The sequence below is a fragment of the Cavia porcellus genome, unplaced genomic scaffold (genome assembly GCF_034190915.1).
Source record: "Cavia porcellus strain 051 isolate PalLab524CR breed Dunkin Hartley unplaced genomic scaffold, mCavPor4.1 scaffold_4, whole genome shotgun sequence".
In the NCBI taxonomy this organism is placed as follows: Eukaryota; Metazoa; Chordata; class Mammalia; order Rodentia; family Caviidae; genus Cavia; species Cavia porcellus.
The window spans coordinates 106,412,678-106,534,573 of record NW_026947487.1 but is presented as its reverse complement, the minus strand read 5'-3'; the positions used below and the strand labels follow the sequence as shown (position 1 = coordinate 106,534,573).

The following is a 121,896-nucleotide window of genomic DNA, read 5'->3' as shown; positions in this document are numbered from 1 at the left end:
AGATACAAGTGACCTTCACCAGCTGTCTTTGGGACTTTGTGAAGGAGAACTGGGAGAACAGTGGGATGCGGGAAGAAAGGCCATTAGAGGAGGGTGGAGGTCACAGAAAAAGGGGATTTTTGTTGTTGTTGAGACACGGTCTTGTTTCAGGATCTCACCGTGTTGTGGGAACTGGTCTCAAATTGCTGGGTTCAAATGATCTTCCTACCTCAGGCTCCTGAGCACTGGGTCTACAGGAGCACTATCATGCCTGGCTCAAGGAGTAGTCTTGTTTTCACTGTTTGTTTTTTCTTCACTGTTTTCTTGGTACTGGAGAATGAGTCCAGGGAGCACTGAGTTAAAATCCTCAGCCCTTTATACTTTTTTATTTTGAGACAGGGTCTCCTTAAGTTGCCTAGGCTGATCTTGAACTTTCAATCCTCCTGCCTCAGCTTCCTGAGTAGCTTGGATTACAGGCATGCACCACCACACCTGGGGAGGAGTTTTTTTTAAGGACTCTAGTGTATGAGAAAATATGATGGGTGGATGAGAAAGAAAGCAAGGGGATTTTCCTAGGACAATGGTTTGTGATTCTGTATTTTCTTTTAGATATAAAGAATTACAAACAAAGGGCTAGGAATTTAGCTTAGCAACACAGTGCCTGTCTGGCAAGTGTGAGGTCCTGAGTTTGATTCCTGAAAAAAATTACAAGAAAAGACTGTGAATAGTTTTTGAAATGACTGTCACATAGGAGTCCTTCTGACCTACACAGCATTCTGGAGTTTCGACTTTATGTGCTGTTTGTATTCATTCATTGGACAGAGATTATCGATCAACCTGTATACACATTACCAAGCAAGACCCAACAAAATAGATCTAGTTCTCTAAAAGTTTGAAAATATTAAATAAACAAAAGATACTGAATTATTGTGATGTGTATTCTGAAGGAGAGAAGCACAGTGCTGAGACAGTCAGAGAGACAGAGACAGAGAGAGAAGGGAGAATTGGTGAACGGCTTTCTGTCTTTACAACATATCTTGCTCTTCACACTTTAAGGTCTTTGTTCATACTCTTAATGCCAAAGTACTTTCTTTTGATAGTGTACCCCATAAAAATCTTAGTAGTATACTGAAAGGTTCAAATGTCACCTTTAAGATATCATTTTAGGTCTCCCATTTAGACTATTCCCTCCTGACACATTACCTGCCATTCTATTATAATACACAGTTCATTCTGCCAAGTAGATATCTATTGTAGAGGGACAAATTGTTCCAGTTTTCCTAGTACTGAAGGATGTTCTGGGATGCAAGATTCTTCCCTGGATACAGTGCTAAAACCTAGACAGTCCTGAAAGGCCAGGGCTGAGTTGATAATCACCCTAACCTCTGGACAAGTCTATATTGTTTTAAAATTTTTATTGTTATTATTATTTTTATGGTACTGGAGATTCAACCCAGGGACACTCATCACTGAGATGTTCTACGGTCCTTTTCATTTTTTATTTTGAGATAGTCTCGCTAGGTTGCCCTGGTTGAACTTTTGATCCTCCTATCTGAGATTCCCTAGTGAGTAGAATTACAGTTCTCCGCCACCACAACCAGCTCTGTCTTCTTTATATCCAATATTTCAGAAAAGGGCCGAATTTTTTCCTTATTCACATGATGACTTACACATAGAAATGGTGATAATTTAAACACTGACAAGAATGGCTTGCTCTTGAACGTTTGGGATATTCCAGGCTCTGTGCAAACTCCCTACAACAACCAAATAGGTCAGGCATTTCCCTTCCCATAGAGAAACTGAGACTAAACCAGCAACACCAGCATTTGACCGTGTGGGACTGAAGACGGGAATTTAACAACTGGGCTAAAACAGTGGTACAAACTTTTTGATCTCAGAGTACTTTTACACTCTCAAAAATTACGGAAAACCTCCCCCCACAAAAAAGTTTAGGTGGGCCAATATATTGATAGTAACTATTAAAAGTTAAAACTGAGAATTTTAAAAATATTCATTGTAGTAAAACATTAATTCACATGGACATTAATAATATATTTTCTTTGAGATGGGATCTTGCTATGTTGACCAGGTCTCAAACTCCTAGACTCAAGCAATCCTCTCACCTCAGCTTCCCTAGTATTGCGACTAAAGGCACAGGGCACTACACTGGGCTTTAATAATACTTTTTTTTTTTCTTACCATTACCCAGACTTCACACATGCGAGGCAAGCACGCCACCACTGAGTATATTTTCAGCCTCCTTTGGAAAAAATTTTTTGATGATTGAAGATGTAGCTCAGTGCTTGCCTAGCATGTATGACGCCTGGGTTTGATCTCTAGCATTACAGACAAAAAAGATAAGTAAATAAAAAAATTTGGGGGACAAAGTTTGGTTAAATTGCTCAGGCTGACTTAGAACTTACCATTTTCCTGCCTCAATCTCCCCAGTAGCTACGATTTACAGGTGTGAGCCATTGAGCCTGGCAATAATTTTTGTTTTGTTTTTATGAGACAGGGTCTTGTAGATAGTCCAGTCTGGCCTCAGTATGTAACCCAGACTGGCCTTGAGTTTGTGGAAATCCTCTTGCTTCTGCATCTCGCTTACACGTGTGCACCTCTACACTCAGCTAATAATTCACTTTTAATTTTGGGGGGTGGTACAGGGAATTGAACTCAGGATCTCACCTTGCCAGACAGGCACTGTGGTGCTGAGCTATGTCCCTAGTCCAATAACTCACTTTTTAATGAAAATACTAAATATATTTTCCAAAACCAAAATAGTGCTAAGGAGAAGAATAGCAAAGGTTTTTTTGTTTATATTTTGTCTGAGACAGAGTCTTACTATGCAGTTCAGACTGGCCTTGAACTTACTTCATAGCTCAGGCTGGCCTTGAACTTGCAGTGATTCTTCTGCCTCAGCCTCCCAAGTGCCGGAAAAAAAAACCTTTTCTTTTTTTTTTGAGAGTTTTGTTTTGTAGTTTAGGCTGGTCTTGAACTCACAGCAATCCTCCTGCCTCAGCCTCTCAAGTTCTGGGCTTACTAGAAAAACAGGTGGATTCTCCTATCATCTACTCTGCTAAGTCTACTACAGTATTATGTCCCTGTAGAATCCAGATAACACGATACACTGGTGAGAGAAGGTGCAAGTAACTTCTTATGGTAGAATTATAAATTGTTTTGCATTTGGAGACGCCGTGAAAAGGTTGTGGAGGTCCCTTTGGAAGCACTGCAGTCTATGAAAACAAATGACACCTTGAGCTGGGCTTGGTGGCTCACGCATGTTAATCCCAGCACTCAGGAGGCTGAGATAGGAGGATCGTTGCAAGTTTGAGACCAGTCGGGACAACGAAGTGAGTTCAAGGTCAGCCTGAACTGGACAGCGAGACAGTGTCTCAAAAAGACAAAGAAAAAATAAAAAGACACCTTTAGACTTTTCACAACCTCGGGGGCAGGTATCAGAAGAGGTTATCTTCCGTTTGAGCAAATGTTGGGTTTTGATTGGTAGAACGGGTTCTGGGTGAATGCTCAGGACAATAGCGATAAAATGGTGAGGACAACAATCGCCTGTTTTGGGCCAAAAATTAACCTGCGAGCTCTTCCTGGGTCCCCCAATCTGTGGTGCAGCAGGACTACAACTCCCCTCACAGCTCACGGCTGGAGGGGGGGCGTGTCCGCACGCTGTGCGAAGGGTGGGTGACTCAAATTGATGACGCAAGCCAGAGGGGCGTATTTATTGTGCTGCAATTGGAGGAGTTGGAAGAAGGGGCGGAGTCGGTGGTGGGGGTCAGCCAATAGTGTGCGGTCAAGCAGAAGGGGGAAACGGGGCGTGGCCAGGCTGACGTGAGCGCCGAGGAGCTCAGGGAGCCGGGATCCGCGGGCCTGGGGCTTAGGAGAGTTCTGTCCTTGGGCCGAGGCGGCTCGGCGAGGGAAATGGCGGCGCGATGGAGCAGCGAGAATGTGGTGGTGGAGTTCCGCGACTCTCAGGTGAGCTGGGACGGAGAACAAATGGAGCCGTCTGTGCATGCGCCCTTCATTTTCCCCTCCCCCCCACGTTGCTGCATTACTCCCCTAGGGGCGGGGAGACCCCTCACCTGGGCTGGAATAACTTGGAGCTGTCAGACTTGGGCGGGCAAGGGAAAACTTAAAGACGTTTGGAGCGGGCACTGACAGGCTTTTGGGGTTTTCAGGAGGCGTTTGCGGAATGGGGTGCGCCTGGGGACACTGAGGCAGAGATTGTATGCGCATGAGTGCTTATGGAGCCTTCTCACAGTCAGAGTGGCGAGCAAGTAGGTGCCCAGTTTCTAAGGCTGTGGTCGCACTTAGCGACTTCAGTCAAGTTGCACAGCTTGTCAGAGTCTGCTGCGTGGATTTAACTCTGCCACGCAGGATTTTGGGGTAACAAAGTGCAGGTTTCAGCGCGTAAGTGATTTAGTTGCTGATGCTCTGCTAGTGGAAAATATCGTGTGGTGGATAGGAATGAACACTGTAGGAATTGTTGGGGTTCCATTTCCGGCACTGTCTGCTAGTCAGTTTTTTCACCTGTAGAGGAGATGGTCATACCTCCCTCGCAAGATGGGCATAAGAATTTTATGAAGTCACACGATCAAAGTGTATAGCACAGTGACAGACACTGTTAAGCCTCAAGAAGTGTTAGCACTTACTAATTTTTATCATTTTTCTTCTTTATTTCATTTTTTGGTTCATTGTTTTGTTTTTCTGTTCATTCTTTCTTGACAAAGTCTTACTCTGTAGTCTGGGCTGACCTCGAACTTGCTGTATGTCCCAGGCTGGTTTCAATTCGTGATTGTCCTGCTTCACAGCCTCTTTGGTGCTGGAATTACAGGCATGTGTTATCACGCCCAATGCATCTTACCATTTTTCTATACTTTTATCTTTTGTATCCTGGCCTTGGGCTAAGTGATTTGTATGTATTTTTTTTTTAAATTCATGAAGAGCCATGTAAACAAGTAGGCTTTGTACCTTTTTTCCACGGTAGGGGGAGGGTTGTGCAGTCCCCATTTGTCTGATCCCAAGTAGTGTCTAAAAGCTACTTTAACAAGGCAGACAGAATTGGGATTTGTACACAGTCTCCAATCCCAGAGTTTTTATTTAGTTTATTATACTATTTTGCCTCTAGTGAGTAGCTCAGACTGTCATACAACTGTTGTATATCATGATTTGAATATCATGTTGAATATCATGATTTCTTCCCCAGCACTTAAGGCAGGATCTTGGTGATTCTCTTCATTTATCCATAAGTATTTGCTGAATACCTTCCATGTGCCAGACATTTACTCACTCATTTATTCGACAAGGATTTATTGAGCTCCTGACATCGCACACTAGTTGTCAGTACTTAAATTGCTTTACACGGAGGGAAACCTGGATTACCGCAAGTGGATGCTGTAGTTTCTTTCTAAAACCCCATCTTGTCTTTCTCCATAAAGATTAATGAATGGAGGAGTCACCCACCAGTCTGCTCCTTGGTGCTCTCTGATATGTATCCCCCATGGAGAATCTCACCAGCAGCTTTTGGATTAAGAGATACAGAAACAGTTTTTGCTGTGTCTCTGAAAGGCCAGCTCTCCCAAGGGAGGTGGCAGACTCCTAGGGAAAAAAGAGCCAGATTGCTGCTGTTGCTGTTACCTTCCTTGTTAATTGCTTTTCTGAGTACTTGGACAGAACCAAATCCTGTATCATACATCTGAGCCTGATTCTTTGGAAGGTACTAATCTGCAAATCCTTTAATTCACACAGAAGCCCAGGTAGTCTCACCCCTGCTTCTTTATAAAAATGTAATTGAAGAGGCCTGCAGAGAGGGTGTGGACACATGCTAGGATGCTATGAAGTAGGAGCAAATAATTAAAACTAGACAGAGTTGTCATAGGAAGAGAACAAAGTAAATTGGGTAACTTAACTGCTTTGTGGGAGTTTCTGTTTTTCTGATTTTTCTATTTAGTTGAAAGAGTACATCTGTAGTGTGAATTAACATGGATTTGTGGTTGAGTCTGGTGATGATTGGGAGGAATGGGTACTCATTATTTCAGTAACAGAAAGAGAAAGTCAAAGCTCCTTATAGTGCCTTTCTGAAAAGGAAAGTCAGAACAATAAACTTTTCAAGATACTTCACAACTTTTTAAAATTTTATTTTAAAGACAAAAACCCCAAAATTTCAAGACAAGGTAATTAGTAACGGTGGTTAATACATTGTACAAGATACTTCAGGACTGTAAAATAATTTTAAAAACTAAAGATTTGGCACTGGGGATATGGCTCAGTGGTAGGATTTTTGCCTTGCATACCTAAGGCCCTGAGTTCAGTCCTCGGCACCCCGCACACAAAGTAATAATAATTTTAAAAATTAAAGATTTAAAAATTTTCAGAGGAACACCCTAGTCTGAAATATGAAACTTTTTATATAGTTTACATAAGTGTAACTTACTATAAAACAATACCTTGAGATACTTCTCCCACTAATTTTTTATTTTTGAGACAGGATCTTGCTATGTAGGTCAGGCTGGCTTTGAACACATTAAGTAGCTCACGCTGGCCTTGAACTTGCAACAATCGTCCTGCCTCTGCCTCAAGAATGGTGAGATTAGAGGCCTGGGCCACAGTAAAGAATGTGTGCAGTTGCTTGGCAACTGCTCAGTCAGTGAGTATTAACATTACAAGGAAACTTTGGGGTAATTTTCTAGAGCAACACCATCCTATAGAATTTTCAGTGCTAATGGAAATGAAACTAGTGTGGCTGAGGCATTATATTTTAACTTAATTAAATTTTACTTAATCACCATTTAAATAGCCACTCATGGATTAGAAGGTATGGTGATGGAAGGTACACAGGAGGGGCTTGACAAGAGTGGAGATTGAGTAGTTTCCACTCTCAAGGAAAGATAAGGAGGCAGAATGTGGAGTTACAAGTCTGCAACGCACACTATGTGCAAAAATAGTACAGGGGACCAGGGTTGTAGCTCTGTCAGAGCGTGTGCTTGGCATTTATGAGGCTCTGGTTCAGTCCTCAGCACCAAAAAAGAAAAACAGAAAACCAAAGAGCTTCATTGTGTGCCTATTATGAGGAAGACAGGAGCTGTGCACCCAGAACAGGCTACTTAGCGTCTCCAGTTCCAGAATTGTGAGATAGACTCAAGGGAGTACAAGGTAACGGAACGTCTTATGGGACAATTCTTTTTGTACTCATGCCTCTTGCCCCTCCAGTCCGTCCTTCAAATAACCAGTGACTTTTTTTTTCTAATCTAGGTTGGCTGAGGAATTGTTAATGTACTGTGAAATCCATTTGCTTGTGTGATAAATGTGTAATCATGTAACCACCACCACAGTTAACAGGTAGAACATTTCTATCACCCCAAACAATTCCCTTTGCCTTGTGCAATTGTTCTGCCATCCTTACCTCTGGTGGCTGCTGGAGTAATTTTTCTAACAAATGATTCATACGGTGTGTAACTTTTGAGCATGATGTCTTCCACTTAGCTGTGTGCTTTTTTGTGTGTTTTCTTTTTTGCTCCATACGTAGAGCTTTTGAGGTTCATTCGTGAACATACTGTATAGTCCATCCTCCCCTCTTTTTGTTTTTTGTGATACTGGGGATTTTTTTGTTTTTTCTGTGTGTGTGTGTGGCTGTTTTTGTTTTTGTTTTTGTTTTTTTTTAAATATTTTTCTTTGTCTTTTTCATTTTTATCGGTACCGGGGATCGAACTCACAACCGCCTGCTTGCGAGGCAGGTACTTCTGCTGCTGAGCTAAATCCCCAGCCCCGCTGTTTTTGTTTTTGAGACAGGATTTTGCTGTGTAGGCTAGGCTGGTTTCAAACTCAAGGCAATCCTCCTGCCTCAGCCTGCCAAGTACTAGGAATATAGTATTGTACCAACACACCTGGCCTTTTTGTTCTCTCTTTATACTGTATTCTTTGGAAGGTAGTCTCTAGATGTAGCCATTGCTTAAGTAGTGGCGAGTTAATCTCCTAAATTTACTTATTCAGTCATTTTTTTTTTTAGATCTGTAAGGACTCTTAGATATTTGGTTTTCTTTTTTTCATATTTATTTTATATTTTGGAATATAATTCAATATGAGTTAATTTTATCACCCAAATTGTTTCACCTTTCACCATTTGGGAGTTATTGCCTTTGACCTTCCCCCATCATGTGGTTTTGTTTTTAGTTTCTGGCACTATACAATGGTCAGTTGTCATCTTGTGCATTTCCTGACCCAGTCTGATAATCAGACATTTCTCCAAGAACCTCTAGTTCCATTTATCCCAGAAATCAAGACCTCGAACTAGAGCACATCTAATAGTGATTACTAGTAGTGTTACTCCTATCCATACTTCCAGGCATCCTCTGCTGACAGCATAAGGAAACAGATGCATGTACTAATTCACAGATCCACGCACACATCTGTAAATGCTTCGGTATGGCATCTGTATCTGTATTACACTGAGCATGAATTAGTGTTGGTATCTCCAGTTCTAACCCTTTGCCCCATCACTGTGGCCTCCTCCTCTTACTTGGCGGTACTGTCCCACTCCAGCGTGAGGAACCCAACTCCAATCATCCTCTCCGCTCAAGTTCAGTTCCAGTGTGCCCGTGCATTGGTCTAAAGTTATCCTGCACTCCAATAGGAAACCACATTGTTTGCCCTAGTACAGTCCTACGTACAGTTCTTTGACTTTGCTTTTGCAGAATCCATTCAGGTTTGCACCACTTTTTTCTTCACTGTCTCTTTGATCTTTTTAAAATGAGCTGCCCCAGCTGAGGGTGTAGGTAGTGAGTGTCTACTTAGCATGTGTGAGGGTCTGAGTTCAAGCCCCACCTCCAAGGAAAAAAAGCTGTCCCAAATGATTTGACTTTTATAAAGTAAACAAATGTAAGAGTTTATGTAGCAGGTTGCTTTTCTCCTCTGTAGATGTGTGTGTGTATGTATTTGTTTGTGTGTGTGTGTGCATGTGTACATGAAGAAGGTAGTGAAGATTGGGGCTGGGGATTTAGCTCAGCGGCATAAGCGCCTGCCTTGCAAGCAGGCAGTCGTGAGTTCGATCCCTGGTACCGATAAAAACGAAAAAGACAAAAAAAAAAAAAAAAAAAAAAAAAAGAAGGTAGTGAAGATTGAACCAAGGGCCTTCACTCTGAGTTATATTCATAGCTCTTTTATTTATTTATTTATAGTTTTATTTATTTATTTATTTATTTATTTTTGTGCCGAGGATCGAACTCATGACTTAGTACTTGCCAGTTGGGTACCTTACACTGCTAAGCTAAATCCCCAGCCCCACAGCTCTTTTAAAGTTTTATTTATTTTGAGACAGGGTTTTTGTTAAGACCTAAACTGGGTTTGAATTTGTGATCCTCCTGCTTTTGCCTTTCAGAGTGCTGAGATTACAGGCATAAACCACCAGCAACAACCTTTGTAGTGTAGTCTTTAACTTTTTTTTTTTTTTGTCTTTTTCTTTTTTTTTATCAGTACCAGGGATCGAACTCACGACCACACACTTGCAAGGCAGACGCTTATGCCGCTGAGCTAAATCCCGAGCCCCTGTAGTCTAGTCTTTTGTGTGTGTGTGGGTGTGTTTTGTTTTTTGAAACAAGATCTTGCTATGTAGTCCAGGCTGGCTTTAAACTTACTATGTAGCCCAGGCTGACCTCAAATTCTTGGAGATCTTCCTGTCTCAGCCTCTCAAATGCTGAGATTACAGGCATGTGCCACCTCGTCATAATATTGTCTTTATGAGGCATTCTTTCCGTGATATTTTAATGTATTTCTCCTTGAAACATTTTATATTGTGGAATATATCATACATCTAAGTGGTCCTGATACCATATAGGGAATAATAATATGGGCCGGCAGTATAGCTCAGTAAAAGACAATGTGCTTATGTTTACAAGATCCTGGGTTACAGTCCCAGGACCCCCTCCTCAAAAAAAAAATTGTGAGACATACTAAGATTTTCCTTCTATGCTGTTTAACACCTCACTGGTTTCTTCTGAAGCGTGAACACTGTCCATTTCCCAGGACCTTTCCCTCTCTAAAATGCATTAATGAACCAGGCATGGTGGCATACGCCTATAATCCTAGCACTCAGGAGGCTGAGGCAGGAGCATCTTTGCAAGTTAGAGACTAACCTGGGCTACAAAGTGAGCTCAACACCAGCCTGAACTGCATAGTAAGGCCCTGTCTCAGAAAAAAAAAAGCATTAATGATTGCCCTAAATTTTGGATTTACAATATCCTTACTTTTCTTTATACTTTTAGTATACATATATAAAAATATAAATAGCATTTTGTATTTAATTTGTTCATTAAATTAGATTTATTGGTACATTTTAGATATACATAATCAACACATTCATCATAGAGAATTTGTACTTGTACATGATATAACTTGATTTTTTTCCCATTCCCCTCCCCTCCCTTCAACCAGCATTTTTTTTTCAGCATTTTGTTTTTTTCTAACTGATCCTGACCATTTTGTGAGTGGAGTCCTGTGTTGTAGATTCTTTTGTGACTTGCTTTCCTTCTCCCACATTGAGTTTGAAATTCATCATGTTGATTACCATGGCCATGGTTTACTAGTTTTGTTGTGAAATAGTGTTCCATTTGGATGAATATGGCACTACTGATTATCTCACTGTCACTGAACATTTGAATTGTTTCCCATCTTTAGAATAATAGATGATACTGTGAAAATGGTATTTGGGCCAGGGATAAAGCTCAGTGGTACAACACCTACATGCTGGCAAGTACAAGGTCCTGAGTTTGATTCCAATTTTTAAGAAAGGTGGAAAAAATGGTATTTATGTAGCTGTGCAATTGTTGGACTATAGGATGGGCATGTTCTTCGACCTATTAGAAAGTGTTGTCCTTTTTCAAAGTAGTAAAGTTTTATATTCCTAGAATCAGTGCTTAAACACTGTTGGTTCATAGCCTTACCATCACTGTCACTGTACCAGAAATTTAGATTTCTTGTCCTTTCAACAGTATTTACCCAGTGTCTACTTTAGGCCAGGCACTGTAGAAACAGCAGTTAACAAAACAGACAAAAATCAAAATTTCTTGCCCATATTAAGTTCTTGTCCTCTAGCTGGCTGATCTGTACCTATCTGCTACATTATGAAATGGTCTGAAAACCTTGAACCTAATTTATATTTTCCTGATTACTGATGAAACTGAATGTTTTTAAACCAGGTGTGGTGGCACATACCTGTAATCGCAGCACTCTGGGAGGCTAAGGCAGGAGTTAATCTTGAGTTAATTTGAGTTAATCTTGGGCAGTGTTGTGACTTAGCAAGATTGTATTTCAAAATAAAAATTAAAAGATGGGTGGGAATGTAGCTCAGGGTGAAGGCCCTGGGTTCAGTCACCCAGGTACTAAAAAAGAGTGAGCGGGCATGGTGGTGCAGCCTGTAATCTCTGCACACTGGAGGCTGAGGCAGAAGGGGCGCTGTGAGTTCAAGGCCAGACCCTTGACAAGACCTTAACAAGACCCTGTCTCAAAAAACAAACAAAAAAAGTGAATATTTTTTCATATATTTAGTTGGAAACTTGTATTTTCTGTGAAATACCTGTTTATGAATTATGCCCTTTTTAAAGTTGAATTACCACTTTCTTATGAATCAAGAAGAATGTAAACATTTTTCTTGATTCTAATGATGTATCATTTACTTGTTTTATTTATTCTTTTGTACTTGTTGCTGTTGCATGTCTTAAGTGTTTTCTCTGTTTGTGGTTTGCCATTTTTACAGATTGTGGGATATTTTTTCAGTCTCTTTGAGAAGAATGTCCACATTCTCCAATAGTTCCTCCCCTTCAGATTTGATAATGAGTCTTCTGTATAGAAAGTATACACTTGTAGTTGGTGACTTTTAAATCTCTGTACTAATATAACTCTTCCAGAATGCTTAAGGCTATTTTTTACTGTAATAAAAAACAAATCATTGTGTGCTGGGCGTGGTAGCACACAATGGCATCCTAGCATTGAGACTGAGGCTGGAGGATCACTTGGAATTTGAGAGCAGCCTGGGCTACATAGCAAAACCTTATTTCACAAAGCAAGCCATTTAAATATTACGTGATCATCTATAATGTGTACAAATTTTATGTGTTTATATGTTAGTTTAAAAATAAATTGAAAGCCGGGCTTGGTAGCACACGCCTATAATCCCAGCCCTCAGGAGGCTGAGGCAGGAGGATCATTGGAAGTTTGAGACCAGCCTGGGCTACAAATTGAGCTCAAGGCCAGCCTGAACTATATACATAGTGAGACCCTGTCTCAAAAAGACAAAAAATAAAAAGTAAAAAAAAATTAAAATGGAAGAAAAACCCCAAACAAATCAAAACAAACAAGACTCAGCTAATTCTTTTTGTGAATTAATTAATTAAAAAAAATTTTTTGGTCTGGTCTCAAACTTGAAACAAACCTGCCTCAACATCTCAAGTGCTAGGAGTACAGGGGTGCGCCACCACACCTGGCTTTTTTTTAAGAACAAAAAAGCACAGAAAAATCAAAAGGCAATTAAGCAAGCTAACACACAAAAAAAGAAGACCAAAGTCATAAATAGTTAATAATCTGTACATTTTTCTGAAGCAATCAAGCTATGGTTCTTGGTTTTCTAATTTTCCTTAAAGTTCATTTTGCAAACTATAGAGATGGAGGAACATAGCAGAGCTATTTCAAGGCAGAGTCTCACTATGTAGTTCCAAGTTGGCCTCCTGAATGCTGGGATTACTGATGTCTGCCCCTATGCAGTTTTTTGTGTATATGTTTTTGTGTAGTCCAGGCTGACTTTAACTCACAATCTTCTTGTGTTTGCCTCTAAAATGATAGGATTACAGATGTATATCATTAACATCAGTTTTGGAAGTTATTATTAAGATATGAATGCAGGCAATTGTTTGTTTTCTAGAAAACCAAGTAAAGATGCAACAATGAATGGAGAAGAGTGCAGTACAGCACAGAGGCCGAGGGTTGGACCAGAGTGTCTGTGTCAGGATCGGGAATGGCTCGCTCCTTTCTGCCATGTGATTGTGGCTGACATGCTTTCTTACAAAGCTTTGGTTTCTTCACCCACAAAACAAGGCTAATACTAGTACCTGTCTGTGTCAAGGGCTCCCCAGGTCACCTCCAGGATGATGATTCCTTAGGAAAATTCACAGTTATATATCTATATATCTATAGATTGATTGATTGATGATTTATTGTAGTTAAAGGCCATAAAATAAAAATCCGACGGCAAAGGCACATGGGGGTGAGGTGTGGAAAGAACCAGGTATAGCTCCTCAGAGTCCTGTCCAGCGGAGACATGCAGAATGTCTTGATTTCTTCAACATCAACTCATACAGTCTGTGTTAGAGAAGCTCATTAGGGACCCAGTGCCCATGTGCTCCATGGGGCCTATACATTTGTTTTGCCAGGGATAGACCCAAGTCCCAGACTCCCAGAAGGAAAGCAGATGATTGTGTAGCTTGTCCACACTGGTTGGTGCAGTGAGCCACCTGATGAGGCAGGGATTGGTGGAACACTTCCAAAATCCAAGTTCTCAAACAGTCACTGTGAGGCCTCTGTGAGAAAGGCAGCCTCAGGCCTCCTGTGCCTACTTTTTCTGCCCACTGCTTTACAGAGTTGTTGTAAGGATTAAATGATATTTATTTATTTAAATGAGACTACACTCACCAAGTAGTACAGGCTGGCCTTGAACTGACTATATAGCCCAGGCTGGCCTTGAACTCCTGGTGTCCTTTCTGCCTCAGCCTCTCAAGTGCTGAGATTACAGGTGTGCACCCCTGTGCAGGTAAGAGGACTTTTTTAGAAGACATCTATCTCGGGGCTGGGGATTTAGCTCAGTGGCATAAGCGCCTGCCTTGTAAGCAGGCAGTCGTGAATTCGATCCCTGGTACCGATAAAAACGAAAAAGACAAAAAATAAATAAATAAATAAAGACATCTATCTCATTGACCTTGTTTTACTGATGAGGACCCGAGCTCCACAAAAATGCAGTGCTTTATCCAGTCATCCCCAGCATGTGTCACATTCATTTAGGCGGAGGTGAGAATGCTCACATTTTAATGGGGGAGCTTCCCAAGCAACACACATCTTGTTGAGTGTGTGAACAAGAGTCATGATAGACAGTTTGGAGTAAGCGTTAGACAAGGATAGCTCAAAACCAGCTTTGGCAGCAGTGTCTGTCTCTCTGATTTAAATAGAGATTGAATTTTATCATCTGAAATGGTCTGATCCTTTTATATCAATGGGTTTCAGCTTGTGGCTTTAATCTGTGAAATCTGATAATGCCTGCATTCAAGTCTTTGCTCAGGTCTGTGACAAACTGATAGCAGAGGAACTGACCCAACTCTGATTTGCCTTGACTGGATGTTACTGCTCTGCATCATTTGAAGGATGAGCAGGCAGAATGTTTCTGCTTTGAACAGTTCTTTCTTATTCAGCTGGATTTGAAAGAGCAAGAGTTGATTTCTTCCCAAGTCTCTTCTGTTAAACAAATTCTGGATGGTTTCATATCTTCTCTACTGCAAATCTTCTCTGCCACAGGTCTCCCTTTGCATTTGAATCAGGGTAGAAAGATATTCCTATAAAGCTCTATGATGATAGAGGTCTGAGAGATCACCTTTCTAACAGAACCATTTGTGTTTGTGGTAAAATTTAATTGTAAATCCAAAATAGATTTGTAATGCAATCTAAATTTAGTGTGATTTGACAATTATAGAGTACAGTATTGTAATTATCGATGTTTTTTAAAAGAAAAAATGTTTTCGGGCATAGTGGTGCACACCTGTAATCCCATCATTTGGGAGGCTGAGACAAAAAGCTCACCACAAGTTTGAGGCCAGCCTGGCTTACATAGTGAGTTTGAGGGCAGTTTGAACTACATAGCAAGACCCTATCTCAAAAATAAAAAGTTAAAGCATCAGCTTTTTTATGCTAATAGCTGCTCTAAGCTATAATTCACATATGCAATTTACCTGTTTAACTGGAGCATACCAGAGTTGACTTGAATGTATTTACAGTGTGCACCGTCATTACAGTCATATTTGGAACATGTTCATCACTCTAATTAAAACCCTGTACCCGTGTCCACCACTTGTTAGTCCCCTGGTCCCCAATCATAATTTACTTTCTGTCTCTGTGGATTTGCCTGCTTTGGGCATTTCATATACATGGAGTCATATAACATGTAGTATTTGTGACTGATTTCTTTTATTAGTTGTTTTCAAGATTCACCCATATTGTGCCATGTATCAGAGCTTCATTCCTTTTTGTAGTCAAATAATATTGCATTGTGTGGACATACTGTATTTTATTATTCATTCATTAGTTGTTGGACATTTGGGTTGTTTCTACTTTTTGAGTACTATGAATAACGTTCTGAAAATCTGTGTACAAATTTTTATGGTTGGGTTTTCGAGATGGGAGTCTCACTGTGTAGTCCAGGTTGGGCTTCTGCTTACTGTGTAGCCCAGGATGTCCTTGAACTTGTGATCCTCCTGCCTCAGCCTCCCCCGAGCTGGGAGAGTTAGGATTATAGATGTTGGCTCCTGTGTCTGACTAGCATAAGTTTTTAAAAAGACCTATGTCACCTACAATAGTGAGTACTTACTGAATGCCTACTGTGTACTAGCAAATTGATTTCTTTTTTTTTTTTTTTTTTTGTCTTTTTGAGACAGGGTCTCACTATGCAGTTCAGGCTGGCCTTGAACTCACTTTGTAGCCCAGGCTGGTCTCAAGACTCACAATGATCCTCCTGCCTCAGCCTCCCTAGTGCTTGCATTACAGGAGTATATCACCATGCCTGGCAGCAAATTGATTTTTACCTTCAAGGAAATTGTAATCTAGTACAGAAGCTATATGAATAAATAGATACTATTGTAATATCCTAAGTGCTGTGTAAAGAGAATCTCTGGAAGCACAGAAAAAAAATGCAGCTGATCACGGGGGCTGTATATGAGAGGGGATGATTCAGAAAACTTTTCTTACAAGAGTCTGCACTAAGTCCCAAAAGACAGGGGATTGTCTGAATGCAGAATGGCTAGATAACCGCTTCTAGGGAGAGCAAGCTGCTGTTGTGGGGGTCAGGAGGTACGGGAGAGGTGGTGAGTTTGGAGGGCTGGAAAGAATTCGTGCTAGAGAGTTGGGGATGGCTGGGGCTTTGGGACAGGGTGGGGAGAGCAGAGGTGTGAGATGGGCTGAGGAAGTGAGCAGCACAGAGATCAGAAGTGTTCTTTTGGTTTTTTTTTTTTAACTTTGTTTTATCTTTTTATCGGTACCGGGGATCGAACTCCCGACTGCCTGCTTGCAAGGCAGGTGCTTATGCCGCTGAGCTAAATCCCCAGGGCCCAGAAGTGTTCTTTAATGTTATGCTAAGGGTGTGATACTTAAATGCTGCAGACCAGGGAGGCATGCAGGGACAAAGGCAAGCAACCAGACGCAGGTTCAGCAGCAGCTTGGAGGCTGCAGGGAGCGAGGCTGTGGTAGGCTAGTGACCCGTCCAGGTAAGGACTGCTGAGCCCTGTGGCCAGGCAGGGATGGGAAACAATGGCCCTGTCAGGAAAAGACTGGGACAAGAGTGTCCAAAGTTAGGAGCCCCAGAGGCACAGCACAGAAGCCAGGGGTTCACGGGAGTGATCATTAGTTCTAATTCTGTTATAACATCAAGTGTAATAACTACTAAACAGCACACATCATAACAGTCCAAGAAGTTAAGGGCATTTTTGCTGGATCATTCTTTTTTGAATACCTGAGAAGTAGTAGAAGTGATGTTCTTTCCCCCAAGAGATGGAAGGAAGGGAAAGAAGAAAGGAGAGTGAAAAAAAGATTTGAGATGTGGTATGTGTGTACACCAGCTCCCCACAATGAATGTAATCATTGTGTACTACAAACTTGTACTAATAAAAAGTAAAATTCAAAATAAGATGTGACACCCATACTGCATATCAAGCCCAGGGGCACTCTACCCCTGGGCTACACTCTTAGACCTATTTATTTAGTTAGTTAGTTTTTGAGACAAGGTTTGGCTGTGTAGTTCAGGCTGGACTTGAAGTCTCAATGTAGCCCATGCTGGCCTTAAACCCATAGTGATCTTCCTGCCTCAGCCTCCCAAATTACAGGTGTGAATTACAGGTGTGTACCACCTCGCATGGCACGTTTTTATCTTTTATTTTGAGATAGGGTCTGCTGAATTGTCTGAGCTGACCTTAGACTTGTCATCCTTCTGTTTCAACCTCCTAAGTAGCTGAGATTAAAGATATATGCCAACATACTCAGCTAAGAATATATTTATAAGTAGCCCATTTAAGTTTTAGTCCATAGTATGGTATATGCCACTTTATTTTTGGTACCAGGAATTGAACTCAGGACCTTGCTCTTGCCAGGCAGGCACTGCGCCACTTGAGCCATAACCCTAGCCCTATACCACTTTCATTTACTTTTCTAGCTTGTTTATAAGCTGTAGCAAACTCCTTCCTATTGACTGAAAGAAACTGTGTCTTAGTCACTGCGATATAGGTAGCCTTCTTCTCATGGTGTGGGACCAAACAGGAATCCCACAATCCCATCATTCATAAATTACCTTTTAGCATCTCTCAGCCATTCTCTATCTGGTGCCCTGAGAGTGAGAGGCCTTAGATGGTCCCCACAAATCACCATCTTTTCTCTTGTCAGGTTGTTTTATTTCCTTTTTTTTTTTTTTTTTTTTTTTTGCAATACCAAGGGGTCTTCACACTGACCTACGTTTCTAGCCTTTTTTTTTTTAGTCACAGTCTTGCCAAGTCACAAAGACAGGCTGAATTTGAACTTGGGATCCTCCTGGCTCAGCCTCCCAGAATGCTGAGAGTACAGACCTGCACCATCATGCTCAGTGCACATCATTTTAAAAATGTATGTCATTTTAAAAATGGTCCCAGAATATTCCATCATATAGTTACACATAATTTGCCGATAGGTAGCATGAGATAAGCAGTTTTAGGCCTACAGCTTTTATTGTATTTTGCTTAGATCCTAGAGTTGGAATTACTAAATCAAAGAGCCTGACTTTTTTGAACCATTGCCAGGTCACACTTTATTAGTAGCCCATCACTGTATACCACAGACTTAGCATCTGAAGAGTCCACCTGTTTATTAGCTCACAGTTCTGTAGATCAGAAGGCTGAACCCTGCTCAGCTGGTTGGACATTCAGTGTCTCACAGATCAGAATCAGGGCAGCACCTGGCTTCATTCTCTCCCAGAAGTCTCACTTGAGAAGAATCCATTTCTGGGCTGTTGGTTTTAAATCCAGTTCCCTGGGGTTGTAGCGCTGAGCTATTTCCTTGCTGGTTGTTACTGCTGGCTGAGGCTTTGCTCTTCACCCATGGAGGCCATTCAGGTCCCACTATATATGGGATAGCCCTGGGGAATCTCATGGTGAATCCCTCCACCTCCCAATTCTTGACTTCTGAACCTAGATTTAAATGGTTGATAAGATTAGGCCCCTCTCATACTCCTGAGTAAAATAAATCGAGACACACATGTTCAAACATTGCATAGTTTCTCTGGTGTGAGAAACCGAAAGTATAAATAAGGACTAAAATCTATAATATTGTGAAGTAGAAAGATGTTCATATGGGAAGGGGAGCTAGGGAGGGGGAAAGAAAAGGAAAAAGAGAATAGAAGGGAATAATGAAAACAAAGCTTTTGTAAGTAAAGAGGGGAGGAGGGGTTGAAGCAGGGGAGGGAAATGGGAAGAAAAGAAGCAGGATATATCATGTGCAGGCACAGACTCCCTATGATAATTATGATCGTTGTGTACATCTTAAATATAGCAGTAAAATCAATTTTTAAAGAAGACTAGATCTCTTCCCTTTCCCCTGAGAACTTCTCATCTTCCCAATAGGAAGTCTCTACCATGGAACAGTTAACTCCCTGTTCTCTGCTCCCCTACCTAGCCTCTGAGCTTCAATTCTACTTTCTGTTTCTTTGAAATTGCCTGTTTTAGTTAGGTGGAGGCGCACAGTATGTCTTTTTTTTTGTTGTTGGTGTGTTTCACTTTGCATACTGTGTTAAGGTTCATTTGTGTCAGAGCACTTGTGGAATTTCTTTTAAAAGCTAGATGAAATTCCATTGTATGTCTGTACCACATTTTGTTTATCCTCCCTCAATCAATACACAGTTGGGATGTTTCAGGTTTCTCTATCTTAAGCCAGTTGATTTGGGATCTTAATTATATCAGTGAGATCTCTTCACAGCAATACCTAGATCCATCTTTATTAGAGTTGAATGGCAGGGAAAGGTATGTATATACCGAAGGCCTGGAATCTTGGGCCCCATTTTAAGATTCTGCTTACCATCTGGCATCTAGAGATTAGAGAAACCTTCCTGCCTTCCTTCCTTAGTTTGCAGTACTGGGCATTGAACTCAAGGCCTTTGCGCTGAGCTAGAATCCTAGCCCTTTTTAAAAAATTTTTGAGAGAAGTTTCACTAAGTTACTCAGGCTGGGCTCGAGCTTGGAATCCTTTACTTCAGCTGCCAGGGTGCTGGGATTAGAGGCCCAGCTACCATGCCCACCCCCATCTTGCCCTCCTTCACAACATTAATCTATAAATTGCACAGTAAAATTCTGGAAATGGCATCTCACTTCACAGCCTGCCTTTCCAGCTGGGCTTTTCTCTGCTCGTGACTCTCGTTGCATGAAGGATGCATATTAATCACTTTTCAGCCTCCTGTGAGCACACTCCTGCTTGTTGTCCTCAGCACTACCTTTGACATGTTTCTTGAGCGGGGAGTGGACAAGTATGAAAAACCCATTAGTAAGGCCAGTGAGGGCGAAGCAGAGGATTTCTGTTTACTGTGCATGATTGTGATTGTGGCAGCACATAAAAAATGAGTTCTGTCTGTGCTGTACTGGAAAGAATTTTAGCACTGAGTAACCAGACAGTGGCACAGACTGTTTCATGGTATAGCCATAAGAGTGACACAGCATGTGGACTTGTCCAAATAAGAGAATTTAGGGCTGTAACTGCCAGAATTAAAATAAGCCTCTTGCTTCAGCTTGAATACAAATTCACTGAACCCAGTACAGTCTTTTTGGACTTTTGTTGGTTTGTTTTTGAGGCAGAGTCTCACTGTGTAGTTCAGGCTGGCTTTGAATTCACTATGTAGCCTAGACTGGCCTTGAACTCAGGGCAATCCTCCTGCCTCAGCCTCCCAAGTGCTGGGATTTCAGGTGTGTGCCATCATGCCTGGGCAGTGCAGTCTTTTGGGAATTAGACATTGGATCCTGAAATGATGGTGTTCACCAGGAATTTAGAGACCTGAGAAGAGATCTAGATAGAGATTTCATATTGCACATGTAGAGCATGCAAAAGTATAGTATAACCTTAGATGTAGCAAATAATACCAGATGCTGAATGGCTTAAAGAGTGTCCATGCCTTTTGGGGTGAGTGTGGTGGGGGGGGGGCAGTCAGTGGCTCCTTTCCCCTTGGAGAAAGCTCTTTGTGCACAGTGGTTGTTGGTTGCTCTGAGCTGCTCAGAGTCCCTGAGGGCTCTGTAACTTTGCTCAGTTTATAGTGTGCCAGCTTTGTCGCGTGGTCCTTGTGTGGGGTAGCAGATGTAACTGCTCTGTTGTCCGGATGTGAGATTTGGGTGGGAACTAGAGAGGTGTGAAAGTATTCACTGTAAGGAACTACAACATCTATGCTTGCCAGCTGGGGACTCCTTAGATGAGGGGCAACGAAGAGCAAGAGGACCTGTGTTCTCTGGGCCCTGGCTGGGCTTGCCGGCAGTGCTGAATCTGTGCTCTCTCTCACAGGCTACTGCCATGTCTGTGGACTGTCTGGGGCAGCATGCAGTGCTTTCTGGGTAAGTGAGCTTTCACAGTTTGTCTGCTGTCATTTCTGGGGAACAAACTGCAAATCAAGTTTCTGGAAATTGGAAAATATCCTTATGTTTAACAGATACAATGATAGGGTTTAGATCTCAATCACATCACAGTGACTGCAAAGGCAATTGTAAGTGATTTTTTGTGGTTTTTGTCTCTGCCCTAACAGGTAAGCAGTACCATTCCTTTGACATTTTAGCAACTGGTAGTTTGGTCTTGAAATTGCAATTTTCTGTTTTCTGTGCAGACTCTGTAAAGAAGCAATCTGGTGTGGTTAAGCAAGTAGTTACTAGGATTAAGGGGATGTGGGTTCTAGTTTGGCAGTTTCACTAAATTATGAGCTAAATTATGAATCATTTCACCAAAAAATGATTATTCAGTTGACCTTAAGTAGACTTTGGTTCTTTCACAAAAAAATTTGATTTCAGCTGGCCGTGGTAGTACATGCCTGTAATCTCAGTGCTCACGAGGCTGAAGCAGGATATTTGCTTGTGAGTTTGAGGTCAACCTGTGTAACATAGAGAGTTCAAGGTCAGCCTGAACTACCTAGTGAAACCCTGGCTCAAAAAAAAATATTAGATTTTTATCCAGGAGGATTTGAACTGTATAGCTTTCTATAGTGCTTTTGAACTAAAAAATTATGTTATTCTGGCAATTAAGGGCTATCTCTACCTTTGCTAAGATACTATTGTTGTACCAGAATAAAATTCAATGAGCAGGACCATTCGTCCCTTTCGTAGTGCTTTGGATTTTCATTTGTTTAGGAACCCATTTGCAAATCAGTGAGAGCATTTTTTGTATTAGTTGTATTACTTTTAAATTGTATTTTAATTTACTTTTTAGGGGAAGTGTCAAGATAGGGTCTTGCTATGTAGTTCACGCTGGCCTTGAACTCACTGTGGAGCCCAGGCTAGCCTCACACTTGCAGCAATCCTCTTGCCTCAGCTTTCCAAATGCTGGGATTACAGGTGTGAGTCACTGTGCCCAGCCTTAGCAATTTTTAAAAGTCAAGGAAATACCTGTACATAGTTTAAAAGTTGAGTAGCATTCCAGGCTTATGATGTAAAGCAGCAAGTCTCCACCTCACTGTTTGTCTTAGTTACTTTACTCATTGCTGAAACAAAATACTCAACACCTACAGTTAGAGGAAGAAAAGGTTATTTCAGCTCTTGATTTGTAGAGGTTTCAGTCCATAATCAGCTGGCTTCAAGACAGGGTGGCATGGCAGAGGGGCATCACAGAGGAGGAAAAACAGTTCATGGTGTGGAAGGTGGGAGGCAGGAGGCAGCAAAAGCAGCAAGAAGCAAGCAAGGATAGCAGCCTTCTTTCTGTCCCTTATATTCTATCGAAGCTATATACCCTTTTATCCACACCCAGATCAGTACCAAACCAATCAGTGGACTAATTTAATAATCACACATTTTTAATCCTAGCATCACATACTTTAGATCCATCCAGCTCTGCAAAATATTTGCTATAACCCCCATGAAGCTTTAGGGGGACATCTAGACACAAGCCGTATCACCCCACCTCTGATTCCAGAAGCAATAACTTAATAAGCTTTAATCGTCTCCATTTTTCCAAATGGTATGCATATTACTGTCACTGAGACAAAATACCTGACACTCACAATTTAAGAGGAGAGATTTACTTTGGCTCATGGTTTCAGTGGGTGCAGTCCGTGGTTACCAGTTCCAGTACAGAAGCTGTATGGTAAAGGGCCTGGCAGAGGAGGACTGTTCAACCCATGACAGCCAGAAAGCAGAAAGAAGAGAAGGGGCTGAGGAAAAGAATACACCTTTCCAGATCATGTCCCCAGTGACCTACTTGCAACCAGATTCTACCTCCTGACAGCACATTCACTGATAAACTCATCAGTGAGTGGACTCACTGATGAATATAGCTCCCCCATGATTCATCCCCTCTAGAAACCCCACTTCTGAATATATGAAATCTAATATATTTTATCTCTGTCTTTTGATTGCCTACATTTTCCCAAATGGTATGTATATACCATTCTATTTGAACTCAGGCATGGTAAATTGACTTCACACAACTGAAAATGAGGGTCTGGTACTTTTTTGGTGCTCCATAGGTCCTTACATATCTTCCTGATCTTTTCCCTCTTTCCAGTTAATTATAGATTATTGGATTGAATTATTGGATTGAATCTGTATTTGAGGGTCCTTTTTCTCAGGATTACTTTTTTTAACTAATTAATTAATTTATTGTGCTGGGGATCATACTCACAGCCTCGTTCTTGCCAGGCAGGCACTTATACCACTGAGTTAAATCCACAGCTCTTAGGGTTATTATAGAGAGGTCCTATACCATTCTGATTTTAGGCTCTTCATGACGTGTTTTCTTTTTGGAAGTATTAGCATACTATTTTTTACCTCTAGAGTTTGTGAGATTTTTTACCATGATTGCTTTGGTCTGTGTCTGTGCACTTGAAGGCCCCCCTTTTGCATTATTGTTTCACCTAAACAAGTAGAGGCATAATATATACTGGGCAGCAGATAGCTGTATTAATGACCAAAAAATGCTCTTAGTGCCCTGGAGTGACTGGGGCCCAAATGTTAAGATTTCCCAGCACTCACTGATGTGGAAAATACCATCCTTACTATTTTAGGAGAAATGGAATTATGTGACTGGAAACCATGAAGTGCCCTGTTCTGGTGTGTTCTTAGATATACAGCCATATTATTTTTCAACACGAGTGTCGTTTCATTTTCTAATATTGAATTTTAGAGTATGTGTAATAAAATGTATAGACTACACTAACCTGATATGAATAGTTAAATAAAATTACAAATATAAACCTTATGTAGTCATCATTCAGATTAAGATACAGAATTTTTTTGGTACCTTAGAAAGCCCCTCCAATCTAGATGGCTGTGTCTTTTTGTTGGGAAAAATTTTCCAGCACTCGCTTTTGCCCTATTTAAACAGTGTTAGATTTCCTATCTGGATTCTCTTTTGGCTTTATCATCCTTTTGGTTTAAAAAAATTTTAATTAATTATTTCTCCAATACTGGGGATTGAATCTAGGAATTCTCTGAGTTACATCCCTAACCATTTTATTTTTTATTTTGAAGCAGGGTCTCAGTAAGTTGTCCAGGCTGCTCTTAAACTTGCTTTGTTGTTGTGGTGGTGGTGGTGGTACTAGGAATTGAACTCAGGACCTTGTGCTTGTCAGGCACACACTGTGCTGCTGAGCTATATCACTGGCTGTTAAACTTGTGATTCTACTACCTCAGCCTCCTGAATACCTAGAATTATAGGCATGTACCGCTGTAGCCCTGGAGGCTTCAACTTTAATTTCCAACCCTCCTCTCAGGTTTTCTGAGATTGCAGCTGTTAATTTTCAGAAAGTTTCCAGATATTTAAAAACTTCAACTATCTTAATATGCTCTGTTCTTTACCTTGTCTTTTCTCTTAACTCTTAGCTTGGAATACTGATTCTAAGCTCTTTTTTTTCCTCTGCGTTATCCCCATTTCATTTGAGATCCTTTTTCTCTCTTCCTTATGTAGATCCCTATCTTTCAGGTTTCCTCCAGGGTCTGAGATCATGGCTTTCAGTGACTAGGGAACCTCTGTAAACACTGTGGGCAGGTGGTGGGTGGGTGGGTGGTGGGATTGCTACATTGAGAGGAGGTGGGAAGCAGGCCTCTTCCCAAGTCCAAAGATCATTATCTCAGGACCTTATCCTTGTTTTTTTGCTTTCTTTTGCTTTCTTCTTCTCTTGAGCTGGAGGAGTGTCTGTCTGAAGAACAAAGGCAGCATTGTGTGTGCTCAGTAGGAAAAGAGGCTGAGGGCTCAGCACTCTCTTAGAAGGGCCCCATGCACCTGTGCTCCACCTGGGTGAAGAGAGGTGGCCCCTGGTGGTGTGGGAGGCACTCAAACCACTCTTAGTAGCTGCTCCTCCAGACCTGTTCTGTTCTGTTCTTATCCTCCAGCTCTACCTCTTAATTCATGCTGGGCCCTGCAGTGTGAATCAGCTTTCCTCTCAGTCTCTTCCCACCTTCAGCACTCAGGCTTCATTTAGCTTTCTCTCCTCTTGGTCAATTACAATTTGTCCATCTGCTTAGCTTTTTTTTCTTTTTCCCTTTTTTTTTTTTTTTTTTTTTTTTTTTGGTACCAGGAATCGAATTTAGCACTTTGCACTTGTCAGGCAGGTGTTTATGCTGCTGAGCTGTATCTCAGTCTCTGCATCTGGTTTTCATTTCCTTTTTCTTCCGTTTTGCAGTACAGAGGATCTAACCCAGCACCTCGCATGTGTTAGGCAAGTGCTCTACCACTGAGCTACATCCCTACCCTTTCTCAGTTTTTTGCCTTTGTGGGCTTGCCTTCCTTCCTTCCTTCCGGCCTGCCTTTTTCCCCCTCTCTTTTAGCCTCCCTCCCTTCCTCCTTTCTCTCTCTTCCTTCTCTCTCTCTTTTCAACTCTTACTTTAGTGGGATTTCAAGGGGAATAAAGACAAGTACATATGTTCTTTCAGCTATGTTCATCCTGAAGTGCTTGCTCTGTGCCAGCCTACATTTGCTGTGTGGTATCTCTGAACCAGTGATACACCCCGTATCCTTACTTGTAGCTGTTTCTCTTTTTAATGGAAAGATGCTGGGCTGCCCACTACAGGAGCAGGTGATCTTTTGGAGGTGGTCAAAGTTCTAGATCTTTGTTTAGCGGTAACTTTCTTAGAAGTTGCAGTTTTGTGAAATTGCATATTCCCTGTGTTATCCTTCTCTCTTAACTATCCCTTTTTAGAGTGTCTGCTGCCATCAGAGTTTCACATGCTATTTCCTAGCTTTTCTGGACAAGGACCCTTAATCTTGTTTTGAGTCTAGCTGTCCACACTGATATCCAGGGGTTCTGCATGTTCTGTAATGAAGAATCAATAGTAGATGGCCGCAGAGATGTTGATTCATACATCAAGGATGCTTTTTTATAATTTAAAATAACAGGAAAATAGGTAAATAACAGGAACTCTTTATTTTCAGATTGTGTGTGTGGTATTGAACCCAGGGTCACACTGAGCTACATTCCCAGGCCATTTTGAATTTTTTATTTTGAGACATGGTTTCCATAAGTCACTAAGTTGCTTAGACTAGGCTCAGACTTGCAGTCCTCCTGCCTCAGCCTCCCACATGTTGGGATTAACAGCATGCACCACAGTGCCTGGCTCAGATTCTTTATATTGGTTGGCCCCTTGAACATTATTGGCACTTATGATGTTTAATTATTATTCCTTTCTCCTGGGATATTATTTATCTTCCTGATGGATGAAATATATGGTTTCCAGGAAATAGACTTTGATGGGAACTGGAGATTTTCTGCAGGATTTTGGCTTAGTGATAAATAATGTGTTTAACACACATTTCGTGAATGTAGAGCACTGTCCTACTGTGTGGGCGATAAATTACTTAAGACATGGTGCCAGTCATTTGAATTGGACAGGAGTCTTAGCATTCATTCATAGTCCTGCTATAGAAGTAAATGCAACAGTGGAAGTGTGAACCAGGCCAAGGGCATAGTGTGGAATCGATCCTAGCTGAGGCGTCAGGAAGGGCTGGGAGAGGGAAAGTAGACACTCACAATGGATGTGGCAGGGAGGGCCAGCTCTGGGGGGAGACTCTCACAGGGATCATGTTCCTTTTTGTTTATCCACCAACATGAGTTACCCTGTGACTCGCCTGCCTTTCAAAGTCGGTGAGCTTTGTGTACATCTGGGCTGTCTTTGAGCACTGTTTATAACCGTATGGAATTCTAAGTGCGCTTTCTATCTTCATGCTGATGCTGTTGTATTGCTGTGTTGCCATAGTGTCAGTGTTGTTTTCCCAGCCGCAGATTCCTGTACATCGTCAATCTCGATGCCCCTTTCGAAGGTCACCGGAAAATCTCTCGCCAGAGCAAATGGGACATTGGAGCTGTGCAGTGGAATCCTCATGACAGCTTCGCACACTATTTTGCAGCTTCGGTGAGTTCATTTAAGGAGTGTCATCTTTTAAACGTGTCATCCAGGGCTGGCAGGTCTATATCCTGTGTAGGGAAGAGAATATAATCCTCTTTCCTCAGTCAGGGAAGAGGCTTGGATGATTCTGTGAGAAAGACAGAGGCAAGTTGCAGATTTATGTATCTGTGTGTGCATGAATGTGTGTTTGCTGGTTCCATCTGTGTCAGGCCTTGCAATTCTAGGGACTGAATCTAGATTGTGAAAGGGAAGCAGGTAGATGCCTTAATTTCTGTGTGTGGTAAGAATTGGTTTTCTGTAGCAATGGTGTAACTAGCAGTGCCCAAATGGCAGATGACCCTAAAAGACATTCTTTTTTGAGGGGGGAAGTAAAGGGAATTACACAAGGAGTAGTTTCTTACGGTGATGTGAAACAGTATGAAAAGATACAAAGAAAGCTTAGTAATTATAATCTACTTTCATAAAAGCATGTTTACAAATATCAAATGTTCTACCTGCATTTTGAACATTGTAACAAATATAAAGCACAAAACATCCAATATGAACACTGATCTTCCATGCCTAATTTTGATGTAGAAATTGACTATTTTAAATATTAAAGAAAGGAACTTTTTAAAAGTTTTATTAATGCTTTCATTGTATATACTATTATTCCTTACCAAAAACCTTCAGTGAAAATTTAAAAACTAGTCTTAAAAGTAGTTATTTCTGGGGCTGGTTGTTTAAGCGGCACAAGCACCTGCCTGGCAAGTGCAAGGTCCTGAGTTCAATTCCCTGTACTGCCCCCCCAAAAAACCTAAACTAATATAAAAGATATTTTAGTTCAAGTTGTTTCTTAGTACAAGTAAGATGCCATGTCAAGCAATTTTTCAATAAAATTCATAAAAGTGATAAAGCTTGTGTTTGTCCTGAGGAGGATGACAGGGTGCTGTTTTGGGCTTCATCAGTTCTAGAAGGAGCAGAGGACTCCTATAACCTGCTCAGAGAGAGGGATTTTTACTTGATCAGGATTTGTTAGATCAGTTACCCTCAAAATTGAAGTGTAAATATTTATAAGTGATTTCCCTCCCTCCCCCAGGGAAAACATGCATAAGTTTTATTTGCTCTTCTGAGAAATTTGTGATCCCAAAAGATTCTGGGCCAGGTCATCTCAGGCATCTTTCTCCAGATTCTGTGGTGGTGTTCTTTTCTTCTAGAAGAGCTAGAGAGCTAAGGCTCCTGCTCTTTCCACTGAGCTGGAAGGGGAGTGTTTAAAAGAAACTTCTTGCTAGCCCAGGCTGTGATATTGTTGGTGGGATGCCGTCTGTGGAAGGTGAGCACCGGGGTGAAAGGAGGCCGGGCTGCGTTGTCAGCTTGAGAAGGAACAAAGAGCTGCTCTTCCAATCATTTCCACACCAGACTCTGGCCTTACCCACAGATGTCCAAGCTAGAGTAGGTTTTCAGGACTGCTCGGAAAGAGGAGCACAACAGTGTTGTGCTTTTCCATTCTCAGCCTCTTTCCTGAGTGTGGAGGATGGTATTTTTGTTGGCTTGTTGTTCTGGAACTTTCAACAACTCTCTTGCCCTTTGCCTCTGCTCATTTAGTCGAGTTTTTCAGTGCTGGTATTATTTGACATTAGTCTTGGAGCCTTAGCTTGGTCTGGTGTGTCCTGTGAATTGAAGGATATTTAGCCCCAGGTCCCTACCTACTAGATCTCTGTTGTATCTCCTTCTATTATGACAACCAGAATATCTCTAGACATTGTCACTTGTCCTCTGGGAAGCAAAATGGTCCCTGATTGGGAACTACTTGTTCCAAATGGTTTAACACTGGAGTGCTCAGTAGTGGTAAGAAAGACCACCTTTTTTTTTTTTTTTTAAACAATTATAGTGGTCCGTGTTTTTCTGTGTGGAATATATTATAGTATCCCTAGTGGATGCAACAAATGGCAGATGTCGTGAACCCTATATATACCAGGGGTGGGGTTTTTTTTTGGTATATAAGTACATATGATAAAGTTCAGATAAATTAGGCACAGTAGGAGACCAATAACAGTCAGATACAGTGGCCCACACCTCTGATCTCAGCTGTTTGGGAAACAACGGCAAGAAGATCACAAGTTTGAACCCAGCCTGGCCAACTTAGTAAGGCTGGCTCTCAAAATAAAAAAATAAAAAGATCTGAGGATGTAGCTCAGTGGTACAGCACCTGCAGGTTAAATCTCTAGTGCTGCTATAGATAGGTAGGTAGGTAGGTAGATAGATAGAAAATAGAGATATCAACGGTAACTTGTAGATCTTAACAACCTTAACGTACAATTTTTTTCTTTAAGTCATGAAATCTTACCCCTTTTACAACATTTTTCTTAAATTTAAAGAGAAAAAATTGGCATACCTGAATTGCCAGCATTACTCTTTTACTTTGGAGACTTTATTGAGTAAACTAAGGGTCACCTGAGCATAAGCACTGTGATACCACAGTAGTCAGTGTCTTAACTGTGTGTCACTAACATGGATGTGGCATGTGCACTGTGCATATGCTGGATAAACAGGTGCTTCACATTCTAGGATCATGCTTGTCAGAACAATGCACAATGCAGAAACCTGTAAGTTACTTGTTTCTAAAATTCTCCATTTAATATTTTTGGACCACAAATGCCTATGGAAAACAAAAACATAGAAATGAAACTAAGGCTAATGAGAAATTACTATGATCATTTTAAAGTGAATAATTCAATATCCTTTACTAGATAATTCAGCGCCCCTTACTGCATAGTATCATGTAACTATAGGTGCTGTTTAGTTCTAGAGTATTTCTAACACTCCAGAGGAAAACCCCTACCCATTTAACCCCTTTACCTCCTAGAGACCATCAGCCTGCTTTGTGTCTCCTTGTATTTATTCTGAACATTTTGTATAAATGGATTTGTGTCATAATAGGTGACCTTTTGTGTCTGGCCCTTTACATTTAGCTTAATGTTTTGGAGTTAATTTTCACTGTGGCAGGTATCAGACAGAACTTTATTCCTTTTTATAGTAGTATATTCTATCCATCAGTGGACATTTTAGCTGGCCGTTATAATAGTGCTGATCTGGACGTGTATGTGGTTATGCTTGTTTTCACTTCCGAATGGACACATTCAGAAATGGGATTATAGGGCCACAAGGTTTACTGGGGATTGAACCTACGGGCTGCTGTGTGCTAGGCAAGTATTCTACCACTGAGTTACGTCCTTGGTCCTTTAAAAAAATGTTTTTTAAATATTTGAGAAATCTTGCTGAGTTGCCCCAGCTGAGGTTGAACTTTTGCTCTCCCTGCATCAGCCTCGCAACTAGCTGGGATTACAAGCATGTAACGCTCTGCACAGCTCTGTTTGAACTTTTGAGGGAACTACCAAACTGTTTCCATAGTGGCTAACTCGTTTTATATTCCCGTCAGCAGTGTACAAGAGTTCCAGTTTTTCCATATTTTCATCAACATTTGTCATTGTGTTTTAAATTTAAGTCATAGCCATGCCTAGTGGGGGTGAAGTGGCATTTTTATCTTGGGTTGTACTTACGTATCTGTAACTGGTTCAAAATTCTGAGAGTCCTCCTGCCTCAGCCTCCCAAATGCTGGGATTATAGGTGTGTACCACCATGCCTGGTAGTGGTTTTCTTTTCTTTTTTTTGTGGGGTTGGGGCAAGTATTGGGTATCGAACTCATGACCTTACACTTACCAGGCAGGCGCTTAATGCCACTGAGCTAAACCCCAGCCCTGTGTTTTTCTTGTTCTTGATTGGAAGGTAGCCTTTTTCAGGAGTAACAGTTTTAGAGTTACATAAACCTGAGGTCAAGTTCTAGGTTGAACACTGTTTTAAGGAAGCCTTTCAATTTGCCAAGGCTTGATTGGCTCATGTATAATGTGGGTGATAGTACCCACTGTTCAGGGTAGTGGAAAAGATCAAGGTCATATTTGTTAAGGTGTCTAGTAGTACATAGCCAAGAACTAGGAGACCCTCTGTAAATGATAGGAAATGTTGTTATAAAACAAGGGGATTTTCAGCTGGGCATGGTGGTGCATGCTGTAAACCCAGCACTCAGGAGTCTGAGGCAGGAGAATCACTGCAAGTTTGAGACCATCCTGGGCTACAAAATGAGCTCAAGGCCACTGTCCTGAATGGTGAGACCCTGTCTCAAAAAAACAAAGAAAAGCTGGGGGAACTTTAATTTTCATTTTGTTTCATTGGAATCCATTTTTTTCCTTTCTTGAATCATAACCTTTTCATAAGAACATTACCTATTTTAGATCTGGAAACTGACATCTCAGGACAAAAGTCTCCAAAGTTTATACAGATGTCTGTCTCAGCTAAAATGAAAATCAGTTTATTATATATTCGGCTTAAAAATTGTTAAATAGTCTGCCATTGTTCTTAGTCTATTACTAACCTTTATGCGCTTCAAGCCATGCATGGTAGAACATTTCTGTAAGCTCAGCTTCTCAGGAGGCTGAGGCAAGAGGCTCACAAATTAGAAGCCAGCCTAAGCAATTTAAAGAGACATTGTCTCAAAATACAGAATGATTTTAAAAGGAGCTGAGCACATAGCTGAGTGATGAACTTTTTCCTTACTAAGCTTAAGACCCTGGATTCAATCCCTGGTAATGCAAAAAAAAAAAAAAAAAAAGAGCCGTCTTTCCATGTTGACATTCTTCTATTTTTTTGGTACTGGGGATTGCACTCACTACCTTGTGCCTGCCAGGCAGGTGCTTATGCTACTAAACTAAATCCCCAGGGCTCATATTGACCATTCTTCACCCAGTGTGCTGAGCTGAGGGTAGCTCAAGCTAATGTTAACTATCCTGATTTTTAGTGGCTTTTTCAAATTCAACCTGTAGGATCTCTGCCATGCAAATTAGCTTCTACATGACTTCCTTCCCTCCCTGTTAGGCAGATTGGAGTGAGAATGTATTCCCTTGTGCATGTTATGCTACCGCTGCCTTCTCTCCCTTGTTTCTTCTCAGAGTAACCAGCGAGTGGATCTTTATAAGTGGAAGGATGGCACTGGGGAAGTCAGCACAACGCTGCAGGGCCATACTCGGGTCATCAGGTAGGTGCCAGCCCTCCACAGCTCTTTGGCTTGTCTTGCTTTGTCACAGTCCCTTGGGGAGTGAAACAGAGATGTTAACGTGGCTTGACCTTCTGTGCTGCACTGGCCCAGTAGCCAACAGTTATTAGTGTCCCATAAGGTGATGGCAGTGAACCCAGCAGAGAACCACCAGTATTTAGGAAGCATCATCCATGCACTGCTGACTCTCATTCCTGATGTCAGAGGCAGCTCTGTCCAGAGTAAAGGATTAGGGCTGACCTTTGCCACAAGAGGGGGAGGGCATTATATAATAGAAGCCCTGGTTTGGTCCCCAGCGGCCAGCCATGCACAGACTCCTCAATGAGCAGCAGCAGCTCTTGGCTTTTTGTCTGCAGCTGTGGGTACCACACAGGGTCCAGCATCTCAATCTGTGCCCCAAATGCAGTTGCCCCCTACTCAGGCCTGCCAAAGTGTTACTGTTTCTGGTCAGGAGACACTTTCTGGAGAGTAGCAACAGAAGCGCAGGACAGGCACTGATGACCTGGGGATGGTGGAAGAGGCTAGCTGTGTGCAGAGCATCCTGGGCAGTGGCTGCCTTTCTGGGAGTGCAAGTGTGAGGGCCTTGGCCCCTCTGCCAAGTAGTGTGGCCATGGGGAGGTTGTCATGATCGGCTTACCCAAGGCAGCTGTGTTTGAATCTGATTTCAAAAAGATAAAATTACTTTATGTGTTCTTCCTTTGTTTCGTTGGACAGGCTCAGTGTGTTTAAGTTGCAATATTCCATTTTTTTTGTGGGGAGTGGGTGGTAGCATTGGCTGGCAGCTATAAGGAGGACCTGAAATCTTCCTTCTGAGCTTGGTTGTTCATTTTCAGAGAACTTCAGGGATGTCCAGGCTAAAACAAGTCAAACCCACTGACAATGATTGTTTTGATATTTGAAACCAACAGAGCTTTGAAACCAGAAACTGAAGTTTTTGTTTTGTCTTGTTTGTCCTGTTTTTTCCTGTGTCCCAGTGACTTGGACTGGGCAGTGTTCGAGCCAGATCTCCTGGTCACCAGCTCTGTGGACACCTACATCTACATTTGGGATATCAAGTAAGAACAGTGAGAAGCGTAGCCACTTGGCTGTGGGACAATGTGAGGCCTTGGTTTTAGACATCGAGTGTCTTGAATCTGGTTTCTCCACATATAAACCAAGACAGGATTTGAGTGCCACACACTGCCAGGAGAGGAGAGGAGTGCTCTGAGGGGCTGGGGGAAGATAGGCAGATCTGGAGCCTGCAGTGAGGGACCCTCCTGTGAAAGATGGAATTCACTTCCTGCAGAGCACTGGGTGCTGGAGCACAGGTCATTGTCCCACTAAGGGCTGAGACGCAGGGTGCTACGCCATCATCACTGGCCAGGGCCGAGCTCAGGGTCTGAATTGCCTGGCACTTCAGCTATCAGAGTTCTGCAGAGCAGACCTCAGCAGCCGGAAATCCCTTGGCAAAGCAGCCCGGGGCCTGGCATTCGGAAGCTAGCTGGGGTTCACTGAAGTGGTGAGTGACTGAGGGGGATTGGGATGGGGGCAGACATATCTGCCTCTGTGGGAAGTGCTGAGAGATCTACTCACCTCTGGGTCTTTGCGAGGCTGCTGTGCCCATCTCTCAAAGGAAGTCATGGCCTCTCACAGAGTCACCCTCGTGGAGGAAAGAGGAAGGGAGTTCCCAGCCCAGCCTGCACTTCCTCAGAGCAGCGCTACCTGTGGTGTGTGGATGCTGTCTTCCCCTCAGCCAGGTTCTCTGCTCGCCTCATGGCCATGACCTGAGGCCTTTTTCCTGGAAGGTGAGGACTGCAGAAAGAAGCAAGATAGCTGCTGGGGTGGAGCAGACCAGAGCTCCTGGGAGGCACTCGTGTGCGGCTGACTGGACCTGGCGCTACAGATAGCAGCACTTTAGTGCATAGCTCTAAAGGCAGCTCCCAGGGTCGAAGTTCAGGATCCAGGGGACTTGAAAAGGGAAACCGTTTTGTTTTGTTTTGAGACATGATCTTGCTCTGTAGTTTAGAGTGAGCTTGAATTTACTATGTAGCCAAGCTGGCCTTGAACTCACAATAATCTTCCTACTTCAGTCTCCTGAGTGGTGGGGTGACAGGCACGTACCACCTATCCTGGTTCATCTTAGCCATTTTTAAGTAGATATTCAGCAGTGTTTAGTAGTTATTGTGCAGTAGGTCTCCAGAACTTCTTCATGTTGTATTTTTTGTTGTTGTGTTTTTTTGGGTACTGGGGATCGAACTCATGACTGTGTGCTTGCAAGGCAGGCGCTTATGCTGCTGAGCTAGATCGCCAGCCCCAACTTCTTCATCTTCTAAAACTAAAAACTTTGGTACTCATTAGACAGCTACTCCCCAGTCTCCCTTTTACCCAGCTCCTCACAACCATCACTCTGGCTTTTTGATTTGATGAGATTGATCACTTGTAGTACCCACATGTCAAAGACTCATGCAGTCAAAGAATCATGCAGATTTTAACTTTCTATGACTGTCTGTTTCACTTAGCATCATCTCAGGGTTCATCTGTGTTGTAAGTGAAAGAATGTTGTTCCTATGCGGTAGGAAGGGATTCCCTTCTTTTTTAAGAATAACATTCCATTGTGGGGACTCACTACATTTTATTTATCCATTCATTGTTTGCTTCTACCTCTTGGATACTGGAACAGCCAAAGTGATTTTTAAATCCGCCTTTGAGGTGCTTTTGGGAGAGTTCTTGATATTACACTGTCATGCCTGTCACCTAGTTGCCACCAGGGGAAGTGACACAGGGAAGGGATTCTTCATGCCTTTTCTCCCCACAGTAGGGCCACCCAGGGCCATCATATAATTCACCCAGGCTGAATCATATAATGTACATTTTTGTGACTTCAGGTGTAATGATTTGAAATTCAGACTCAGCCCCAATTGAAATGACCGAGAAAATTCAAGACAGGTCTCTCTTTATATATTTCTATTTATGTTCATATGCATATATGAATTTTTTTTTGAGACAGGGTCTCACAACCTTGTGACCTTCCTGTCTCAGCCTCCCAGTACACCCCATCATGTCTAGCTTTTTAAGGCCCTCACAGCAGATTTAACTCTTGAGTTCCCACTGAGAGGGAAGTAAAGAAATGTGTGAAAAGGTGGAAAGGCACCAGGCACCAGCTTATGAAGTGGGCATTTGACTTTTGGTTTTTATATTCCAGAGACACAAGGAAACCTACTGTTGCGCTGTCTGCTGTAGGTGAGTGCATGCAACTTGCTTGCTTCATTCCACTCTTCCCTTCCGTCCCTTCCCATCCATTCTTCCTCACACTCACACTATCCACACCCCATGTTTCACCAGGCTGGGTGCAGTTACAAGTCCCAAGTTGAAAGGGCTTGCTTTAAGCTGCCCACAAGAGCCAGAATCAGGATAGTGAATGTAGATCAGGAATTTTTTTGAGAATTCAAGGACAGGAGCTAGATCACCTTGCAAACTTGTTATGTGGAAAATGTTAAGTGCGTATAAAAACAGAAGAAAACAAACTGCCCTGTTCACACCAGCTTCAACAGTTGTCACCATCCACAGTTTTATCTTCTTTTTTAGCACTGCAATTGGACCTAGGGTGTTTTGTTTTGTTCTTCTAACCCAGGATTTTTACACTGACCCTTGTAGGGTTGTCGGGTGCCAGGAATCAAACTCAGGACCTTGTGCTTGCCATGCAAGCACTTGTGCTGCTGAGCTGTATGCCTGGCCCCCAGCCTTGTTTTTACTTTTTATTTTTATTTTAGTTTTTGAGATAGGGTCTGACTGAATTGCTAAGTTTCCTAGAATGGGCTTGAATCTGTGATTCTCCTGTGTCAGCCTCCCAGAGTGCTGAATCTTACTTTGTCATTACCTTCACCCACCATTCTACCCTTATCCTCATTCAGTATATATTCTTATGAAAGAAGAATCTCTAAAAAAAAAAAACCAATCAAAAAAAGAATCCCAACAATTAACATACCTAAAAATATTAACAGTTCTGTAATATCATGAAATATCTAAGCAGTATTCAGATTTTCCCAATAATTACAAGTTGTTTGAATCAGAATACGTTTTTCTCTTCTTTTTTTCCTTTTTTGAGACAGGGTTTCACTATGCACTTCAGGCTGACCTTAAACTCACTTCATAGCCCAGCCAAGCCTCGAACTCATGGTGATCCTCCTGCCTCATCCTCCTGATTTCTGGGATTACTTAGGTACACCACCATGCACAGCTGAATCAGAATACAAATAAAGTCTATACTGGCAAGTGGTTGATATATTTCTCATCTTTTCTAATTGATAGGTGTTTTCTTCTCCTTTTTGGCTCCCCCCAATCTAGATTATGTATGGAGAAATCCATCCTGAAAGTATTCTGATCTAGCTGTTTTCGTTGCTTATTGAATGTTTTCTTTAGACTTAACTGCTTTTGAAATTATCAATTGTCATTATCGAAGAATATTCCTATGACTTCCTGAGGGTAGAAGAAAGGCACAGGAGTGGCATAATTTACAGGAAGGAAACCTGATTTTCCATACTTTGAAATCCTTGATAAAAACATATGTTTTCTGTCTCTTTTTAAAGTTAGTGTATGTGATGCATAATTATCGGGTCCTGACCTAGATCCCCAATCTTCCAAACGACTGTACAGCAGAGGTTAAATAAAAAGAGACAAATTATATGAGTTTTAGGGCTCTGTGAGGGTCAGAACCCTTTAGTTGAGCTCCTGACTCCAGAGGGCTATGACAAAGCATTCTCTGGATTAGCCCACTTTTATTAGGACTAAGACAAAAGATAGAGAAACTGAAGAAAGCACAGGAAATGAGCAGGACCTTGGGGGTCACTTCAAAGACTTCCCCAAGTAGTAGGTTTAGCCAATTTAGGAGAACCATATCTCCAAGATAACATTTATGGTGGGATTGAGAGGCAGGAGTGAGATGCCTGCAGCTGCATTCTCAATATACTTAATTAGTGTTGGAGCCAGGTGTCTTCAGCTGTGGCCTTATGTTGCCCTTTGAGGTATCTCTGGCCCCACAGGCCACTATAAGCCTCAGCCAGGACCATTGATCCATAGACGTTCACTTACTATGAATCAGCTCCCATCGCCAGGCAAGGGGCCAAGGCCTAGGACAGACTCACAGATAAACATAGAAAGCCAATTAGTAAAATTTAAATCCTGCTCAGAGCTTCTGGGTACTGGTCCCCAACACATAATAGTGACATTTATTTGGGGGAAATTTTTTTTATCTTTTTTAATCTTTTTAATGCTGGGTGCATGGATGTGGCAGTCAGGGACCTCTTGTGCTTCTGTATCAAACGAGTGGTTCCATTGACCTGGTCGCTGCCTTTGGGTGCTAATGATCGGTGCCATCACTGGCTGCTGAGGATAAACACCTGAATAAACTGACAAATGGTCTGTGACTATCCTGACTTTGTGCAGCTTTCTAAGTTAGATTGGTTTTAGAGAAACCCTAAAAAGGAAGCCAGTTTTTCAGTCCACTTGTTCTGATTGCTTTCTTTTCTGTTATAGGACTTTCTAAAAAAACAGAAATAGGAGATTGTGTTCCTTTTTTTGGAGCAAGGGTGGTTACTTGGAATTGAACTTAGGACCTCACACTCCCCAGGCTGGTGCTGTGCTGTTGAGCTATATCCCTGGCCTTCACTTTCCTTTTTGTATCTCAGTGAGATTTCCTATTAGTGGCAGCGCTATCTTGGGAGAAAATAGGACAACGAGAGGCCTGTGGGCCTTCCAAAGTTGCTCCATCTAACATCCCTCAAGAGGTGTAGCCTTGGGTGCTGTCTGCTCCCCAGGGTCTGTGATCTGGGTTCGCCTGACTGGGAGCACATCGTTTTTTACCATTCAGCAGTCTGGGAAAAGCATGCCTCTGTGTGCTGCAGAGCCTTTCCTATTCAGAGAGTTCTTGCAGGCTGGGACTTCTGTCTGATTTTGGTGTACTGGTAACAGTAAAACAAGTTGGATTGGAAGCCTTGTGTTATGATGAATCCTCTATCAGGAAAGCCGTGCTCACTTGAAGCTGTTCAAGCAACTGTCAAGAGGAAATGGAACAGCTGAGTGTAGTGGTACACACCTACCTATAAGGCTAGTTCTTAGGCTGAGGTGAGAGGATTGCAAGTTTGAGTCCAGCAGACAATTCAGCAAGACTCTGTCTTAAAATGAGAAAAGTAAAGTAAAAAGAGGTGTGTATGATAGAATACCTCTGGATTGAATACTCAGTACAGTTTTTAACAAGGGAGGGAAATGGAGCAAGCTCTTCTTACTTCTTACTCTAATTTGTCTTCAGTCTCCATCTTTGTTCTTAGATGATTTAAGGTGCTTAATGTCCCAAGAAAAAAATGAGATAATGGGTACTATTATACAGCTAGATGGGAAGAATAAATTCTGGTTTCTACAGTCTAATAGCATTACGCCAGTTTACAACGGTTAATATATTTTATGAAGAACTAGAAGAGAAGAGTATGGAGGTTCCCAACAAAAAGAAAGCACAAATAATCTAAAGAGGTGAAATGCTGATTACCTTACTTGGACCATCACACATTATGTGCAGAGTATTGTATCAGAGTACTAGTACTTGGGCGGAATTGGCCCACACTGGGACAGATTGGTTAACTGAGCTCCAGCTGGAAACTATGTTCTTCCAGGACTGTCCCTCAATGCAACAACTTCTAAAGAAGAGAAGGCACAATTCTGAGAGGTAGGGTGCTTGTGGTATCAGTGGGGATGAGAAAGGGTCAGATTGTGAGACAGGTTAGTTACCCTCCAGCAGTGGTAACCAGTCAATGACTTCTGCCAGAGAAACTGCATTTTCCTGCTGACCGTGCTCAGAGAACCTATGGATTTTTCCAGGCGATCATTTCCCCAGTTAGGTAACTGTGATCCTGCTCCCCTGTTAATTTACTCACTCTTGACTTCTTTTTATCTATAATGGTGGAGTCGGTACAGTCATAGGAGCTGGAGGACTTCTGTGCTTATTGAGTCAGAACTCATTATCCAGCTCCCCTGGACATGCATCGCTTTGCTTCTGAAAGCTGTGAGGACAGTGCCTCTCTTCTCTTTGGTTTTTCTTTGCAGCTGGTGCCTCCCAGGTCAAATGGAATAAAAGAAACGCTAACTGCCTTGCCACCAGCCACGATGGGGATGTGCGGATATGGGATAAGCGGGTGAGTAACCTTTTTCCTTATAGTTGGTCTTCAGTCCCTCCCAGAGTGTGGAAAACAATGTCACGCAATCCAAGATAGAATTATGAGTCTGGAGGGTCCCAGAGACTCTGCAGCATGGCAAGTTGTCATTTTAAGCTCACAGTACCAGGTGACATTTGCTTCTCCAACAAATTGCTGTCGAACAAAGAAAGGTAGGAAAGTAAGGCATTGTGATCATTGGCTGAAAAAGTGAACCTGCCCTGACTTGCAGTAGAATCTCACTTTGCCCCTCCTAATGAAGACAACAGGAAAGTCAGTATAACTTTTATAAGGCTCAGTTTTCTTTTCTTTCTTTTTCTTTTTTTTTGGAACCGGGGATCGAACTCACGACCTCACACTTGTCAGGCCGGTGCTTATGCCAGTGAGCTAAATCCCTGGACCTCAGGTTTCTTATCTTCAGAATGGAAGATAGTACGGTGAATGAGGTGAAACTTTTGGGACTTGGCACTTCCAGATTGATCAGAAAGCTTCATTCCTAGCCCCTGTTTGCAGAAGAAAACTAGTTGTTCTAGGGGTTGTTCCTGAATACTTCCAAAACAGATCCCTGAGCTTGTTATGTTCCATCCTCCTTAGAAGTCTAGATATCCCCTCAGCCTCAGAGAAGCTTGCACATTGATTGTGTATTGCACCAGCCCATGTGCTGAAGGCACCAAAAGGTGCCGGCGCTGGGTGTAGTGGAAAGTCAGTTGGAATTGCGGTGTGTTGGCGTCAGAATACAATACAATACAATACAATACAATACAATACAATACAATACAATACAATACAATACAATACAAGGAAAGAGCCTTCTCCTCGACTTGCTGCCAGAGAATTGGGTAATCAAGCCTCAAGTGGTCAACTTTGTAAGTGCTGAGGTGTAAACACTGCTTCCTATTTTGTGAAACTGGGGGCTCGAGATCCTTGGGTTCTTCACAGTTTCTTCTTTGCTTGGGGCACATAGGTAACACTGGGAGGAGGGCAGTGAGGCAGAGGCTGAGTGTGGCTGATGCGACACTGGTGGGGATGCAGTGAGCTGGCCCGCTCTGCCTTGGGTGGCTCTTAGGGCCAAAGGTGTGTTTATAAGAGTTGGATGGCTGTGTCTTCTACATTGTAGCTTCTTCTGTCCCTTTAGGTTAGACTAGCCATTTTCTCTTCTCTTCCTTTCTTAAATGATTTAGCTTTATTCAGTTTGTCACTATAATAGCATTTCAGCATAGTAAATAGTTTAAATAAAAATATTTGGTTAATTTTCAGTGTCTGTATGTTTGTCTTAGACTTTTCAGAGACATACGCAAAATAATTGGGTATTTAACCATGAACTCTTTCAGTTCCTGTTTCCTTATCTTGTAGAAGAATACAGCTAGGCTATTCCTTTTTAGTCTGCTGAGTGGTCCTTTACTGGTACTAATTTCCCTCTGCCTTTTAACTTTTGTTGAAAGAATTTTAACTTTTCTTTTTTATTGATACATAAGCCTTCTGCCTAGCTGTGTTGTGAACTTGCTGATGGTATTTTCTTTTCTCTGGCATTTTCTAATATCAAAGCAGTACCAGTGGCAGCCGCTGTCATAGGGTTAGAAAAGTTCAGGGTCAGTGGTGACATTGGATTTCCATCCAGCTTATGTATGGCTGATAATACTGATGTTTATTAAACATACTGCACATAGGCGTCTTTCTAAGAGCTTTGTACGTATTGATTATATTCTCTTTATAGCTAGCCTTTCTAGAAGGAATTGTTTAGAGTGCTATTTTACTGAGGAGTAAACTTAATGCCCGGACAGGAGCATGGGGAGGTTACGTTTGGAGACTATACTCTTAACCTCATAGACTAATGCAAGTTACAGAAGTAATTCAGGCTGTTTGTCAGTAGGACAGTGAAAGAAAAAGAAAAAAAGAAAAACCATTCATAATCATATTACCAGAGACAAATGCTAACATTTTAGGATTTTTTTCCCCTGTGCTTTAAAAAAAATATCACTTATGTTGTATGTGCTTTTTTTAATTTAAAATTGCAGCATTTCTTCCATGTTATAATCTCTACGTATAATTTTAAGAGCTATATTATAGTATATCAGATAGTTATGTATAATTGATACAAATTTAATTTTTCCCCACCTACGAGTTGTTCAGGTTGTTTCTAATATTCTAATGTTCTAAATAGCATCAAGATATATGTTAAGTTTTTTGTGAATTTGGATTATTCGCCTTAAAAATTTAAACAGTTTGTTTGTTTGTTTGTTTGTTTCAGACAGGGTCTGCATAGTCCACAGTGCCTTGAACTTGTGTGAGCCTCCTGAAATTATAGACAGGCATACATGATTATGTCATACTAAATCTTGCCAAATATTTTTCCATACTATTTTGTATGTACAACAGTAGTGACAAATACAGTCTCAGTAGAATTATTCTTTATACCTTCTAATTAGAAAGTTCAAAAAAATCATATTTTAATGTATATTTCTGAAGTTTTCTTCGGAGCTTGTCCATTTTTTTTAGTCCATTTTTAAATATGCTGATTTTTTTCTTTTTTGTGTGTATATGTTTTCTTTTGGGATCTTGGGTTCCCCATCACTATAAAATGGATGATTTTACTGTCTCAGTTGAGGTTAGCTCCCTTTGGATATTACAAGGCATAAGGGAGAGGGAGAAAAAGGAATAAATATGAAAAAGCGAAAGGTACCCATTGTGTATGTCTTTCATAAAGGTCAGGCTGGGTTGAGTAGAGATTAGGCTGCTGGGTCCATTTATAAGTCATATGACAGACCTCCAGGTAAGCCTTTTGCTGGTGGTAGTTGGTTTGGCTTAAACAAAAGAAAGTGCAATTTCTGAGGGCTAGAGACAGTAGCTGCAGTAGTATGTGTATCCCCTTCAGCAGGCTGTCACATGGGAGACACTCAGTGAATTCTTTCGATTGTGACAAACTCAGTGCCAATCTGTTGCAGAAACCCAGCACAGCAGTGGAATATCTAGCAGCTCACCTCTCCAAAATCCATGGCCTTGACTGGCACCCAGACAGCGAGCACATTCTTGCCACCTCCAGTCAAGACAACTCGGTCAAGGTGAGTGGCACCCACTGGGACAGTTGGAGGAGTTGGGTTTCAGAGGTGTCAGGGATGTGTGATAGCGCTTTGGAAGGAAAGCTACAGCATGCCAGCATGGTCTGTGTTTCCTGGGTACATGTGCTTCTTGGGGGAGCTGAGCAAGTTACGTTTTTTATTGTAGTTGTGGGGGAGGGGGGAGACAAGGTTTCATTTTGTAGTTCAGGCTCTCCTTGAACTCACTATGTAGCCCAGGCTGGCCTCAAACTTGAGGCCACCATACTCTACTAAACCTAGTCATTGTGACCAACAGGAATGAGTTTATAGGAGCTAAAGTTTGTTTAGGTTTTCTTTCCCTCAGTGGCAGAACATCAGAGACAAAGCATTGTGAAAGGAAGTTTACTTGGAAAAAAGTTTCAGGGGAGTGAGATATACACACAGAGATACAAGTAAAGGGGAGCTTGCAAATTTGTGAAGGTCACCAGGCCTACAATTACTCTGTTCATGGTGGAAAAGCAGCAGTTTTGTTGTGATTATCTTATCTGCAAAAGACATGACCTCTTAGACATCGGCACTGAGAATTGAGAGACAGTGTTATTTTGCTGGCATTCTCTAACTTACAGGAAATACTCAAGGTTTTACACATTTCAGTGATTGTTGTTTTTGGTTTATCTCAGAATACAGTGTTTGTTACCATTTGTCCCTTGGACTCTGGCTTATGCTGTGCCCCTTGATCAAAATGATAGCAGGGCAAGGCTGTTCTGCTGCACGGTTCCTCCTGTGGTCAGTCTTTCTCTCTGAGGATAGGGATTTGACCACAGAAGTTGGCCTAGCAATTTTGTGGCTCAGTATCATTAATTCAGTGCTTTATTATACTTACACAGTTTTGTGTAATGTCTTTTTGCTATGATTAACAAAATCTAGAGTAACACATAAGGCTTAAAAGTTAACATTTATCTTGAGGTGGAGCTGTCATTTACTTTTGTGTGTTAGAAGTGGCTATTTTGTTTGTTTTTACTTTGTTTGTTGTAGCTGATGTTTGTCCTGCATCCATGTCAGTTTATCTCCCAAGTTCAGGAACCAGGAACCATCCAAATTCTACATTTGAAAAAGGGATTAATAGTATCTGCTTTAGTTGTTTTAAAGATTAGATGGGATTTAAAAACTAAAGTTTTAAGCACCTGTCTGAAAGGCAGTAAGTAGTTGGGGCATTTAACTACTGTTATTAAATTGTGTGCATGGTGTAAAAGGATCAAAACCTGTCAGTTTTACCTTTCAGCTGAAAGGTCATGTAATAGGCAGGTTGACTGACGGTGGTCTGTCTCAAATTGATAATCCTTGTGAAGTCCAGAAATTCTCCTGTCATGTTGATAAATGGGAAAAGGAGAATTCTTTGTGTCTCTCCAAGTAGCATAGTTATGGGAGCCAAACTAAAAATACATTATTGAAAGGTGTCTTTGGAGGATAAAAAGCAGTGAGTTCTAAGACAATGCTTATTATAATACTTGAGTTTTTAAAATGCCATTTATCTTACAAACAACTTTTCTTCTAGTTCTGGGATTATCGGCAGCCCCGGAAATACCTCAGTATCCTCCCTTGTCAGGTGCCCGTGTGGAAGGCCAGGTACACGGTGAGTCAGATGCCCTCACTCTTGTTATGGAAAGTTCCTCTTGGTATTCCAGATGCAAGGACCCAGATTTTCTTGTATCTTCTTTGTGAGATGCTTTTTTTTTTTTTTTTTGTCTTGGTTTGGTGAGGGTGGTAATAATGGCATAAATGCTGCTAGTGACTTAACAGTCATACCCTTGAAATGTTGGTTATGTTCTGCATTAGAACTGCTAACCCTAGCTAGATGGAGAAGAGGCTACAAAAAGCTGTTCCTCAGGGGCATTGTGTAGCAATGAAAATAATTGGGTATTAAATTGTTTTTGTACCTGGAATCACTTGCTAAGAAATCAGACATTGTTCCTGTGAACTGATACACTTCTCTGGATGAATATGTTTGCTTTATAAAGTAAAAAATCCAGGAATGTTCCCAGAAGAGGATGTAAAAGTAAATAAATGTCCTCTTAGGTGGCTCTGGCTTATCAGAGCCACCTAAGAGCCCAGTTATCAACCGAATGGGCTCCTCAACTACCTAGCAGATTGGAAGTTGCTAAGTAGAACATCAGTCCTAAGGTCCCAAATCTCTCCTTTGAGTAGGTGGAGTCCTGGGCTGTAGAAAGGAGATAATTCATGTGGCTGCTGTACCTCTGGCCTTTCCAATGGCAGGAATTACATTTGCTGATCTAGTGGCTTCCCAGCAGCTCTGTGAGCCCCTTCTTTAGAAGGAACTCATAGAGAGAAACTAGGCTGTGAAACAGCAGTCAAAACTCTTTGCTTAGTGTAGAATTTTCAGAGTTCTTCTCCAAGCATTTGGCTCGGCTTACTTTCATTAGCTGTGGTCCCTTCTCTAAACAGAGTGCTGGGATTACAGGCGTGTGCCACCATGCCTGACTTTATCATCTAATCAGTTTTAGTTAGGAAGAATTCCAGTTTTGAAAACTGAGACTCAGCTGATTCTCCCAGAGTAAGTGACGTGTTTCCCTTTCTTGCCATAGCCTTTCAGCAATGGCTTAGTGACCGTGATGGTTCCCCAGCTGCGGAGGGAAAACAGCCTACTCCTGTGGAATGTCTTTGACTTGAACACTCCGGTCCACACCTTTGTGGGGCATGATGATGTGGTGTTGGAGTTCCAGTGGAGGCGGCAGAAGGAAGGTATGTGGGAAAGAAGACTGCTGTCCTTTGTCCTTCTGAGCTGTGATGGGTGGTGGCCCCAGGCATGTGGGCCATGTGGTCCAGGAAGAAGGGTTCCTATATGGGCTGTAGGAATCAGAGAGAGAGGAAGAGGGAGCATATTGCCTTTAATCGTAAGAGGGTGAACAGAGTGCATGGCCACTCCCCACCCCACAATTCCCCCTCTGAGTTTCAGTGTAGTCTCCTGCTTAGAAGAGACCTGCTACTGTAAGTGATTCATAAAGATTTGTTGTTGAATTGTTTCTCAGGCTGAAAGACCATGAGATCAGTGCCTTCTGTGGCCTGGGAGTTTGCCTCTTTCCTATTGATTGATTGATTGATTGATTGATACCAGCAATCAAACTCATGATCTTGCACTTGTCAGGAAGGTGCTTACACCACTAAGCCAAATCCTGGCTCTCTCTCCCTTTATTGATGAGGGAAATCAATGGTGGTTGTTATTACTGTCTGCCATGCAAGCTATAGCTCTCTTCTCAAACATGCAATGGTGTTTTACTTTCCATCTCCTTGATGATTTGGCCAAATGTCTTGCTTTGGTTGTGGAGCTCCAGCAAAATGATGGGTTTCTCCAGGATTGGAGTATTAGGTGGTATCCAGTTCTGCATTCTCTCCATCTCTGCCACACAAATGACAAGACTCCAGCTGGACCTGTTTCCTGCAGGTCCTTCCATGAGGCTGAAGTAGGGATGCAAAGCCACAGCAAATTCTTGCATTAAGGCATCGAGATTTGAGGCTGTTTGTTACTGCAGGTAAATCCCTCACTAATGGAGAGTCTTAGAATGATGGGAATTAGACAGTCGGAGCTTCGTTTCTCTACTAGCTCACCTTGTGAGTTTAGATGCAACTTCTCTTTTCTTGAGGCCTTATTACCGTAATCTCTAAGTGTTTGACAGAACAGTAGCATATTTGTTGATGTTTGCATATTGCAGCAGAGAAAACTAGGCAGCTGGAATGGTGTGACTTGTCCCCTGGGTCCTGGGAACTCCAGTGGACCCAGGATGAGAGCAGTCATCTTCTACTCCACTTGTTTTATTTTTAATTTATTTTTTATTAGTCCATGTTTGACATGCATAATAAATACATTTGTCATGAGGAGCTGGTGTATACCACACTTTGCATCTTAATCCTTTTTACTTCCTACCTCCCCAGTTTCCTATAACCTCTCTTATTTTACCTTTTAATTACTTATATTTTAGTTTTCTCCCCAGCTTGCTTGTGATCCATGTCAGCCTCTTCCAGAATATTTTCAAGGGGACACTTCTGTCTTTTGTTCTTTGAGACAAGGTCTCAATATGTAGTTCAGGCTGGCCTTGAACTCATAGTGGAACCCAGGCTGTCCCAAACTCATGGCGATCCTCCTGCCTTAGCCTCCTGAGTGCTGGGATTCTAGGCATATGCCACCATGCCTTGGGAAGATTTCTCTCTCTCTCTCTCTCTTTCTTTCTTTCTCTCTCTCTCTCTCTTTCTCTCTCTCTCTCTCTCTCTCTCTCCCCTTTTGGTACCAGGGTTCTAACTCCCAACCTCATGCTTGCTAAGCAGGCACTGTGCCGCTGGACCTCAAGCGGGCTCTTGATCATTCTGTTAGCTTTCCTGTTTTTATCTCCAAAATCTCTCTTGCTTCCACAAACATTAGGCTGCCTGGTTCTTACCTTGCAGTTGTGCTCATGGCTTTTGGCTTTTAACTTAATTTTTTGTATTTTGATACAGAAAGTACATAACATAATTTCCCCCATAGTCTGTCAGGGAAGAGCTGACCTGTAGTTTTGGATTGAAATGCATAGTTTTTAGCAACCCATTTTAAGTTATCTGTATAGCCTTTAAGCTGCTGGCGTGAGTTGTATAAACTGGAACTATCTAGCTAGTAGTGAAAATTTGATTACAAGATACACAGTTTATTTTTGTTTGTATTTTTATGATGAAATAGATCAAGCAGAAAATTACATAGAACATGTATGATTTAATAATTATAAAGTGAGAGCCATATCTTCCACCAAGGTCTAAAGAGAGAACATGCCAGGACTTTAGAAGCTTCCTGACTACAATTCCCTTCCTTCCCCCGCAACACTACCATTGTGAAGCTTTTCATAGCAATTTCTATTCTTTTTTTAATTTGTGGTTTCATCATTTTATTAATTTCTAAACATAGCTTAGGTTTGCCTGGTTTTGAATCATTTATGAATTTATCCTGTGTGGATTCTTACGTTTTACTTTCCTCCCAATCTAATATTGCTTCAGTTTCTTTTTACTGATTATCTTCTTAGTCCTTTGTTAGACTACCTCAGGCCTTGGTTTTGATTTTCACTTTGAAAAGGATCTTTCAAAGAGGTCGGAAGAGAATCAGGATGTTGTGGCCAAGGGGAAAGGATGCTTCATGAAGGAAGTGGTGGTCTTTGGTTTCAGGTATTGCTGAAGGAGGACAAAGCAGAGTAAAACTAAAGCTTTTTTTTTGTGCATTTAATTGAACCAAAAGGTCATTAAGAGGGGTAGTGCTCCAGAGCAGATGGAGGCTGCAAGCCTAAAGGCAGATTATAAAGTAGCCTACACCAAGGCAGCAGGACTGGTTTTGTTGTCTTCAAAGACTAAGAGTAGAGTGAGGCATAGGTGGGGGCTGCTGACCTCACTCTTTGAAGACGGGGAGAAGATGCACGGAAAGAAGTTGGGAAAGCAAGGGCCGTTTGGGGAGCAGTGGGAAGGGTGCAGGTAGAAGAGCAGAGTTCATAATGCTCTTGCACACACCTTTTCTTCAAAGCCAAGGCCATACAGAAAGACCAGGTTTATGGTCAGTTGATGACTTGAATATGAGACTAGATGGCAGGACCCCTTAGTGGGAACCATGAGACACAGGGAAGAGAGGCACGGGAAGGGGATAAAAAAAGAACTCAGACCTGTTATGTACACATATGGTACCAACTCTCTACAAGGAATGTGACCCTCATGTTCTGTAAACATGTACTAATATAGGTTTTTTTAAAAATTTTAAAAATGTCTCCAGGCGCAGTGACACATGCCTTTAATCTCAGCACTTGGGAGACTGAGGCAGAAGGATTACTGTGAGTTTGAGGCCAGTATAGACTACAGAGTGAGTTCAAGTCAGCCTGAACTACATAGCATACCAATACTATGTCTCAAAAAAAAGAAAAAAGAAAAAAAATTTTTGAAAAAAATAAGCTGGGCATGGTGGTGCACATCTGTAATCCCAGCACTTGGGAGGTTGAGGCAGGTAGATTGTTTCAAGTTTGAGACCAGTCTGAGCTACAAAGTGAGCTCAAGCCATCCTGAACTGCATAGCAAGACCCTGTCTCAAAAAAAAGTCAGGAAAAAAAAGTTGCTGTTTTGTTAAATGTGCTTAGGAATATATTAAAAATTTTTGATTAAAGGTAGTGACACAGAAGGAAACAAGAGAACTGGCCCTTGATTGTGTTGTCTTGATTTCTCTACCTATAAAATGAGCTAATTGGATGAAATTAATCTTTTGAGGGAAATTGTAGATGCTGTGTAATTGCCTTAAGTGTGCTGCTCCTTCATAAGATCTCTCACAAAGCTCCCTGAACCTTTTAGAATAATTTCCTTGTAAGCAGAGCTAATATGCAAAAATATGATTCAGTCAGTTAAGAAGATTAAAGGTTGATTATTCATCTTATAAAGGGAGGCATCACTTTTCCAAAAGATTCTTTTCAACAATAGGATGCCATGATGCATTTAAAACAATTCATTTTTACAAAATATGTATTCAGAGAGCTAGGGGTTTAGCTTAGTGGCACAAGCACTTACCTGTCAAGCACAGGTCATGAGTTCGATCCCCAGTACCAAAAAAAAAAAAAAAAGAAAAGAAAGCAAAATATGTATTTATCCCCAGCTCCTCAGCATAGAAAAGGAAGAACATTTGCAGAGGTGAGAGTTCAGTATGACGTTAAATCTCAGCTGCACTCTCTACCTCCTAATTTGCCAGTTATTATTTCACTTCATTTAAGTTTCTGCTCAGTGGGACCTCCCCAGGGAGTCCTATTTAAAAATAGCTCTCCAATCAGTCTCTGTCTTCTCTTGTATTATTTTTTATGCCACTTATCAAACTATCTAGCATTTTGTTGTATTTTTATTTCTTGTCATTTTTCATCATTGGAATGTGAGCTCTATAAAGATTATTCATGCCATCATTCTGGTACCTAGAAAAATGTTCCATAAATATTTGTTGGAGCTGGGTGTGGTAGCACATACCCCTAGCACCTGGGAGGCTGAGGCAGGAGGATGCCACAAATTCAAGGCCACCCTGCCTTAAAAAAAAAGTGTTGAGTGTATGTATGTTTGAATGAATGAATGAATCATACTCCATTGGGATCTGTAACAAAATAGATGTTAAACCCAGAAGAATTTTTATTTGGTGCTTATTTGGTGATTTTCTAGGGTCCAAGGACTACCAGCTGGTTACATGGTCTCGGGATCAGACCTTGAGAATGTGGCGAGTGGATTTCCAGATGCAGAGGGTAGGTATTCAGTGCTATTGGGCACAATAACTGGATACACTAGAAACTTCACTTAAAAATGCAAAATTCAGTATTTGTGGAAGTCAGAGAATACATGATAGATATTTAATGTATTCCAGCTGGCTGGCTGAATGGCTTAGGTATGCTACACTGACTTTGAGGTCTTTAAGAGCCAAATATTCAGCACTTTTTGGCCAGAGAGCTTCTAAATGTCTTTTTCTCCTGTCCTACTAAAGATGGGATGGGTTCTATACTGCGCAAAGGCCTGTGGGCTTTCTTACTTTCTCCTCTTGTACTTGGTGGCTGTTCTGAGCCCTCTCATCCATCGGCAATACTTCTGTGACGCTGATCCTAATTTTCTCTCCATGTATGATACTCGTTTCTTATGTAAACCACAGTAGCAGCTGCTGTGAACTGACTTTTTGACCCCTGTTCTGTGGGCCACCTTCTTATTTAGTGCTAACGGTGAGAAACATGTCTCATGGTGTTGCACCCCCCCACAGTGCCTGGCACACGGCCTTGCACAGAGCCAGTGGGGAATGCTGGGTACGTTTTGCCACACTGTTTAGTGTGTGCTTGAGCGTTTTTGTCAGGTGTCATCACCCTATTGCTTTTTCAACCTGTTTTCTCCAAAAAGTAGTGTTTGCCCCATATGCTTTGAGGTTATGATTTTTTTTTTGTGCCTCACTTAGCTGAATCATTTCATGAAGGTTTGTGATTTTGTGATTTCAATTAATTTTTTCTGAGCCTTGCATAAACTCTGTGAAGAGAGTGTCCTGAGTAGAATAATAGAGTTTTTCACTCTATATTTAACCAAGGAGAGTTGGTAATGGGTAGAATCTACTTTGGTTGTGGCCGTTATTGGCTGACACATTTCTATGCTTCATGATGGAGCCAAACACACTGATCATTTCCACTGACTTCTCTAGCCCCATGTCTTCTATCTTTTGTTGCAGCTCTGTGCCAATGACATATTGGATAGTGATGAGTTCATTGAGAGCATTTCTCTTCTGCCAGAACCAGAGAAGACCCTGCACACCCAAGACATTGATCACCAGCATAATTCAAGCCACGGGGAGGAAGAAGGTACTGTGTCAGACTGCTCTGAGGGGCGGGCTCTGTATGCATTTCACAGTTATGAGCAGGTAGCCCAGAATGGACTCACTTTCCAAACTGTGTTCCAGTATCACGCATCTCTCCTTTTAGCCTTGAAGGAAGATCCCCCTAGCAGTCTCCTGGAGGAGAGGAAGGCAGATCAGCTGGGGCTGCCGCAGACTCTGCAGCAGGAGTTTTCTCTTATCAACGTGCAGATCCGAAACGTCAATGTAGAGGTAAGTCCTAGCTCAGAGTCTGCCTGCTGGTTGCTCATGGCAGTTTGCAGGAAAAGGGACTATTTTGGCTGGATTTCAGCTAGCAAATAGATTTGCGCCTCTAACAGGTGAGTCTCTCTGCTTGCTGTCTCTTAATTCCTAGATTTTTTTTAAAAAAGAGATGAATGCTTCACAAATGCAGATCTCACACCCTTGCAGTGTTTGAATTAGAACCCAGGGCCTCACATGCCCTAGGCAAGCATCTACTCCTGAGCTTCGACCCCAGCCTCAGACCTTTTTCCTGAGCTTGCTCTTCTCCTAGAATGAGCTGAAGCCTGCATCCTTCCTTCGTTGCTCCAATACCTCATTTTGCTATGTATGGCACCACTTGCTCTGGGAAGTCCTCATTATCAGGGAAGTTAATGCAGAGCTGAATTTGGAAGGCAACCCTCTTGACTCCCCAGGCCATCTGCGCTGTGCCCACTGCTGTTATTTCCTTGCCGACTTCTTCCACGGTCCTCTTTATTCACTTAGCACTTGGAATCATTTATTCTTTTACTTTTGAGCAAGTATAGAAACTGTTTGTTTCAGAGAATTGCATATATCTCCAGGAAAGGGTTTTAATGATTGGTTAGTTTTTCTTCTGCCGAGATGCAGTTAACTGTGGGCAGAGATACGTGCCATTATATATCTGTCTCGCAGTTCTCTAAGCTGGGCATGGTGGTGCACACCTGTAATCCTAGTGTCTGAGAACCTGGGGTAGGAAGATCAAGGCAGATTTGAGGCCAATTTGAGCTACATAGTGAATTTAAGGCCAGCCTAAACTGCATAGTGAGACCCTGTCTCAAAAAGGCAAAAATAACAAATAAAGCTGGGTGTGGTGACATGTCTATAATCGCAGCATTTAGGAGAATGAGGCAGAAGTATTGTTGCCAGTTTGAGGCCACCCTGGGCTGCATAATGAGCTCAAGGCTAGCTTGAACTACATAGTGATGTTTTGTCCACCCAAAACCAAAATAATTCTCTAATAACTATTTCACCTATTTTATGGATGAGCAAACTGCAATACCAGAGGTGAAATGATTTGTCCAAGATCAGTAGCTGTTTGGTAGAGGAGGATAATGTTTGAATCCAAGTCTCTGACTTTCTGGCATGTTTGCTCTTTTCATTGTCCTCCAGCTTCCCTCTGTAGTTGGCAGCACCAGAAATCAACAGATTAATTTGTTATCTATATTAGCTCAGCTTTGACTTAATTGAGAACCATATGGCTGCCTAATGATTCGGTTTAAGGAGATCTTGATTCCTTTCCTCAAAAATCCCTCTAAAAAATTGTTATGATAAAGTAATAATTCACAAACCGCAAAATTCAGCCTTTTAAACTATGCTATTACTGGTTCTTAGTATAGTCACAAAACTGCAACCATCACCACTGTCTAATTCCAGAGTATTTCATCACCCTAAAAAGCATCTCCTTTGTCATTAGTGGTCACTTTCCATTTGCCCTCTGCCTAGCTCCTGGCAATCACAAATCGACTTTCCCTAGTATTTTTAAGTTGAATTAGGTTATTTCTTTTAGCTTCTTCCTGCTATATTTTCTCATCTCAAAGTAAATATGACAAATTTTAGCCAACTTCACAGCTTTGAGATAAACCTTTTTTTAAAGTCAAAATATTTACTGGGTAGGCTCCTGGGTTGCAGCCTCTGCCGTGGCACTGGGCCTCCATTTCTGCCACACATGTGCACCCCTGGCGTGGCAGCCATTAGTCGGCAGTGGGGCACACAGCATCTTGCAGTCCCTTTAGCTTCTCAGGGACTGGGGTGAGTGCTTGGCTCTCATCTGTGTTTCACCTTTTGCTGCTCTTGGCAGCCCCTGGCTCAGGGGTATCCCACCTCTGTCTCTGGGTTCCAGCACACTAGGTAAGGACTCCAGGACCTACCCCTGCACCCAGCCACGGCAGTAAAGAGGCTATGGCCCCACGCTGGATATTTAAATTTAAGGGCCAGCCTTTTGGGCACGTAAGTAAATACTCTCTTGGCAAAAATAAATTAGTTAATTGGTACTAACATTTAAAAATCTGTTTTGAAAATGAAGTAGCTCCCAGACTTATTTGTCTTTGTAAACTCTTCCTTATCCTCAGTTTCTGGGAACATGGAACATTCTAGTAGCTTTTGTAAATCCATTTGCATCTTGCCAGTTGGGTAACCTTGTGGTAGAGTGCTTGCCTAACGTGTAAGTTCCTGGATTTGAACCTGAGCACCACCAAAAGACTAAAAAATGAAAATAAAAAATCCACTTATATCTGAAGACCCTTTGCAGTTTGTCTCCAAAGCAGTTGTGGGCTTGTGTCTTGCAGATGGACGCAGCGGACAGGAGCTGCACAGTGTCTGTTCACTGTAGCAACCACCGCGTCAAGATGCTGGTGAAGTTCCCGGCACAGTACCCCAACAACGCTGCCCCTTCCTTCCAGTTCATTAACCCCACAACCATCACATCCACCATGAAAGCTAAGCTGCTGAAGGTGGGGCCCCAGTTTCTCCTTGCTTCTCTAAGATGGGCTCTGCTTGTGTGCTTGTGTCTAGGCTGAGTAGAGAAATTGAGTGAAAACTTGGATAGGTAAGATGTGGGAGGCATGTGTTTCCTACCCTAACCTTTTACTTCCTGTGGATAGCATGAGAGCTGTGGTCCTTAACCTTTTGTTTTTGGGTCATGGGTGCCCTTCAGAAGTCTAATGAAAACTGTGGGCCCTTCTTCAGAAACATTTGTACAAATGCTACATGTAACTTCAGAAATATTGCATATAAATGTTTGAATTGAGTATAATCTGGTCATAGATTGTATTAAAGCTAGGCATTAATCCTAGGTTAGGAACTCTGAAAGATAATTTTATTTATCTGTAGATAAGGGGTTGGAGATTTAGCACAGTGGCATAAGTGTCTGCCTTGCAAGCACGCGGTCATGATTTCAATCCCCAGTACAGATTACAAAAAAAAAAAAAAACCTTTGTCTGTAGATAATAGGCAAAATGTATTCTGAAACCAGAAGATATTTGATAAAATAAAAGTGCATATAGTTGGGGCTGGGGATTTAGCAAAGCGGCATAAGCGCCTGCCTTGCAAGCAGGCAGTCGTGAGTTTGATCCCTGGTACCGATAAAAAGGAAAAAGACCAAAAAAAAAAAAGTGCATATAGTCATCAGAAAGACTCAATCCTGTAGAAGGTCCTATAGCATTATCCTGGAGACAAGCTAGCTAGCTACAGGCCAGGTATGTGAGGGACGGTCGTGTCTGCATGTAGGCACCACAGCCTGGTGCCTGGTCTTCAACCCTGCCATGAGGAGCTAGAGCCTTTATTTTTAAAAAGCCCATGAAGTGAGCGGTGGTGGTGACACCACTAATCCCAGCATTGAGCAGGGTGAGACAGGAGGATCAAGGATTCAAGTCCAGTCAGCGCTACAGTAAAGCAAGGCTCTGTCTCAAAAAAATAAAGTAAAAAAATCATGAGCTAGGAGGTAACATGCTTTTATTTGGTTTGAGCACTATCCTGAATGAAGGAATTAAAATGCCATGATAGACCCAAGCTGAACTGAGTGTTGATTATCTTTTCCCTGTTTTGAACCATACACATTGTTTTGTCTTGTGGTATCACATATAACCAGAAATTTTTGAAGTGGTTTAAGAATCCCTGAAGGGACTTCCAGGAGAACATGGCATATAGATAACAGCAGCTACGGAGACTCTCTGAGATACCCAGCTTAGAATCCAGGAATGGTGTGGTGTGAGGAGTCCTAAGCAAGGGAAATGTACCCTGCCAACCCAGGAACGAACTAAGCTGAGAGAAACCAACTGGAAATGCAATCCCAGTGCTATAACCGGAACAGATAAAATCTCAGTGCGTAAGCCGGAACCCATGCCTCTGGAAGCCACGATTTGAGTTTCCTGCTGCCGCTGCTGAGTCCAAATCGGCACAATGGGAGAGAGTTCTGAAAGCTCTGACAGCGGGAATCGGCAAACAGGGTTGAGAGCAGGCCGGCGGGGAGCCTTGCATCGACCTGCGGTGAGTGAGAGGAACAGGGACCCTTCCATAGACTAGGAGGCTCCAAAAGAGGACATTCTGGGACCGGGCACACTAGCCAGAACAGGACGCTGCAGTGACTTTAGTCGCATATTCCCCTCTCAAGTGGGATTGGTGCAGAGCTCTTGGCTTGGGTGACGCCGCTGACTAAGACCCAGTAGGCTAGCCCAAACCAGGTCCCAGCCCCTGGCGGTGCACCCTAGCAGTGAAGCCTTCAGTAGGTTGACTGACCTGGAGGGGCAGGCCCAGCAGAGGCTGCCCAGGTCTGTGTCTCCCTAGTACACTGCAGTGGACGGGAACACCTAGCAGGTGCAATTCAAACAAACTGTAACCATCAAAGAAAAAAACTGGGCCTCCTATGTACGCTTGTATGAAGGAACAAAAAGTATGGGAAGAGGGAGCAACAAGGAAGGGTCCTCAGTCCCCAATCCTGAGAACACTGATCCAGGAAAGGTAAATGGAAAGGAGAATGAGGACAGAAAACACGCAGTTTCAGGCACAGCACCAATAGACATAAAGCGATATCTCCGGAGCCTCATAGATAAGTTTAAAAGTGAAGTATTTAATGAAATAAAGCAAGATATAAGCAGAATAGTTAGAGAAATGCTAAACACCGCCCAAGAAAAAACAGATGGTGGAATGGAAGAACAAAAAAAGGGGGGGAAATTGTTTGATGGAGAAAATAGAGAAAACATAGAATACATGAAGCAGGTTCAAAGAGATTACCAGGAAACTAAAAACTCTATTGAAAGCTGGCATAACAGCTTGAAAGAAACCAAGGATAGATTATCTGAACTGGAGGACAGGTTTGTAATGTGGGAGCATGAAATGAAAAACTTCTTAAAAATAACAAGAAAACAAACAGCAATAATACAAAGGCTAGAAGATGATACGAGGATCTATAACTTAAGAATTAAGAACGTACAAGAAGAAGTAGGGACACAAACAAATGAACTGCAAAGGCTATTCACAGAAATAATCCAGAAGAATTTCCCTAATTTAGCAAAAGGTAAAGATACTCAGATATATGAGGCATATAGGACCCCAGCCACCTACAACCCAAACAGAGCTACACCCAGGCATATAATAATCAAAATTCCAGAAATCCAATATAAGAACAGAATATTAAAAGCCATCAGAGATAAGAAACAGATCACTTACAAGGGAACACCCATCAGAATTACAGCAGACTTCTTGGCACAAACCATCAAATCACGAAGAGCGTGGGAGGAAATAATTCAAGCTTTGAAAGATAATAACCTCCAGCCAAGATTGATATATCCTGCACAACTGTCCCTAGAAATTGATGGAAAAACAAGGTGCTTCCAGGATAAAGAGGAACTAGGGGAATTTGCAACCACCAATTCAACTCTACAGAGAATACTGCAGGATATTCTAAAAAAGGAAAATACCAAGACTTCAGAAACAGTGTCAAAGAGGCCACAATGAATGGAGCAGAAAGTGAAATGAAGAAGACAAACTGACAACAAATGACAGAAAAAGAGCTCAACAGAAATGAGGGAGAGAAGATTGGATGGTAGGAACAGCTATTGTGGAGAAAACAAGACATCATAATAGCTTAGTGCTGATTTAGTATCATTTTGTTTTGAAGTCCCATCAAGCTTTTATTCTTCTGTCTCCATCAGTCTTAACAGGTTGTATCTTATTGGGTTTTATTATATGTGATAATATAAACGAAAACCCCCCCCCTTTTTTTTTCTTTTTTCTTTTTATCGGTACCGGGGATCGAACTCATGACTGCCTGCTTGCAAGGCAGGTGCTTATGCTGCTGAGCTAAATCCCTAGCCCCTAAACGAAAACTTTTATAGACAAGGAGATTATACAGAAACCACTGTTCATTTTCTGATAGTTGGTTCTAAATACCCTGCAATACTGTCATTCTCTTGAATGGTTTTACATTGTCTCAATATGTTTGGTGCTACAGTATACGAAGTTATACTCAAAGATTTCAAGGAAAGAGATACTACGGTAACTACTTTTATGTCAGGATATCTTGTGATGAATCACTATTTTGCTTAAATGGTTATGTTTTGACCTGCGCTGTTTTGTTGTTATGCCCTCTTTTATCTCAATCTCCTTTTTTTAATTATTTACTTTTTTATTTTTATCTTTTTTTTTTTTTGTCTTTTTCCTTTTTATCAGTACCAGGGATCGAACTCACGACTGCCTGCTTACAAGGCAAGCGCTTATGCCGCTGAGCTAAATCCCCAGCCCCCTATTTTTATCTTTTTAATTAAGGAAAAAATAGAATATATTATAGCCACCCACTTTGATTTCCTATTAACTTGATTTGAAACCCTGTATTGCTCTCACTATCTTATTTTGATTGATTTTCCCCTATTCGGCTTTGCTTAATAGTACCAAGTTCGCAAGTATAGGCAACAACTTTGAAGACAATAAGATTCATTATGATGTCCATTCTGGTTGCCTAATGATCTTCTGTTGAAGTCCTGTAATGTCTCCAATGTTTTGGTTTTATTCTTTACTGTTTTGTTCAATTTTATTATAACTGATGTTATAGGCAATTCTTTTTAAGATAGCAAGAGGCAATATGGTAACCATTTTTGATCACCTTGAATTTTTTTTTTCATTATGTATTATGTCCATTCTTTTGACTTGACTGACTCTGTTCTGTTATGTCACATTTGGTTTTACTCTCTTCAAAAAAAAAGTAATAAGAACTGTGGGAGTAATAAAACCCAAAATATGTAATTGTCATTGTACAAAAGAGAGGAAAAGAAAGTGCTCTAAAAGATATAACTGCATGTATATTTAAGATATATTTAATAGATAACCATATTACTGAGTTTTGTTGGATCACTGAGCGGAACTGTTTGCAATCTCACTGTTTGAAAGTCCACTTTATATTCTTTAATTTTGTAACTTGAACAACTGTTTCTAAGATGACAATATGTAATCTATTAATTAGTGATTTCCTACTGTTTATTTTTTCTGAAATTCTATATAACTTGTACCCTTTTTCTTTTTTCTTTTTTTTTTTTTCTCCTTAAATAAAATTAAAAAAAAAAATCCCTGAAGAACTAAGTACTTAGATTTCATGTTACAGTATTTGGCATTTTAAACTTAGATTCTATTTCATTGCTTCGTTTAGACATAAAAAAAGATGGATTTTTTTTGCATTGTTGTAAAAAGATAAGCTTATGAAAAGTCTTTAAAGGTATAGGTCAGCTCTGTCCAATAGAAATACAATCAATGCAGACCTCATGTAATTACGTATTTTCAGTTAAAAAAATTTTTGAAAAGCAAGTAAATTAATTTAAAAATACCTTCACTTAATCCAGTATATCCAAAATAGTATTCCTATGTAACATAAAATCAAGGTAAAATTACTGAAATAGAAGCTGGGCATTTAGCTGAATGGCACAAGTGCTTGCAAGCACAAGATTGTGAGTTCAATCCCCGGTGCCAAAAAAAGTTACTGAAGGGCTAGGGGTTTAGCTCAGTGACATAAGCTCCTGCCTGGCAAGTGTGATGTCATGAGTTCAATCCCCAGCACTAAAAACAACAACAACAACAACAACAACAACAACAACAACAAACCAAACAAAAAAAACACCTTAGTTTCACAAAAAAATTACTGAAATAGTTACAGTTTTTTAGTTCTTCTTCAAGTCTATGATTTTCCACCTGCAGCATGTCTTGTTTTAAGTTGGATTTTTTTTTCCAGTACTGGGGATCAACCTCATAACTTCACGCTTGTCAGGCAGGCACTTGTGCCACTGAACTAAACCTCCAGCCCTTAAACTTATTTATATACATATTTTCTCTTTCCATTTCTCCAGTGGAATTTTTTTTCATCTCTTATTTTAGATGAAGCTCATTTCATGTTATCCAGTTTATATGCCCACCTCAGTGTGGATGCAGGTTCCTGTCAATAGCACACACATGTTAGGATTTATTGGGGTTTTTTCCCTCCATACATTAGATCTTACCACTTTAAAGGACAAAATAAAAATAAAAATACATTGTAATTTTTACTGAGGAAAAATCTGTCCTCCCTGGCTTGCATCTCCAGAGTAGCTTTCCGTCCAGGCCAGCAGGTATTCCTTCCAGTGTGCTGCCATTTCCTGTGGACGAATAGGGTTGGGAGAGAGCCAAAGAGGCAGAATTCACTAGAGCGAAATCACCCTGCCAAAACCAGCAGTGTAAATCCTTGGCTGCAGAGGGCTGCTTCTCTAGGAGGCTTAGGAAGGCATCCTTCTCCTTGACCCCTCAGAGAAGACAAGAGTGTTGTGCTAGAAGCCTCAGACCTGGTCATACTCCAATCCCATGTGTGCCATGCTTTTGACTACTTGGCAGAATAAAGCCAACCTGGGATTATGATACTCTTTTTTTTTTTTTTAAGATAGGGTCTCACTTTGTAGTTCAGGCTGGCTTTGAACTCACTGTATAGCCCAGACTGGCCTCAGACAAACTCACGTCAATCTTCCTGTCTCAGACTCCTACATGTTGGGATTGCAGACATGTGCCACCATGCCTGGCTAATATGGTACAGTTTCTGATTGTGTTTTGTACCTTTTCTAGATCCTGAAAGACACCTCGCTGCAAAAAGTGAAACGAAACCAGAGCTGTTTGGAGCCCTGCCTGCGCCAGCTGGTCTCTTGCCTTGAGTCTTTTGTGGTAGGCATCATGAAATTGTACCAACTGATGTAGTGGTCTCTTGTTTTGTTTCTTCTTCTTGTAATCTTGGGTTCTCTGATTTGTAACATTGAATCCTTTTTTGTAATTCAACTTAAAGATAGGTTGTGGTTTTTTTAATTTGCTTTTTAAATTTCAGAACCAAGAAGACAGTGCTTCCAGCAATCCATTTGCACTCCCAAACTCTGTCACGCCACCCTTACCAACATTTGCACGGGTCACCACTGCCTATGGGTCTTACCAAGATGCCAATATCCCCTTTCCTAGGACTTCTGGGGCCAGGTTTTGTGGAGCAGGTTGGTTTCTTGTGGTTCTGATTCTAGATTTTAAGAGTATAGCCAAGAGTATTGTGTATTCTGTGTAAGCATCTTCAGAAAAGATTTTGTTTTTATTTCCTGAAAACTCAAAAAAGACTTTTGTCATGTTGTAGGGTATGACACCATATTTGTGTGTGGGCATATCTTAAGAGTGTACACCAGAGGTCAGACCTCCATTTTTTTCATTCTTATGACCTTGGATTTTCATCTGCTCAGATCCCTCTTTAAGAGGATAGATCTTCTAGTAGAGATACATAAAGTACCTTGAAGACTTTATCCCATCTTTCCTGAACCCTGGAGTGTCTGACCTTGTTCCTGCAGTCATGAACCCTTGCAAACTCCATGAAACTGTGTCTCATCTCAGGGATATTGAAATAGAAAAAAGCTTGCCCAGTCCTGCTTCAGGGTTTCCCACATGCAGCGCACTGACCTTGACATGCCTGTCTGCGGTTTCCTTTGCAGGCTACCTGGTGTACTTCACAAGGCCCATGACAATGCACCGAGCAGTGTCTCCAACAGAACCCACTCCCAGGTGAGTCTCAGAAACAGAGAAAGATGACTCAGGGCCAGAAGGGGACAGAAACCTGGGAAGGAAGCGGGACGTGGTGGCTCATGCCTGTACTCCCAGCACTCGGAAGTCTGAGGCAGGAGGATTGCTGCAAGTTCGAGACCAGCCTGGGCTACAAAGTGAGCTCAAGGCCAGTCTGAACTGTGCAGCGAGACCCTGTCTCAAAAAGACAAAAAAAAAAAAAAAAAAAAAAAAAGAAACCTGGGAAGGAACACTGAACCTATCTTTGGACAACTTATTTTAGTTCTTAAACTCCTGGTAAGATTCATCCAAGGAAAATCAAGGTTTATTAAATTGAAGAAAAGCTGAGACTCCTGCTATAAAGTTACCATTAAACCACATGAAGGAGTAGTTTGAGAAAAGCTATTACTGAAACAAGGGAAAATTCTTTTCCTTTGGAGTACTGGGAATTGGAGCAAAGGAGCCTTTTTAACATTTAACATTTCCATTTTGAGACAGGTCTCACTTAATTGCCCAGGTTGCATTTGAATTTGTGACTTTCTAGCTTCAGCCTCTGAATAATTGGGATTATAAGCCTGTGGCAAATTCTTTTTTAAGGTGCTTTTCTCCTATTGCTAAAGTATTACTTATTTTATTATTATTTTAATATTAAATAAAACTGAAAACATTATAGTTTTATAACACTGATATGCTACTTCTAATATTACCAAAATATATAATTTATAGAAGTATATTTAAAAAACTCAGTTAAAATGCAAAAGCCCTTCCTTTTCTTTCCCCTGTTCTGTTAACAAGAGAAGGTATTTATGTCATCTTCATGATTTTTGTGCTTTTTTTCTTCTTATTTTCATCCTGATAGGAAATCTAGTGTAGCAGATAGGGCTGTGAACTTAGGGCCAAATTGTCCAGTGATTCGGTAATATTGGGGAGCTTATCTAAACAGCATCAGTGTCCGGAGCAGCAACATGGGGGGTGCTAATAGCACCCACTGCCTTCACTTGCTGGAAACACTAAATGAGCAAATCCTTGTGAAAGCGTTAAAATAAGTCTGATACGTGGGAAGTGCTGACTGTTTCCTGTGACCCCTGGTTTTTAAACTTTAAGGATGTACAGTAATGTGTTTAGTACTTGTTCTGTGGTGTGGCGATCAAGATAAGTTGGAAACTTTCTGATGTAAGCATGCAGTATATGAGATACAGCATCAATAGCCAGGGCAGTTAGAAATAACTCACTGGACTAAGAAGAAACCTTGGAGTGCAGTGTGTGAGCCCACACTCCTGCTCCACTGGAAGATCCCCAGGCTCCACGCTAAGCCAGGCAAAGGAGACCTTGACCCACAGGATCTGGAGTTCAGTCACCAGGAAACCTGCATTGCACCAACTGCTGTTGGAAAGGCTGTACTAGAAAGCAGTTACCTGCTCTCCAAGGGAAACAATGAGTGTCGGTGTCTGGATTTTGGTCATATATTCTGCTGGGAACATTTTTCAGCCAGCAGTGCTTTACTGAGATGTAATGAGCATTGTATAGTTCTGAAGTAGACTGTGTGGTGACCAACACTCAGATCAAGAAAGAAAGCATTATCCTCATTCCCAGAAATTCCTGATCCTTTTCCCAAGCCCCTCATTACTCAGAAGAAAAACCACTGTCCTGACTTTTATCATAGTTTAGTTTTGTGGGGGGGGGGGGGCGGGGGGGGTGGTGGTACTGGAAGTTTAATTTCAGGATGCTCTACTACGAGGCAACATCCCATCACCCTCCCTTCCCTTTCCAAGACAGAATCTTGTTATGTTATGTTCCTGAATTGGACTTACATTGTTGATTCTCCTGCCTCATTCTTCCTCAGTGCTGGGATTACAGGTGTGCACCACTGCACCTGGCTTAGTTTTGCCCTATCTTAAATTTCATTGAAATAGAATCACGTAGCGTGAGCTGTTTTATGTCTGATTTCAGTCTACTTAATGTTGCTGAACTTGATCCACATAGCTGCATGTAGCAGTAATTGCATTGTATGAGTGTATCACAGGGTGTTCATTCTCCTATCAATGAATGTTTGGACGGGCTCCAGTTTGGGCTATTATGAGTACAAGTCTCTTTAGGGACATACATATGAATTTCTTTACTCAAGAAGTGGTACTGTGAGTCACAGGATATAGGCATATGTTTAATTTTATTAGAAAATTCCCAAAACTTTGTGCACAGTGGTTGTATCATTTTGCTCTTGTGCCTGTGGTGTTTCAGAGTGTTGATTGCCCCACAGCATGTCTCAAAGCTTGTACTGCCAGACTTTTCAACTCTGTCTTCGTTGTATGTATGAAATATTATTGTGGTTTTAATTAGTATTAACATGATCGTGACTAATGAGGCCCCGCAGTTTTTGTGGGCTCATTGACCATTTGCTTATCTTTGTGATGTTGCTGTCACATATTGTATACTTTTTGAAGGCACTGTAGTTCTTATTTGTGATATTTATTTTCATTGCAAGTCTTTTCAGATATGCATATTGATTTTCTCAACCTGTGGCTTATTTTTCTCTCTTTAATCTTTGATGAACAGCAGTTTTTAATTTTGCTAATGCCCAATTTATCACTTTTTAATCTTATGGTTAATGATTTTCGTGTTGTATTCAAAAAACCTTTACCTATCCCAAGGTCACAGAAATATCCTCCTGAAAGCTTTATGATTTCTGATTCACAGTCTGTGATCCATTTTGTGTACAGTGTGAGTTAAGGGTCAAAGTTTGTTTTATTCAGTAGAGATAAACAGTTGTTCTAGTCCCAGTTAAGAAAAGATTCCTTGTTGAATTTATAGTAATATTACCTTGTATTGCAAGTTTTAAAATCTGATCTTTGAATGCTTTTAATTTTATATTCTTGTTCAATGTTGGCTATTCTAGGTTGTTTTGTATTTCTATAAAATAAAATTAGTTTAGTTTCTACTTGTAAAAACCTGTTTCTGTTATTGTATCGTAATTGTATTAACTCTAGATTGCTTAAGAGGAAACTGGCATTTTAACAATATGGAGTCCTGTAACCACTACCATCATACATCTCTATTTTTGTATATCTTTTTAAATTTCTCACAGCAGTCAGTATTCGATGTTTTGATGCTATTGTAGATGAAACATTTTAAGTATTTATTTTATTGTTTGTTTCTAATACATAGACACAGATTTGTATAGATTGACCTTGTGTCTAAATTTACTAATTGCTATTTTAGTATATGTGCTGCTGAAGCAAGTACTAAATTTGCTAATTGATTCTAGCAGTTTGTAGATTTCTCTGAATTATTTTTGTATCCAATCATGGAAGCATTCTGTCTGTAGATAAAGCATTTTTCAGTTCTAAAAGTTTTATTTGGTTCTTTTTTTAAAATTTCCTTTTTCTTTCCCTGTCATCCCCTCTTGGTTTCATCTAGTGCTAAGAATGGCACTACTTAGAAATATGAAAAGACTACAGCACATATGGGTAATTCTAACTTTCAATGACAGATCTCTCTCGGCCCTGTCTGCTTATCATACTGGCTTGATTGCACCAATGAAGATTCGCACAGAGGCCCCTGGCAATCTTCGTTTATACAGCGGGAGCCCCACTCGCAGCGAGAAAGAGCAAGTCTCCATCAGCTCCTTCTACTACAAGGAGCGGGTAAGTGCCCCAGCCATTGCCTTTGGTTCTTGCCTTTCTCCTGGGTTCTTACCATGCACAGCAGTGTAGTAATCCCTGCGTATTATTCCACTTTCATAAATAGTTTGTTCATGAAAGTCTGGTGCTCTGTTCCTTTCAGTTGACTTTAATCAGTGTGGCTTGTGTGATGGAGAGGAAGGGTGAGCTCTAGAGTCTTTCATGCTCCGTGTGACCCTGTCATGTAACCCCTATCCATCCAGTTGCTCCCTGTTATTTCCAGTGGAATAAACAGCTTCAGGTCTTCCTGGCCATTCTAATATTTGTCAACAGGTTAAAGAAAGTTCTGGAAGCTGTAGTTTTGATATATTTCGAACATCATAGTTATGAGATCTTTAAAATTGGTATCTAAAAGGTTTTTTTATTTCTGTTAAGAATATACTTAAATACCCTTTAGAATGGATCAGTTTATACAGAAATCACCTGACTTGCCCATATGTTTCAGAGTTATTAAAGAACTCATCATCCCTAAAGTAGTTATCACAGTGCTGGCAGAAACCTTTGGTAGCGGCAATGTAGTGAATGCTGGCAGAACATAGGAACGGTTATCAGAATTCTTTCTGGGTTGTCAGATTGAGAATTTGGCTTAAACAAGTTTTAGCTGACATGGTGTTTAAGCAGTTACCACTGAGCTATTCCATAAACTCAGTCCTTAAATTCTTGGGTATCATTCCCTGCTAAATGAGAAATAAGAAATTATTATTTTTTTTTTTTGGTATCAGGCATCAAACTCAAGACCTTGTGCTTGACAGGTAGGCACTTATGCTGCTGAGCTATATCCCCGGTCAAAGTAATTTGTTTTTAAAAATTGTGTTAGTTTTAAATTTAAAACCAAGTTTCTGTCAGGTATTGAAAGTGTCTTCACGTGGACTGCAGTGTAGCCGCTCCCCCAGCTTGTGGTAGCTGACCAGCTCCAACTTGATGTGGTCCTAGAGCTTTATGTGACTGGGTGGCAGCAACTTCTGTTTGAAACAGCAGTCTTGTCTCAAAACCTTTCAGTCAAATAGAGGAAAAGATTGTAGGTTGCCTTCTTGGCCAACTTTCTGTGGTCCCCTTCCTCACGTGTCTGATAGGGTTCTGTCCCGTGGGCTGTCACAGATCTCACTGGAACACCTACCTAACCATATCCTTCTTAAGTCCCCTATTTTAAATTTTTAACTCTTTTTTTCTTTTTCTGCAGGCTAGCAGGTAACTGGATAGATGATTTTGTAAGCTATTTGGAACTAAGGCACTTAATTGCCGTAAAACCCAGACACACTCATGGTTGACTAAATGTGAGAATTTTCTTTAACATTAGGGCTGGTCTGAGGAGATCTTTCAGTCAGAGGCAAATCTGAATTTCCCTTCCATTCATGTCAGCTGCTGTCCACCTGTGCTTGGAATGTAATTGGACAGAATAGACTGGCTAGCACTGTAGACTTTGTGGTAGTATGTAGAGCCCATTTCTAATCGAAGCAACTTCATTTCTGAGACGGGACCTTTTCTAATACAAAAATACTGGTAAAGCCTGTGTCCGTGTCCCTGGCTTCTTTTGCTGCAAACACCGTAGTCCTCACGACGGTCCAGAGCTGGGGACTAATAAGATCTGTGGGGGAGTGGCAGAAGGAATGTGACATTCAGTTTGGGGTAGTTCCACAGAAAATGGACCATTCTAATACCCTAGTCTAGCACAATAGCCAGTCTTTGAGTTTTAAACAGTGTCCAAAATAAAATGGGAAGACACTTGTATTATAATTTCACATGTATCAATGTACAGTATACATACAGAAAAGTTCCTAAATTATGACGAAGGTGGAGTTGAGTGTTTTCACTCTCACGTAGATCATTGTAAGACCCTGAGAATCCCTATACAAAGCCAGACTTTACTGATTGACATATAGTAATTCTTAGGTTAAGTCATATGAAACTGATACTTGACCATTTTTTGATCTAAAAAATTTTCATATTGTTTATCCTATTAATAAAACAAAAATGATTACAGTCAGTCATATCATGGTGAATCTGAAGTAACCTTATCTCTCCCTGAAGCTCGTTTATGCTCATCTGCTTTCACTAGGGAAGGAGGCACTGAAGTCATGGGATTCTGCCATGAGGTCTGCATAGGCTGCCACACCACCCTTCCAGAGCTTGCCACTCCTCAAGGCGCATTTTCTAGCCTTCAGGAGTCTAGTTTCACCGGTTAGTGATAGCACTTAGTCATTTTTGTTCAGGAAGCATTTCCAGCTTACTAATCATTTTTGAGCCCCAATTTTTCTCCAGCGTACTTTTACTCCCTTTTAGATCTCTGTTCTCTTCCTGAGATCGTCAAATGTGGGAGAATGAAGGAGTGGCATTGATGCCTGTCAGAAGACAGAGCAATGAAGGAATTCCAGAGTATTTTTGAGAGTATAAAGACTCTTTGCAGAGCTATTTGGACATTTGTTTGTTTTTCTTGTGTTTTTAGCCTGCCCTACTTAGGTCAAATTGCTATATCCACCCAGTATTCCAAGGTTATTTCCCTAAAATCTCAAAAATGTGAGTGACCTAAAAACCTCTCATTTCATTGGGAGTCAGAAAGCAAAGAGATGCTCATATGAATGGATATAGCAAGCAGGCCAGTTATTAATAACTGTTGAAATATTATTCAAAAGAAAAGAAATATTGTTCATTCTTAGGATAAATCACAAGGTCTAGAACTTGTGATAAACAGTAGTCATTACCTGATAAACACTTAAAAAAATCACAACCTTTCATTTCTGCTTAGCGTATGTTACTGAGAATAGTTTTGGTGTAAAACCTGGGGAGGTCTTTGTGTTATTAAAATACCTTCTGGTCTCCAGAATCAGGCTGTATGCTCCCTGTTCCACTGTCTTTACCAAAGTCCCCCAGGAGTGTTCCTCCTCTTCCTCCTGCCCCTAGTCCTCCAGGACCCTGTGCTCCCCAACATAGCTCCGAAAGTGGCCCTGAAGTCCCATTTTCCAGACATGCAGTTTCCTTATCGTGCCAGCTGCCTCCCCCATCAGGCACCGAGCCGTGGGAGATGAGAATGCACCCTCACTCAGCATTTCCTTCTCACTGATTGAAAGGGCAGGGGCGGGAGAGAGCCTCCCCTGGTTCTCTGCTTTCACCATGCTCTTTGCCCTTGTTCAAGCACCTCAGCCGTTGGTGGTAGTCCCTTTTTCAGAGCTGTGTTGATATTAGCCGCCTTGTGTCCTGAAACATGACTTAGAACAGCCACCGTGAGGCTGGGTCTGGTGTGTGCTGGGAAGGGCTGGGAGTTGAGGGAGTCGGAATGCTGCTGGGCCTCAGGTTCAGATTTTTTCTGCTGTTCCACTCCCAGTTTTGTGGTGTAAATACCTTTGAATCCAGCAGATGTGGGGGAAGCTTTCATTTTATTCTATATTTTTCCCTTTTAATTTTCTTGGTGTTTTTCTTCCCTCCTCCTGGGTGTAACGTTTTCACGCACAGATGTCTCCTCGCTCTGCCCGGCGACGTTGGTCCATACAAGCAATTAACGACTTCCCGGTACTGTGCGCTGTGCAAATGCTCTCCTTAACTAATCCTGTCTCTACCCAAAGGCCCAAGAATAAAATGCCACCTGCCTGGCTTTGAGGAACCTGAAATGACAGGCTAACTGGCTTTCAGGACCAGCGACAGTAAATTCTTCTCTCTGAGGAGTCCGGCTCTGAGGCCTGCCTCCTTGTTCCATTGTGGAGTAACAGTGGGTAAATGCTGGGGAGTATCACCGATGGACTTCATAGCAAATGAAACTTACTATGGGTTCTTAGAGGGAACCCCAAATAAACGACCTCAGCTTACCTGATTTCACTTGGAGTGTTTGTGTAATGCCATGGAGTTTCAAACGCCTACCTTTGGCATGGGGGAACAGAGGAAGATATAAGAGGATTCTGCCACTTAGCCTCTGTTTTTGTAGTTTTGGTCCTGCTTAGAGAGGGAACTGTGCCCGCCTGCTTCATTGGCGTGATGCATATGCTAGTTTTATCCTTTGAAAATTTTTCAGAAAAAATTTTTTCCTTATCATCAGTATTTTGTATTTGCCAATAAACCTCTGAAATAGCTGTCCCCTCTTCTTCCTTCTTCCCTACTCACTCCTGTTGGCCATATCCCCTCTTCTGTCTTCCTCCCATCCCCTTCATGTTTCAGTAGTGCCAAGGTGACCTCAAGGCAGCCTTGAGGCTTCGAGTCAATTTCATGTGGTACAAAGAATGTTCAGAGGAACAATCCGGTAGCCTTTCGATATAAAAACCAGTTGAAATCAGGAGCCTGATTAGCAAGAACCACTGCTACCAACAGCTTGCCAGTGGAGCCTCTGACATGGCTACCTTTCTTCAAAAAGCTGGTCCTAACAAACCTACCTGCTGGAGCTCCAGTGATTTCCCAGAGGTCCCTGCTTTCACTGCTCTTTAAATAGGAACTCATTTGGCTCCCTGCCCACTGTGCTGATTATGCATTGTTGATGGGGTTGCTGCGAAGCAGTTGGTGGCTTATTCTTGGGCTGTTTTTACATTTAACCCATTTACTGGCATTGATGTTGCCTCCAATTGTAGCAGTAACACTGGTGGTTCGGTCGCAAGCTGGCTGTTGGTTGTCATTCAGTGCTATTTACACCAGTGTCCCCCTCCCCTTCTTCCCTGTCCTCTTTGCCATGTGCCACAAACACCTTCCCAGGATGTTCAAGAGGGGCATCCTGGAGCTCATCATGTAATAATTTGTCTGTCTCGCTTTGTCTCTCTTTCCTCAGTCCCTTCTCATGAAATCTGTGGGGAAGGGATATTTTCTGTTGATGGAGCATTGAAAAGACCTAAGAAAAATACAGAGTCCTATGCCTCCAGAAGTACCAGTTTTATTGCACAGAGAAGGTCCACACTGAAGCCTGTTAGAGTGGGACTGGAGCAGTGCAGGAGGGTAAGGGGCATTTAAAAGGTCCATGGTGCTCTTCCTTAGCCTGGATAGAGTAGTCTGCCTTAGTCAGGAGTGTAATTGTTCTCTGAAACCAGAGCCCTGGGAGAAGTCCATATCCAGCCTGTCAGTTGCATAGACAAGAGAGCCTCCCAAAATGACCTGTAACCTATTAAAAATGAAGTCAGTTTTAGGACACGTGTGGATGAAACAAGAATGTTTTTTATTGCCCAAGTTCTGGAGGAAAACTCCTGAAAATTTATCCATCAGCCATGATGTAAGGGCCCAACATTTGATTACAGAGATTTAGGCAGCATTGTTGCATCTCCAGAATAATTAATCATTAGGATTACTGAGCAATCCCTGTAGCCTGAAAAGATATTTCATATTTAAAGCCAATCACCAAATTAAAAACACAACAAAAATTAGCACTGTTTTGTAGTCCTTAAGAATTTTTGACAATATTTTGAATTACTCTTCGATGGATTAATAAAAACTACTAGTGCTGTCCCATAGAGGCTTTTATACTTTGGTTTCTGGTGGCAGTTAGAATCAGGGTGAGCCCATGTTGGAGAACCGCTTGCTATTATTATAGTTTGGAGACAGCAGAGCAGGGTTCCAGAAAGCACTTCCTGTTTATCCAGTACAGATCAGATGGAAAGTCCTGGAAGGCTGGTGTCTCAAGAAATCACAGGAAATACAAATTCCCCTTATTCAGAGAAGAATAATTACAGAAACTTTGTTGAAGACCACTATCTTTACTTTTTCATCAGGTATTTATTGACAGCATCTATTGGTTAGTTTCTACTGATCTCTGTAACCCGAGATTGCAAATGGGGGAAGAGTCCTAAGACATCTCTTAGACTGTGAGTTTCCTTCTATCTGACCTAAACATGTATGTGAGGGGCAGACCCTTAAGCCTGACATACAGTCTCAGTCTGAAGCTACAGTCATGACGCTTGGCAGAAGAATGATTGAAGAACTCAGTAGCTGTAGAGTAGTGTGGAGAAGGCAACACTTGAATCAAATGTTGATCTTCTTACTTGTGGAACCAAATCTGTTTAAAAAATGGGCCACTGACCTGTTAACAGATAGCTTTGTCAGGACTTAATTTTTGTCCTTCTTAACCTAAAGCCACATACAGTCCTGAAAAGCTAGTTAATAAGAACGGGCTCAGCAGCCTGACAGACCTGTTCCGGTCCTAGCTGTGTAACTGACCTGAACAGACCTCACGTCCCTTTACACAATGAGACGATCCCCTACACCAAGGAGCTCTGCAAGCTGCGTGCCACCTAGGGCAAGCTGTCCTTCAGCAGGAGCTAATGGGGCCATGACAGCAGGCAAGACCTGAAGTCCTAAGTCCTAAGAACACTTGGAGACGTTCACCGTCAGTTTCCACGTGAACCAGGCTGCTCGCAAATGAGTTGCTTTGACACAAGCCTTCATATAATGAATAATGTGCTTTTATTAGGTTTGCTTTAAAAGCCAGAATTGTAGTTCGTTCAGTTGTTCTAAATGCTAGCAGACCCCCATCTTCCCAGATGCCTCTATTTCAGCTGTCATGAATTGTTCAGTTGTTCAAGTGCTTCTCATTTTCTCTTGTAAGGAGAAGCCAAAGCAGCTTCCTGGAACAGTATTTAGAAACCTTTCAACCAACCAGGAACACTAAATTAGATGGATCATATTCCATTCCAGGCAGAATCTTTTTAGCATAGGTTTTTTTCAGTGCCCTAAATCTCATTTGAGATGGTCAACTATGTGGTACCTATGAGCATGTCATTTCTGGCTAGTCACACACCTCAAGCTGTTCACTGTTCATGCAGGGCTGATAGGCACGCACTAAATAACCCTCCCTCTAACAGGTTATGTGACTGCCGCTATAGCATGTCAGTAGCACTGCTTGGCTCCAGCCCATGCTGATGGACTGTTTGCTCCTCAACATGTCCTTCCCTTACTTGTACCCAAATCAGGATATTTGTGGCTAAAGGATAGTGTTGTTGATAGTATCATATAAAAAGAACCAGAACACTAGACAATTGAAGGGCTACCCCAAAATAGTAGACTAAACTTCTTATATTCAAGAATGATGACTTGCTCAGAAGCCTGAGGCAGGAGGATTGAAAATTTGACTCTAGCCTGGGCAAATTAGTGCCAAGTGAGACCCTGTCTCAAGATTTAAAAATATATAAATAAAAAAGACTGAGGAGGCAGTTTGTTGAGAAGGCCCTGGGTTCAGTCCCCAGTACCACAACAAACAAACAAATCACATGCACACACACACACACACACACACACACACACACACACACTTGTACAGATAAATAGTAGTAACAGAACTGCTTATGATCAAATGGGTTAAGGTTCCAGATTGATAATATAGCATATGTACTTACATAGCATGATAAACAATTCACAGATGCTTCAGTTAAACTTCTTCACTTACTTGCCCTAAGTCGAGGTGTCCTGGGCTTAGTAAGTCCCAAGACACAGTGTGCATTGGCCACCTTTGGGGTTAGTTGGGACACCAGTGGTCAGAAATGCTTGGGTTTAGACCAAGGTTAATTCATGAAAGTGATTATATAAAAATCACTTGTAGAAAATGAATTTTTTATGAGTAGTCTAAATAATAAGCTGTTTTATTAGACTCCTGAGAGTTTATATGCATTCACAATGATTAGATATTTTTAAGTTGCACTTTTCAGTTTGTATAGTGGTACTGGGGATCGAACTCATGACCTCACACTTGCCAGGCAGGTACTTATGCCACTGAGCTAAATCCCAGGCCCCAGTTTGTATAGTTTTTATTGTCTTCTTACTGTCCTTGTGAGATTGGACAGTAGAACTCACCATTAGCCATAAGTTGTCAGCAAAGAAAGAGTGACATGCATGAGACTAAATCTATTAAAAAAAAAACTTAATTTTCCCAGGGTCATATTAAGAGTAAGACCAGTTTGCCTTATTTTTCTGGCTTCTAATGCAGGCTCTTTTCATTTGCTCCTTTTTGTTTCCTTCATTAATAAATGTCACACTTTTCCTTAGTTGGCTCACTTTGGTGACTTCTTTGTTAACTTCCGGAAATGAAATAAATCAAATACAGTATTGTTCCCTGGTCTGGTTGTCATCTGGAAGATACCAGATAGGAGACACTAATAATTCTCATTTTCCAGGACAATTTACCACTTCACACATACAGCAGATTTCTTACAGAGAGCCGCTTACAGGGCGGCTCTGGGGATTGGAGCACTTGCTCATGATCTCCTGTGTCTGTTACCCAGATCCTCTGACTCAAATACTTTTGACCTTCTAAAATGATCACTTTTAGAAATCATTAGGTCTGCTAGAAAAACACGATAATTCTCCAGCTGCCACATTTCTTTGTCTTCCTCCATAGATTAAGGTTTGCAGAGCTCACACTGCCGTATCTGAATTAAAATATCAACAAATGCTCTTGAAACTGAGAAGAAAAAAATCTTTGATAGTTTCAGGCAAGAACTTTGAACCTAGTACTGAACTCAACCTTGAAATTAATTCATTCTACATTTTGGGGATCTCTACTAACTTATTTATATCCTGTTTTAAAATCAGTTCATTAACTCTGGCTTCCTGGTATTGATTTTTGAGCGTCTGCAGAGTGTAGATAGCCCTGCAGTAGATGCCTGCTTTCCTGTTAGGATTTTGGTTCAAGTGCTCAGTGCCCTTTGTCATCCTTCTGTTTCCTACAGATGCTGATTCTTGTAATTGTGGGCATGATGTAATCTATTTATTTATTTTTGATGACATAATTTAAAGTCTGCAAATTACCAATGATGCAAATATGATGACCTCCACAAGTATAGGTTTCCACCTCCAAAGTCCCAGTTAGTTACCTCTTGACATCTCCCCCAGAAATCAAGGCGGTGGAAGAGTAAGCGCGAGGGTTCAGACTCTGGCAATCGACCCATCAAGGCTGCTGGGAAGGTCGTCATCCAGGATATCTCATGCCTCCTTCCTGTCCACAAGTCTTTAGGAGAACTGTACATGTAAGTTCAAGACTTTAATTATGCTGTGCTTATTTCTTAGGATTGGCAAAGCTTTTTATTTTGGGCTTTTTCCCCCCAATATTAGAATGTTTTCTTCAAAAGCAATTTTAGGAGAAGCCCAATGTATTAGCTTTCTGTTGCTCCATCACAAACTACTGCAAACTTATCAGTTTTGGACAACATACATTTCTTACCTTTTAATTTCTGTGGATCAGAAATCTGAGTGTGCCTTCACTATAGGTCTCACCCAAATGAAATCACGAAATTGGCCAAATGGCGGTCTCTTCTGATGCTCAGGGTCCTCTTCTGAACTCATTCCGTTGTTAGAATTCTGACTCTTGCATCTGTAGAAGGCTTCTATGAATGTTGTCTTCCTTGATACCACAGGAATAGCTTACAGACCCTTCACTTGCCTCCCTGCCTAGGTCAGGCCCACCCAGCATATACTGCCTTGGAACAAATTAAGAGCCAACTGATTAGTAATACAATCAGATGTGTGTTTTCCTGTCGGTATTCACTGATCCCACTTGAATTCAGAGGAAAGGGATTGTGTGAGGTGTATATGGCAAGAGGCAGAAATTTTGGGGAGCATTTTAGAATTCAGCCTCCCACACCTAGCATGTAAAACAGACCAAGCACAGCTATTATAGTTGAGGGGAAGTGGGAGATATGTGAGCAACATCAGCTTGTGGTTCCCCACAGTCCTTCCTTCCTGAACTTGAACACATAATAAAAAGATTTCTTGTGTAGGACACACACAGCACAGTACACTTGGTGTAGAAATCATAGTCATTGTTACCCATACTTAAATCCCTTAGACCTTGAGAATGCCACAGAAAAGCTAGTTAGAAAATTACTGTGTGAGTATGGCCTCTTTTCTGAACTTCATAGTGGTTAGGAATTTCACCTTCCCCAAGCAGGAACCCACAACCCTACTAACTTCAGCTCTAGCTAAGCCTCTCCCCCACGTCAGATGGACAGGAGCTTGAGGCCAGTGCAGAATAAAACACTTGGAGTGACAACCAGAGAGGCAGTTTTTAGTGGGGACTTAAGGAGTTTGAGTGGAGAGAAACTTTTTTACTCTTTTTGAAAATTTTCAGATTGAACGTGAATGATATTCAGGAAACATGTCAGAAGAACGCCACTTCCGCCATGCTTGTTGGGAGGAAGGATCTTATCCAGGTACTGTGCATCCCTTTGGGTGGAGCTCTGGGTTTTCTGTAAGAACAGGTTGTTTTCACTTGGTAGTTACGGATCGGCAACATTTCAAGATGCATTTTTTATTTTGCAGTTCCTTTCCCTTTCTCTTTACCAACCTCTAGGCCTAGAACAGCTTCCCAAAGCCCCTGGATATTTTGCTTATGTGTACAATACTTAGTTGCAAAGATCCTAAAACAATTACTGGATTTTTTTTTTTTTTTTTACTATATCTCTCTTCTATTCCAGCACCCCAGTGATTGTTACATACATAAATTTGGTAATATTTGTGTCTCTACCATTTGCACCCTCAATTCTTCGTTTTGTTTTGTTTTGTCTTGTTTTTGGTACCAAGAATTGAACTCAGGACCTTGCACTTGCCAGGCAAGTGCTTATGCCACTGAGCTACATCCCTGGCCCCTCAATTCTTTATTTTTTTTAAACTTTAAAGAATATTTCATAAAATATTTACCAAAGTGTTCCTTTAGCAAGAGATGTTCAGTTTTAAAGTATGATTTAGTCTTAACAAAATTTAAATTGCCTTCATCTTTGGAGGAATGTGGCAGTATATTAAAGCAGGCTGCTCCCGTAAGTCTTTTAAACAGCTTTATTGCAATGTGGTCTGTATATCATGTAATTTACCCATTTCAAATGTACCAGTCAGCCACTTTTAGGATATTCAGAGTGGTGCAGCCATCACCACCAACAGCTCTGGAACATTTTCATTACCCCCCCAAAAACCCTGTGCCCGAGTGTCACCCCTCAATACTTTGTTCCCCCAGCCCTGAGCACCCACAAACCTACTTTCTGTTGCTACCGCACTCATTCTTCAGTGTGAGAATTACACTGAGCAATGGAAATTACTAGCAATTGCTCGATCAGCTCAGTAATTTGCCCTATAACTCTCCAAACATATCAGCGCCAAGCCTTTTCTTTGTGTTTTAAGGCCCCAGCCATTAATTTTTATGAACACTAAAAAAGTAAGTTGAGGGGCTGGGGATTTAGCTCAGTGCATAAGCACCTGCCTTGCAAGCAGGCACCCGTGAGTTCGATCCCCGGTACCGATAAAAAAAAAAAAGTAAGTTGAGCAGGGAATGGCGGCACACGCCAGTAATCCTTGCACTCAGGAGGCTAAGGCAGGAGGATTCTTGTGAGTTCAAAGCAAGTCTGAGCTACATAGCAAGACTCTGTCTCAAAAAAATAAAAAATGAGTTTAAAAAAAAAAAAAAACAACTTGGGCTAATAGCAACAGTGCAGAATTTATAGCAGAAGACATAGATGCAACTGGCTTCCTAGCAGAAGCAAGTTCTCTTAGACTCACCTTGGAGTGTGTTTGTAAAATGAGAACTGTAAGAATAATTTCCTCATAGGTTGTCTAGAAGATTGGCGAATGCAAATAGTAAGGTGGGCCCAGGGCTCATGTCTGAAAAAATCATTTCCTGAGGAAAACTACTTCTCTAAGTTTTTTGTTTTTGGAGTTTTCAGTCCTTTTCTGGCAGAGCTGACTTGGAAGACCAGGCCAGGCCAGGCCAAGTGAAGTGGGAAGACTCGTGGCTTTAGACAGGCCGGCCCAGCACTGTTTTGTTACGGGAGGCTCCCTCAGCTTTCGGAACCTTAGGGTGCTTGACCCAGAATGGAAGGGAGCCTCAAATCTCACTCTGAGAACTAACAAGACAGTGTCTGAAGCCTCATCAGAGAAGCTGGTGGCAGGGAAATGCCGCTGTGTGTACAACGACTGCTGCTGTTCAGATGATCGTCCTTCGTGCCATGATCCTGTTTACAGGGACAAGAAATGGCATTAGTGACACTTGAAGAATTTTTTGTTGTTGTTCTTTATACTGTGTTGAAGATGGTGTTTACTGTTTTTTTAAAAGCTCCAGAAATAAAAGCAAACATCACTTTGTTGAAGATATTTAGGAAATATTTGTTGTGAAGGGAAGCAGTAACATGGCTAAGAATCGGCCAGGGTGGAAAACCTGACCTCTCGCAGAAACCTGTTAACTTCACCATTCCTGTGGGTCACTGATTAGAAATGAGTGCAAAGTTCCAGTTTCTCTTTAAAATAATACTTGTATTTCAAGTATGCTGGCCCTGCATAATTTCATTGATCTTGCATGTCTGATATTTCTTTTCACTTTTTTTTTTGCTTATTTTTTCTTCTTAGATCATAAATTCCTTGATTCAAAATTCGTGTATTTTTCCTGTTGAGCTTTACACAAAATCTAGGATAGTGTATCGGTTAGTGGGTATACAGTGATGTGTTGCTGTTGTGAAAGATTTACCAAAATTGGATTTTTAAAGGTATTAGGGGGAGGAGGCTTTGGTTATGATGTGGTGCATTTAGCATGAGCCTTGGGTGTAACATTTACTGGGCATTAGTGTTTGCTGACAGTTCCAAACCCCATCAGATTTCAAGTTTGAGATACTCCTTAAATGTGGTGACCGCAAAAAAAGCCACATCTGTTTAGTCCTGGCCTACTCTTTTTTTTTTTTTTTGTACCAGAAATCGAACTCAAGACCTTGCACGTGCCAGCAGGCACTTATGCCACTGAGCTATATCCTCACCCCTGGCCTAACCTTTTTTAACTACAGAGAATATATGAAAACTTTTGTAATGAAAACAGTACTTTTTTATTTTTTGGCTAAGGAAGGACAGATCTTAGACATTATACAGAAAGCACTTCTTTGCTCCTTGCCAAGCCAGTTCACTAATCAACAACAGAAAACATCATGAGCTATTGGTTGAACAGTTAATCCCTCAAAGTGATTTTACACTGTGTCATTTCCCTGAAGTTTTCTTAACAAAAAATTTAAAGTTAATGTTTCTCTGACTTTTTAGTGCACACAGGTCCCCTGAGGGTCTTGTTTACAATGCAAATTCTGATTCACTAGGTCTGAGCAGGACCTAAAATTCTATAAGCTTCCTACTTTGGGTGCCTTTCAGATGCCAGACTTCTGGCTGTAGATGGAGGACAAGTGACACCTTTCTTAACTTCTGTTTCTGTCCTCCTGTCCTTGAGTGTCTCTCTTCCATCTCTCCAGGTTTGGTCACTGGCTGCGGTAGCTACAGACCTTTGCCTTGGTCCGAAATCTGATCCAGATTTGGAAACCCCCTGGGCACGGCATCCTTTTGGACGACAGCTGCTGGAGTCCCTGTACGTTTTGAGAACTAAAAGTGAGGGAAATGAGTGATGCCAATTGTAGGTCTGTAAATACATGAGATGTCACTGCCTAAGAAAAAAGAACAGAAGCCTGAGAAACGAGAGGAAGAAGTAGGACCTTTTCTTTGGGCTCTGAAGTAACCTCTGTGCAGAATGAACTATTAGAGCAGGAGGAACTATAGCCATATTTGTCGCTTATGGCAAGGGTTTGCGACCATGCAAGCTTTTGTGTCTCTAGAGACTCATGCGTTGGTCTGTAGATCACAGGGTGCTAGAGATGAGAAGTTTCTTCTTGGCAGTGGGATTTGGTCCCTGGTAACAGATCAGAGGGTTGCGTGTTGATGTTTGTGTTCTCCCAACACAAAGATCTTTTCACCCTCTTAAGCAGCTCATGAAAACATTGAGTTTGTGTTCGATTTATTGCACTGAAATATTGTGAGTTATAATTATAATATGCAGAATAATCCACCACCAGTAAGACTTTTGGCTCTCTGTGAGCATCAAGGCTCAGGGTCTGGGCAAGGACCTTCCTGTCCCTCAGGTTGAGGTTTGCTTTTCTTTTTTTTTGGCTTTTTCCTTTTTATCGGTACCAGGGATCAAACTCACGACTGCCTGCTTGCAAGGCAGGTGCTTATGCCACTAAGCTAAATCCCCAGCCCCAAGATTTGCTTTTCTTGCTTACTGAGGCCAGGCCTGGGACATCTGCTCCTGTCCCGTTGTCTCATCCTTAATGCAGAGGTGATAATGTAACTTACATAATTCACACAAGACTCCATTGCGATAGTGTATATGAAAACACCTACGAATATTAGGCACTGAGTGTTAGGAAGGCACATTGTTTTGTGATAGAGGCAAAAACCTCCTGAACTGTAACTCACAGTCTAGCATAGTAGTCCTGAAAGACAAGGGGACTAGAGTGCCTAAAAGATACAAATCTTGTTTGTCGATCTTATTTAGTAGTTCATATGTGTGCCAGATGTGATGGCACTTGCATGTAATCCCAGCTATCCCAGAGGCTGAGGCAGAAGGCTCTCAAGTTCAAGGCCAGCTTGGGCAATGAAGTGATCCTCTGTCTCAAAATTTAAAAAAGAAAAATCTAAAAAGGAGTGCAAGTATAGTTCAGCAATAAAGTGCTTACTTAACATGCATGAGTCTGTGAGTCCAATTCTTAGTACTGGAAAAATGGAAATGAAAGGAGTCATATTCATTATTCCACCTGCACAGAGGATGGCCTGCGCCTCCCTCTGCAGAGGCCTGGTGTTCTCTGGGTGAGCACCTAAGGCTTTAGGTCACATGAATGGCACATGTGGGAGTGGCCTGGAGAGCAGTGTGTCTGCCCCAGGGTTGGCTGAGAGCATGCAGTTTACTGCTCACGCAGACGTCTGGCTGGCTAGTCTGTGGTTCATGGGAAGCTGCATCTAAGTCGGCACCCAAGTCTGGGTGCCAACTAGAGTTTTCAGAATAGATACTTAGTCCATTTGTAATTTTCCAGTACCCATTATTCAAAAAAAAATTGTAGCCAGACTCACAGTAGTCAGATGCAGTATCCAAAAGCCCCAGTTCCAGGAAGGATTGTTGAGGCACATCTTGCCACGTGGCAGTGTCCGCTGTGACTATAACTGTTGTCCTCCCTCTATCCCACTCTTCATTTGTACTCTCCTCATGCCCGCATCTTCAGGTTGGCGCATTACTGCCGGCTCCGGGATGTTCAGACCTTGGCGATGCTCTGCAGCGTGTTCGAAGCCCAGTCTCGGCCTCAGGGGTTGCCAAACCCCTTCGGGTCTTTTCCTAACCGCACTTCCAATCTCATGGTGTCCCACAGTCGATATGTAAGTATGTGCCTTTTGGGTTTGCACCTGTTGTTTTCCATAACGTAAACTTGGATGTGCAACCACATTCTGATGCTGGTCCTGTGTGTCCCTTCCCACCTAGCCCAGCTTTACCTCCTCGGGATCCTGCTCCAGTATGTCAGACCCAGGCCTCAGCACCGGTGGCTGGAACATAGGTTGGTTTGGAATGATGCTGCCTGTGCTGGGTATTGGTCCTCTAGATGCTATGTGCAAGTCGTGTATGTATAATCTGTCTCAGTCACTTTCCTGTCACTGGAACACAATACCCGATGCTTGTAACTTAAAGGAGAGGCTTATTTTAGGTCATAGTTTTGGTCCATGATCAGCTGACTCCATGGCAAGAAGGGCATGGTGGAAGGAAAGCTGCTCTTGTTGTGCTGGCCAGGAGCAGAGAGAGAAGAGAGGAGCTGAGAAGGGAGAGAAACCCTTCCAGCCTACACCCCAGTGGCCACCTCCTAACAGCAAGTTCACTCGCCTTCCGAAAAGCCCAGCGTCTGAGCAATTGAGGCTCTGGGACCAGGCCTAAACCATTACATAATCTTTAGCCTGTGCATATTCTCCACGTTTTCCTTTGTTTTTCATTTCTTTCTCAGTGTAGTGTGATAGGCTTACTGTTGCCAGGAAGGCCTGGCCTTGCAAGTTGAATGGACCATTTTCTTTTTTTTTTTTTTTTTTTTTTTTGATACTGGGGATCGAACTCATAACTACACACTTGCAAGGCAGGCACTTATGCTGCTGAGCTAAATCCCCGGCGCCTGAAAGGTCTGTACTTTGCTGGGTTGCTTTGCATCTTATAACCAGGAAAAATTGATGGTGAGGCTCACTATACTTCACCCCAGAAACCTAACCATGATTCTTTTTTCTTCATGTGCCCTTTTCCTGGCTGTTTTCAGTTTAAAGAAATAGAGTTCAGAAAATAAAGCTGATTCTAATCCCAGCTGGCCATAAAGTCTGTTCCTTGAATAGATACCTTTGTGTTTCCTGGGTTTTTGAAATTTCATTTTCAAAAATGATCTTAATTTTCTTGATTATAAAGCTTACATATGAGCCAGGCACTGTGTTACTTCCCCCTATTCCCAGCTACTCAGTAGAGAAGGGCAGGATGATCACTTGAGCTCATGAATTCAAGACCACCCTGGGCAATATAGTAAGAGCTTGACTCCTAAAAAATAAATAAATAAAAATATTCCCAATGGAAAAAACAAACAAACAAAGTGTTAGAGAAGAAAATAGTAATTATTATCTGTCACTTAGGAGTAGCATCCATTGACATTCTTATGCTGGTTAGCGTTCTGTTGCTGTGACAGACAAATACCATAGAGGAGGTGAGGTTTATTTAGGCTCATGGTTTTAGAGGTTTCAGTTCATGGTCAGCTGGCTGTTAGCACCCTGGAGAAGGCAGAAACAAACCTTGGTGGGGGAAACATTGGTGCTTCAGACACCTAGGGAGAGAGATCCAGAGAGGAAGAGGCCATGGACCAGATTTCGTCCCCAGGTCCCACCCTTGTGAACCAATGACTTCATCTAGACCCCACCTCTTTCTATCACCTCCTAATAAAGCCACAAATGATGATTTCACTGGTGGGTTAGCCCACTGATGAAGTGAGAAAGCGCATGAGCTAATCATTTCCCAGAATCCTGTCAGTAACTAAGCCTTCAACTCAGCCTTTCTGGAAAGATCCCAACCATAACAATTCTAGAACATTTTCTTCCAATCTGGATGTGAGAGTGTGCATGTATGTCCACACATGTGCATGGGTATTTATTCTGTATGTACCACTTCATATTATTTTAATTTTATCAAGGACATTTTCTCAGGTCACTTAAGTCTATAAGTAATCACTGCGTAACATTCTATATCACTGTACCATAATTTGCTTCATTGTTACGTGTGCTTAGTACCAAGTTCCCTTAGTAATAACACCTGGACAAAGAGTTCTGTTTAGGTATGTTTCTCAGTCTTCAGTCTGGTCTGTTTTTCTGCTAGGGAATCAGTTGCACACACCCTGTAGTGTGAGGTTTTTATGCCTTCTCTGATGCCCCTGTTCCCATCCCCTTTGCTTTCTGCAGCTGGGAGAGAGGCTGAGCACGTGTCCTCCCCGTGGGGAGAGTCTTCTCCAGAAGAACTCCGCTTTGGGAGCCTCACCTACAGTGACCCTCGGGAGAGAGAGCGCGACCAACACGACAAAAATAAAAGGTAGGGGCTGGGGATTTAGCTCAGCGGCATAAGCGCCTGCCTGGCAAGCGTGAGGCTGTGAGTTCAATCCCTGGTACCAAAAAAAAAAAAAAAAAAAAAATTAAAGAATAAATAATAAATAAACAAAATCAAAGGTAGTCACCTTGGGGGTTAGCTGCAGTTCCAGAACTGGATTCTCCAGAAGCAGGCCTCTTGCTTTTAACAAAGATAATATTGAGTGCCATGTGGTAACAAGCTTTTTGCTTTTTTCCCTCCCTCTCTCCTGTTACTTTCTTTCTCTTCTTCACTTTCTATCCTCTTTTTTTTTTTCTCTGTCTCTCCTCTCTCCCCTCTCTCCACCCAGGGATGGAATCCAGTGCCTTTGTGCTGAACTGCATCCTTACCCCTTTTTAAATTTTTTAGTTTTGAGACAGGGTCTCACCAACTTGCCCAGGCTGGCTTTGAACACACAATCTTTATGCCTCAGCACGCCGCTTAGAGTGCTGGAATTGCAGGCCTGCACCACCACCACACCCAGCTTGAGCTTGTTTCTTCTTTAAGGAACTAATAAGAAATGTTTTCAATTTCATTCAGGCTTCTGGACCCTGCCAACACCCAGCAATTTGATGACTTTAAGAAATGCTATGGAGAAATCCTCTACCGTTGGGGTCTGAGAGAGAAACGAGCAGAAGTGCTGAAGTTTGTGTCCTGTCCTCCTGATCCTCACAAAGGGATCGGTGAATATGAATTTCTTCCTTTTCCTGTCCCTGGCTGAAAGGTTCTGTCATTTCATGTGTCATAGCCTCAGACTTGGAATGCAGTTTCAGCTTTTCATGATCAGCAGAAATTTCTGGAGCATCTTGAATCTCTTTCGAGCTTCTGAAAACCCTTGCATTTCATAGCAAGATTAACTTTTTGTTGGAACAGAAGTAGTTTGAGGCCCAGAACTGGCTGGAAGGAGAGCTGTTTGTTCACTTACTTGGCTAATGCATTTCAAGCCCCGCTCAGTGCTCACGCATTCCTTCCTCTTGTAGAGCTGATAGCCGAGTGGGGAAAAATTAAGTAATTACAAATCACAAGAAATATTAAAGAAGAGAAAAAACTGGTGTTGGGACAGGGAGAAGGGAGGAGAGGGTTCCAGGAGATGGTTGGAGTGTACTGGGGAGGCCGTGCCAAGGGGCTGAGATCCAAGGGATGAGAAGGAGCCACCGGCCAGAGTGGCAGGAAGAGCAGCACTGTGTGTAGGGCTGCAGCCCGCAGAGAAGTGACTCGTCACTTTGGAGGGCTAAAGGAAGGCCAGTGGCTAGAGCACAGCAAGTGAGAAGAATGGAATATAATTAGAGTGGGTAGCTGCACGCAGTGGTACACACCTGCAATCCCGGCATTCAGGAGGCTGAGGCAGGAGGATCATGAGTTGGAGGCTAGAATGGGCTACATAGCAAATTCAAGCTGGCCTGTGCTAGGTAGGAAGACCTTATCTCATAAAAAAATAAAGAGGGAGAGAGAAGGGGCATAGAGCTGCCGTTGGGCAGGAGGAATAACTGCTCATGTTCTGTAGCGTACTGGGGTAACTGTGGTAGGAAATAATTAACTGAGTATTTTAGAATAGCTCGTAGGATTTTGAATGTTCTCAACACAAAGAAATGATGAATGTCTGAAGTAATATGCCAGTTACTCTGAGCTGATCATTATACATTGTATTAGTGGACAGTGTGAAGCGCCACATTGTACCCCAAAACTATGTCAATTAAAAACATTAGTAAAATGTTTTAATAGTAGCATAAACAAGAAAACCCTGGGTTATAGGATATTAGGGCCATAGCAGGCAAGGCTTTGTAGGTTGTGGGGAAGAACTGGGGTTGTATCCTAACTTCAATAACAAGCTTCAGAGGGTATTGAGAAGCAACACCCTAAAAACGTGAAGAGCAACACGCTTTGGTTTCCCCTTTAGGAGGTTCACCTGGGCTGTTAGGAAGGAAGGACTGCAGGAAGGCAGAGTAGAGGCAGGAAGACCATTTGGAGGTCGGCAGCCTGCTCTGAGGACGTTCCTGGAGCAGGGGAGAGATGAGTAGATTAAAAATACATTTGAGAGGTCGGCTCAGCGTGACTAGCTAATAAATTGGACATAGGACTGAGGAAGGAAGACAAAGCTTAGCTGATAGCTAGATCTCCTACTGGAGTAACCGGGCAGGTTACTGTTTTCTAAGAGAGAAAAGACTGCTTAATTTGGGGTCTACAGAGGTGCAGGAGGTAGGCACCACAGAAGTGTTGTGGGCTGTGGGATACGAGTGGGGCTTGGGAAGAGCTGGAGCAGGAGCCTGCATCGGAGCTGGGCAGATGGCTGGGTTTACCTGGGAGCCAGAGGTGAGAACACAGCTTGGAGTGAGCCCGGGTGACAGCCTGGCCGCCCACCTGCCTGTGTCTTGATAGGAGTGAGTGCCTGGAGCCAGGGCCAAGGGGAAGAGCCAGAGATAGAGCCACCAAATGAGACACCAGTGAGTTTGAGGAAAAGCTAGACTGTGGTGTGAGTTCTCTTAAGCAAAAAGATTTTTTGAAAAGGAGGAATGGAAGACTGCCAGAGAGAGTGGCAGACTCACCTCAGTCCTCAGACTCACCCAAGTGTCTGTACAGAGCTTTTCTGAAAAGGCGTCACTGTGTGAGAAGTAGCGTCTTCAGTGAGATGTGGGCTCTTAGGTGGCTGGTTTTACAGGGCCTGCTAAGCCAAGCCTGACCAAGCAGTCAGGAAGCACAAAGGCCCGCTGCAGAATCCCCGTGCAGTTCAGGAAGCAGTGGTCCCCGGTCCCTCTGGGAGGGGCTTGAAGGTGGGATTGAAAGCCAGGGTTTTATTTGAAGGCTTTTAGTCTGCCCAGGTCTCCCCACCTAGTTTGCAGAGCAGGGTATCACTCCTCCTGTACCCCAGCAGAAAGCTGGAAGTTTATTCCCCAGAGAAGGTGGACACTTGCCTATGATGAATGGGTCACCAAGTCCCCACAGTGATGAAGGGAGGAAGACAGGAAGACAGAGGCAACCTCAGAAGCTTTCAGAGACAAAACGGGTCACGTACGAAGGATGAGGACAGTGGATAGCATCATACCTCTGAGGAACAGTTCTGGAAACTAGAAGAGAGTGTACCAGTATCTCCAAAATTATCTAGAAAATGAGCCTTGCTGGATTCTGAACCCTGATCATCAAGCACACGTGAAAGTGGCCCTTTAGCTGAAGTAAAAAGGAGGACTAGATTAAGCACAGGAAGCGAAGGGGTCAGATGTTGATGGAGGCGTTACTGTGGCAGCCCTGGATAGACAGCCCTGTCCCCACTGGGGCCACAGGGACTTTGGTTCCAGCGACAGCAGATTGAAAATAACATACCTAGTCTGTTGCTGTGTTCAGTGTATTTATAGAAGAATCAGATATTTGAGGGAGAGTTTGGGGATGAATTATTGATAAGTACATAGCAAACTAAGCACATAAAAAATGAGACAGTTACTAATTCTGGGAAAAGCAAAATGTGCAGGAAAGGAAAAGTGTCTTAGTACATAGGTGAATGATGTTTACCTGGGTGAATAATGTATAAATAGAACACAACTCAGCCAAAACAGAACTGGGGGGAGGACCAGGAGCAGGTGGGGAGTGTGGCTGGGGAGACAAGTCAGGGTGGCAAAGGAGTGGCTACTGTGGAAAACCATGTCAGTAGGTAGTGCGTACAAATTATACCTAGGGAATAACTTCAGAAATAGGCTGGTTCAAGATAAGAAGGTAAAAACAAAAGAAACATTTCAATGAACTGAAAAGATTTCTTCTAGGGAGTAATGAGGTGTGAGATATCAGGGAAAGCTGGGTGTTGTAAGATGCGTAGAATTACTTGACCTTTTGGTGGGGAGTTGATACAGAGTCCTGCTGTGTAGTCCAGGGTGGCTTTGAACTCACTGTGTAGCCAGGCTGGCCTCAGATTTGTGCTAATCCTGGGTCAGTCTCTCAAGTGCTGGGATTCCAGATGTGCACCGTCATTCGGCTCTTGACTCAAGTTGTGTGTATAGATAGTTCAGTTTGAAAAACCAAATGAAGCAGTACCCACATTTAGACATTAAATAACAAAGATTAATTTAATATGGTGTATTTTAGTACATGTACTTGGAGAAATTCAAAGATACAAAATGGCGTTTGAGCAACATATGTTTTCAGAGCTACAGGAAAGTGTATCAGGAAGAGATTAATGATAGTCTGGAACAATTTGTCTTTTAAAATTAGTTTTTAGGAAAACATAAATCACAGAGGCAGAGAACTGAGGTATCAGTCGATCAGTCAGTTTAACCCTTACTGACACCAAATGTTTAATTCTGTGGGAGTACTGAGACATAGGTGTGGTTTGGGGTGGGAGCAGGAAGTCTGTAATCCCATCAGTGTTTGAAGCATAAACCCATGCAAACCTAAATGATAGTCAGGGATTAATAGCATGAAACTGGATGTGGAGGCAGGAGGATCCCAAGTTCAAGGCCTAGGCTACCTATCAAGTTCAAGGACAGCCTGAACTTAAGTCTCTCCCTTCCTCCTTTTGGTGGGTACAGGGTATTGAACTCAGGACCTTGAGTTTGCCAGCAGTCTGTGCACCACTTAGCTGTGTCCCTGGCCCAACTGTTTCATTTTAAAACAAACAAATAAACAAAAAGCAAGAATGAATAGTACATCCTATAGAAATAAAAATAATATTGTAAATTGGGTGTAGTGGCACATGCCTGTAATCTCAGTGCTTGGGAGGCTGACACAGGAGGATCCTCATGAGTTCAAGGCCAACCTGGAGCTCACAGCCTTCTCCCTCTCTCTCTCTGTCTCTGTGTCTCTCTCTCTGTCTCTCTCTCTCTCTCTCTCTCTCTCTCTGCCTCTGTCTCTCTGTCTGTCTCTCTGCCTCTCTCTCTCTCACACACATCACAAGGTTTCAAAAAGGAGGCAGGAAGATTGTAAGAGATTTTTAGACAAAAACATTAAGAAAGCTACCTTTTATCAATAAAGCTTTACCGTGTAGCCTATCCAGACTTTAGAGGAATTTGGCTTTCCAAATCTGGGACACAGCAGCATGTTTTGTTTGCTTTTTAATTTGTCTTTTATGCATTGCTGGGAATGGAACCCCAAGCCTCCCATATATGCTAGTCAAAGCTTACTACCACTCAGCTGCATCTCCACCCCTTCTGAAGAATTCTGAGACAGGGTCTTGCTGCCAAGGCTGAGTCCTAAGTTACAGGCTGCATCACCACCATGCTGGCTGTTGGGTTTGGGAAAAGCTGCCCAGGACTCCCAGGGCTCCAGGGCCGTAGGGATGAACTGTGGTGGTTTTCTCTCCCGCCTTTCTTCCCTGCAAGAGTCATCCTGGATCTACAGCTTCTCCACAGCAAATTTGAAGGATAATGTTCTCACACACAGGAGGTTACATTCATTTAGGAGCTCAAGCCTTCACTTACTTGGAGAGCATAATGCTAGACAGACTATTCCTTTTTTAAAAAATCTAAGTTGGTTTTTGTTTTCTTGGTTTTCCACCCACGCAGTGTGTGTGATATGCTTGGTCATAGCAGTGGCAAAGGAGGGGAGTGCTTTGCCTTTTCAGCCTCCCCATGGGGAGAGTTCCTTTCTCAGCGATGCAGATCTGCCCATTTCAGTTTTGTTCAGCTGTTTTCTGGTTCCGTTTTTAAACTTAATGTCTTATTTATTTGGCTAGTTTTATTTACATTTGTGCCCTTTTGGTGCATGGTTAACTGACTGGTGTCACCTGCCTTTGGAGTTAGCTTCTGTCTGGAGGCTTTGTAAAACCTCAGAATCATAATTTGATTATTCTATGTGTTTCAAGTTCTCCCTTCCCGGGGCTGGAGATTTAGCTCAGCGGCATAAGCGCCTGCCTTGTAAGCAGGCAGTTGTGAGTTCGATCCCCGGTACTGATAAAAAGGAAAAAGTAAAAAAAAAAAACAAGTTCTCCCTTCCCCTTCCTATTCCCCTTCCTTCTCCTGGGAGTTTAACCCAGGGCTTTCACACTGAATTAATCCGTAGCCCTTTTTTTATTTTGAGACAAGTTCTCACTAAATCACTAATTTGCCCATGCTGGGCTTGAGTTTGTGATCTTCCTGCCTCAGCCTTCCGGAATGCTGGGGTTATAGGTACATGTACCACCACATCCAGCTCTGAAGTCTTTTATCGCTCTTCATTATTTGTCTGTCAAAGGCCAAGCATAACCCATTTCTCCTCTGCTAGTTTTCAGTTGAAAACCAATACTGTGCCTCTTACCTGCTGTCCCCAAGTTTGCCACTTTTCCTGGCCTATCAGCCAGGACAGCTCTGCTCATGTAAGGCTAGGAGTCCTAAGGCCAAGAATAGTTTTCTGAGAGGATCTACAGACTTTATGTCTGTGTATAAAGCCTCTTTCTCCTCCTAATAATGATTCATTAAACCCAATTAAATGACACTGGGATTCAAATATGACCTTTTGAGTATGACCTTAGCCATAAACTTAATTTATCCATTTGTATCATGATAAGGAGGTAGATTCTTATTGAACCTCTGCAAATAACTGTTTGTGAACAGGCAGTTTGTTTGACACTCAGCCATTGTTTTGAGCAGTAGTGTAGTTAAGGTCAGTCAGTAAAGAACTGTCCCTACGGAAATGCTGTTCCTAAGTCTTCCTGATGAAGTAGTGTTATACTCTACGTTAGGGTCTTTCTTTGGATGTTTTCCTTCTGACTTCTGGGAGACTAACTAGAACAAGATATGTTCACTTCAGTTTACATAAGTATAGTCTGTCTGTAGGAGAGATGAAGATGTGATATGTATATGTACCAATACTCCCCTCTCAATGAATGTGTTTATTTTCAAAAAAGTGAATATGCTTATCACATTAAAAATGTATCTCCCATTAAAATGAGGGTTAGAGGTGGAGAAAGTTAAGCAACATATCTATTAGAAAATAGACCGTTGGCCATAGTTAAATTTTTTTCATGAGTTTTATTCAGTCCTTAGTATTCTGTTATAAAAAGTGTCCCTGTTGGAAGGACAGAGGGGAGGAACCAAGTTTGGGCGATTGCAGAGGTGGCAGCGGGCAGAGGAAGGAGTCCCTGCTCCCATTCAGGGACTTCTGGTTCCTCAGGGAAGTGAGAGACAGCTGGAGAAGAGCGCTGAGGCATGCAGAGAAGCTCACAGAGGGACAGCCCCATGGGAACAAGTGAGACACAGTGTCACTGGTCGTGTGAAGCGAGACGCACTTCTTGATGGCAGGCCCTCCTCAAGGGCCACTTGGCTCCCCGGAACAGATGTGCAGTGGGCAGGGGACACAGACTTGCACATCTGCCAGCTCGTGCATTGCAGGAGGAGGAACAAGGAGTTGAGGACATTTGTAAAGAAGTGATTTTAAAGTCGGTCTTGTAAGCTAAGTGTAGTATTGCATGCCTGTCATCCCAGCACCCAGAAAGCTGAGGCAGGAGGATCGCCAAGCTCAGCCTAGGCAACTAAGCAGAACCATACCCCAAAATAAAAAATTTTAAAAGGACGCAGATGTAGCTCAGTGGGACGTCCCTGGGTTCAATGGAGGGAGTACCATGAAATAAATAAATAAAGCTGGCTGTGTAATTTCAGGTTGATCTCAGGCCAAGTGCAGCCAGGAAGGGGTCAGCAGAGTGCTGGGCCCCAGGGGGTTGCGTTTTGAAGATGCCAAGGCTCATGCTGAGGACTGAAGCAGATCCGGGTTGTGCAGAGGGGGGCTGAACCTCATAATCTCTTCCAAAGAGTAGGACCCATGCCTGGCAGAGAGATGGAACAGTTCGGATGTTGCCATCTCACCTCCCACCACTGGGGAGGCAGGCCGCAAGGTGGACTGGCTGAACCAGGTGCTCTCATCACTCAGGAGGCTGGGGCAGGAGGATCACAGTGCATTGGTGGCCAACCTATTGAGACCCCATCTCAAAAAAAAGGAAAGCAGGCTGTCAAGTGCTTTTACCAGTATGCTTTTTCCTGAAATGTTTTCAAGCTGTTCCATTCTTTCAGTGAACCACATGCCAGGCCCCTGCCAGCTGTGGGGCCAAAGGAGACAATGGGTTCCCACAGGCAGCCACCCCTCCGTCCTTGCCCTGCCACTGCAGTGCCAGTGGCTCCACATTAGGAGACTTAGCTGCACTGCAGAAGTAGTTCTGCTATTTTTTTTTTTATGTTGTTGTTATTGTTATCAGGATTGAACTCACAATCTCGCACTCACCACACAGGTGCTTATACTGCTGAGCTAAATCCCTAGCCCTTCTGCTATTTTTTTTAAAAAGTGCCAGATATGGTTATGCACAGCTATAATATCCCAGCACAAGGAGGCTAAGGCAGAAAGGAGTTCAGGGGCTGGGGATTTAGCTCAGCGGCATAAGCGCCTGCCTTGTAAGCAGGCAGTCATGAGTTCGATCCTTGGTACCGATAAAAAGGAAAAAGACAAAAAAAAAAAAAAGAAAGGAGTTCAAGGCCAGCCTGACCTACCTAGGGATACCCTATCTCAAAAACCAGAGAGAGGGAAAGGAGAACCACTGGCCTGACACAATCGCTAGGCGGTTGTTGTTCCTTCTGACAGTGCCCAGTTTCCTTGGTCTGAGCCAATCTCACAGTGCCTCTCGTTTTGCCCGTCTCCACCCGTCTGCAGAGTTCGGCGTGTACTGCAGCCACTGCCGGAGTGAGGTCCGCGGCACACAGTGTGCCATCTGCAAAGGCTTCACATTCCAGTGCGCCATCTGCCACGTGGCTGTGCGTGGGTCGTCCAACTTCTGCCTGACCTGCGGGCATGGTGGCCACACCAGCCACATGATGGAGTGGTTCCGGACCCAAGAGGTGTGTCCCACGGGGTGTGGGTGCCACTGCCTGCTGGAAAGCACCTTCTGAGCTTACAGACCTGAGCCTGGTGGAAATCCCAGAGGAACCGCAAATGCCACCAAACACCGTGCTAAGGAAGTCTCCAGATGCGGCTCATCCCTACAGCATGGGAGCAGGTTCCCTTTGGAGACTGTCGCCACCGCTGCATGCTCCCTGGGAGCCTTTGTGGTCTCTTATCTTTGGCTGCCCTGGTATGGGTGTCACTGGCTGAAGGGGAGGCCAGGGTCACAGAGCTGGACTCTCTGTCCGTTGAGGTATCACAGCGCCGAGTTTCATGGCAGGAAGCACCTGCCTGCAGAGCCAGTGTCAACCACCTAAGGTGAGAGACGTGTGCCACCAGCGGGCTCTGCTGATGCCAATGTAGAGACAAGGCAGCTACAAAAGAGTCTCCTGAGCCACAGAGCAGCGGATAGAATGTAATCGATGGGTGAGCCCATGACACGTGGGGCTTCAGAAGACACTGGCATTAGCCTTTAATAAACTGATGGGCAGTGGCCATCTGAAATAGGATACTGAAATGTAAACAGTGATGTACTGAAGGATTTCTAAGATGTATTTTTTTATCTCACCTCCAACTGGTTTCCCTTGACTAATAAAATTCTAGTAATTGTTTTTTTTTAAAAAAGTATATCTAGGTGAATCATTTTTTACCCTACTTATGATTGAAGTTAGCTATTTTGGATAGGCTAAAATTGATACTTTGCTTTTTAAAGGAAATGTTGATTCACTTTGGTCACCTGACAGGAGGAAGTAGACTTTGACAGTTAAGGTTCTGCCCAGTTCCAAGGGTCTTATAATTATTTTTTGTAACACAAGGAAGGTGAGATTTCATTGCAGCATTGGCCTGAAAGTCCCTTCTGCCTCAGTATAGACTGATGGAGGTCCAGGAGCACCTTCTTCTTATTTGGGCTCCTTTGCTAATATCACCCAGGCTTATCTGTGGTCCAAAGTCCTATGTCTGCACCATTTCTTTAGAATAATTTTCAACTCTTCACCTTTTTATGTGCAGAAAAGACAAATCCTCTTCATTTCTGTTGAAATCCCTATTAGAATTTTACAGTTCCAAATTGGCTAACTTAAGGAATAGAAATAACCATGTGTCCCATAATAGTAGTGTTGTATGTCACTGTGTGTCAAACTCCAGGTCAGGACTCATTAATGGATTGTGAAATCACTGCTGTGGATAAAAACCAGCCCTTAATGAAATAAGGTAGGAGAGAAATGATTAGGATGCCTTAACATAGTTAAGGTAAATAATGTTTTGCATAACTTTTTACAAGTGTGTGTGTATACAGAGTTGCCCAGGTGTGTCCTGGGTCATTATGTTAAACTCTTAATGAAAGTTGGACTCATTTAAACATTATCAAAACATCAGTTTAGACGATGTTTATACTCGTCCCCTATGCAGACACCATTACACAGGTAAAGGGCTTAGGTCCTGCAGTGAGACCAAAGACTTAACACTGGGCTCTGACCCGGGTGTAGGTGCTGGGGTAAGCAGCCAGGGTGAGGAGAGAGACCCCTGACTTCCCAATCTGGTTGAGCCCTCTCTTCCCTTGTTTGGCTTGTGGCTCTGTGACAGTGACCCTAGAATAAGTTAACTGATTGACACAGAGATCAAGGATCCATTGTGTCACTTTAGTGAATTCATATTGCAGAGAACAATCTTTTTTCCTGTTCCCTACTGCTCAGACTAATGCAAAAATCTGTCCCTGTGGGTCCCCATCGAAAATGGGATGTTTTTCTTAGTTTATCATTATCTTTCAAATCAGAAACATGTTCCTGGAGAGTATGAGGCAATTTTAAGTTTAAAACATTCCATAATGTCTTCTTTCAATATGCGAATATCTTTTGAATTTCTACATTGCCTGAACAAAAGTTATTTTTAAAAAAATTCGAATTTGAAAATATGGTTTGGATGGTAGCTGTCGTCCTGTGCACTCAGTCTCAGAATGGATTATTACAAATGCCTAGGTCCCTTTTGTTTGTTAGTAAAAAGGTTATAAACTGTGTTTCAAAGTGTCTTTGAGCTCAGCAAGGAAAACTGGGCCAGCAGACTTTTATTTGTGCAATAGAAACAATGGGTTGTTCAGTCAGTGTGCTAGAGAGAACAGGCCAAGTCCTCCAGGTGAGGACCAGGTTGAGTGTGTGTTCTCATCTCTAGAATGCCCAAAACCCAGATGGTGTGATGCTTTTCTCATTGACACCATATAGAATCTGCAGTTGTTTAAAAATGTTTCTGACTTTCATTTAATATAAAAATGCATTCGGGCTGAATTTGGCACATTGACATGCTGGGCATTGTGCCCCTTATTTGTGGCTCCCTCCATGGGCTGGCAGCAGTGAGGAGCAAGCCAGTGTCTTTCGGTGGCTTAAGGCAGCAGGAGCGTAAGGGACAGGAATCAGTCATTGTGTCTGAAGAAGATGAGGATCCCCTTGGGCGGAAGGGTGGGGGGAGCCATCCTTAGTTTCCGTGCAACAGAACGAAGAAACGTTGATTTTGTTCACTGTAGAAAAGTAGTTCAGAAACAGGATTATAAATTGTACTGCTGCTCTGTGGCTTCCTTTTTCACACAGTGCACATCCCAGGGGCAGCAGTCGGTATTATTCACATACCAAAGAACCAGATGCCAGGTGATAAAACACACTTTGGTTTTCTCATTCATCTTAGAAGCAAGCCAGTGTTGTTAGAGTCAGAAATAAATTTGCCCCATTGGTGTTCTGTCATACTGACGAATTTGGATCATCGTAGTATCACCAATCTGGGTTTTTGTGGTTTTTTTTGGTACCGGGGATTGAACTCAGGACCTCAAGCTTGCTAGGCAAGCGCTTATGCTGTTGAGCTAAATCCCTGGCCCCCAATCTGGAATTTTTTCCTTCAACTTCAGAGGACCTGGTTTTATTCGTCATGTTGTTTAGCAATGAGTGAGCAGTGGGCAAAGGTGAGCCATAAACATGTGGGCTGTGCCCTGCTGGAGGCGGGCTTGGATAGGAAGCTGATAGGGGTGGTACTGTGTCATAAAGCATTACGTACATACTAAGTTTATGTTAAGTGTTTATGTAAGTGCTGGCCTCCTGGAGAGGAAAGAGTAGCTGGTGAGGGCCGAGATGATCCAGAGAAAAAAGACTTGGCAGAGCAAGTTTGAAATGTTTTTCTTTTTTAATTGTTGAATTTTTTATTTTAATTTTATTAGTATATGTTTGCAATGCATAACGATTACATTCTTCTTGGGGAGATGGTACATGTGCACATATTGAATGGTAGGGTTTAGGCCACTTACAGTCTGCATGCCTGTAGTCTCAGCGCTTGGCAGGCTGAGGCAGAAAGATTGCTGTGAGTTTGAGGCCAGCCTGGCCCCCTAGTTCCAGGCCGACCTGAACTACAAAGTAAGATTGTCTCCAAAAAAGAATTTTTTAAAATAAAAGGTGTTTTCAATTGAGGGGCAATAGGGAGGCCCAGGAAGGGCTATGCCAGGGGTGGACAGGAAGACCCGGCACTGAGGGGAGAGTGAATAGGAGCTGATAACAGAGGCTGACAAGGAGGCAGGAGAGGCAGGAGCCCGAGTCTGGTGAACGTGGACACTGCCCCAAGGAGCCTAGGTTTTATCTGTAAGCCTGGGGTCTCAGTCTCTCCTGGACTCTGAAGCCACACCATTTCCTCAGTGTTGTGGTCTACATGTGAGCGTGTCCTCAAAGCCTCATGCACTCATAGGTGGGGCTTTGGAGAGATGATTGGGTCATGGATGTGTGATACTCGCGAGTAGATTAATCTGCTGGTGAGTTTATAGGCAATGGGATTTGGGAGAAGGTGGGTCACTGGGGCTGTGGCCTGGCAGGGTCTAGCTCCCTCCCTCCTCCCTTGATCTCTGTGTCCTCCCTACCCCGAGATAATTCTCTGCCACTGTCCTGTCTGGGAGCCAGTGGACAGTGGCTCACAGTTACAAACTGTGAGCTAAAATAAACCTCTCTTTTAAGTTGTTGAATATTTTGTCCCAGGGATGAGAAAAGTAACCAAAACACCCTCTTTCCTGTCCATTCGCCTACCCCTAAAGCCTGTGGGGCTCTCCAGGTCCCACCCACCCGCCTGGGCTGGTGTTAGGATGTGCAAGACAAACAGCTTAATCCCAGTCGTGCTGTGCTCTAATGCAGTGCATTTCTGGGTCTAAAATGTGCGGGGATTTCCCCCTGTGCTGTGCAGCTCTCCCCCACATGCCCACTGCAGATGGCATCGGATCCCACAGGTTAAGAGCTTGCTCCAGCAGGACTGTCCCACGGTCTCATGTCAGTCTCAAGTCCCACACTGGGACCTGCACTGCTGAGAAACTGACTGGAAGTCAGAGGTTTCCATGACGCCTTCCTCAGATTCAATTAGGAGCCTGGTGGGACCTGGAGACATTTACATTTTCCTGTTTATAAAGGATATTGTAAGGGCTACAGATAACCAGGGGGATGAAGAGTACACAATGCAAGGTAGGTAGGAGGGGGCCCTCATGCGCCGTCTTCTAGGCCTTCTCCGTGTTCCCCACCCTAGAAGCTCTCTGATTTCATCCTTTGGGTGTTTATGGAGGCTTGTTAGGTGGGCTCATTGCTCACATCAGTAGACTTAGTCCCCTCTCTTCTCCCTGGAGGTCGGGGAAGAGGTTGTAAGCTGCGACCCTCTAATCATACCCTGGCGACAGTCCCCATCCCTGGATTCCCCCTGTGTCGATGTCCGCTCCCGGCCGGCAGGAAGGACACACGACAAAGTCTGGCAGTGGACAACCTTTTCTTTTATTTTCCTTCTCCGTACAGCCTGCCCTGGGATCGCTCCCAGCCGAAGCCTCCTTTGGTCCGCTCCCCACGGCTCCTTCTGGGCTTCTACTTCCGGGCTTCTTCTTCCCCCCCAGGGGTGGCACCAGTATATATACGGATACAGTGTCCAATCATGTTAAAGTAAGCAAGGCAAGCTGATTGGCTAACATCATCAGTTGCCAGGCAGACTATATTGTTGAGCGGGTTGCTTACGCGGTAAGCAGGAAACTAACGTGCTCGATGGGAGGGGTAATCTACCTCAGGCTTTACTCTTTACTACAGGCCTCACGTCCGCCAAGTGAGGCGACCGGGCTCGGGGCTGCGGCTCCCAACACCCCTGAGCCCACCAAGAATCTCCTCATTAGAGCAAAGAGTGCTACCACCCAGGACAAATCAAGGGGTCTGAGGCTCTGTCGGATGCGCCTGTCAGTCAGGAAGTTGCAAAGGCCTTGGGAGCTTTGTGTCAGGAGCTCCAGCCAGACCCCAACTGTTTGAATGAAAGTTTTCTGCGCTGCAGTCCCATCACCCAGGAAATTATAAGGGTTTAGGAGAAATGTGTCAGGAACGGGGGCAGAGACTGGTTATATGTTTTTTACTGTATCACATAATCACACCAGGGAGGAAAGCAGTGTCTCACACTCAGGTCTGTTCAGCCCACACATATTTAAGAAAAGAGTTTGATGTTTTTCTTTCTCTCTAATTATAGAAACAAAGTTTTGTTACTGTTTTGTGGTCTTCAACCGGTTTCTACAGTGTTTCGTCCCGTTTGGCACACTATACTTAGCCGAGGTGGCCTGAAGCATGCTGGGTAGCCCAGGCTGACCTCAGGGTGGCAGGGTGGCGATCCTCCTGCCTTAGCCTCCCCGTGCTGCCGTTGTGGAAATGCATTGCCACCCCTCCCGTGTGATTTTCATAAGTGGGATTTACTTTTATTTCCATAAATCACAAAAGTACAGATGTGAAACATTGGGACGGTCACCATCTCCTTTTGGAGATCTGATCAGCCCCAGTGCTGCTTCCCAGGGAGAAAGGAGTTGTCACTAAAAAAAAAAAAAAAAAAAATACAGGTAGCTGGCGTAGGAGCACACACCTGTAATCCCCATGCTCTGGGAGGCTGAAGCAGGAGGATCACCATGAATTTGAGGCCAGTTTGGGCTACATAGTGATTTTGAGGCCAGTCTGAACTGCATAGTGAGACCCTATCTCAGAAAAAAAAAGGAAAGAGAAAAGGCACTGGGAACTTATATTTCAGACCAAGTTTCCCTGTACCATTATCTTCATGGTCACAGAATTGGTTCCCTTAATCTGTTTTTTAGAGCATTGTGGCTCTCTTACTGTTATAAGAAATAATAGAATGATCTGGAGTGTGTATGTGTGTGTGTATGTGCACACGCATGCACGCACGTGTGCATCAGGTTCTACTCCACTCCTCACCCCACCACTACTTTCAGTGTGAATGAGCAGCTCCAGCCTGGGGTAAACATGGCAACGTCTCTGCATGAAGGACCCATGAACCAGCTGGGTCTGCTCATTCTGGCTGTGGAACCATCAGTGGATAGCAAGAACGCACACTGTACCAGTAAGACTTCTGACACTGCTGAAGCCTTGCTTCGTATGGGATCTCCTACTGCATGGGGGTCCAGAAATTCCTGTATTTATCCAGGACTTTCTATGTCTATGAGGACTATCTATGAGGACAGATTCATGGAGCTGTGTCAACTGAAGACTCTGAACCAGTGGATACCTCACCTATTCCTGTATCACCAGTGGCCATGAACTAGTGAAAGAAAAGTTGGTCATAATCCAAAGACCTGCAGTCACCAATTTCCCATGGCTCGTGAGCTAGGTATCAAGAAACCCACAGAAAGGAAAGGAAATACAACCCAGGTGTGGGAGTTTGCATTAGATCTAGTTCAAGACAAAAGTATTTATCTTTGGCATATTAAGTGAATTCAGAAAAGCACATATTCAAGTTTGTGGATGCAAAAACTGTCTGTAAGCTTTGCGGAAGAACAAACTGGATTTGAACTATGAGACTAAGTTTGAGATACTGCTACCAAAAGGGAATCTTGAAAAGATTGAAGGCAGAGGGGCCTCACAGAGATGCTCAGCTCATGGTGTAGGGCGCAGGAAGCAGAGAGTCAAGGAAAGAGCAGGGAAGAGAAAAACCCTTCCGGGCCATGCCCTGGGGACCCACCTCTTCCAACCAGACCCCACCTTCTAACAGCAAGTGGGCTTTTAGCCCCCGTAGCCCAGTCACCTTTCAGAAGCCACAACCATGAGCCCATGAGACTTTGGGGGTGTTTTAAATCTAACTATAACTAGCCTAACATCACAGCGAGGAAACTGACATTAGTACTGCAATGGCAAGCAGAAATTCCAAAAGGACACCCAGTGTTTGGGGGTAGATTTATTTAAATTGATGGGCACTCCCCAGATCCCTCCCCAAATACCAGACCCTGATCTCTGGTGGTCTAGAGCTTATATTGCATAAGCAAGCAGGAAGTACAGCAGAATGGCTTGTCAGTTGAAGATTAGTTTATACAATTAGCATCACAATGACCAGCTGTTTTAGACAGGAGCAACTGGAACTGGAACAGGAACTGTTATCTGGGCAACTAAGAAACTGAAGTATACTGGCTGGGAGAGTGGGGGATTTTCTGTTACACTACTATCCATCTACCCTATTGAGATTTCAGTTTTGTGTAGGTATGTGTGTATCTCTGTGTGTGTGTGTGTGTGTGTGTACACTTCTGTGCAACTTCACAATCAGGATACAGAACAAGGATCCATCATGCTACTCTTGCATACACAATTCCCTCCCATTCCACCTCCCTAAGACACTGGTGGCTACTAATCTGGTTTCCAAATCTAAGTTAGTGTCACTGCAAGAATGTTTCAAAACAGAGTCAGATAATGTAACCTTTGAGATTGGCTTTCTCTCTAGAGTTCCTCCCACGTTGTTGTGTCATTGGTTTGTACCTTTTTATTGCTGAGCACGTCCCTCTGTGTGTTTGCACCAACGTGCTTAATCATTCAATGCTGAAGGACATTAGCATTGTTTCCAGTTCTCAATTTGAAAATTATTTTGTTCATTTTTTCAGAAGCAAAAACGTTGGCTGTGGCTGTAGTTCCGCAGGAGAGTGTTTGCCGAGCCTGCACGAGGTCCTGGGTTCAGTCCTCCATACTGTAAAAACACATAAAAAATAAAATGTTTTCCCTGAAGTCAGTGGAACAACACATGAACATACAGTGAATAATCTTTTCCTGCCTTCCAGCAAGCAGTGTGAACAGCCTTGTGTTTACTTAGCCTCACACCCTTTCCTTTGCTACATACATACAAATACCAAAAGGAAGTTTATGTTTGTAAAAAGTATGTTTCACACTACAATTTGCTTTTCTCACTTGGAAACACATTTGCTGTCCCTCCAGCAGTAGGTGTCACCTAAAAGAGAAACTTTCCACTTTCAGCAGCACTTCTCTAAGGAAGTAGCAGAGATGGACCCTGGTGTGCTGGCCTGGATGAATGGGGTAATGGGACCCTCCTGGCGCCTCCCCGCTGAGCACAACTGTAGGCCATGGAGATGATGCAGGAGGCGAAGAACCAGAAGGTGGGAAAAGCAGTGAAATGGGGCCCTCAGGCTCCGGAAACAACAAAAAGGAGAGCATGTGACAGCTTCCCACTTAACCCAAAACCGGGACCTGCGCTCAGCTTCCCAGTGCCCACCTGACAGCGGGGGTGGGGGTGAGGAGGGTGACCCTGGTGCCTTCCTCCACTCTGTGAGGCTCCCTACTCCCCCTAAAAGACCTCTGCCCACCTGACAGCACCTTGAAGGGGACCCTGTAACAAGCACCTCTGGCCCCTGGGAAGTACTGCCCTTACCCATCGCACCTGAGACTGCGCCACCTGAGCCACCCAGCTGTTGGGAGCCACGTGCGGAACAGGAGTGCCCCGAGGGCACAGAGCACCTGGGAAGCGTCCTGAGGCCAGGGAGCCCTGGAGGAGAACAGCTGTTACACGGGGCAGTAGAGGCGAGCAAGTTAAGCCAAGGGCAGGGTGTGACAGGTGTATAAATAAACGCATTGCGGGGGTTGAGTGGCTCTTCCCACCCGGAGAAGGGCTGCGCCTGAGCCCAGTTCTCTGTCTCTGTCTTTATTTTCTTCATCCTCTCGTGTTCTTCCCCCCAGGGAGCTTAGAGAGCTCTCAAGGCCACTGATACCCAGCTGGCAAGGAACATGTAGCCCAGGCCATCTAGCCATCTTTGGCTTTGGGAGTTTATCCAGTCCGGAAATAGCCTTTGGCACCACAGGCAGCATCAGCAGGGACCTTGGGGTTATGGTGGTACCAGAAAAATTGAACAAACTCAAATAACACCACAGAAGCTCCCAAGATTAAAGTGTTATTGCCGCTGAAGCCTACAGATGTAGGCTAGGACCTGGTGCTATCCCTAAACAGGGCAACTTGCTTTAATAAGTAAATAACTTTAGTGGGACCCAGAGTCTCCTAACACATAGCATAACGTCCAGTATATCATAAAAAACTGAAGAGACGAAGAAAGCTCGTTCCATCTGCTGCTTCCCCTCCCCTTCTCCCTTCAAATCCAACTAGGTTAAGTTTTAACTTCCTAAAGGCCATAAAACAAAGGCCTGAGGTACTAGCTCCTGACATCCTGGGTCTTCCCTATCTGGTAGCCCCGTCACAAATTGTGTTAATTGCATCAGATTGTATTAGATTGTACATTCTTCACAGAAATAGCTTCGTTTATATCATAGTAATACCTGTAACTGTAAATGTGTGTCTTCCTTTTTCCCTGGGTAAAAGATTGATATGTTAATCAATGCTCTCTTCTGTAAAGAATTGTAAAATCTTACCCAATTGATATGTTAACCATTGTTGCCCTCTACAAATAGAAAGGTTGTGGTGCTAAAGTAAGGTAATTATGTCAGGAAACTCAGAGATAAAGTCTGCTGACTATGCTAATCAAGATTGGGAAGTATGTCAGAACCAAGCCACACAGGAGCTAGGTGACCTAAAAATAAGCTGTGCAAAACAAGACAGTTAATCAACTCTGACCCACTGGTCGCCCCTCATGATCTGACCAATCACAAATGGACAAATCACCAACTGTTCTGCTCTAACTGCTATGATTGGCTTCTGTAACAATGCTTGCTTGCTTTGCGGTTTTCATCCTTAAAAACACCAGCCTTGCCCCAACTCAGGGTTCTCCGTTTCCACCTGTTTGGAGGACCCCGTGTACACGGAATAATAAAAACCCCATTGTTTTTACATGAGAGCGAGGCCCTTGGAGTCTTCCTCGCGACACCGGTCTAACAAAACCACCAGTTACACCAAGAGCCAGGGCGCTCACATTTCAATGAGAAGAGACAACTGATGCCAGCTAGAATTATTTGATAGGGATTTTCACATCCGTTACAAAAATGCTTCAGTAGGCAACAGGGCATTCAAGCAAAAGAAAATAGAAAATCTTAACAAAAGATTGATGTTAATTTTGATTCCCAGTACCCCCCCCCAAAAATGGATCTTATTTAAAAATGGAAATGTAAAACCAAAAGTACAATAACAGAACTTAAAAGTGGAGAGTTGAGTGGAGATGACAAGTCAAGGACCCATGGGACAATGATACTAGATGCATTCGTGTCATCAGGGTTCCAGTGTCTTGGTTACTTTTACTTTTCTTGTTGCTAGGACAAAATACCTGACACCCAAAATGAAGGAAGGAAACCTTTATTTGTCTTACAATTTTTGGACGTTTCAGTTCATGATCAGCTGGCTCCAAGGCGGTGGCATGGCACTGGGGCAATACCTCAAGGCCATAGCCAGAGCAAAAGGGAGACAACACGCCTCTTCTCCTACCTTATATTGTACACAGGGCACCATCCCCTCCCCTTCAGGGCGGGTATAGGACTCACAAAATCTCCTTGCCCTCCTTTGCACAGGATGAAGGTATTTTCAAAGTCAGAACCCTGGCTGTGTGCTGAGTCTCTCAATTAAACTTCTAAACTTCTCAAGTTGACACAATATATCAACCATAACACCCAGAAAAGGGGATTTGAAAAAATATTGGCCAGGACCCTCTACTGAAATTTAATTTAAAAACCTATCAATTCAAAAAGCTGAGATCTATTTAAATCTTCTTTATGCAAATCAGATAAACACAAATCCATGTCAAGATACTTCATGAAACTCTCAAAAACTAGAACAACAGAAAAGTACCAGAGAGAAGCCAGACATTACCTACAGGGAGCACCTTGCAGCTGCCTGGGTTTCTCCTCTGTGGCCAAGAAGGCTCAAACAAAGCCACTGACATTTTTCAAGGGTTGGAAAAAAAAATAGCTGTAACCCAGAATTATGTGTCTGAAAAAATTATACAAGGATGAAGGGGAAATAAGACAGTCTAGGATTAATGAAACAAAAAGAATTTGTCATTAACAGACTTACTCCCAAAGAGTGGCTAAGGGAAGTCTTCAAACAAAAGGAAATGGTCAAGGCGGGACTCTTAAGAGAGTCAGGAAGGAAAAAAGAACCAGGGGAAGAGCAGACATGTTGGAGCATACCATAGATGATCTTTCTCATGAGTTTCATGAGTCATATTTGATGGCTAAACTTGTAACGTGGCCTGATACTCAGTGATATTTAAAAGGGTTAGGTAAGGTAAAGGAACTGACACAGGAGTAAAATCTCTGTACGTCACCCAGAGGTGAAAAGTGTTACACTCAAAACCACTATAAGTCATGGTGGATTTTTTTTTCCAACGTGAAGGACTGACCTGAGGCCCTGTCAGTGAACCACATCCCCAGCCCTTTTGCTATTTTTCATTATGAGAGAGTCTTGCTAAGTTGCCCATGAGACAGAGGCAAAGTGCCTGGCTCTTGTTTTTTCCTCTGCCAGCCAGAAGGGGTAGGCTGTGGCTGGCCAGCAGCTGCCTAACCCTCCCCCTGGCTTCCCTTTGCTCCTCCTCACACTCCAGTGGCCTGGGTCAGTTTGTTTCACTGTCCTGTCAAGCTGTTTACCTGTGTCCTCCCTGGCTGGCTATCAAACTGCCGTTCTCCATTCTAGGTGGGCACAGCCAAGCAGCATGGTGCCACTCTGCCCCGCTGGCCACATCAGAAGATACTGTTGCACTTTGAGATCAGAGAGCACCCTGATGGTGGCTAAGATCAGGAAGGGAAAAATCTGGGTCACTTACTTGCATACTCAATATTCACAGCAAGCCTTCCAGAAGATTGCCTGGTTTCAGTTCTCACCATCACTGAAACAGGACTGCAAGCCGCTATGTAAATACCACTTCCTGGGTACTTCGGGAGCTCTTTGTAGGTTCCCTGTGCTGTGGCACAAGTCCTGTTATAGTAAAGACTAGTTTTGATGTTTCTGTAGGCCTTCTCATGATGCTTTATGTCTTGGGCACTGGGGACTCCAGAGTTCCTGTAAATTAATTTGTTGTATTTTCTATCCTGAGAAGAATGGCCAGAGCCATCAGCTTCCAAAGAAAGATGAATGTACACCCAGAGCTGTTAACATCAAACAGCTCTGGAGACCAGCAGCCACGGCACAGAAGATGGAGGCCAAAACCCAGTGCTTGGTGGAGTCAGCCTGTTGTGTCGGTCACAGCTGGCATCTGATGGTGACGGCTGGCTATGGAAGATAGTAGCTGCAGGCATGTCAACTTTGCATCCAGTGTTACCTGGTGATATCAGGACGGCTAGCAGATCTGCACTTTGCTGACTTACAATTTGTTTGAATTGAACAAAAAAACTAGGCTGATTTGCAACACTCAGGCTGTGCACAAATTTGTGATCCTCCTACTTCAACATCCCAGAATACTCGGATTATAAAAGTTTGCCACTACACCTATACTATATCAGGCTGGGACTTTTATTTAATTAATTTTGTCTTTTAGAGACAAGATCTCACTATGCAGTTCAGGCTGACCTTGAGCTCAATTTGCAGCCCAGGCTGTTCTCAAAATGGCAAAGATCCTCCTGCCTCAGTCTCCCGAGTGCTGGCATTACAGGCATGCACCACCACACTCAGGTATTCTTTTCTTTTTTCTTTTTTTCTCTCTTTTTGGTACCAGGACTCAGGACTTGTGCTTGCCAGGCAGACACTTATTCCTCTGAGGTGTATCCACATGGTGGGATTCTAAAGAAAGTTCCAAGAAAATCAGAGGAACGAGAAACAGGAAACATAGAAAGCAAAGACTAAATGGCAGGTTCATAAGAGCCCTGAACTGGAGTTAACCCAGATGTCCTTCAAATTGTGGCACATCTGTCCTGTGGACTGCTGTTCAACAATAAAAGGAAGGGACACATCAACCCGAATGACACATGGGAATTAAGCTGTGCAGGAGAAGCCAACCCCCAAACGTTACCTTCCATGTGATTCTTATTACATAGCATTACAGAAATGATAAGACTCAAGGCTGGACACCAGTGTCTTGTCTGGGTGGGCACAGGTAGGAGGCAGGGAGATGTGGACATAGAAGGACCACACAAAGGTTGGTTTGTTTGTTTTCCCAGTTCTGGGGCTTAAACCAGAGCCTTCTCGCTGAGCTACATCCTCAGCCCTTTTGCTGCTTTTTATTTTGAGACATGGTCTTGCTAAATCACCAAGGCTGAGCCTGAAATTGTAACCCTTCTGCCTCAGCCTCCCAGAATGCTGGTATCACTCCATATCTTGATTGTGGTGGTGGCTACAGACCTATACGTGTGATAAGATTGCATAGAGTGGGTGCACACCCACAAGAGTGCAAAGGGGAACAGAGGAAACCTGTGTGAGACAAGTGAGTGTCAGCATCAGAGTGTGCTATTGCACTGTACTTTTGTAAGGTGACACTGCTGGAGGGAACTGGGTGAAAGGGTGCACTGGGGTCTTGTCTTTTTTTTTTTTTTTTTTTTTGTCTTTTTCGTTTTTGGTGGTACCAGGGATCGAACTCACGACTGCCTGCTTGCAAGGCAGGTGCCCATGCCTCTGAGCCAAATCCCCAGCCCTGGTCTTGTCTTTTTTTAATTTTGAGAGTCTTACTATGTAGTTGGGGCTGACCTTAAAATACATCCTATGGCCCAGGTTGGCCTTGAACATTGTGATCTTCCTGTCTCAGCCTCGTGAGTATTGGGATTATAGGCATGTGCCACCACATGGTTTGCCTTATTTCTACAATTCTTTCCAAATAAAAAGTTTAATTATTGAGAAAAGCTGTATACTGTGATCCACAGTCACTTCTGATAAACAGCAATGAGCTTTAACAAAGGGCCAAAAACATACATTGAGAAACCCAGAAAAAAGCAGCGGTAGCTATTCTGTTCACAGACAAAGTGAATTTCAAGTCAAGACAGATTAAAGAGAGATAAAGAAGATCACTACACCCTTGTAAAGGGAACAATCCAAGAAGAAGAGATAACAATCATAAATATATATGTAACAGTGTACCCAACTATGCATAACAGTGTACCCAACTATAGATAACAAATACTAATGGACATGAAAAATCAAATAAGCTGTATTGGTAGATCTAAATACCTCACTGTCATAAAAGACAGGTCAACTAGATGAAAAATCAATAATGAAGTATTAACCACATTTGAACTGGGCATGGGTGTATGCCTGTAATCCCAGCACTTTGGAAGGCTGAAGCAGGAGGATCATTGTAAGCTCAAGACCAGCCTGGGTTACAAAGTGAGCTCAAGGCCAGCCTCAATGGCATAGTGAGACCTTGTCTCAAAAAGACAAAAAAAAAAAAATCCTGAACCAAACTTTTGAACAAATGGACTCAGTAGATGTCTACAGAGTGTTCTACCCTATGACATCAGAACATGCATTCTTCTCAGCTGCACATGGGACATTCTCCAGAACAGACCACATACTGGCCCATAGAACATGCTTAAATAAATGCAAAGGAATTCAAATTATTCCATGCATACCATCAGACCACAGTGCAATGAAGTTAGAAATCCACGGCAAAAGAAAACACAAGAACTTCGTAAACACATGGAAGTTAAATAGCAGCCTCCTGAACAACCCATGGATCACAGATAAAATTAGAGAAGAAATTAGACAGTTTTTACAGTTGAATGATAATTACAATACAATATACTGGAACTTATGGGACACAATGAAAGCAGTCCTAAGAGGGAAATTTATAACAACATCCATATCAGGTACATACAAACAGCTTAATGGTGAACCTCAAGAAAATAGTGAACCTCTAGAAAAAGAACAGGCCAAGACAAAAGCTAATATAAGAGATAAAATTATAATATCAGAGCAAAAATGAACACATTGGAGACTAAAAAAATACAAAAAATCAATGAATCAAAGAGTTGGTTTTTTGAAAGATTAAATAAATTGACAAACTCTTAACCAACCTTATCAAAAAAGGAAAGAAAAGATTCAGATACACACAATTAGGAATGAAAAGCGTGAAATCGCAACAGACCCTACAGGAATTCCATAGATCATCCATCCATACCTACTTTGAACACTTGTATTCTAATAAGATGGAAAATACAGAAGAAATGGACAGATTCCTAGATACATATGAATTACCAAAGCTGAATCAAGATGATATATAAACCCTAAATAACTGCATATCAATAAGTGAAATCAAACATATAGTTAAAAACCTATTGATGAAGAAAATCCCGGGCCCTGATGGATTCACTGCTGACTTCTACAAGAAATTTAGAGAAGACCTAACACCACTATTTCTCAAACTCATTAATGAAATTGAAAGGGAATAAATACTCCCAAATTCATTCATGGATACCAAAAACAGAGAAGGACCCAACTGAGAGAATTACAGGCCAGTTTCCCTAATAAACATTGATGCAGAAATTCTCAATAAGGTACTACATACAGACTGCAGCAAATTGCCAAGAAGATTGTACACCATGATCAAGTAGGATTCATTCCAGGGATGCCAAGATGGTTCAACAAATGTAAATCTATAAATATAATACATTATATTAACAGAGCCAAGAGAAAAATCATATGATCATCTCAATAGATGCAGAAAAAGCTTTTGACAGAGTCCAACAACCACTCATGTTAACATTCTACAGAAAATTGGAATAGGTGGTCTTTATCTTAATTTGATAAAAGTCACCTATCACAAACCAACAGCCAACATCCTACTAAATGGACAAAAACTGAAAGTTTTCTCTCTAAAATTAGGATCAGGGGGCTGAGGGTTTAGCTCAGCGGCATAAGCTCCTGCCTTGCAAACAGGCGGTCATGAGTTCGATCCCTGGTACCGATAAAAAAAAAAAATTAGGATCAAAGACAAGACAGGGGGCATCACAATCCCTGACTTGAAAATTATACCATAAAACTACTGTGATTAAAAAAAAGGGGGGGAGGTACTGGCAAAAAACCAGACCCAAAGATTAATGGAACAGAATAGAAAATGCAGAAACAACTCCACACATTAATCCACTTTATCTTTGACAAAGGTGCCAAACACTTTCACTGGAAGAAAGATAACGTCTTTAATAAGTGATGGTAGAAAAAACTGGCTTTACATATGCCAAAGATTAAAACTGGACCCATATCTTTTACCATGTGCTAAGCTAAAATGGGAATGGATCATAGATCTTAATATTAAAACACATTAAGTCTGCTGGAAGATAGAGTATATAAAACTAGAATACATTGGTATAGTCAAAGACTTTATGAACAAAGCCCCAATTGCACAGGAACTATCACAAAGAATCAACAACTGGGATCTCACTATTAGAAAGCTTTTATACAGCAAAAGAAACCACCAACGGAGTGAAGAGACAACGCACAACGTGGGAGAGAATGTTTGCCAGCTGTCCTCAGACAAAGGATTACTACTGAGAACATATAAAGAACTAAAAAAAAAAAAAATCAGTCCTCCGAGATTTAAAGACTGAATCCAAAAATGGGCACCTGAGATGAAAACACACTTCTCAGATAAAGAAATACAAACAGCAAATAAATGTGAAAAAATGTTGAACATCACTGGTCATTCGAGAGATGCAAATTAAAACAGCACTGAGATTCCACCTCCCCCCAGAAGGAATGGTGTTATCAAGAAATCAACCAGTGACAAATGCTGGAGAAGCCACCCTTCTCCGCTGTTGGTGGGAATGTAGACTGGTGCAACCACTGTGGAAATCACTGTGGGGAATCTTTAAAAAACTAGGACTAAAGGTCCCATTCAACCCAGCTATTTCCCTTCTGGATATCTTACCAAAAGAATTTAAAACATCATACCACAGCACTATATGTGCACCCATGTTTATAGCAGCACAATTTGTAATAGTCAGATCTTGAAGTCAATCTAAATGCCCATCTACTGAGGAGTAGATAAAACAGATGTGGTGTTTTTATCCAGTGGAGTACTAATCCGTCATAAAAGATAAACTGGAGACTTTTATAGGTAAATGGATGCAACGTGAGACTATACTCATTAGTGAAATAAATATGACACACGTGTAAACATTGTGTTGTCTCGTTTGTGGGAGAAGCTGAAAGAAAATATACATATAAGTATATAAGAAATTGTTAAGATGATCTTACTACTGATTTCTCTGAGTTCACTGAAGAGCGATTTGTGCTGGTCTTGTTCAGACAATTGAATGCAGATGTCTTATGTTCTGGTGAATGATTTGGAGATGACAGTGCCAATGTATGTACCATTGTTGCCCCTGATTGATGTGTTTTGAAATTTTGTTTCAGTTTTTTCTTTTTCTCTTTGAAATAAAATGGACGGGGGGAGGGAGAGATACAGGGTTTTTTATACAATGGAGTCCTACTTTGCCTTAAAGAAGAAGCCTGAGATATTTCTAGATAAATGGATGCACCTTGGGACCATAACTTTAAGTGAAGCAAATCAGAAACACATGTTCAAATGTCATATAGTTTCTCTGATGTGAGAAACCAAAAGGGTAAATAAAGACCAAAATATGTAGTAGATATTGGGAAATAGCAAATGTTCAAGTGATAAGGTGAACTAGGGAAGGGGAAGGAGGATGGGAAGGAAGAGAAAAGAAGAAAAAGAATAGAAGGAAAAATAGAAATAAAGCTTTTGTAATTAAGGGGAGGAATGATTAAAAGGACGGAGAGGGAAATGGGAGAAACAATGAAGATCCCATATACAGGTACGAATTCCCTGGGATGCGTGTGATCATGATGTGTATCTAAAGTGTACCAGTGCAACTTTTAAAGAGTAAGGCTGGCCAACTGGAAAAGAAAAAAAACAATAGAAGTACCTGAACCAGCACCCCATTGTCACCCTACTGCAGGCTCCTGGGAGTACCCAGCATGGATCTCGGCTCTGACTGCCTCCCAGAAAGAGCGAGTCACATCCTGAATTGGTCACTACCAACAGAGTGAAGACACAACCCACAGAATTGGGAACATTTTGCCAGCTACCCCTCGGAGAGGGAATTAATATCTAGAACATACAAATAACTTAAAAATTAGGCACCTAAAAGAAAAGACAAAAAATGAGTAACTGAAATGAATAGACACTTCCCAGAAGAAATGCAAATGGCCAATCATACATGAAAAGATGTTCAGTATCTCTGGCTGTAAGAGAAATGCAAATTAAAAAACATTGAGATAGCTGTGATCAAGAAATCAAATAAATGTTGGCACGATTTGGGGGGAAAAAAGAGTTCTTCTATGTTGTTGGTATAACATAGTACAACCACTATGGAAATGAGGCAGTGTCTCAAAAAACTAAGAGTAAAATTTCCATTTGACCCAGCTGTTCCCTTCTAGGTATCTTCCTGGAAGAGTTAAAGACATCGTGTTGCAGTGACCCGCACACACCCCTGTTTATATCATCACACTTCATACTGGCTGAATCTCGGAAGCAGTCTCCATGTCCACCAATGTGAATGGACAAAGAACACAGATACATGTGCTGGTGGAGCACTACTCTGCCATAAAGAAGAAAAATCTGTGTCATTCATAGGAAAATGGATGCACCTCAGGACTATAATATTGTAAAATAATCCCGACACAAAAGTTTAACCATCGCATAATTTCTCTTCTCTGAGAAACCACAGTATAAATAAAAAGTAAAATAAAAGATAGGTGATAGAAACAGGGAGATAGGTCTTTTGCAAAAGGGAAGGAGACCAAGAGATGGAGGGACGGAGGAGAGAAGAGAAAGGAATGAAAAAAGAATTGAGAAGCTATGCACATGCACCAGCTCCCTGTCATGAGCATAATCATTACATACTACAAACGTACGAACAAATTTTTTTAAGATAAAGTGAGCAGCAAGAGGGAGTAGTTTTAACAGTACTGGAAATGGAGAGGAGGACCGTGGTCATCGGCTCAGCAGGCCCGAGCTCAGTCCTGGGTTGGCCACCGCTGGAGGGGATGACACGTGTTAATTAACCAGCGCATTTCATTTCATGCCACTTTAAGTCTTCTGACTCCCTTCCCTAGTGGTGGTGGCGATTATTTCCCAGTAACACTTGTTTTTGGAAAGCAATAGACTTTCTTTCTTTTTTTTTTTTTTTTTTTAATTTTATTTAAAGAGAAAAAAGAAAAAAAAACAGAAAAAGGGTACAAGTTATACAGAATTTCAGAAAAAATAAACAGTAGGAAATCACTAGTTAATTACATAGTGTCATCTTAGAAACAGTTGTTGAAGTTACAAAATTAAAGCATAATAGAGGGGACTTTCAAACAGTGAGACTGCAAAGTTTTGTTCAATAATCCAACAAAACTCAGTAATATGGTTATCTATCTTATACACTTAAATATATATGCAGTTATATCTTTTAGAGCACTTTCTTTTCCTTTCTTTTGTACAATGACAATTACACATTTTGGGTTTTATTACTCCCACAGTTCTTATTACTTTTTTTTTGAAGAAAGTAAAACCAAATGTGACATACCAGGACAGAGTCAGTCAAATCAAAAGGATGGACATAATACATAATGTAAAAACAAAATACAAGGTGATCAACAATGGTTACCATAATGCCTCTTGTTATCTTAAAAAGAATTGCCTATATCATCAGTTATAATAAAATTGAACAAAACAGAAAAGAATAAGACCAATAAAACCAAAACATTGGAGACATTAGAGGACTTCAAAAGAAGATAATAGTCAACCAGAATGGGTGTCACAATGGATCTTATTGTCTTCATAGTTGTTGCCTATACTTTCAAACTTGGTACTATCAAGCATAACAGAATAGAGGAAAGTCAGTCAAAACAAGATGGTGAGAGCAATACAGGGATTCAAATCAAGTTAATAGGAAATCAAAGTGGGTTACTATAATATATCCTGCTATTTTTTATTTATTTTTTCCTTAATTAAAAGAATAAAAATGAAAAAGTAGATAATAAGAAGGAGATTGAGATAAAAAAGAGGGCATAACAACAAAACAGCGCAGGTCAAAACATAGCCATTTAAGCAAAATAGTGTTTCACCACAAGATAATCTCGACATAATAGTAGTTACCATAGTGTCTCTTCCCTTAAAATCTTTGGGTATAACTTTGTATACTATAGCATCAAACATATCAAGACAATGTAAAACGGTTCAAGAGAATGACAGTATTACAGGGTATTTAGAATCAATTAACAGAAAATGAACAATGGTTTCTGTATAATCTCCTTGTCTATAAAAGTTTTTGTTTATATTATCCCATATAATAAAATCCAATAAGGTACAACACATTAAAACCGATGGAGACAGAAGAACAAAAGCTTGATGGGACTTCAAAACAAGAGGATATTAAATCAGCACTACCTATTATGATGTCTTGTTTTCTCCAAAATGGCTGTTCCTACCATCCAACCTTCTCTGCCTCATTTCTGTTGAGCTCTTTTTCTGTCATTAGTTGTCAGTTTGTCCTCTTCATTTTGCTTTCTGCTCCATTCATTGTGGCCTCTCTGCCACTGTTTCTGGAATCTTAGTATTTTCATTTTTAGAGTATCCTGCAGTAATCTCTGTAGAGTTGAATTGGTGGTTGCAAATTCCCCTAGTTCCTCTTTATCCTGGAAGCACCTTGTTTTTCCATCAATTTCTAGGGAAGTTGTGCAGGATATATCAATCTTGGCTGGAGGTTATTATCTTTCAAAGCTTGAATTATTTCCCCCCACACTCTTTGTGATTTGATGGTTTGTGCTGAGAAGTCTGCTGTAATTCTGATGGGTGTTCCCTTGTAAGTGATCTGTTTCTTGTCTTTGACGGCTTTTAATATTCTGTTCTTATATTGGATTTCTGGAATTTTGATTATTATATGCCTGGGTGTTGCTCTGTTTGGGTTGTAGGTGTCTGGGGTCCTGTATGCCTCATACATCTGAGTATCTTTACCTTTTGCTAAATTAGGGAAATTCTCCTGGATTATTCCTGTGAATAGCTTTTGTAGTTCATTTGTTTGTGTCCCTACTTCTTTTATGTTCTTAATTCTTAAGTTATAGATCCTCTTATAATCTTCTAGTCTTTGTATTATTGCTGTTTGTTTTCTTGTTATTTTTAAGAAGTTTTTCATTTCATGCTCCCACCTTATAAATCTGTCCTCCAGTTCTGATAATCTATCCTTAGTTTCTTTCAAGCTGTTATGCCAGCTTTCAATAGAGTTTTTAGTTTCCTGGTAATCTCTTTGAACCTGCTTCACATATTCTATGTTTTCTCTATTTTCTCCATCAAACAATTCTCCCCTTTTTTTCTGTTCTTCCATTCCATCTGTTTTTTCTTGGGTGGTGCTTAGCATTTCTCTAACTATTCTACTTATTTCTTGCTTTATTTCATTAAATATTTCATTTTTGAACTCATCTATGAGGCTCTGGAGATACCGCTTTATGTCTATAGGTGCCGTGTTTGATATTGCATGTTTTCTGTCTTCATTCTCTTTTGCATTTACCTTTCCTGCATCAGTGTTCTCAGGATTGGGGGCAGAGGACCCTTTCTTGTTGCTCCCTTTTCCCATACTTTTTGTTCCTTCCATACAAGTATATGCAGGAGGCCCAGTTTTTTTTTTTTTTTTTTTTTTCTCTTTGTCTGTTACAGTTTGTTTGAATCCGCCGGCTATGTGTTCCCGCCCACTGCAGTGTACTAGGGAGACACAGACCTGGGCAGCCTCTGCTGGGTCCGCCCCTCCAGGTCAACCTACAGAATGCTTCACTGCTAGGGTGCATCGCCAGGCGCAGGGACCTGATTTGGGCTAGCCTACTGGATCTTAGTCCATGGCGTCACTAGGCCAAGTGCTCCCCACCACTGCCGCTTGAGAGGGGAATATGTGACTAAAGTCACTGCAGGGCCCTGTTCCGGCTAGTCTGCTCGTTCCCAGAATGTCCTCTGTTGGAGCCTCCTAGTCTATGAAGGGGTCCCCATTTCTCTCACTCACCGCAGGTCGATGCAGGGCTCCCTGCCAGTCCTGCTCTCAATGCTGTTTGGTTCGCTGATTCCAGCTCTCAGAGCTTTCTCACCTCTCTCTCCCTGCAGTGCGGATTGGGACGCAGTATCAGCAGCAGAAAATTCAAATCGCGGCTTCCAATGGCGCGGGATCCAGCTTCCACAATGAGATTTTATCTGTTCCTGTTACAGCATCAGGATTGCATTTCCAGTTGGTTTCTCTCAGCTTAGTTCATTCCTGGGTCGGCAAGGTACATCTCCCCTCGCGTAGGACTCCTCACACGGCACCGCTCCTGGATTCTAAGCTGGTAATCTCAGAGAGCCTCCGTGGCTGCTGTTATTTGTCTGCCATGTTCTCCCGGAAGTCCAATAGACTTTCAGAAACAGGTGACCGCTGTGATACTTGCCATCGCTTTGGAAATGCACAGCGAACTGCACGAGTCAGGTTACTTGCACACAAAGTAGATACAGAAATTCCTGGAGCTGCTGCCGGGAGATGCTGTGAGGACCCTTCCGGGCCCTTGGGTGTCCTCTGCACCAGCCAGAAAGGCACCGTGTGGACACGAGCACCCCATTTGTCTGCTTTCACAAATATTTTATGCTTGTAGAGTCACAAAGCAACCTCTCCTCACTATTTATTTTGCTGTGTGAAGGGTAAGAGAACACAGGGTGGAAGTTACGGATCTTAGAGAAGGTTTCTTTGCTGTCTGGAGAGCATTCTCTCACCCAGGGTGCTTTTGCGCTGCTCAGAGCGCTGCTGGCGTGGTGCGGCCCAAGTTGCCTGGGTGCTCTGAGCCTGAAGTGGGAGCAACATTGCTTTAAACATCTGGGGCCAGGCTAGCTGTTTCATCTGGCACTTTGCTAATTTAGAAAGAATTGTTCATGGAGAGACCCCAAGACTGTCTATGTGCCTCCGTTTTCTGCTGATGAAATCAGGAAGGGAAGAAAGGCAAGATCAGTGCTGGTGTCCAAAGCAGATGCTTGTGTTTTCCATAAAGAAATTATCCCATCTTTTTTTTTTTTTTTTTTTTTGTCTTTTTCCTCTTTATCGGTACCGGGGATCGAACTCACGATGGCCTGCTTGCAAGACAGGCACTTATGCCGCTGAGCTAAATCCCCAGCCCCAAGAAAATATCCCATCTTATGTCCCTGCTGGCTTTTATAGGCAGGGATCAATATTTATCGTGAAGAAATCAAGCTTTTATCCCCCTCAGGCAGACATTTTGGACCCTTTGGGACAACACAAAGGTTAAACATGTGTGCACTGCTCTTTATTGTTCTGCCCAGAAGGGCTCGGATAGAGTTGTAAATCCTGAAACACGTGGCCCAGGGAGGGCAGGCTGTAATTTCTAGAGCCAAGGCTTCTTGGCCATTTACACTGTTAAAGCTGAGAAACTGCTAAGTGTGGTGGCGCATGCATGTGATCCCAGCACCCTAGAGGCTGATACAGGAAGATCTCAAGTTCAAGACTAATTCGGACTGCAAAATGAGATCCCGTTTCAAAAACAAAACAAACAAAAATTCCTGAGACATTATTAACACTAGGTGGCACCAGAGACCTGGTAAACCTGAGCATTGAATCAGTTTGAAATAAAATTGAGGCTAAGGTTAATTCAAACTAGTCAATACTTGTTTCTCCAGTTATGAAAGATTTGCTTATCTGGGCCCACTCTACATTCACTGGTACAATGGCTGAACAAGCAGAGCATCAGAAAAGAAAGGTCAAAGCTGGATGGGGAGGTGCACACCTAAGATCCCAACTACTAGGGAGGCTGAGGCAGGAGGCTCACGATTTTGATACCAGCTGGCACAAATTGCAGGAGGGGCATCAAAATTAGACACTTACATCAAATCTAGATAAACATCTCAACAAATTATGGACATGGATCCAGACTGAAAGGATAAGTTTTGTGAAAAATCAATGTAAAGTCTACCATGAAAAACATTTGTAGAAATAAAGGATGAGAAAGTTAACTGGAAAAGGCCCAGAGATTTGAGCCAACTGCAGACCAGCACTGTGCACTGATGGTCAGAAATCTCTGTGAGATCTTGGACTTCCCTGTGGGGCTGGGGGAAGGATTTAGCCCCATCTAGGTGGCTGTCTGGTCCCAGCCGGCCATGAACCGCTGTAAAAATCCTGGTTAGAGGGACCGTGTGCAAAGGGTATTGAAGAGCTTGTAAACTATGTCCAATGAGGAAATATAGCTTATTCTGAGTAACTAAAGATAAGAATACACAATACATTATCATTGCTACCTTATTGCCATGTTTTGAAGTATTTTTATTTATTTAGGCACTGGAAATCAGACTTACAACCTCGAACTTGCCTTTGAGCTACTGTGCCCTGGTCTTTTTTTTTTTTTTTAACTTTTTAAAATAAATTACTTTTAAGAAATTAAAATCCTGAATAAAGGAATTACCAAAAAAAAGTATAGCAAAAATTGGGAGATTTTGACCTGATCAAAAGAAGATATGGCTGGGTGTGGTGGTGCACGCTTATAATCCCAGCCCTTGGGAGGCTGAGGCAGGAGGATTGGCAAAAGTTTGAGGCCAGCCTGGGCTGCACAGTGAGTTTGAGGGCAGCCTGAACAGTGAGACCCTGTCTCAACACACCCTACCACCCCCCAAAAAGAGACAGAAGATACAAACAAAGAAATGAAAAATGACTTTTAATGGCTAAAAGTGAGCTAGATTTATTCTGCAGTTCTGGGAATCAAAAGTAGGCTAATAGAAATAAGTCATGAGGACACTGATTTCAGTCAGTGAGGAGCAGCATGAAGGCAGGTACGGTGATAACTCTGACGGATTCTGGGTGAAGCGTAAGTTCTTACAGTGTTCTCTTAGGGGAGGCACTGCTGCGGGCCTCTGAGGGTGTGCAAGGCGAGCTGTCAGAAGGGAGAAGTTACAGAACTTCCTGTCCAATGAGGTGGAGGCATTTCCAGTTCCCTGGAGACCTGGAGGGAGGGAGGCTGGGAGGGAGGCCTGGAGGGACACCCCGAGTGAGCGACAGTTTTGCTGAGATGAAGAATGGATGACAGGTTTCTTGGAGCACTGTAGACATGAAACCCAAGATTTTTTGTTCTGTGCTATCACTGCCTTCGACTACCGTAATGCTTCACAAAAGCCTGCTACACACAGTGACATTTCTCCCCATCCCACTGTTTAGATAGAGACTCACTGTATAGTTCAGGCTGGCCTTGAACTCACTATGGAGCCCGGACTGACCTTGCTTGAATTCACAGCAATCCTCCTGCTTCAGCCTCATGAATGCTGGGATTATACATGTGCACCATCATACCTGGCTCCTACCTTCCCTTTTCAATTCCTTCCTTCATGTGTGTGTGTGCGTGTGTGTGTGTGCGTGTGTGTGTGCGTGTGTGTGTGTGTGTGAGTGTGTGTGGCTGGAGACTGAAACCAGAGCCTGCACACTGAGCTACAAGCCCCATCCCTTTTTAAATTTTGAGACAGAGTCTCACTGAATCACTAAAGTGCCCGGGCTGTGCTCCAAACCTGCCTCAGCCTCCCAAAGTACTGGGATTACAGGCGTGTGCCATCACAACTGGCTGCAAACCTTGAAGAAAGTTCAGGATAGGGTAAGCTCCAGCATCGGGTACGAGTGTTTAATAGATGTGGGCGCTGTGGAAGGCTGGCTGAGCAGCCAGGGAACCTGAACCACTGAGATCAAAGTATTAGAACTAGGATGGCAAACTCCCATGAATTTTCTTCTTCTCACAGTTTGGCAGATGGAAGATACATTGTTACTCTGAGCCTTAGCAACATCAGCATATGATTTTTTTCTTTATTAAGCCAAGAGCCTTCACCTCTTCTCTGAAAGGAAATACTTTTTGGCTTCTCTTTGATGTGTCTGGATCACTTGTCACTGCCCTCGTACTTAGGAATGTTGAATAAAATAAGGGTTACTTGTTGCTGGATAGTCAGTCTGACACCCAGACAGTGCTGCTGTGACAAGTGGGTGGCAAAGATGCCCTGGTCAAGGGGCAACTCCTGTGCCAAGCTGGATGAGACAAGACAGCATGAAATGCCGTTATGCTGCTGAGAACACACTCTATTTGAAATTTAGGAATTAGCCAGGCATGGTGGTGCACACTTGTGATCCCAGCACTCAAGAGGCTGAGGCAGGAGGATTGCTGTGATTTTGAGGCCAGCCTGGGCTACAAAGTAAGCTCAAGGCCAACCTGAACTGCATAGTGAGACCCTGTCTCAAAAAGACAGAAATAAATAAAAAGAAACTTAGGAATTGTTTATTTTTGGAGTTCTCTAGTTTTTTCAGACCAAGGTTGATTATGGATAATCGAAACCTCAGAAAGAAAAAAACCAGAAATAGGGAAGGAATGCAGTGTACCCTGAGATCAGTCGCCTGCTGAGGCCAGCCCCACCCTGAGCTCAAGGACTGGCTCCCTCAACTCCCCACAAAGTGTGACTCAGAACCCAGAGTCCCACCCTCAGTCTGTTCCTCTTAGCTTGTCCTCGGTATTGCTTGTCCAAATCAAGGTCTTGAAAGTAAGTCCCACAGCCAACAAATCTAAAGAAAGAGGTGTAATGTCACCAGTCATCAGGGAAATGCAAGCTGGGACAAAAGAGCTTTGGTGAGGCAACCCACACACTTGGTAAGAGCCACCTGCATTACACTGCGGCTGGCCTGTGTCTTTGGCACTGTGCCTCGGTTCCCTCCTCTGTAAAATCTGGGGAATAGTCCATCTCTGGATGCTTTCCTGAATTCTCATGTATTTCAGAGTTCTCCGTGCTCTGGCTTGGAGTCTCCAGAAACCCTTTCCCTCAGCCTCCTAATATCAGCCTCACTGCCCCGGTCTGCTGAGGGCCATCAAGACTCAGCTCACAACCTGTGTCCTTGTTCATGTCAACACAGGAAGAGTGCGAGTGTCTTCACATGTCCAGGTGGTCAGAGTCAAGGCCAGTCGTAAACTGCACCAACAGCATGATGAGATCGCAGTGTGGTAGGATGGCCTGGCCTTTCCTCTCGGGCTTCTCCTACCCTGAACTCATAAGCCAGGGATAATCACAGAGCAAGAGCAGACAAATCCCAGCCAGGGATGTCTGCTCAAAATACCTCCCCAGCTCCGTCAGGGTCATCCAAACCAAGGCAGGTGTGAAGATTGTCATCTTCAGAGCAGCCTGGAGAGACAGTGCAACTAACCGTCAGGTGGGATCCTGGACGACATCCTGGAACCAGAAAAGGGGGATTAGCTAAAATCTGAATCAAATGTGGGCTTTGCTTAACCACTGTGGATATTAAAGGGTAAACTACTTTTAGGGTATGTAGGAACTTTCTGTACATATCCACAATTTCTTTGGGAATCTAAACTCCTCTAACATCAAACCTTATTTAAATATGTTTGGTAATAGGTTTAAAATTTCTTATAGTGGCAGTAATAACATTCTTCCCTAGCAATTTATGTAAGATAAATAGCATGGTTAATAGGTACTGATGATTTTTAAAGCCCCCCTCAAAAAAAAGAATTCATGTGTGCATGTGTGTTTTATTAGGAATTGAAACCAAGTGCTCTGTCATGGAGCTACATCCCCAGGCCCCCAAAAAGGTTTGCTATTATGAATATTACACATTCCTGACAGTAATGCCACCCAAGACGCTTGACAGTTCTTCCGAAATAGTCTCAGAACTGATTGTCCTCACAGGCCAGCTGAAGTTAGTTCCAGGAATGGTGACCAGAAGGGAGGTGGAGCAGTTTGGAGCAAAATAATAATATACAAGTAAAAACCCTGCCGTTATATCAGTTTTTATAAACACAACAATAACATCTCTACACATTTTTGATCATAGAATAACAAGCCCGTTCTCGGTCCCAATCCGATCCACGTGCCCCTCCTGTGTGAGCAGCCGCAAGCCTGGGGCTCTGGGCACGGCACCCCTCAGGAGGGCCCGCGGGGTGGACCCCAAAGCTCCCTGGGGATTTTGAGAGGAAACCTCATGTGTGGTGCCTGCGACTCTGGTGCCCCTGGAAGCCAAAGGGCTGGACAGGTAAGCCAAGAGAGAGGGCTCACCTGAAAGGTGGAATTAGTGGTGTTTATTATCAAGAAAAATGGAAAACAGTGCTGGGCAAGTACTTGCTAAAGCCGCTGTGAGAAGTGGTCATTCCTAAGGGCTGACCCCTGAGTATTTGGGAGCAGGGTCCATTAGTTCTTAATGTTTTTGTTTCTTAAGACAGAGTCTCATTATGTAGTTTGGGCTAGTCTTGAACTCACTATGTAGCCCAGGTTGGCTTTAACCCTGAGCCAGTCCTCCTGCCTCAGCCTCCAGAGTACTGGGATTATAGGCATGCATCACCACACCCAGCCCCGTTTGTAATGTTTTAAAGAAAACCCCTCTCAAGGTCTTCCAGCCAAAAACCACTAGGAACACACCTGTGGTTGCACAAATTGAGTTAATTTCAGAGAAGGAGAATCCACACCACAGAACCCTGGGGCGTCGGTTCAGGAGGCTGAGATGAGGGACGGTTAGAGGATTTGCACTGTGGGTGGGTGACTTGGGGACAGGTTCATTGAAAGAGATCTGTCAGGGTTGAATGTTATGCTGCTGTTGGCAGAAAGGATAATTCTCTGACCAGATATCTTAAGTCTCAAACATAGCAAAGGTAGCCCAGAGTGAGGCTCTGGCTGTAACTGGTAAAGATGTAGGTATCGCTTATGTTGGCTGGGACAGAAATATGTAGTTGATTTTTTTTTTTTTTGGTGCCGGGGATTGAACTCATGACCTTATGTTGCCAACGAGGCACTTATGCTGCTGAGCTAAACCCCAGGCAGTAGTTGATGTTTTGAGGCTTGAGTAGCATGTTTAGGTTTTGTTTGTGTTCAAACAAGATGCCCAGATAGTCTTAAATGTTTGTTGATTGAAGCTATTAAGTTTTGGAGTGATTTATTACGCAGCAATAAGTAACTAATACATCTAGAGTCAAACAGGAAGAAAAATTTACATTTGAATTTAATGAAAACATATATTTTTTTCTCTGTTTTCAGACCCTCAAATCTACTCATGCATTCTTTTGGAAACAGCCATGCACATTTATAGTTATAGTTGTTTTAAAATATTCTGTTTATTATACATTTAAATCTAAATCTTAATCTCCCTTCTGGAAACAAAAAAATTTCAAATATATAAAAAAGTAGGATAAAACCATGAACCTTCAGAGAGTCCTCGCCCAGCCGAGACCGGCTGATCTTGCCTTTGTTATCTCATCCTTTGCTCTCCTGTCTTACTACAGGATTGTTTGGGACCAACTCTTATCATTTCATCTATAATACCTCAGTATGTATTTTCCTAAAGAAAGAAATTGTTTGCTAAGTTGGGTACAGTGGCGCACACCTCTAGTCCCAGCACTGAGGCAGGCCGAGACAAAAAAAAAAAACAAAAAACATATATATATATATATATATATATATATATATATATATATAGACAGAGAGAGAGAGAGAGAGAGAGAGAGATAGTCTGAGTCCTGCCTGGGCACTTTAGTAAGACGGCACCTCAAAATAAAAAGTAAAGAGGTTTGGGGATGTTCTCAGTCCAGATTCAATCCCCATGACCACAGAGGGAAAAAAAAGGAAAATTCCTTGGTACAAAACAACCATAATACTGAAAATGTATGACAATGATTCCTAAGTATTCTGTTAGTACTAAAATGTCCTAAACTGTATCACAAATATGTACTAATCAGGATCCGAATAAAATCTGCACACTAAAGAGTATGTATATAGGTTTCTTCTCACTCTGATGTTTGCAGTTTGTATGTCTACAAACCAACAGGGGTTTTTCTTTTCCATTAGTGTCACAAACAACTGGCTCTTTGCAGTTTGCCCCACACCCCGCCAGGCCTTGAGCACTGAGTCCCACACAGACACCGCCCCTCACGTTACTTTTTGGAAAAGCTTGTGTCCCGCAGAGCTTCCTCCACTCTGGATTTTGCTGCGTAGTTTCCTGTGTGTTCCTGAGAACGGGAGTTACAGCAGGGCTTCCAGGTAGAAATAGGAGGCTCAGTGAAATTTTACCTGCAGCTGAACAATAATTTTTAATAATGTTGTTTTTATTAATGTTTCAATTGGCAAAGCGTAACTGTGCGCCCTTATGGAGCACAGGGCTACACTTAACATGTAAATGAGATGACTAGTGATTGTAACTTCTTCCCCTTCCCGTTCCCCTTCTCACTTGAACATTTTCTTCCCATTTCCCAATATCTGTTACACATTTTTGTCCTTGTTTATCCTTTCAGTTTCTCATACCAGAGAAATCATGTGACACTTGAACATGTGTGTCCAATTTGTTGCACTTAAGAGTATAGTCTCAAGGTGGATCCATTTACTTAGAAATGTCTCAAGCGTATCCTTCTTTGTGGCAGAGTAATACTCCATTGCATAAGGGAAAACCCCCCACATCTCTATCCATTCTTCGGTTGAGGGGGCATTTGGGCTGTTTCCAACATTTAGCTATTTCTGTGCTGTTGTAAACATGGATGTGCATGACTCTCTGTGGTATGATACTTTTAATTTTGAGAGAAAGATGCCAAGAAGGGGAAATCACTGAGTCAAATCAAACTTCGACTTTTAGTTTTAGTTCTAGTTTTTTTGAGAAATCTCCACACTGATTTCCACAGTGGTTGAGCCACTCTACACTCCCACCGACAGTAGAGAAGGGTTACTTTTTCCCCACAACCCTGCCAGCATTGTTCATTGTTGATTTCTTGAGAGTAAGCATTCCTTCTGAAGATGGAAAGTCAGCATTGGTATAGTTTGCGTCTCTCAAGTGACCAGGGATGTAAAACATTTTTTCATATACATATTTGCACTTTCGATTTCTTCATTTGAGAGGTGTCTATTGATTTCAGATGCCCATGTTTGGACTGGGTCTTTAAGTTTGGCGGGGATCTGATGTTTTTTCAGTTCTTTATATTTTCTAGGTTTTAGATATCCTTTGTCTGAGGAGCATCTCACAATTTTTTCCCACAGTTGTTTGTTCACTCTGTGACTGGTTTCTTTTGCTGTGCCAAACCTTTTTAATTAGAAGAGATCACCACAGATGCTGATTCTTTGTAATATTTCCTGTGTGATTGGAGTTTTGTTCATAAAGTCTTTGCCTACACCAATGTCTTCAAGACATCTTCTATATTCTATCTTATAGCAGATTTAGTGTTTCTGTTTTAATATTTAGATCTTTGATCTATTTTTAGTTTAGTTTAGTGCATGGTGAAAGACATAGATTTAGTTTTAATCTTTGGCATGTGGAAAGCCAGTTTTCCCAGAAGCGTTTATTACAGAGGCTATCTTTTTTCCAGTGGCTGAGTATGTCAGGTGTATGTCTAGCATTGTGCTGCATCTTCTAATCTGTTCCATTGATCTTCAGGTATGTTCTTTTTCCAGTACTGCTTGCAAGGCACATGCTTATGCCGCTGAGCTAAATCCCCAGTCCCTGGAAACCATTTTTCAGCGAGATAATTTCTCAAACCTGGTGTCAGGCATTCTGGTCATCTTTGCCACACTGTTTTTATCACAGTAGCTTTATAGTATAATTACAAGTAGGTACTT

The 121,896-nt window shown here is 42.3% G+C and overlaps 1 protein-coding gene across 11 annotated transcripts; it reads left to right on the top strand.

Annotated features, from left to right (window-relative positions):
* The first annotated feature begins 3,805 nt into the window (after positions 1-3,805).
* Positions 3,806-100,243, top strand: Wdr59 (WD repeat domain 59). Of its 11 annotated transcripts, XM_063247668.1 has the most exons (29): positions 3,824-3,963; positions 6,998-7,140; positions 20,785-20,834; positions 26,693-26,828; positions 31,805-31,890; positions 32,883-32,963; positions 35,090-35,127; positions 38,980-39,068; positions 42,029-42,145; positions 43,677-43,754; positions 44,725-44,881; positions 49,322-49,401; positions 50,358-50,487; positions 50,608-50,732; positions 53,066-53,230; positions 59,349-59,444; positions 59,602-59,758; positions 60,242-60,311; positions 63,796-63,949; positions 67,433-67,489; positions 72,770-72,903; positions 74,004-74,085; positions 77,143-77,255; positions 78,940-79,090; positions 79,194-79,266; positions 81,182-81,308; positions 81,882-82,024; positions 89,934-90,118; positions 98,423-100,243. In XM_063247668.1, exons 3-29 carry the CDS (start codon positions 20,794-20,796, stop codon positions 98,537-98,539), a joined length of 2,982 nt encoding a protein of 993 aa, XP_063103738.1. In that variant the 5' UTR covers positions 3,824-3,963; positions 6,998-7,140; positions 20,785-20,793; the 3' UTR covers positions 98,540-100,243. The 11 variants fall into 11 exon arrangements, with proteins under 11 accessions (XP_063103735.1, XP_063103742.1, XP_063103741.1 ...); XM_063247665.1 differs by lacking the exon at positions 6,998-7,140 and having other exon boundaries at positions 3,806-3,963; XM_063247672.1 differs by lacking the exons at positions 6,998-7,140; positions 98,423-100,243 and adding an exon at positions 98,056-98,303 and having other exon boundaries at positions 3,806-3,963.
* Positions 100,244-121,896: the final 21,653 nt, after the last annotated feature.

Excerpts from the sequence above, each read along its gene's own strand:
- Wdr59 (XM_063247665.1), top strand. The coding sequence starts at position 3,910 with ATGGCGGCGCGATGGAGCAGCGAGAATGTGGTGGTGGAGTTCCGCGAC. Across the intron at positions 35,128-38,979 it reads TGTTGCGCTGTCTGCTGTAG|CTGGTGCCTCCCAGGTCAAA; the intron begins GTGAGTGCATGC and ends TTTTCTTTGCAG. Across the intron at positions 82,025-89,933 it reads TGATCCTCACAAAGGGATCG|AGTTCGGCGTGTACTGCAGC; the intron begins GTGAATATGAAT and ends ACCCGTCTGCAG.